Source organism: Apodemus sylvaticus, chromosome 3, assembly GCF_947179515.1.
Source record: "Apodemus sylvaticus chromosome 3, mApoSyl1.1, whole genome shotgun sequence".
In the NCBI taxonomy this organism is placed as follows: domain Eukaryota; kingdom Metazoa; phylum Chordata; class Mammalia; order Rodentia; family Muridae; genus Apodemus; species Apodemus sylvaticus.
In genome coordinates this window covers 15,935,538-16,071,968 of record NC_067474.1, presented here as the reverse complement: position 1 = coordinate 16,071,968, position 136,431 = coordinate 15,935,538, and the positions used below count along the sequence as shown (strand labels likewise).

The 136,431-nt window shown below is 42.1% G+C and overlaps 1 protein-coding gene and 1 pseudogene across 3 annotated transcripts; one reads left to right on the top strand and one right to left on the bottom strand.

Annotated features, from left to right (window-relative positions):
- Window positions 1-15,455: 15,455 nt before the first annotated feature.
- Rgs20 (regulator of G protein signaling 20) lies at window positions 15,456-131,800 on the bottom strand. 3 transcript variants are annotated; one of them, XM_052175999.1, is made up of 8 exons: window positions 131,641-131,800; window positions 120,510-120,522; window positions 106,542-106,554; window positions 97,875-98,189; window positions 29,246-29,394; window positions 23,496-23,579; window positions 19,819-20,053; window positions 15,456-16,158 (listed from the first exon to the last, which is right to left on the bottom strand). In XM_052175999.1, exons 1-8 carry the CDS (start codon window positions 131,798-131,800, stop codon window positions 15,970-15,972), a joined length of 1,158 nt encoding a protein of 385 aa, XP_052031959.1. In that variant the 3' UTR covers window positions 15,456-15,969. The 3 variants fall into 3 exon arrangements, with proteins under 3 accessions (XP_052031959.1, XP_052031958.1, XP_052031960.1); XM_052175998.1 differs by lacking the exons at window positions 106,542-106,554; window positions 120,510-120,522 and having other exon boundaries at window positions 131,633-131,800; XM_052176000.1 differs by lacking the exons at window positions 97,875-98,189; window positions 106,542-106,554; window positions 120,510-120,522; window positions 131,641-131,800 and adding an exon at window positions 96,440-97,430.
- LOC127679713 (60 kDa heat shock protein, mitochondrial-like) lies at window positions 125,142-127,465 on the top strand (annotated as a pseudogene).
- Window positions 131,801-136,431: the final 4,631 nt, after the last annotated feature.

Below are 136,431 nucleotides of genomic sequence, written 5' to 3'. Positions count from 1 at the left end.
TCATCTGTCTTGAAGGCTTGGTCCACAGTTAATGGAACTATTTGGGAAAAATTAAGAGATGTGACCTTTTTGCAGGGTGCTTGCCACTGGAGCTGAGGCTTGAAGTTTCAAAACCCCTGCCATTCCCAGTTGGCTCTCTCTGCATGAAGTTTGTGGATCAAGATGCGAACCCAAAGATACTGCTTGGGGCCATGCATGCTTTCCTGTTGCTGTGGTCCCTGCCATGGTGGTTAAAAACTAGCCGTCTAGAACTATAAACCTCACTTTTAAAAAAATGTTTTATTATAGAAATAGCAGGGCTGGAGAGTTGGCTCAGAGGTTAAGAGCACCGACTGCTCTTCCAAAGGGCCTGAGTTCAAATCCCAGCAACCACATGGTGGCTCACAACCATCCATAACGATATCTGACACCCACTTCTGGAGTGTCTGAAGACAGCTATAGTGTACTTACATATAATAATAAATAAATCTTAAAAAAATGCCAGATCATGAAAAAAAGGGGGGGGGCTGGAAAGATGGCTCAGTGGTTAAGAGCACTAACTGCTCTTCTGAAGGTCCTAAGTTCAAATCCTAGCAACCACATGGTGACTCACAACCATCTGTAATGGGATCTGATGCCCTCTGGGGCATCTGAAGCCAGCTACAGTGTACTTATATATAATTAATACATCTTTAAAAATATAGCAAAGTAAGACATGAAGTAAGTTATGGGTCTAGGAATGTTCTCTAACTTTCAGACAAGGACTTCGAAGCTATGCTTTCTTACTGGTCTGTATGTGAGGGCAGTTCCAATCCTGGGATTGACAAGTATATTCCTTTTTGCATTGGGATACTCTTTTTAACACTTGCCAGTATATAAGTTCATTTGATAAAGTGATCCTCAGTTACTGATTGAGTCAGGGGATGAAGTTTTATTATTGAAAAGAATATATAAACTTATTAATAATCACCAATGTAGGGCTAGAGAGTTGACTCAGCAATTAAGCAGTTAAAGTTAGTTTTGCAGAAAACCTGATTTCAGTTACAAGCACACATGTTAGATGGCTCAGAACTATCTGTAACTCCAGAGGATCCAACATCTTGCTTCTGTGGATAGAGGACTCATGCATCTACGTCTTCACACACAAATACACACACAATAAAATCTTTAAAAAGTTACAGAATCACCTGAGGTGCCTCAATGGCCATAGCCTAATTTAATAATCAATGAAGATCTTAGTAGTCTTGACAAGTATCAACATTTTTGAGTAACCCTTTTTCCGTTTTGATTTTAAATTTGGGCATGAAAAGAACCCTGGACAGTGGGCTGTCTTGTTGATGGGTATTTTGGTGATGTAGTAATAATGAAAGAGGAAAATACAGATAGACTAGCCATTGGTCTTAATGTCATAATTGTAAATTAAAATTTCTCTTTAAGATGCAAGATACTAGGTTTGGTGGGTTTATTATTGTGTATGCCATTTTAATAGGTTTTTAAAAGTTAATCATAATTCAGTTTATAAAATAGTGCATTTTATTAATTGCTTTGGGGACTTCTAGAGGAGTACTGTTTTGTTTCCTGTTGTCTTAGACACATTGGCATACATGAAGTTTTTCTTATGGACACATGGTGCATGAGCAAAGTAGAAATAAGGGGTACAAGCACCTTCTGTTTCATTGCCGGCCTTATTGAATATTTTCAGTTGTGTAGAGGGTCGTGTCTGATGGTGTTCTAGGAAAGAGACAGTCATCTGGGTTCTTAGATAACCGATGTGGGATGTGGCTACAGGAGGGCAGGGAACAGTATTCAAGTGCATTATGGCCTGGGTCTTTGTTTTTGAAGCTGCTGTTGATAGTTTTATCAGAGAGATCCCTTGGATGGGCCTGGCCAATGCTGCCTACAAGGACAAGTGTAATCATCTAAATTCCTTCTCAATTTCCCTATTCCTTTTCATTCTCTTTCACACTGAAAAATCAGTGTCTCAAAGCTGAGTCTGAGGTTTGGGATTCCATCTGTACCTGCTGAAGCTGTACAGATGTTGAAGGCTGACAGACAGGCTGATGAAATGGTGTCCCAGAAGAGTTTGCCTTTGAGGGCTGAAATCCAGGTTGGTAATTCTGAATGCCTCAGCCTGGTAGGATTTTCTTCCTTGAGTATGTCTGATTTGTCATGAACAGGCTTAATGCAGTTTTCCCTCCTATACTGAGCCAGTCATTATCATATGTCTTACTTCCCTTCTGGTGATTGACAGTCTCAGGCAATTGGTGACTTCCTGATCTAGGAGAGCTTACACCCTCCTGACAAACAGCCAGTAGGATTTTAAGCAAATAGTTTGTATGCTTTTTAATTCTACTCAGAATTAAACAGGAGTCCTGTTTCATCCAGGGTTTACAGCAAATAGAATAGTGATGGTTTATATATGCTTGGCCCAGGGAGTGGTACTATTTGGAGGTATGGCCTTGTTGGAGTAATTGTTGGAATAGGTGTGTCCTGTGGAAATGGAGTTTAATTCAATACCCTCTTCCTAGGTGCCTGGAAGCAGCCTTCTAGTCTTCAGATGAAGATGTAGAACTCTCAGCTCCTATACCATACTTTCCTGGGTGCTTCTGTGTTCCTGTCTTGATGAAAATGGACTGAACCTCTGAATCTGTAAGCCAGCCCCAGTTATATGTTGTCCTTACAAGAGTTGCTGTGGTCATAGTGTCTATTCACAGCAATGAAATCCTAAGACAAGAACCCAGGATAAAGGCTTCCATGTAAAATCATAAGCCAAAGTTAAGGACTGAAAGCCACAAGTAAGTTGAGATGAGTCTTTAGTGACACTTCCTTATTTCTCCTCCCTCCCTTATTTGCATTTTTGCAGGTCCATGACTGAAAAATGGACATGGGCTCTTAATGTACATGTACTTCTGCTAAAGGAAAATGTTGAGGGGATAGTAGTAGAGAGATGACAGGAAGTGCTATTTATTGAATACTCAGCCTAGGTCTGAGTATCCTTTTCTCTGGTAACCTGGATAAATAGGAAAGTGAGGAAATGGGGTGGAACTCTGTAGAGTACAGGAAGATACTTCTGAGACCCATTGCCCAATGCTTTCAATTTGGAAAGCAGGGTTTGGGAACAAATAAAGCTCATCCAAGAAATGAGAGGTGTACTCTTGGTTTTTCATAGGATTTCCCCTTATCTTAGAAGAAGGCCATGAACGTTTGAATATGACACTTCAGACTATTTCCCCTGATTTAAAAACAAAACAAAGGCCAGGCAGTGGTGGCGCACACCTTTAATCCCAGCACTTGGGAGGCAGAGGCAGGCAGATTTCTGAGTTTGAGGCCAGCCTGGTCTACAGAGTGAGTTCGTGGACAGCCAGAGCTACACAGAGAAACCCTGTCTCGGAAAAACAAAAACAAAACAAACAAACAAACAAACAAAAAACTGGTAGAGGTCCAGGATAGTGTAGTAGAGTTAACTTCTCCATCACCTGGCTCATATTGAGGCCAGTGCTAATGTCTTATTGTATGGATTCTCAGGACCAAATGCCTCCCATTCTGTTTTTAAAATAGATTTATATTTTTAATTTTATGCATATGAGCATTTAGCCTGCATTGTATGTCTATGCACCATGTGTGTGCCTAATACCCATGAAGGCCTGAAGGCCAGAGAGGACAATGGATCTGATGAAATGAGTAGAGATGGTTGTTAACCTGTATCAATGCTGGAATTGATCCTGAGTCCTCTGCAAGAACAGCCAGTGTTCTTTGTTGCTGAGCCATCTCTCCAGCCCCGTGTTTCCACTTCTGAAGATCCACGACAGCAAGAAGTCTACGTGTTTTTATGACATAAGAAGAGACAAGCGCAGAGGACTTTTAGAATAAGGAGACAACCCTCTCATCCATTTTCAGAGTCCTCAGGTAGAGAGATCTGCAGCATTGAAGCCAAGAGGCTTCCCATCCTTTGTGCGCATTCACATGACCGCAAGATGTACAACACTGGTTTAAACACTCGCCTCTCTGATTATTGTTATTGTCCAGGGTTTGAATTTGAATACTGGGATGCAAGCTCCTGTTACGAGTGTCTCTGGTGTTTATTTTCTCAGTCTGTCTTCTAAGCAGCTCAGAAAAGGGGCACAGGGATGGATTGGATTTGGGATGTAGCCGAGTTCAGAGGTTTTCTGTGTGAGTGGTTCTGCTGTGTTTCAGACTGCCTTCCAGGTTAAAATGGAAATGCGCTGCAGTATTTGGCCCTGTCCCCTGACCTCGTGCTCAAGGGGGTGTGTTAATACCCTAGGGACTAAAGCCTTACCATCAGATATGAGATTACTTACTGTACTCACACATGACTTGGAAATGGGAGACGGAAACAAAGCATACAACACTGAGAATATTGGAACTCAGACAGCTGGGAGCCTGTGAGGGGAAAAAGCGCACCGCCTGCACCTTCAGACTCTCCCTCAGCCACTCAGCCATGCACAGTGCTGGGCACGGCCTCCCTGCCACACAGCCGTACCAGTGCTATACAATCTTGCTATCCTACTGAGTCAGGGACACAGACCTCACTCATTCCATCCAGGATTTGACACTATAGAATAGCCAGAGACACTGATAGAATTGATAGAAACATGAATATCTTCTGCAGGTGAAGTCAGTCTTCAAATAGCATCTGTCTGTCCCCACCCCTACCACCCCCACCAGTCAATCTCTGAGGAAGTTACCTCAGGTAAGAGAAGGCTGTGGGAGTCCCTGCAAGTGTTGGGACCAACAGCAAAGCAATTAGCAAGGAGGCTAGAAAATCTGCTACAGCCTGACTTAAATCAGCCAAGCTGGATCAAATTTCTGAAGTCTGATGCCAGGCAGTTTATTGTAAGCATATTTAAACACAGTGCAATTTGGAAAAATGTTTCCTGGTAAAAATGCAGGATCTGGTGTACAAGGAAGCATAATTACATTAGAAGTCAAAGTACATGTCATTTCTTCTTAAAAGATGGCTTCTAGGGAGAGACTGCTTATATTAGCTCAGGAGCCTCGGAAAGGATCTGGAATGATCTGTCAAATAGATAGCAGAGAGTAGTTCATTTGGGCTGCTAGCTTTTGTTGTGGAAGTTTAGGGAAGGCCCTAGTTATACAGATAATGTAAGGGTCACTTAGACTATTATGTATTTCTAGTCCTGGTTGTGGGAGCTTCATATGGCCTGGCCCTTACTGGCAGATCACCTCTAATTCCCAGCCTTCTGTGGGACCTTAATGGCTCAGGGATACGGAGGAAGGGTCATCAAAGGAAGGGTGGAGACAGCTTCAACCCCCTGAAACCTCAGAGACAGAACAAGGGGAGTTAACTATTTCCTCTCCTCCCAGCTTTCCCACCATTAACCCTAGTAAGAATTTACTACCCTAAGAGTTATCAGATTTCACTCCTTGTTTGACCTTGTAAGGTACCCCCAACTCCCAATCCTCCAGCCTCTGAACATGCAGATGAAGTTTCTTCCAACACCCTTGTTCTGGCCAATTGTACATGACCACACAAATCTTGCCCTAGAGACCCTGGTCATCTCCCCAGCGGCATAAATACCATCCCTCCACCCCCCAATAAACTGAATCATCTTGGTATTCTGTCTAAGCTCCATCCCACATTTACCTGGCAACAGCCAGGTATGCCCCACCCCATAGACCTGGCCCACTATAAAAGTGGCTACTTGCGCCTCCTCTCTCTCATCGCTCTTGCCTCTTGGCACTCTCACCTCTCTGCCCCTCTTGGGCTCTCCTCCCCTCCCCCCTCTCTCCATGTGGTCATGGCCTCCACTTATTCTATTCCCCCCCCCCCCCTGCCTCTCTAACTCCATACCTCTGTCCTGAATAAACTCTGTTCTATACCATGTCTGTGTGTGTGTGGTCCCTCAGCTGGAAGAGGTGCTTGGGCATGGGCCCACCTGGACACCCCCTTCCCCCACACTGCCTTGCCACATTCACTAGACCCCCCTTTCTCTCTTTTTAAGCCCCCTTCAAATCAGTTCTCTGAAGCTGTTTCCTGAGTGTGTGTTCTTTACCTGTGTGCTCCCAGCTGACTGTGATCCTCCTGTATTGCACTCACCTGCTCTGACTAAACTCCTTTCCTGCAGTCTAGCCTGGTGCACAACAGGCCTGGCTATCCCCACCCCACCCCTGGGGAAGGCAGCCTTCCAAGTGAAACAAGGGGTCTTACATCTTTTCTTTTAAAAGATGTTTTTCCCCTCATCCTGAGTTTTTTATCATTCCAGATGAATTTGAGAATTGCTCTTTCTAACTCTGTGAAGAACTGAGTTGGGATTTTGATGGGGATTGCATTGAATCTGTATATTGGTTTTGGCAAGATAGCCATTTTAACCATATTAATCCTGCCAATCCACAAACATGGCAGATTTTTCCATTTTCTGAGGTCTTCTTCCATTTCCTTCTTCAGAGACCTGAAGTTCTTGTCATACAGATCTTTCACTTGTTTGGTTAGAGTCACACCAAGATACTTTATGCTGTTTGTGGCTATTATGAAGGGCATCATTTCCCTAACTTCTTTCTCAGCCTGCTTATCCTTTGAGTATAGGAAGGCAACTGATTTGCTTGAGTTGATTTTATAACCTGCCACTTTGCTGAAGTTGTTTATCAGCTGTAGGAGTTCTCTGGTGGAGGTTTTCAGGTCACTTAAGTATACTATCATATCATCTGCAAATAGTGATAATTTTACTTCTTCCTTTCCAATTGTATCCCTTTGACCTCCTTGTGTTGTCTAATTGCTCTTGCTAGAACTTCAAATACTATATTGAAAAGATAGGGAGAGAGAGGGCAGCCTTGTCTAGTCCCTGATTTTAGTGGGATTGCTTCAAGTTTCTCTCCATTTAGTTTGATGCTGGCTACTGGTTTGCTGTACATTGCTTTAACTATGTTTAGGTATGGGCCTTGAATTCCTGTTCTTTCCAAGACTTTTAGCATGAAAGGATGCTGAATTTTGTCAAATGCTTTTTCAGCATCTAATGAAATGATCATATGGTTTTTTTTTCTTTGATTTTGTTTATGTAGTGGATTGCATTGGTGGATTTCCTTATATTGAATCATCCCTGCATCCCTGGGATGAAGCCTACTTGATCATGGTGGATGATCGTTTTGATGTGTTCTTGGATTCGGTTGGCAAGAATTTTATTGAGTATTTTTGCATCGATATTCATAAGGGAAATTGGCCTTAAGTTCTCTTTGTTGGATCTTTGTGTGGTTTTGGATCAGTGTAATTGTGGCTTCGTAGAACGAGTTGGGTAGTGTTCTTTCTGTTTCTATTTTGTGGAACAGTTTGAAGAGTATTGGTGTTAGGTCTTCTTTGAAGGTCTGATAGAATTCTGCACTGAAGCCATCTGGTCCTGTGTTTTTTTTGGTTGGGAGACTTTCTATGACCCCTTTTATTTCTTTAGGGGTTATGGGACTGTTTAGATGATCTATTTGATCCTGATTTAACTTTGGTATTTGGTATCTGTCTAGGAAATTGTCCATTTCCTCCAGATTCTCCAGTTGTGTTGAGTAAAGCTTTTGTAGTAGGACCAACACTTTTTTTTTTTATTTTCTATATTCTTTGTTTACAATCCAAAAGCTTTCCCAGTTCCCCCCACCCCATATGTCCCATAAGTCCTCTTCTCTCCATCTATTCTCCTATCTTTCCCCCTCCCTTTTCTCTGTCCTGGTACTCCTCTACAATGCTAGATCAAGCCTTTCCAGGATTAGGGCTCTCTTCTTCCTTCTTCATGGGAATCATTTGATATGCTAATTGTATCTTCAGTATTCAGAGCTTCAGGGCTAATTAATATCCACTTATCAATGATTGCATTCCATCTGTATTCTTTTGTGATTGCGTTACCTCACTTAGGATGATATTTTTCCAGTTCCAACCATTTGCCTAGAAAAATCATGAATTCATTGTTTTTCATTGCTGAATAGTACTCCATTGTGTATATATACCACATTTTCTGTATCCATACCTCCATTGAGGGTTATCTGGATTCTTTCCAGCTTCTGGCTATTATAAATAAGGCTGCTATGAACATAATGGAGCATGTGTCCTTATTGCATGCTAGGGAATCCTCTGGGTATATGCCCAGGAGAGGTATAGCAGGGTCCTCTGGAAGTGTCATGTCCAGTTTTCTTAGGAACCGCCAGACTGATTTCCAGAGTAGTTGTACCATCTTAACAATCCCACCAGCAGTGAAGGAGTGTTTCTCTTTCTCCACATCCTTGCCAACACCTGCTGTCTCCTGAGTTTTTAACCTTAGTCATTCTGACTGGTGTGAAGTGAAATCTCAGGGTTGTTTTGATTTGCATTTCCCTAATGACTAACGATGTTGAGCACTTCTTAAGGTGCTTCTCGGCCATCCGAATTTCTTCAGATGAAAATTCTTTGTTTAGATCTGTACCCCATTTTTAATAGGGTTATTTGGTTCCCTGGGGTCTAACTTCTTGAGTTCTTTGTATATATTGGATATTAGCTCTCTATCAGATGTAGGGTTGGTGAAGATGTTTTCCCAATTTGTTGGTTGCCGTTTTGTCCTTTAACAGTGTCCATTGCCTTACAGAAACTTTGTAATTTTATGAGATCCCATTTGTCAATTCTTGATCTTAGAGCATAAGCTATTGGTGTTCTGTTCAGGAACTTTTCCCCTGTGCCCATGTCCTCAAGGGTCTTCCCCAGTTTCTTTTCTATTATTTTCAGTGTGTCAGGTTTTGTGTGAGGTCCTTGATCCACTTGGAGTTGAGCTTAGTACAAGGAGATAAGAATGGATCAATTCGCATACTCCTGCATGCTGACCTCCAGTTGAACCAGCACCATTTGTTGTATGGGCTTTTCTGGTATGTGATCTGTCCCTTGTGTAGCCCTCATGCAGAAGGGTTTCCAGTCTTTCTTTCAACTGACATCTTTCTTACATTTATCTTGGTGCCTCTAGAGGCCCGCTACTGCCATAGGATAGTGCAACATTTGCCCTGTGTCTCTCTTGTTTTACTGAACATTATGTCCTTAGGATTCAGGCACTATCAAAATCAGCAGAATTTCCTTTTCTATGCATGAATACTCCCCTGCCCCTGTGTCTGTCTGTGTGTTATAGACTACATTTTCTTTTTTCACTAGTCCACCATTGAATATTTCACAGCTTAACTCTTGTGATAGTAATGCAGCAATTGGAGGTTTGTATTTTCTTTTCAAGACCCTAATTTTATTTCTTTTGAATAAAAATTGAATAAAAATAAAAATTGAAATAAGATTTCTGAATTCTATAGTAATAATGATTCTATTTTTAATTTTTGAGTAATTTTTGTAATGTTTTCCAAAATTCTCCAGCATTGCACAGATTCCACCATTTCCTCCATTTCTCCCAGAACTTGTTACTTGTTCTTTTGTTTGTATATTGTCAAGAAAAAGTCTGACTTTGTAATTCAGGCTGGCCTTAAGTTTATTATCCTCCTGACTCCGCATCTGAGTGCTTAGATTACAGGTGCCCCTTGGCACTCGACTATTTTTTATTTTTCTGAAGCCTACTCATTGTACCAGATATGAAATACTTATTAACGATGATAAGCTTCTTTTAATTTATACATATTTGGAGAAATGATGATTCAAGTATTTCTTCTTGACCTATTTTAAAGCCTGGCTTTTGTTGAATATGTGTTATGGAGTTATATACAATGTGTATGCATGTACCACACATGGGGTTGTTGTGGGGACTCACTAGAGAAGACTATTTGGACATGGGTTTAAGCCAATAGAGCATTGTTGTTAGCCAGCCACAACTATACAGGGTGTTTGAGATCCCAGTGAAGCACCAAGCCTTTCTCAGGATGAGTTTTTAAGCACAAAAGCACATTCTGGGTTGACATACTTCAGTTACCAAGAACAGTTAGCCAGAAGCACAACTGTAGAGGCCAAAAAACAGATTTAGTACTTTTAGATTGTTTCGCAGAGCTGTGGGCTTTGATGGATTAGGTGTAGGTTTTTTGTTTTTGTTCTCTTGTTTTTGTTTTTGTTTTTTTGTCAGGTGGTACTATCTACATGCTGAGTTTATGTCTCAAATGGCATTTCCATCATGGAATCAGTTTTGCTAAGGTCTGGGCCCTGATACAATGTATGTTATACACACAAACATATACATGTGGGTGCTTGGGTGTGTGTATTCTGAAAGGCAGAGGATGATGCAAGAAGTCTTTCTATCACTTTTCCTCCTATTGCCTGTATCAGGTTCTTCTGAATGGAGACTTGACATTTTGACCTGGCTAGCTGGCTTGCAAGCTCCCAAGATCCATCCCTATGTCCCCCAGTGTCCCTACGTTCTTATGTCCAAGTCCCTGGACTTGCAGGATTGGACTAATGAACCCGGAGTTTTACATTAGTACTGTGGATTAGAACTTAGGTTTTCACACTTGCACAGAAAGTGCTTACCCACTGAGTCACTTTTACATATGTTTAATATATAGATGGGCAGCTGCATGCTGGGAGCCTGCCTGGCCTGAAATGGCTTGAAGTGGGACACAGCATCGAACATGGCTTTAAAGACTGATGCTTCCAGATGTAGTTATAAAGACTGATGGTCTCTGGCCTTCTAGCTTACTAACTATACTGAATGCTTGCTGATAACTTCTAAAAGACTCTAAAAACTTTCTTGCTTATTTTATGGTTTAAAAACACTGACTTCTTTTCTCTTTAAATCTGTACTTTATTAAGCATTGTAATTCTCTTTGCTTTATTTAACTCTTTATACTTAAATAAGCACTAGGGAAACTAAACTCTTTCTTACTGTTCTGTGCTAAGAGCTTACCTTGTAACTCTTTCTTGTACTTTAATAAATTCTAATATCTGGCAATTAGCACATATTGTTTAACAGCAAGGAATTAAGTGAAAGGATTTATTGCTGGTGCTCCTTTCTCTGGTGAATCAGCCAGAAGCCTCTCTGGTTAACTCTTTGTGAACCACAGAAGGAAAGGAAAAGAATTAAGATGACTAATACTGGAAAATATGCACAGACACATAAACATTCAAACATTCATACACCTACATTCTGGTCAGGCCCGACTGTCACAATCAACTCCACAAGTATTCATGCATGCTTACATATGTACACATATACCTACACACAAACATATAGACAAACAGACATATGCATTTGGATGGATAGATTGATGGGTGAATGGGGCAAAGTTCCCCAAGCCAAACCACTCAACCAACAACTTTTATTTGTTTGTTTTTTTGTTTTGTTTTGTTTTGTTTTGTTTTTTGAGACAGGGTTTCTCTGTGTAGCCTTGGCTATCCTGGAACTCACTCTGTAGACCAGGCTGGCCTTGAACTCAGAAATCTGCCTGCCTCTGCCTCTGCCTCTGCCTCTGCCTCTGCCTCTGCCTCTGCCTCTGCCTCTGCCTCTGCCTCTGCCTCTGCCTCTGCCTCAAGTGCCGAGATTAAAGACATGTGCCACCACTCTTCTTGGTTCTCACTGTATTACATCAGTAAGTCCATTGTATCGAGCACATCTGTTACAGACCCAGCTCCCTGCGATGGCTCTTCTTGGTCGTCCACTTGACTGTACATCTGAAATGAACTAAAACTAAAAAGAAATAGAGGTCACACCTTTGAGCAATTTTTATGCAACTTGAGACAGGAAGATCTACTTTGAATCCAGATCTTTGAGGTTGGTAGACACATCTTGAGTCCAAATCTTTAATGCAAATCTAGTCTGGGTCATGCTTTCTGCTGGAAGCCTATATAAAGGACACAGGATGAAGAAAATATTTGCTCTTCATCTTCTTGCTCTTACCTTGCATACAAGTCTATTCTCCTCTGCCCTTAGAACCTACTCCTTCAGGATTCCATCATATACTCAAGCTGAGGCACCCAGGCTCATAGACTAAACAACTACTGGATTCTTGGAAAATCTATTCATAATGTAAGCACCCCTTAGGCATGGGAGTGGCCAGGCCTTTCTACTGTCTATTCTCGCCAAGTAGCAAGGAAAGCTTTCCCTGACATGGACTCCCGGTGTAAACCTTGTGAACCCTCAAGGCAGGGAAGTGGCCAGGCCCCACCTAAGGAACCCCAGCAACCTGGACCTGCCCCCAAGACATCCCTTGAGGGCCCCAAGAGTCCTTTTCTAAAAGCTGTAACTGTCATTTCCAGCCCTGAGGCAGTAGAGTGGCCACCACCTTAAAAGAGAACAAAAGATCCCACAGATCTTTGAAGAGGACACCCTGCCAATCCCTGAGCTCCTGCAATCTCAGGACTTGGAACCCCACCAATCCTCACTTGGAAAGCTCTGGCCCAGAAAGCCTCACCTCCCAGAAATCCTACATAAGTGCTTCCCACACTAAGTTCCCTGCTGTCTTCTCACCCAGAGGCAGCGGCCCGCCTAAGTTTCTCCCTCCCAATAAATCTATTGTGTAAGGTCTGTTGTGTGGTGTGACTTTGTGGTATTTCTTGGCTCCTGATTGCCAGGGTACCTTTCCCTTCAGATCTGCAATACTTAAACTCACCCCTGAGGACTTCCAACTTCCAGATTTCACCAACAGAACACTCTACTGCTCTAATGTACCTCTTCAGTATCCATCGGTTTTCAACTGCTAGGATACCTTTTCATCGGGGTTGTAACATAACCTCAAACTCACAGAGATCTATCTGCTTAACTCCGATTAAAGGTGTGGGCCACCACTGACTGTGTGGCAGCTCTTAACAGTGATAAAGTGAGATGTGCTGGGTCAGAGAAGGAAAGAGAAAAAAGAGACGTGAGTAATGACCAGCCTTGGGAAGAATACACAAGAGGAGAAGATCCAGAGTTAACACCAGCTGAACACTCAGAAGACTGGCTGGGTTATGTGAGGTAGGCTTAGAGGGCGAGGGGGCGTCAAGATTAAGACAGGCTAAGTATCCCTCATTTATGAGATATATCAGATATCCAGACAGAATTTGACTCAAATTCAGGAGGGATTTCAGACAAGATCCTGATTGGTAGATATTCAGTACATTTTAAGTAAATAGGAGGAACATCAGGGAAAAATAAGACAAAACCCAAATTTCAGGGGCCACTACTCTCAATATACAGATGATAGCAGTAATTAGCATGTTCTGAGTATTAACTGTAGACTTCATGGGTATGTTCTAAATCCTCACAGAGTGCTATTATTAACCCTCAGTGCTACCCAAGAGTATTACTTTCTACCCACATCTACTGGCATGCTGTGGAGTTGGGGTAACTCTGGCTGGGGAACCCCTGTGCTTGCCTGTGCTCTACTATTGAAAGAGGATTGGAGAAGAATTCAGTGAGTCCACAGAGCTAGGGGAGACCCATAGAAGAGACGGGAGTAGTGTTTCCAGGAAGAAATCACCCATGGTATGAGGATAAGGTTGGAAATGGTGTGCTTTAGGGCCACAGATGCCCAACTAGAACAGTCAGAGTGCCTTTCTGTGTGGGTATGAATAGGGAGATGGGGTGGAGGCAGCGGGGGCTGCCGTGAAAGCCTAGAGAGAGTGTCAGCTGTGCTATCAGACACAGGCTTGTTCTCCTGGGAGAAATGGAGCAAGCCTCCACAGGTGGAGGGGGTCCCCGCAACAATGATGGTGTGGGGCAGGAGAGTAAGCTTAGAAAAATGAAGGTTGCCTTGTCCCTAGGAAATGCCTCTTTCCCTCTGCTTGAAACATCTGTCCTTTGCTGTATCTGCACGTCCTCTCTTCCCTCTTACACCTATCAAGACAAATCCTTCCAAGCCGTCTTTGAGACTCATCCTCGACTCATCCCTCTGGCCATGCACATGCGGGCTTGTCAGCAGGCTTCATGCTTTACCTCCCCAGGGATACTAAATTGTCTACGTGCTGAAAACCAGTCCCCCACACTAGAATCCATACTGTAATTGTTAGTGCAGAGTTCTTCTGTACAGTTCATCCCAGCTTCAGACTCAAAATCCTGCTCCAGCTTCCTGTATGCCAGAAACACAGGTATGTGCAACCACAGTTAGCTCCAAGCCAGACTCGTGGCCGTGCAGGTCCCTCTACACAATGAATATCCCCATGTGTGCCTTACAGTTACCTTATACTTCACATGTCCTTCGCTGTATCATTTGGAGTCACTCAAATAACCTCTTCACCTGTAGTGACTATTGGCAGGACTTAAATACTCTTTTACATATCTATCTATCTATATTAAGGTTTATTTATTTATTTATTTATTTATTTATTTATTTATTATAAGTACACTGTAGCTGTCTTCAGACGCTCCAGAAGTGGGCGTCAGATCTCAGTACAGATGGCTGTGAGCCATCATGTGGTTGCAAGAATTTGAACTCAGGACCTTCAGAAGAGTAGTCAGTGTTCTGAACCGCTGAGCCATCTCTCCAGCCCCCAGGACATATACAGTTTTGTTCTATAGGGTTAAACTCTGGTGGAACTTTTGCCAAAATCTTTATATAACCTTTAATATTCTTTGAGTTGGGTTTGCTTCATTCTGGGGCTTATAACAATACATTGTAGGCATCATTGGCATGCAACCCATTGGAGAATCGCAGTTATGGCCTCTGTTCAGTGAAAATAATGGTTGAATAAAATGGGACAGAGACATATGCAAGAGACTGGCACCTAAGTACAAGGCTCCTTATTCTCTGAGATGAAGTGAAGGAGGTGAGGAGGGTGCTGGGTTGTGTGTATTCTTGCATCACAGACAGTGGTGAGGGACAAGCTTTGTGAAAGTCAGAGGTGAGGTGGTTTGTTGAGAATGAGGGAAAGGAGTTTTATTTGGGATTGAGCTGAGTGACAAAGCTAATCAGGCTCTTCCAAGACCAGGCAAAGGGGAGGCTTCTGCACAAGGGTGGAGTTGGTGTGTTCTCTGTAGATTACGTGGCTAACCTGCTCCTGATATCTGTCCAGTGTGTTATATTTCCCATTTGTTGTAGACATGGGATTGTTCAGGGTGGCTTAGGTCTATAACTACTTTTACCTATAAACTATAAAGTCATCCTATTTGCTGTGATTAAAATAATATCTTCGTATCTAAAGACAGAACACTCATCTGGAAGGTGAAAATGTATTGCATGCATCCCTACATGGTCCGTGTTCTTCAGTAATTCTAGTTGAAATAATAGAAGATTGCGAGAAAACGTTTGGATTTCATTTTTCAGAGTGAAAATACCCACATTTCTTTCAATAAAAATTAAAATATGTTTATTTGAGGAATTGTGAACATGACAAGCTATGAACTTCAAAGTTCACTCTTCAGCTTGATTCTGATAATACAGTCACCCTTTCACTTAAGTGTTGCTTCCCTTACCAAACGACTGAGAGTGACCCAAGGAAAGCATGGTGTATGCCACCAGACATCACACACACATACACACACACACACATACACACACACACTCAGACGCATACATGCAGAGAGACACAGAGAGAGAGAGAGAGAGAGAGAGAGAGAGAGAGAGAGAGAGAGAGAGAGAGAGAGAGAGAGAGAGAGAACAGAGAGAGAGAAAGAAAGAGAGAGAATTTCCACTTTTATACGGAATAATCACATCTTTGTGAAATAGGACTCTCAGTCCTGGCATGGTGTCAAGTGAAGTGTTCAGACTGAAGGAAGGGTTAGCTGAAAAGCATTTGAATGCTGTTTCTTTGGAGGGTAATAGAGTATTGAGCTCATGCAAAACAAAGTGTTCCCATTTGCTCTTTGCACATCTATGCTGCAGGCAGAACAGAGGCTAATGCATGCCCTGCCCTTGAGAACATGCTAGTTATATGAATGTGAGCACACTATCTTTCTAAGGCAGTCATACCCCCACCCCCTTTTTTCTGAGAAGTATCACTAAAGGTGGCTGTAGTTTCTGTTGTGAATCTATAGCTTTCTGTGGAGAAAGAATCTGTTATTACAACCGTCCAAGAATCACTGTAGCACAAGACATCATATCTCTAAATTCCCTGTGCTAGATGTAGTCCATGAGTTATTTTCTTGTTTTGTTAATAATAAATATATTTGAGACCACCTATGATTCAACTGCTTTCTCAGCTAAGGACTTAAGCAAATCCTTATAGACTGTGGAGTTCATGAAGCGGGGATAGGAGTCTCTGTGCATTAGAGTGTAGATCTGCAGCTGAGCATCATCGAATATGTGCTGGGATGGATCCACCATGTTTCTGTTGATAACCTCTCGTACTCGGGAGTCCAAGCTGACCTGTGGAGAGAAGCAGCAGCAATCATTTCTTGTAAATTCATCGAAACTCCCAGAATCGGTTTATCATTCAAAAGACCCCAAGCAAACAAAGTGCTCTCACAGTCTGAACCCTAAACGTCTGAAGTGCTGAGAGAAACTGACAGGTGAAGGAAAGGGAACTCGGCAGCTTCAGCAGTACCGGTAGCCCTGGAAGGCCTGGGAGCAGATTGTTGGTCCAAGGCTAGAGGACTCAGCAGGTCACACTGAAGGGTCAGCTTATTATTTCTCTCAAGTTGGAAGGAATGCTAGCTCGTTAGGAAACCATGCACTGCTTCACTTGTATAGGTGAGTGTAGGATGGCCGTTGAAGACAGAAGACAGCATGCACAGACGCATCCCTGCTAACGACGGCAAAAACCTGGGCAGGCAGGCTTCTGCCTGATTAGAAACTGGGTGTTGGTTTCTGGTGCCAGTCCAGGTTAACAGGAAGCTGTCTGTAAAGTGAAGTGCTCAAATCATAGGGCCTGAGAGCCAGTGGCATCCAGGTTTCTATTCCCTCTGTCCCTGCTGTACCTATAATAAGTGTGAATTCCTATTAGTGAACTCACATTGGGAAATGAAACAGTGGTTGTTTACAGGCCTGTTGGTTTAAGAATATTTTTATTAGAAATAAACTGCTTTCATATGTAGCAGATGTGTAGCTTGGTCATTACATGTGTAGCAGGTCCCCAACAACTGGAGCTGGAGGTGCCCCCGAATCTGTTGCCAGCCTGTCTGTGTATCCCAGTCCCCGAACTGGGCCAGCCTGTCTCAGAAGAGGATGCAACTAGCCCTGCAGTGACTTGATGTACTGGGGATCTGGGGATGGGGAGGATTAATGTGTGGGGTGATACCCAGAGGGGGTCTCCCCTTCTCAAAGGAGAAGGGGAGCAAGGAATGGGGGAAGGGTCTGTGAGGTGGTACAGGGAGGAGAGGGAATGCAGACAATAGGATGTAAAGTGAATAAATAAATAAATTTAATCCCAGGCAGAGGCAGGCAGATTTCTGAGTTCAATGCCAGCCTAGTCTACAAAGTGAGTTCCAGGACAGCCAGGGCTACACAGAGAAGCCCTGTCTTGAAAAACCAAAATAAATAAATAATTAAACAAATAAGTAAATTTAAAAAGCAAAGAAATAAAGTGCTTGAAAACCAGCAAACTTTGTCAATGGAACCACCCATTCTCCCAAATTAGTGTGTCCTGCGTATCTCCCGTCTTCTTTTTCTTTCTACCTTTTCCCTTCCCCCACTCCCAGTTCCTTTCTATTCCTCTCCCTCTCCTCCTTTCTGGACAGTCTCACTATACAACCTTGAACCCAGTGTCCAGGGTCATATGACAGGCAGGCAGCACTCCTCATCTCCTTCCCCTCTGCTGTGCGCCCTGTGCTGGATCTGTGTCATAGCCTCCCAACTTGGCCTTCTGAGTCCGCCCACCGCCTCTCCCCACACATTCTATGATTTGGCCAAGGGGTTCTTTCTGAAGTGCAAACTCTATCCTGACACTCAACCCTGCCTCGTCCTGGTTTGTTGACGCTCAGGGTGACGTCAAGTGTGCCAGCCCCAAGGTCATGCTTCCCAGCCCATGGTCATCTGATGCCTGGATTTTCCAGCTCTGTTTTACTATTCAGCTCAGAAGGTGTCTGAGTCACTTGGGACTTAAAGGAAAGAGCTAGAGCGTTCTTATTCCCTCTTTCTGGGACAGTCATTTTGTCTGCATTTGATAAAGGCCATGAGAAGATCCTCTCAGTAAGCCAGAGCACTGTCTAGTGTGGAGTCCCGCCATAGAGCCACACTGGTATTTTTTTACTGCAGAAAACTTAAAAAATGTCTGTAGTTCTCATATAGGCACAAGCAGTACCTCATTTGTGTGCCTTTGCCATGAAGAAGGTCTGCTGCTGTTCACCACAGCTCTGACAGTTTCTGGCACCTGCATTGGCTGCTGCCACGTTCACTGCTCACGTACCACAGCCCTCTCACCCTGGTCCCAGCTAGTCCTAGCCCCAGGATGTTTTCATCCCCTTGAGCTTCTGGTAATTTCCTTTCATCATTCTCTGTCCATCTTCAGCCTCCCTTCTTCATGACTTATTCTGTAATCTCTTGCTGAGGATGCTGGGCCGTCACACCAGGGATGCTCTTCCTCCCGGAGGTCTTTCTGCCTCCGTGAGGTCCCTGACTCCAGAAGAGAAGCTCTGCTTTATGAACCACAGTCTTCGCAGAACGCAGAAGACGACAGCGATTGGGAAATTGGTGATACAAGGTGCAGGAATTAAAACTCAAACTAACATTCAGGGCTGCAGATTTGGAGGAACAAATGCTAAGAGGCAGTCACCTGCTTCATCCCACTCCTCTGTCATTTTTGTGATATTAGGAAGACGTCTGAGGGAAAATGTCACAGTTCCAGCACTCTGTCAGCAATGCTATAACTAGAAAGACACCTGGGAAAATAATTTACTCAAGATAACGGGGATGATTTTATTTATACGGCGCTGTCAGACTCAGCATGAGAGCCAGCCCTGGCTTCATCCTTAGAACCACAAAACAAAGGGAACCCAGCGTCAGCATGAGAGTACCTGGACTCCTCTGTGAGAAATTCTACTGAGAATTATGGAAATGTTTTCTATGAAAAAAACTGAAAAAAAAAGCTTCATACTTTTTCAGGGTGTCCTGGATGGGTCTGAATGCTACTGAGTGTGAGACTGTGAACCGTAGCAAAGGCTGGCCGTCCCAGAGACCCTGAAGGGACAGTCGGAGCTCTGCCTGCTCCCGGGCACCGGGCCCCTGGCATTAGCTTCAGCCTTCCATAGATTTGTGGCCATCAGTCATGTAAGGCAACGCCCCAAGCCCCTCCACATGTAGAGGACATGACCTGTGGTCACATAGGCTCAAAGCAGATCTCCATGCAAATGGGGTACTAGAGGCCTGGAGGGCTTAGCCAATGAGCTTTCCTTCCCTGACACTCATCCCTGCAGAAGGTATTTAATCTCAGGCCCGCAAGGAGAAGGGGTGGGGGCTGGGGTATGGTTTTACACATCCACTTTCCACTATGGCAATAAATGATTTGGAGCCACAGACTGTCGCTTTTCATCAGGATGTGCTGTGAGGAGCCATGCGGGAGGCCTTTGCCTACAGAGACACTGCCTAATCTGTAGAATGCTTCTCTGAACTCCTAGCCATGACTGCCACCAAGCCCAAGACTGGCACTGACAAACCAAGGTCCCTGAGGGACCAGCCAGAGCTCCTGCTTCTCCACAGCCCCTGCCCCAGGCTAGATCCAATCCACACCCGGTTCCGGTTCTCAGCTCTTCCTTGACTTCCTGCGGTGTCCAAGAGTCTGAGAACCCCCATCCCCAGCCTCTCAGCAGGCCCGGGACCCCTGAACCAGTTCCAGCTGTCCTGCGCCTTAGACTGTGCTTCTCCACCCCTGGAGTGGTGTCCTGGGGCTTCCCTACGGCCCAACACCTGCCCACGACTCGTGGGGTATGCACAGTCAAACTCCCACATCCAAACTCGCTCGAGTTCTGTGACAGAGTGGACATAGCACCCACCAACCCTATAACTGAGCGGGCAGAGCCCAGGACTATGCAAGCAGCACTTGACCAAGCACAGACACAGGCGGTTTAGCAGTGGCTCTACTGAGACACACACCTCTTTAGGAGAGAGAATAGAAATGTAGTCTTCATATATTATCCTTGCTTTCTCCTCAATCGTGCTTTTATTAGCTTCCTTTTTCAGTTCTTCACAGGCCATCCAGAAAAGCATGTTTTCTTCACTGAATTCTGTTCGAAGAAATTCCCGGAATGCATTTCTTCCAGCCGGAGTGACCATCAGGTTATCAAAAGACTGGGCCCAGGCACAGACTTCTTCCAGAGTGGGCGTGGGGCTGAACAGTTGTCAAACGAAAAGGAAGAAAGGGAAGATGTTACTGGTGGTGAAGCCAGCTTTTGTCACCTAGCTTTCCGTTTCTGACATAAAATACACAAATGTTTGACCCTTTTGGGAAGGGAGAGCATTTCTACTTCCTTAAGCCTTTGTCAAAATACAAGATGGATGCCCGAGAATGGCCTTACTGCTAAAGGCTCTGCTGGTGTTACAGCATGCGGCCCCACACCCAGCACACTGTGACCTTTTGACCAACCTCGTCGCCATACTTGGTTTACATCTGGGCACATCTGACCTTGCTTTTAAATTACAGAAATAAAAAGTCCTGCAACCTGACAAAAACATCTCAAAAGAGTCTCAAATACTCTTGACAGAGCTAAGCCATACTTTACCAGGCCCACCAGAATATGCCATGTCCACTAAATACTCCTCAAGGTTCATGCAACATTTTTGAGAGAGCAAAGAATATGCATGATATAGATCTAAGCCACGAGGGATGGTGGTGAGGTGATCAGCTAGGAATGTGTCCTTGGCTAGAACATCCTTCACGAAGGGCAGCCAACTCATCCCGAGACAAGGGCTGGACTTGACTTTGGGCTCACCATCTTTGATTTTGTTTTAACTGTACCGAGACCAGAAAAAGCCTAAACAATAGTGATCCCTAATATTTTGTCTTTCACAGTTGCATATTTGTATGTTTCCCTGGAGAATATATTCTGTGGCTTTACATTTTTGTTGTTGTTTTGTTGTTGTTGTTGTTGTTTTTATAAAATGGCCAATCCATTGTCTTCTGTGACTTGCTTTTCCATCCTCATTAAGTCTCTGAGATTTACCTGCTCTGTGAAAAGGACTCCAATCTCACTCTCTGCTTTTGTACAGATTTTGGGATCGATGGTAACGGGAGCCTCTTAGATATCATATAGGCGAAGAACAATATACTTCTGAACTGCTTCGTAGAAGTGGTCTATAAAATCTTATGGGTACAATGCTGATTCTGAATACAATGTTAACTGGTTGAATTGTGTCACCTAAAAGCAGTCCAAATGCCAAAGAATATAACCTTATTTAGAGATAGTTCTTTGGCTTAGTAGTTAAGGGCACTGACTTCTCTTCCAGAAGACCTGGGTTTGATTCCCATGATCTACATGGTGGCTTATAACCATCCACAATTCCAACTGAAGAGGATCCAATACCCCCTGTGGCCTGCTGGGGCACCAGGCACAAACAAACATGCAGGCAAAACATCTGTCTGTATATCTAAAAATAAATTATTAAAAAGAAAAAAGAAATGGGTTGATGACACTCTGGATATTGGATTTTTGGTCTTGGAACTATGATGTAAAATTTTTCTGATGTGTTAGGCTACCCATGTTTGGGTAGTTTTTTGTTTTGTTTTTTGTTTGTTTGTTTGCTTGCTTGCTTGTTTTAGTTTTTCGAGACAGGGTTTCTCTGTGTAGCCCTGGCTGTCCTGGAACTCACTCTGTAGACCAGGCTGGCCTCGAACTCAGAAATCCGCCTGCCTCTGCCTCCCAGAGTGCTGGGATTAAAGGTGTGCACCAACCGCCCAGCCCGTTTGGGTAATTTTTAATGACAATTAATTTAGAAAGTTTTTAACTGCTCATCCAGCTCCACCCAACAGTTACCTGGCAACAGCCAGGTATGCCTCTCCCCACAGTTACCTGGCAACAGCCAGGTAGGCCTGGCCTACTACAAAAAGGGCTGCTCAGCCCCTCCTCTCTCTCTAACATCTCTTGCCTCTCTTATTCTCACACTCTCCTACCCTCTTTCTTGTCCCCTCTTGGGCTCTCCTCCCCTCCTCCCTCTCTCCGCATGGTCATGGCCGGCCTCTGCTTCTCTACTCTCTCCCTCTCTCTGCCTTTCTCTGCCTCTGCTACCCTCTTAACTCCCCTCCCCATGCCCTGAATAAACTTTGTTCTATACTATGCCAATGTGTGGGTGTGTGTCTGGTCCCTCAGGGGGAAGGGATGCCTTGGCATGGGCCCACTGAGGCACCCCCTTCCCCCACACCGCCATAGAACATGGTCTCTCCCATCTTTCTTTTTATGATCACAACAGTGTGTACCAAAGAACTGCAACAAATAGAGTCACATGTGGTGAATGCAACTAAGTATGAGTAACTAGTACTTCAGCCTATAACATCAAGTGCATCTAAGTAAGTACTTGGTACCTGAGTAGATTGACAGCATGTACAATCAAGTGTATGAATACCTAGAGAAAAGGCTGTGTTACCTGGGGCTATGACTCCATGGAGAAGCACCTGCCTAGATGGTGAGCATCTGCACCAAAAAGCAGGTATTTTATCATTTTCTGGTTTTTAATTGGATGTGACTTAGAAAAAAGCCAGGCCAAACTACACTGGACACAAGTGCCCTGTTATAAGTGCCTTCTCTTGATTGATGTAGCTACAAAAACTGTTATTAACTCTGCTTTACACACACACACACACACACAAAATGGAGATAGACTATGGCCATTCTTAAGTCAAGGCTAAATGTTGAGATACAGCTTTTTGCACCCAGTCCATGGTACAGAATACAGTGCCCTGGGGTCTGTGAGACTCCTGCTACTTCTGACAAAGTCGTATTGTATGAGAAGAGGGGCAGGGGTATTGCTGTATCTCCCAGATTTTGAAAACCTGGGCAAATACACATAAGGTATTTAAAGTGAAAGGCAATTTACTTAACCTGTATGGGCTGTCATTCTATCTACAAAAATAAACAAGTTAATAATATAAAACTATTTGAACAATGCTATTTGGATATTTGTTAATATGTACAGTTATAAAGGCATAATATTAAGAACAGAAATAAGGGGCTAGAGAGAGAACTCTGAATTTAATAGCACTTGCACACTAGAGATTGATTCCAGGCACCCGTGTGGTGGCTCACAATTTTCTGTAATCCCAGTCCCAGAGGACCCAATACCCAACACCCACTTTTGGTATCCATAGGCACCAGGCATGCACCTAGTGTACATACATAAATATATACATACATACATACATTTATGCATGCAAACAAGACACTCATATACATAACATAAGTATTTAAAAAAGAACAAGATAAGGAATAGATGTAAGAATAGTTAAAGGAAGATAAATCAATAGGAAATTTGATAAGAGAAATATAATAGGGGAAGAAATATAAAAATAAAAGCAACACAAAGCTGGGTTGTCAGGAGGGATCAACTTCTATTTGTGATTCACTTTTGGAACTGAAGAGTGGGTTGACTTTTCTTGCCTGTTATGAAATAAATAAAAAGGAATTCTGCAGGGGAAATCCAAAGTCACACTGAGATCTGATGTTGCTAAACAGTAGTTATAGGAGAATGCCTGTGTTTTGCTGAAACTTATAATGCCGAAAGAAAAGGGAGATGCTCGCATCTCTGTGAGTAATGTGAGCTAATGTAATGCAAGAGCTCACCTTTCTTCACATGCTGGAATATCTGTTCTGAGTTCGTGGGAAGCTCTTTGGGGTCTCTGGTCTTCTTGGTTTCTGACAGTGAGGCTGTAAGAAATAAGACAATTATGTCTAAGATGTTTGAAGGAAACTATTTTCTAAATGAATATTTTAAGGGGCAATTTTAGATACTCAGACCGAATTGCACTTTTCAACAATGTAACCCTGAATGTTATTTTAAACATTAAGCATCCATAAGCGGGTGGGAGACAGGGCTGAGTGGCTAGAACACTTTTTGCAGAGAATCCAGGTTCAAATTCGATGTTCCAGGGGATTGGATACCTTCCTCTGTCCTTGGTGGACACGAGTCACACATGTAGTACAGTAACATATGCAGGCAGAACACACACATAAAAATAAAAATAAATTTTCACTAATAATAAAGAGAGCAAGGGGCTGAAGAGATGGCTCAGCGGTTAAGAGCACTGGCTGCTCTTCCAGAGGTCCTGTCCGTAATGGGATCTGACGCCTTCTTCTGGTGTGTATGAATCATTTGAAATGTAAATAAATTATATCGAATAAAAAAAAAAAAGAAAGAAAACAAGCCAGGGGTGGTAACACACACCTGTAACTGTTCTCAGACACCAGAAGAAGGTATCAGATCTCTTTATGGATGGTTGTGAGCTACCATGTAGATACTGGGATTTGAACCCATAACCTTTGGAAGAACAGTCAATGCTCTTACCCACTGAGCCATCTCTCCAGCCCCAGTGTGCACCTGTAAAACCAGCATTTGGAAGGCAGAGGCAGTGGGGAAGTGGGGGGCTGGTGAGAGGGTAAAAGGTCCCACTGCTGAGATGCCAAAATGCTCTCGACCCATAGCTGTGAGGCAGACGGCTCCTCCCTACTGTCTGAGGAGCTCTCAATCTGTTTTCCCTGGCAGCTGGACCAGTACACACTCCTTGTGAAATGTCTTGGATCCTTTCTCAACAGTTGTTAGCTTGGTGGGTATGAAATGCCGCGCGATTTAGATTTGCATTTTACTACTGACTGATGGTGCTGAGCCTCTTTCCATATTACTAGCTGTCGCACGTTTTCTCTGAAGACTCATGTTCTTCTATTCCTTGACATTTAAATATCAGTTTATCTTTTACTCTCTTGAGATGATGTATGGCTTTATGCATTTTAACGATTTTTTTTTTTATGTACTGGGTGTTTTGCCTATGTCCACGTACCACATGCAAGCGTGCTTGGCGTCTGCAGAGGTGAGATCCCTTGGAAATGGTGCTACAGGTGCTTGTGAGCCGCTTTGTGGACTCTGGGAACTGAGCCCATGTCCTCTGCAAACCAGGGCTCTTAGCTGTGGTAGCTTTATATATTTTATTTTATTTGTTTTGTATATTTTAGATATGAGCTCTAATGAGAGCTATTTTCATGGGTTTTATATTCTTCTTTACTATCATTTAAATAATGGACCTTTGAGACTTTTGAGGTGTTTTTGCAGCATCTAAGCATAAGGAGGATTTTCTCTCTTCCTTTCCAAGTTCTAGGCTCTGTCTTTGTGCTTGCATGTAGCTGATGCCCGTCACAGGAAGGTAAACAGTGGGAGCAGCCTGGCCGTCCTTGGCTTACTCTGGACTTTAGCAGGTACACGTCAGCATTCCAACAGCTTGAAATGTTTGTTTTGCTTTGTTTTGTTTTGTTTTGGTACTGAAGATCAAACCCAGTGCTCCATGCTTTGCCACTGAGCAGCTCTATCAACCTCGAAAAATACATTTTTATCATTTATCATACATTTATACATTTATTGTGATTGAGACCTTTTGTTTTGCTACGGTATTATTCGTGCTTCTGGTCATTTTCCTATGTGTCTTCTTAACCCTTTATTTTATAAAAAGTCTTTCAGCCTGCTTTTAGCAATCAGCTTTTTAAGCTTTTGCTGAGTGGAGCGGGGAGGGAGGGAGAGATCGAGATCTATTTTCCTGAAGAGGCAAAATCATTAAAAATTCAGGAATCCTTTTGACTTATTTCTTTTATGATGTTAAGGCTAAAGCATTTCAATAAATAATGGTTTTTAAAAATGAAACAAAACACCAAAACAAGAACCCTTGAGAGGCGCTGGAGTCGCATCCTGTCTGGGGAAGCATTCATCCGGCCTGACATCCGGTTTCTTTGTAAGCCAAACACGTGCGCGCAGTGCACAGTGGGTCTGGAAAGAGCAAAGAGAAGGGGGACTGTGGCTCGGACACAAGGCTACAAAGAGAACTGGAAGCGATACCGCGAGCCGAATCATGAAAAATTTACTCACACGTTGTTGACATTTCTCCATCTTATTTTGCAGAAACAGAAGTAATTTAAAGGGGACGTGCACTCCAGAGAAAAGGCACGGAGGATGTTCTCGGAGCTCCCTTGGTTAACAGGCTCTGCTGTGGCTGTTACCCCAGAGGAGGTTGAGGGCCACAAGCCAAAGCAGTGCTTGGCATTACCTCAACAATGCAGTGGAAGACGCAGGAAGAAAGGAGGGAGGGGACACACTCCAGCTTACAGAAAGAATTTAAAGTTTACCATTTCTATCAGCATATTCTAATTATGCATGCTGACCTCTACACATGCAGGTAATGCATGCTGCTCATATTCACCCGCTACCCTCCTTTGTCCTCTTCTTGCTCCCACTGACCCCCTCCCTCTTTCCAACCAGTCAGTCCACTCCCACGCCCCCTTCTGCTGCTTCTTGGTGGCCCAGAAAGTTAGAGTTCCTTACATGAACACAGGAGAAGTGCTACTTACAGAAGCAATTCACCAGCAGCTAAAGCATTTATATTTTAGAGACTAAAAATCGGAGTGCTTTCCTTTTTATTAGGGGACTGGAATTCTGAGAAAAATGTCAATGCTTAGAAAAATAGCGCTAGTTCTTTTTCTAGAAAATTCGCTCTGCTACGTATACCAACATAGACATCTCTTAAGAGAATGTAAGGGAAAAAAAGTCGAGGGAAATTATGTTGTTTTCCACTGATTGTGAAAAAAAACACATTATATTTTGGGATAATAATGAATCCATTAATTTTTGGGAAAAATTCTCGTCAACCCATGTAAGCTTTGGTGTGCAGTCCTGCTCTACCTCAGAGAGAACCACACTTAATTCGCTCATCATTCCTGTCCACAGAGAGGCGGCAGTGCACACCAGGCATTTGGATGCTATCTAAGTGTTATTTTACAGCGCCCATTGTTCTGTAATTGCTTCCCCACTGTAGCACATGAAGTGAAGTGACAAAGGCCACCCAGAGGCAGGCGTCCACTGACTTCCTGTTTGTGAACTAGGGAACAACTTTGCCTGTTTCTCTTGGAGACTAACGCCATAGCACATCCTCACAGACACATTCCTTCCGCATGTGCCTCACTGTTTATTAGGTGGTTTTCTAGGCACATATTCAGAAGGGTGCATATTCAATGGACACTCTTTGTTTTTTGTTTTGTTTGTTTCTTTGTTTGTTTTTGAGACAGGGCTTCTCTTTAGTCATGGCTGTTCTGGCACTATGCATGTAGACCAGGCTAGCCTTGAATTCAGAGATCTGCTCCTGCCTCTCTAGATGCTGAGCTGTGTGCCAACATGTTAGGTTTGTGTTTATCTTAATCTTGTTGGCAGAAGCACATATAGATTATCTTTTCTGTGCCATTTCATTGGCTTGTTTTCGTTTGGCGATTATTTTATGTCCTGAAACTCTTCATATGTTGTGGATACAAATTCTTTATTAAGGACATTGTAATTATCTTGTCCAAGGATGTTTTATCTTTTATTATTTTACTGCTTCTCTCTCTCTCTCTCTCTCTCTCTCTCTGTGTGTGTGTGTGTGTGTGTGTGTGTATGAGCATGTATGTGTATATATGTGCAAAATCAAGCAGCATTCTTCAGGAACTACCTACCTTGGTTTTTGCTTTGTATTGTTTTGTTTTTTGACACTCTCATTGGTGGAAGCTTGGCTGGCTGGCTGGCCAGTGAGCCTCAAGATCTGTCTGTCTGCTACAATATCCTCAGATGCTGTGACACAGATCTGGGATCAGAGTCACTATGCCACCAACTTTAGGATTATTTAGGATTCTTCTTCTTCTTCTTCTTCTTCTTCTTCTTCTTCTTCTTCTTCTTCTTCTTCTTCTTCTTCTTCTTCTTCTTCTTCTTCTTCTTCTTCCTCTTCCTCCTCCTCCTCCTCCTCCTCCTTCTCCTCCTCCTCCTCCTTCTTCTCCTCCTCCTCCTTCTCCTTCTTCTCCTCCTCCTCCTTCTCCTCCTCCTCCTTCTCCTCCTCCTTCTCCTTCTTCTCTTCCTCCTCCTTCTCCTCCTCCTTCTCCTCCTCCTTCTCCTCCTCCTTCTCCTCCTTCTTCTCTTCCTCCTTCTCCTTCTCTTCCTCCTCTCCCTTCTCCTCCTCCTTCTCCTCCTTCTCTTCCTCCTCCTCCTCCTTCTCCTCCTCCTCCTCCTCCTCCTCCTTCTCCTCCTTCTCCTTCTCTTCCTTCTCCTCCTTCTCCTTCTCCTTCTCCTCCTCTTTCTCCTCCTCCTCAATCTCCGGCTTCTTTTCTTCTTCTTTGTCATCTTCTTATGCCTTTTTCTTTTAAATCTTTTATCTTTTGTTTTTTAAAATATTTTTCTAAAGCATATTTCAATTTATTTATTTTTATTTTATGTGTATTGGTGTTTTGCCTGCATGTATGGCTGTATGAGGGTGATTTCCTGGCTTCTGCCTGCAACTGGAGTTACAGAGATTTGTGGGCTGCCATGTAGGTGCTGGGAATTGAACCTGCGTCCATTGGAAAAACAGCCATCTCTCTAGCCCCAGGGGATTTTTCATTATAGCTATTGTTTTTATTTTCAAAACCTAATCCTTTTCTATTGTAGAAGCCAGAGTGGCAAGGCCAACACACGAAAACACACAGAATCAACTAAATGTGGAAGGAGAGAATCAACTCCAGAGGTTTTTTCTGACTTCTGCACATGCGTTGTGCCACACAAGCCCACATATACACACCATGTGTGCACAATGCATCTACATAGAACAATGTCATGATAGAAATGTCTAAGTGATGCCAAGTTTGGCTGGCACTAAGCCCAACCTTACATTCAAGCCTCTCCGTCTCTCACATACAACCTTCTGGATTTTTCCTTCCTAAGCAAAGTGAACAATATAGAACAATATATTTTTAAAATTTCTGTTTCTATTTTAAGGACATAGTATGTCATTTATTTTTTATCAAAAAACAAAATTAGCAACATGAAAGCAAAAGCTGATAAAAATCCAGGCTTCAAACCCCTCATTTTAAAGATATATCTTCAATTTCCAAATCCTCCACAAAGCTGTCAGATAAAATGAAGGCTTCTGTAGCCATCCATACAGTGTTTCTACCCAGATGTTAACATATGCTCATAACTGTTTTACACGTCCTCTAGTTGTTAATCTATGCTAGCCCTGTCTGAAGTGTTGATAACTTTCTCAACAATTAGATGTAGCCATTTGCTACATATATATGTATTGATGTATTTCACAGGCACCCGGTAGCTGTTTAAAACATATTTGCAGGCCAAACACGGCACATGCTTGCAATCCTAGTATGTGGGGAATAAAGACAGGGTGGGGGTGTCTGTATCAGGAGTTCAATGTCCTCCACAAAAGTTCTGAGGGCAGCCTAGGCTACAAAGGAGCACAGCCAAACCCCACTTGCATATGTCATAAACAGGCTGAACTCCAAGGCCCCTCCCAATCAGCACCTTAATCAAAAGCTCCCAACTTTACCAAGAACAGCTGCAGCAGCAGCACCAGCAAAAGCAGCAGGCATTGGAGCCCCGGCCACCCGTGCCCTGCTGGCTTGGGACAGAGTCCTGGGTCTCACTTTCCCCGCACATCTGCCGCATCCGCATTTCTGTCTGCTCGGATCCCACAGGCTGCAAAAGAAAGAGAACACAAGACTTTAGTGCTCTTGTGTCTTAAACCCAGGGTTTCATCTGTCCGGCTCACAGAGAAGACACAGCGTGATAACACCTAGACCATTTTTTTGCAAACTGGTGAAATATGCTTTGACTCTGATGATACCTTATCTAGCAGAGCTAAGGGAACAGGGTGTGAAGTTCCAGGAGTAAAACAGAGAACAGACTTGCCCTGAGGACGTTTACTAAGGGAGATGAATGAGTGTAAAGAGGTCACTGCTAAGTTAGGACCACGGAAGCGTTTCCAGCCTTCGGGTGCTCTCTGCACTGAACCACAGCGGCGCAGTTACAAGGGACAGTACAACCGCACTACCCAGGAGTCTGAGCATAGAGATGGATGGATACCGTCTATGCCAAAAAGATCAGCCACACTAACGGGCCCCCCCTCGAGAATTCTCAGAGGAGGTGGTGGAGTGTGGTTCAGGTCAAAGCCAGATCCACACACCCTGTCAGCATCTTCAGCAGGTGTGTGGTGTTTGATAAAGGCCCTACCTTTCCTCATCAGGCTAGCACTAAGAATGCCGCTGACTATGGAGCATTTGCTTAGTATTTCCCTGGGAGCCAGACCTAGAGCCAGCCTGGGGCCTGCCCAGTCCTTGGAGAGACCGGTCCAGGAGCTCAAAGCTATCTAACAGGTCTATGACCTTCAGTCTGGGTTCTGTTGTTGTTGAAGATTAGAAGATCAAGTGACAGGTGAGCATGCAAGCAGCACAAGAGAGGAGAAATGTGCTATACTCAATTTTGCTTTTGATAACTATCGTTCAATTCTTGATGGCACCAATTAAAAGCTAACACACAGACAGACAGACAGACACATACACACATACACACACCTTAAGTAGGACTTTAGAATTAAGTACTAGATTTGTTTATTCCTTTGAGTGTGATATAATCCATGTGCGATTGGATTCATTCATTCATTCATTCATTCATTCATTCATTCATAAATAAGGTCTTGCTATGTTGCTCAGGCTGCCCCTGAACTCCTGAGCTTCTCCCGCTTAAGCCTTATTTATGAAGAATGACATATGGGTTTCTCTTAATAGCTTAGATATAAGCTTTAGGCTAGCAAACGAGAACTAGCCAACAGCTTCCTGACCCTTCATAGTTATAGGACTCAGATGCTGCTCCGTAACGCCTTACTCTGGACTGAGCCAGTCATGGCTCACGGCCTGTGTAGCCTCCCTCGTCAGAAGGCAGAGCTATTTGCTAAATTCTCTATGATGTTCTGTGGACCACTGAGAGATGGCTTCAAGACAGAAAAATTCTCAAATGTCCCCAGGATAAAAACGCCACACACCACGATCTCAATTCTTCTATGGCATTGCAACAGAGACACGGACCAGCAGTGGTTTATTTCACGTCAGGACACTGAGGCATAAGGATAAACCAGCACAATTCCCAAAGACGTTTAGAGCCCAACATCTCCAGATAGCCATGTTCTAAAAGAGTTTGATACAACTTTTGGAGACAACAAGGAAGATACACCTTTCTCTGGGATGCCTGGCAGGTTTTCAGCATAGGCTAAAGCAGTGGAGAACATGGTCAAAATCAATGTTGATATGTTCTTATTTTAAAAATTCTTTCTATATTTAGTTTCCTGTAAATCAAAAAAAAATGTTGGTGGGTGAGACACTCTGACTCTCCAACAGTGTAGACTCTCCACTGTGCCTTGGATGTCTCAGTCAAGGACTCAGTCAGTCGGCTCAATCACCCAGAGACTAATGCCAGCAATTTTGAAGGCATTGCTTGAAGAAACTCCTAGGAAGCAATCACAATTTGTTGTTCCTTCTCCTTACAGGCCAGCCCCAACCAGAACTGTTTCGAACAGTTGGTACTGGACTGTTTGCAACCACATACTCCAACAAATTCTATCCGGAGCTGAATCCATTTTGAGTCAGGTCAGAGGGAAACATGTCGCTGGTGGCCAAGCAAAGGGACAACTGTGACTGGTGCAAAGGGGATAGTGAAAAAAACAGACTTTCACATGCATGAGAGATTAGATGTGACTGGTGCATATTATCTCTTCAGCAGTGATTTAACCCTTCAGTTCAGCTCATCAAGTGATCCGGAGGAAACCCTCCTCTGCTGTTTCTCCTGTGGCAACAAAAAGCCGGTCTCTTCTTGCCTACTTTTGGGAGACTGAGGCTGAGCTGGTAACCTAAGGAAGGCATCAGGGCGGCAGAAGCAGTGGAGCAGTGGTTCATGAGGCAGAGACACAGGAACACCATCCTGACGAGCAGCACATGTGGAGCTCAACCCAGGATGAGCCAGAGAACTGGAGTGCTGACAGAACCGACTGCTTCAGTGTGGAGAGAGCTGCAAAAGCAGCTGCAGACTGAAGAGGAAGCCCAAAGTATGGCAACTATAGCAGTAGCCATAGCAACAGGAGGATGTTAAACATTGTAAAGCAGCAACCAGTATATGAATAAGAAGAATGAAAAGAAGAGGCGGAAGAGGAGAGGAGGAAGAGGGAGAAAAGAATGAGGAAGAAGAAGAGGAAAAGGAGGGAGGGAAAGATGAGAGAACAGAGGAGAGGAGACTGAAGGATAAAAGGCTATAAAGAGCCAGAGAAGAAAACTACAGGCTGTGGCAGTTAGGAAGCTTAAGACGTCTGTCAAGCTTTTGGAACTAAGGGTCCCAGCTCCCCAAGACCGGGGACTGTAAGACGAACAGCTAAGGAATCTTGAGGGGCACATGTGCTATAAAACTGGAGGGTATTGCTTACTGCTGATTCTGCCTGCCTGTTGCACTGACTGCTGTCAGTCAGGCAAGGTGCAAACACCACCTAAGCCTAGTACATGAAGAGCTCCCTTCACTACCCCTGATCTCTAAGCAAAAGGACTCTAGTCAACTGTTTGTTACTCATTTTTAAAAAGCCTTAATTGCTTCCTAGAATGGGGAAGGACTGTTACACATAATGTTCAAGAATGGTGGTTTTTGTTTGACTTTTAAGGCAGAGTCATTTCAGCCAGTGTGAAGACTGAAGTTATTTTCTGGTATAGTGTGGAGGAGATCTTGTTGATTTAGTTCAGAGTAACGGTGGAGAAGATGGAGTAGGTGGTGACACAGGCTTGGTAGACGAAGTTAGATGCAATGAGCACCAACAGCAAGGGAAGAGAATCTTAGGGAAAAATCTTTACGTGGACACCTTTAACAAAGACCAGATTTAGCCGGGCGGTGGTGGCGCATGCCTGTAATCCCAGCACTCTGGGAGGCAGAGGCGGGCAAATTTCTGAGTTTGAGGCAAGCCTGGTCTACAGAGTGAGTTCCGGGACAGCCAAGGCTATACAGAGAAGCCCTGTCTTGAAAAAACCAAATCCAAAAAACCAAAACCAATCAAACAAAAGCAAAGGCCAGATTTTCCAGATTACTGAAGGCTGTGAGGAAGAGGAAGAAGATGAAAAGGCCAGAGCCCAGTAGGTCCCCATAGAAGAAGAGCCACTTGGTACAGGCCAGCTGGCAATTGTGTACCTGCACCCTATATGTGGTGGTTTGAATAAATATTCCCCCTCCATAGACTCATGTGTTTGAATGCTTGGCCCATGGGGAGTGACACTATTAGGAGGTGTAGCCTTGTTGGAGGAAGTATGTCACTGAGGAGGCGGGCTTTCAGGTCTCCTGTGCAAAAGCTATACCCAGTGCAGAATACAGTCTCCTTCTGCTGCCTGTGCATCAAGATGTAGACATCTCAGCTCCACCAGCACCATGTCTGCCTGCAAGCTGCCATGATTCCTGCCACGATGAAAATGGATGAAAACTCTGAAACTGTGAGCCAGCCCCAGTGAAATATTCTTCTTTATAAGAGTTGCCTTGGTTATGGTGTCTCTCCACAGCAATAAAACTCAAATTAAATCATTATCAAAGAGGATCATGGGCAGAAGGCAGGGCTTCTGCCAAGAAGTTGTCAGCACTGAACACCGTCATGGTTCACGATGAGTACAACTCATGATTATAGCAGAGAAAAAGATGCCTGGGAGTTTCCAGGACCTCATGCTTCAGTATCCACAACACAAGATCAACCTAATTTATAAAATACCAATTCACAAAAAACACTTTACTGTATAATCTTAGTTTTTGTTCCACAGCTCTCACACACTTTTATAGACTTACTCTTGAATGATTTCAGACAACATTGGTGTTGCAGTGTTTGTGCTCCACCCATTGCCTCTCTGTGTTTTCTTACTAGTTTTTGGAGTTTAAGGAATTTAATAATACTGAACTAATGACTGTAGAAGTCCTTCAGAAGACTCTTATTTCCCACATGATTACACCATTTGCATCTCTCGATCCTTTCAAAGGTATGAATATCTGTCTCATTTTAATCATTAAGAAATATAGAAAATGGCCACAGGGCTCCATACCCAAATAGCTCTGGAAGAGAGCTAGACTCCCAGGAGTGCAGACAAGCCTATAAGTGCAGGTAAAAACACCACTGCAGCTCAGAGGGACCCTCTTGCAGAACCCTCAGGTCACAGGAATCAAGGAGTGTCCTGGGAAGGAGCCTTCCAGTTTGATCCTGTGCCACAGCACTATATACACAAATACCTCCAGGAGAGAGTTGGTCTCCTGGGAGTGCTGACATACCTTTGAGCACAAATAAGACCACCATTTCTCTTCAAATTGTTGGCCCAAGTGGGACTCTCCCAAAGCCACTCCTCCAAAGTCACAGGAACCAAGGAACTGCTGGGGACAGGATCCTTCTGGTTTTTGTCTGTACCTCAGAGTTGACCCTGTACCACAGCTCTTCATACCTAAATACTTCCCTGACAAAACTGGTTTCCCAGGTCTGCTGACACAGAGGATTACAGGAGGGATCAGCCACAGTCAGAGACAGCAAGACCAGCTAACACCAGAGAAAAACCAGATGGCAAAAGGCAAGGGCAAGAACATAACCAACAGAATCCAAGGCTACTTGGCATCATCATAACCCAGTTCTCCCACCAGAGCAAAGCCCTGGATACTCCAACACACCAGAAAAGCAAGGCTCTGATTTAAAATCACATCTCATTATGATGATAGAGGCTTTAAGAAGGACATAAATAACTCCATTAAAGAAATACAGTAAATCACAGGTAAACAGGTAGAAGCCATTAAAGAGGAAACACAGAAATCCCTTAAATATAGGAAAACGCAAACAAACAAGTGAAGAAACTGAACAAAACCTTCCAGGGTCTAAAATTGGAAGTAGAAACAATAAAGAAATCACAAAAGGAGATGCCTCTGGAGATAGAAAACCTAGGAAAGAAATCAGGAGTCATAGATGCAAGCATCAACAACAGAATACAAGAGATAGAAGAGAGAATCTCAGGTACAGAAGATACCATAGAAAGCATTGACAGAACAAAGAAAATGCGAAATGCAAAAAGCTCCTAACCCAAAACATCAAGGAAATTCACAATGGGAAGACTAAACCCAAGTATAATAGGTGTAGAAGATAGTGAAGATTCCCAACTTAAAGGGCCAGTAAAAATCTTGAACAAAATTACAGAAGAAAACTTCCATAACCTAAAGAAAGAGATGCACATAAACACACAAGAAGCCTACAGAACTCCAAATAGATTGGACCATAAAAGAAATTCCTCCCATCACATAATAATCAAAACACCAAATGTACTAAACAAAGACAAAATATTAAAAGCAGTAAGGGGAAAAGGTCAAGTAACATATAAAGGCAGACCTATCAGAATTACACCAAACTTCTCACCAGAGACTATGAAAGCCAGAAGATTCTGGGTAGATGTCATACATACCCTAAGAGAACACAAATGCCAGTCCAGACTACTATACCCAGCAAAAGTCTCAATTATCATAGATGGAGAAACCAAGATATTACATGACAAAACTAAATTTACATGATATCCTCCCTAAATCCAGCCCTTCAAAGGATAGTAGATGGAAAATGCCAATACAAGGAGAGAAACTACATCCTAGAAAAAGCAAAAAAGTAATCTTCTTTCAACAAACCCAAAAGAAGATAACCACACAAACCTAAAAATAACATCAAAAACAACAGAAAGCAACAAACAGTATTCCTTAATATCTCTTAACACTAATAAACTCAGTTCCCTAGTAAAAAGACATAGAATAACATACTGGGTATGTAAACAGGACCCAGCATTTTGCTGCATACAGGAAATGTACCTCAGTGTCAAAGACAAACACTACCTCAGACTAAAGGGCCGGAAAACAATTTTCCCAGCAAATGGTCCCAAGAAACAAGCTAGAGTAGTCATTCTAATATCTAATGAAATTGACTTTCAACCTATAGTCCTCAAAAAAGATAATGAATGATGCTCATCAAAGGAAAAATCTACCAAGAAGAACTCTCAGTTCTGAACATCTATGTTCCAAATGCAAGGGCACCCACATTTATAAAATAAACTTTACTAAAGCTCAAAGCACACATTGCACCTCACAAAATAATAGTGGGAGACTTCAACGCCACACTCTCAGGAATGGACAGATCATGGAAACACAAACTAAACAGAGACACAGCGAAACTAACAGAACATATGGACCAAATGGATTTAACAGATATCTATAGAACACTTCATTCTAAAACAAAAGAATATACCTTCTTCTCAGCACCTCATGGTACCTTCTCCAAAACTGACCATATAATCAGTCACAAAGCAGACCTTAACAGATTGAAACAATCTCATGCCTATCAGATCACTACAGATTAAGGCTGGTCTTCAATAGCAACAAATATGACAGAAAGCCCACATACATGTGGAAGCTAAACAACGCTCTACTCAATGATAACTTCATCAAGGAAGAAATAAAGATATTAAAGACTTTTTAGAATTTAATGAAAATGAAGGTACAACATACCCAAACGTATGGGAGACAATGAAAGCAGGGCTAAGAGGAAAACTCATAGCTCCAAGTGCCTCCAAAAAGAAACTGGAGAGAGCATATATGCACTAGCAGCTTAACAGCACACCCAAAAGCTCTAGAAAAAAAAAAAAAAAAAAGAAGAAGAAGCAAATACACCCCAAAAGAGTAGAAGGCAGCAAATAATCAAGCTCAGGGCTGAAATCAACCAAGTAGAAAAAAAGAACTATACAAAGAATCAACAAAACCAGGAGCTGGTTCTTTAAGAAAATCAACAAGATAGATAAACTTACCCAGACTAACCAGAGGGCACAGAGACAGTATCCAAATTAACAAAATCACAAATGAAAAGGGAGCTATAACATCAGAAACTGAGGAAATTAAAAGAACATCAGATCCTACTACAAAAGCCTATATTCAACAAAACTGGAAAAATCTGGATGAAATGTACAATTTCCTCTAAACACTAACGTTAAATCAGGATCAGATAAACCATCTAAACAATTCCATAACCCCTAAAAAAATAGAAGCAGTGATCAAAAGTCTCCCAACCAAAAAAATCCCAGGACTAGATGGGTTTAGTGCAGAATTCTGTCAGAAATTCAAGGAAGACCTAATACTAATACTCTTCAAACTATTCCACACAATAGAAACAGAAGGAACACTATCCAATTCATTCTATGAAGCTAGTTATCTTACAAAGACCCAACAAAGAAAGAAAACTTCAGACCAATTTCCTTTAGGAACACTGATGCAAAAATACTCAATAAAATTTTCACAAGCCGAATCCAAGAACACATCAAAATGATCATTCACCACGATCAAGTAGGCTTCATCCCAAGGATGCAGTGATGGTTCAATATACAGAAATCCATCAATGTAATCCACTACATAAACTCAAAGAAAAAACAACATGGCCATTTTCTTATGCTGAAAAAGCATTTGACAAACTTCAACACCACTTAATGTTAAAAGTATTGGAGAGATCAGGAATTCAAGGCCCATACCTAAACATAGTAAAAGCAATATATAGCAAACTAGTAGCCACATCAAACTAAATAGAAAGAAACTTGAAGCAATCCCACTAAAATCAGGGACTAGACAAGGCTGCCCACTTTCTCCCTATCTATTCAATATAGTACTTTAAGTTCTAGCTAGAGCAATTAGTCAACAAAAGGAGGTCAAAGGAATACAAATTGGAAAGGAAGAAGTTAAAATATCACTAATTGCTGATGATTTTGTACTATACTTAAGTGACTCCAAAAACTCCACCAGAGAACTCCTACAGCTGATAAACAACTTCAGCAAAGTGGCCAGATACAAAATTAACTCAAACAAATCAGTAGCCTCCCTATACTGAAAAGATAGCAGCTGAGAAAGAAATTAGGGAAATGAAACCCTTCACAATAGCCACAAACAATTTAAAGTATCTTAGTGTGATTCTAACCAAACAAGTGAAAGATCTGTATGAAAAGAACTTCACATCTCTGAAGAAAAAAAATCGAAGAAGACCTCAGAAGATGGAAAGATTTCCCATGCTTGTGGATTGACAGGATTAATATTGTAAAAATGGCCATCTACAATTGAATGGCCAAAAGCAATCTACAGATTCAATGCAATCCCAGTAAAATTTCCAACTCAATTCTTCATAAAGTTAGAAAAAGCAATTCTCAAATTCATTTGGAATAACAAAAAGCCCAGGATAGCAAAATCTATTTTGAACAATAAAAGAACTTCTGGGAGAATCAGCATTCTGGACCTCAAGCTGTATTACAGAGCAATAGTGATAAAACCTGCATGGTAATGGTACAGTGACAGGCAGGTAGATCAATGGAATAGAACTGAAGACCCGGAAATGAACCCACACACCTATGGTCACTCAATCTTTGACAAAGGAGCTAAAACCATCCAGTGAAAAAAGGTAGCATTTTCAACAAATGGTGCTGGTTCAACTGGAGGTCAGCCTGTAGAAGAATGAAAATTGATCCATTCTTATCTCTCTGTACAAAGCTCAAGTCCACGTGGATTAAGGATCTCTACATAAAACCAGATACACTGAATTTAATAGAAGATGAAGTGGCATAGAATGTTGAACACATGGGCACAGAGGAAAATTTCCTGAACAGAACACCAATGGCTTTAAGATCAAGAATTCACAAATGGGACCTCATAAGACTGCAAAGCTTCTGTAAGGCAAAGGACACTGTCAATAGGACAAAAAGGCAACCAACAGATTGTGAAAAGATCTTTATCAATCCTATATCTGATAGAGGGCTAATATCCAATATATACAAGGAACTCAAAGAGTTAGACTCCAGAGAACCAAATAACCCTATTAAAAAATGTGGTACAGAGCTAAACAAAGAATTCTCAACTGAGGAATACTGGATGGCTGAGAAACACCTAAAGAAATGTTCAACATCCTTAGTTATCAGGGAAATGCAAATCAAAACAATCCTGAGATTCCACCTCACACCAGTCAGAGAGGCTAAGATAAAAAACTCAGGGGACAGCAGATGCTGGAAGGGATGTGGAAAAAGAGGAACACTCCTCCATTGCTGGTGGGATTGCAAGCTGGTAAAACCACTCTGGAAATCAGTTTGGTGGTTTCTCAGAAAATTGGATATAGCATTACCCGAGGACCCAGCTATTCCACTCCTGGGCATATACCCAGATGATGCTCAAACATATAACAAGGACACATGCTCCACTATGTTCATCGCAGCCATATTTATAAAAGTCAGAACTGGAAACAACCCAGATGTCCCTCGAGAGAGGAATGGATATAGAAAATGTGGTACATTTACACATGGAATACTACTCAAGTATTAAAAACAACGACGTTATGAATTTCACAGGGAAATGGATGGAACTTGAGAATGTTACCGAGTGAGGTAACTCAGTCATAAAGGAACAAACACTATATGAATTCACTGATAAGTGGATATCAGCCCAAAAGTTCGAAATACTTAAGATTCTATTCAGAGACCATATGAAGCTTAAGAAAAGGGAAGACCAAAATGTGGATGCTTCAGTGCTTCTTAGAAGTGTGAATGAAATACTCACGTGAGGAAATACGGAGAGAAGGAAAGACCTTCCAGAGACTGCCCCAACTGGGGATCCATCCCATATATTGCCACCAAACCTGTATGATATTATGGATGCTAAGAAAGGCTTGCTGATGGAAGTCTGATATGGCTCTCTCTTGAGAGGTTGTGCCAGAGCCTGACAAATACAGAGGAGGATGCTTGCAGCCAACCATTGGACTGAGCTCGGAGGTCCCCGATGGAGGAGCTGAGGGGGTTTGCATCCCTATCAACAGTGTCAACAGGCCAAACCCCCAGAGCTCCTGGGGACTGAACCACCAAGCAAAGAGTACACATGTAGGGATCCATGGCTTCAGCCACATATGTGGCAGAGGACGGCCTTGTTGGGCATCAGCGGGAGGAGAGGCCCTTGGGCCTGAGGGTATTTGATGCTCCAGTGTAGGGAAATGCAAAGGTGGGAGGTCAGGAGTGGGTGGGTGGGGAATCACCCTCACAGAGGCAGGGGGAGGGGAAAATGGTATAGGGGGTTTCCAAAGGGAAGACATGGAAAGGGAAAAACATTAGAAATGGAAATAAAGAAAATATCAAAAAATGCACTGTATATACATAATACTTTGTAGCTGTAAATAAAAATGAAAATACAATTTTCAGTTGAATGGACAGAACTAGGAAAAAAGTAGTTTAAGAAATTAAATGAAAGTGGGCGGTGGTGGCGCACGCCTGTAATCCCAGCACTTGGGAGGCAGAGGCAGGCGAATTTCTGAGTTTGAGGCCAGCCTGGTCTACAGAGTGAGTTCCAGGACAGCCAGGACTACACAGAGAAACCCTGTCTCGAAAAAACCAAATCCAAAAAAAAAGAAATTAAATTATCAAAATACAAAAAAAAGAAATATAAAAAATACCAGAAAGTAGAAATACTTTTACCTTTGACTTCTTTATAATATACTCATATAAATATAAATATAAACTATATTTTACATATATTTCAGATGACCCTTTTCACATTGTATTGAGGGGTGTCTCTGTATTTTCAATTATTGATTCTATACCAGCAGACAGCTGAGTACTGGCAGAATTTGGTATTATCATTTCTATGGCCCATAGGAAATACAGGTTTTCTATTTTTCAAATATTTGTCCTTCCTTACCCGCCTAAGGACAATCTAGAGATGGATTGGAGGTTGTCCTGCTGCTGATTGGTTATAGTTACCGACATCCATAACTAGAGCGGGAAGTAGAGGGTGGGCATGGAGAGGACGAGACATCACCTGGAGCAGAGAAAGGTGTGCAGCTAGCCACTCGGCAGGCCGTGGGCGAGATAGTGCAGTTAAGTCTACATGGTAGCTGGAGGCTGCCCCAGAAAAAGCTATAAGCTTTAAACTTATTTAGCAGCATCTGTGTCTTACTGATACTGCTGGTGGGTCCGATAAAGTCCCATGAGATGTGTGTGTGTGTGTGTGTGTGTGTATAAAATATATGTACATATACAGATATACACATATATAGCATATTTATGTGTCTATGCCAGCATATACAGCATGTATGTCCGTGCATCACCGGTGTGCCTGGTGCATGAAGAGGCCAGAAAAGGCCCTCCAGGCTTGCTTACCAGACAACCTAATAGACATTTTCTCTACTAATAATCTCTCTTCCTGGATATGTCTAGCTTTACATCAAGTTGACAAAAATAACCAGGATGAAGCAGGGGGAGGGAGGATGGGATAGGGGATTCCTGGAGGGGAAACTGGGAAAGGGGATAACATTTGAAATGTAAATACATAAAATATCCAGTAAAAGAAAAAAAAAACCAGGGTGCTGAGGCTCTCTCTGAGCTTACTGCACTGTATAAAGCAGCAACACGATGCTGCAGATTCTTGCTCTATTTTCTTTTTCTCTCTTTCTTTCTTTCTTCCTTCCTTCCTTCCTTCCTTCCTTCCTTCCTTCCTTCCTTCCTTCCTTCCTTCCTTTCTTTCTTTCTTTCTTTCTTTCTTTCTTTCTTTCTTTCTTTCTTTCTTTCTTTCTTTCTTTCTTTCTTTCTTTCTTTCTTTCTTTCTTTCTTTCTTTCTTTCTTTCTTTCTTTTTGAGACAGGGTTTCTCTGTGTAGCCCTGGCTGTCCTGGAACTCACTTTGTAGACCAGGCTGGCCTTGAACTCAGAAATCCTCCTGCCTCTGCCTCTCAAGTGCTGGGATTAAAGGCGTGCACCACCACTGCCCAGTTTATCTTGCTCTATTTTCAACACTGCCTGGTGATTACACTTACTTGTCCCTCCATAAGGTTAGATTTCTTTTCTTTTCTTTTCTTTTTTTATTTATTATTGTTATTGGCAGTGGCTTTTTGGAGACAGGATCTCTCCGTGTAGCCCTGGCCCTCCAAGAACGCTCTTTGTAGACCAGGATGGCCTCGAACTCATAGAGTTCTGTCTGCCTCTGCCTCTCAAGGGTTGGGATTAAAGTCATGGCTCAAGATTTGCATTCTAACTTTTAAATTCTCTCACTTTTTTCTCAGTGTTTAGTGTCAGTTATGCCTGGAGTTTTTGCTTTATAATCATGACCTACTTAATCTTCCTGTGTTATTAGCACTTCTTGTATAGTTTCCCAGAATTTGTACATACGGTTTGTCAATTGTGACATCTTAAATCATGCAGACCTTCTAAAAAGAAGTGTACATAAATGTATAGATTATTTCTTTGAAAATTGCTAGCAACTTATCAAAAATTCTCAACTAATGATCATGAGTTTGCTCAACTGCTATGTGCTAAAATGTTTGGTGTATTTATATTATGCCAGCGGAGCTGTGGTGAAATATGGGAAGTCAGAAACTAGAAGTGGTGAAAGAAATGAGTATTCGAAGGAAGAGAACTCCAGGACTGGAGAAGTCTTAGGCTTACAGAGTTTACCTGATACTGGCACCGGGAGCTTGGTTTGATGTCTACCTGGGAAAACAACAGCAACAACAAACCTCGAATACTGACAACTGTCTAACACAATTAGACTCTATTAAACTGTATTTACTTATGCTTGCAATTTTCCTTAATAAAGTTTTAAAATTTTGAATTCAATTAAATTTAGGCATATGATTTAAGGAGAAATTTCAAGTATTTTCTTCTTTAGACAGTGAAGCAAATTATACAAATGCATTTCTTCATGTTGAGTCATGAACTTAAACAAGAAAACTCTATTTTAGGACTTATAATAAGTACTATTCTTTTGTTATTTGACTGAAGCTGACTTGGTGACATCAAGAAAGAGCTTTAGAATCTACCCACCTATCTACCCACTTATCTCTACCCACCTATCTACCCACCTATGTACCAACCTATCTCTACCCACCTATATATCTACTTGTCCTTACCCATCTATTTACCTGCCTATCTACCTACCTATTTTTTAATAAGGCAATTATTTATTCTTTGAAGATTTGGTAGAATGGGATTATAAAATTATTGGAATCTATTAGAAGTAGTTTGTTAACTAGGGATTCAATTTCTTCTACTTCTTTAAATATTTTTCTTTGTGTGTTCGTGTGTATGTATGTATGTCTACCATACGTGTGAAAGTGTCAACAGAGGTCAGAAGTTGAAATCAGATCACCTGAGGTCAGAGTTACACACAATTGTGAGCCTCCTGAGGTGTGTAGCTTCCAGGCAGCTATGATGAGGGTCTTAAAGGCCACGCCCACAGTGATACACCTTAGTAAGACATCAAGGGAAACAGGCCCTCTAAATAAACATGAACACATACATGAAGGCACAGAGATGGGGTCAGCATGTATAGGGCCTGCACAGGTCTACACCAGATGGGGTCCTAGAGCTGGGAGAAGTGGACACATGTGCCCCTTCCTAACCCAGAAGCTCTCTCCAATTGATAGCCAATTGTAAATGAAACATTTGCTTTCTCTAAAGGAGTCTCACTGGAAAAAGCTACCACCTTTAAGGGTTGGTCCCAAGCCAACACAAAACCTATGGAATGACAGTTGGATCTGTGTCTCATGTTAGTCAGAGTGGCTTAATCATTTATTTGTTTCCTGCCTTGGTGTCTATGTTATGGCTTACAGTCTCGGGTTTTATGTGCGTCCTAAGTGTGCAAACATGAGTCTCTGCATCTCTAAGCATTTCTTTGTCTTTTTCTTGTTTGGTTGTGTGGTCATAGTTCAGTCTATTTGTTTTTGACTTATCTTAGTATTATTCCTTAGATGCCTGTTTGTTTTCTAACAAGACTAAGAAAAGGTGTGGACCTGGATAGGAAGGAGGTTGAGGAAAACAGAAAGGAATAGGGAGGGGAACTGTAATCAGAAAAAAAAAAAACTGAAAAAGTATCTGTTCTTTTTTTCTCATTTTTGGTTTCACTGTGTAGATAGCCAGGGCTGTCCTAGAACTCACTTTATAGACCAGGATGGCCTCTAACTCAGATCTACCTGTCTCTGCCCCCTGCGTGCTGGGATTAAAGGTGTGTGCCACAACACCCAGATGGGAAGAAAAAAATCTATTTTCAATAAAAGAAAAAAAAAACAAGTAAGTAGTGGATTGTGTTAAGAGTTGTCTTTTTAAGATCATAGATTCTTGCTGGTCTAGGCTGACCTTGAACACAAGACCCTTCTGCCTCTGTTTCCCGAGTCCCCACATTACAGGCATATGGTACTATGCTTAGCTGAGAACTGCATTTGAATGTCAATAATTTTGGTAAGGAATATTTTAAATGAGTTAGTTGTGAATATGAAGTTTAATAGTATGTTTAATATCTTAACACACCTTGTTTTGGGGATTACTGTATGATATTGATTAACTATCATCTTTTAACTTTAAAAAATTACTTATTTATGTATATATATATATGTACATATATATTTATTTAATGTAGGAATGCTTTGTCTGCATGTTTACCTGCATGTCAGAAGAGGCACTGGGAAAACTAAAATCAGGCTTCTGTCTTCAACAGAAGGACTTTGCACCTATTTTCACCCAGAAAGCTGGGATTTGATATAGTTCATAACCTGGAGATCTAGAGCCAGAATTTGCCAAATTCCCAGACTTCTGAGCATTGCTTCTCACATGACCCATGCAGTTTTCAAATGAGTCTATTATTACGGTTGTTTGAAGCTCTTCCTGCCTAGACCTTTATCCTGAACATTGTTTCTCAGTCAATAGAACCCATTCTTGCAGAAGAGCTCAATATACGTTGCAAAAGACATGTATATTGCAAAGGAATTTGCCTTAAGCTGTGTTGTGATAAGTGTCATGAGGAACCTTTTTCCAAAGTTGTACAATGCTGAAATATGTTAACAACTGCTTCTAAGTTGTGCTGAGCCAGGTTTCGTTCTTGCTTCACCTGGACTGTTTCTCTGCCAGTCGTGTGTTTTCAGGGCTCCCCCCCCCACACCCCCACCATAAAACCGACCTGGGGAAACGGAACTCTTCTTATTTCAGATCTCAATTAAGAGATAATCCAAGGCTTAAAGAGTCTGAAAGTTCCAAGGAACCGACATTTACAGGGATCTTTCAAAAGTTTGTCTAACTGCCAGAGCAAATTCTTAATTAAAAACATTATTATTTATCCTGTATGGGTGAGGTACTGTGTGTGTGCGTGCGTGTGTGTGTGCGTGTGTGTGTGTGTGTGTGTGTGTGTGTGTGTGTGTGAATGGTATGCCTGTATATGATTTAGGTGTGTGGGGTATGCGGTGTGGGGATGTGACATGAGTGTGGAGGAGACAAGTGCCTTTAGCTGATGAGCCCTCTCCTCAGCCCACACTCTTAGTCTTGATTGCATTCTTTCATTAATTTAAATTAAAAGTAGTGTCACTAGACACTTCTCACTAGTAGTGAGAAGAATGCTTAGCTATAATTAGCTCGGCAAAGTTATTTTGAACTTTCTGATGGATGACTTTATCTCATTAGCTCTTTTCATGATGATGGCTGTTAGCATTTTGCCTAGGCTCCGCCCCAGTTACCTGGCAACAGCCAGGCATGCCTGACTTACTGTAAAAGGGGATACTCACCCCCTCCTCACTCTCTTGCTCTCTTCTCTTTGTCCCTTCCCCTCTTCCCCCTCTGTCCATTCTCTCCCCATTCCCTTCCCCCTCTCTCCACAGGCTCAGGGCTGCCCTCTACTCTCTCCCTTCACCCCCTCCCTCCCTGACCCCCCCTCCCTCCCTCCTGCTCTTCCCTCCCTCCTGAGGCTGGCACGTCCCTGGAGGGGATGCCTCAGCATGGGCCTGCAAAGGCACCCCCTTCCCCCCTCCACACCATGCCTCTACCAAACGTATCCCTGGCTTCTTTTTTTTATAAAATACAACAATAGCTATTATAGTTTCCAATTTTTGAAAATAGCCACTATTAAATCACACATCGAGAATATAATCAATATAATAAAAATAAAGACTATAGAGGGAAAAATATCTCTTGTATTTTGTTTTTGTTTTTTAAGATAGGGTTTCTCTGTGTAACAGAGCCCTGGCTGTTCTGAATTCACTTTGTATACCAGACTGACCTCAAACTCACAGAGATTCGCCTGCCTCTGCCTTCCAAGTACTGGGAATAACGGTGTGCGCCACTACACCTGGCAAGACACAAGGCCTTGTTTCATGAGGACAATGAATTATAGGTGAGGCCCCAGTGAAGGGAATCAGAGCAACTGAAAGGGCAGAGATTCAAAGACCCTCAGGAACAGGATCCTACTCCAAGATGCGTGCTGTAGTCCCCCAAACTTAGACCAGCCTATAAAGGCATAAGGATAAGTCCCAGGAAAATCCAAACCACAAACCCATTTATAGCACCTCTAAGTTACTTTTGCTTTGCCATACCATGGCTCTGGTTGTCTGTGGCTGCTTGTACAACAGGGTCTCAGCTAAAAATGGGCCAGTGGGAAGTATTTCTCAGAGGATTTGCAAGTACTTCCTCTGTTGCCAGCCAGCATCAGGTTGGTTTGGACTGAGCTCTGACAGCAGGCCCGACAGGCCAAACGGATCTCAGTTTACTCATGCTGAAGTCCTGCACCACCATGCAAAAGCTGGGTTATTCTTGTAACCTTCAGAGGGGTCAGGAGAAAGAGAGATGGTTGCCACGTTTCCAATCAGGTCAGTTCTAGTCCATGAGAAGATCCCTCTGTGTTAGCCTTCATAGGAGAAGGAACTTTGGTAGAACTTTGATTTTGTTTTTGGGCTCTTTTCCTTTGCCCTTTCCTATCTATAAATCCTTTTACTTTGGTTGGTGGGAATGCTAATTCCATTTCACAGAATGAGTCTAGAATCACAGATGTAGATAACTAATGAAGAACTACACATCTTTTTGTAACTTCATGCTTTGACATTTATTTCTTATTATTGTTTTAATTTTACTTTTTACTTTTAATATCTTCTTATTATTATTTGTTATTTTATTATTCTGCCCAGAACCCAATTTCTGATTCATGTTCTTCTGCCACAGGCTTTGCTGTTACTGTGAGTAAATTCTGTTCCTACAGGCTGTATAGATGACTCAGTGCTTAAAAGCACTGGCTGCTCTTCTGGAGGTCCTGAGTTCAATTCCCAGCAACCACATGATGGCTCACAATAATCTATAATGTGATCTGATGCCCTCTTCTGGCATGCAACTGTACATGCAGCTAGAGCCACTTATATACATAAAATAAACAAATAAACCTTACAAAAATCTGTTCCTAGATCTTTCACTCCTGACTCCTGTGTCCTGTTGATTTTATCACTATCCATCTAGAGAACTATTGAGATATACTGTAGTTAGACCTATGTAAGCTTAGAAATTTGAAGTTTTTAAATCCATATTTCAGTTGGGCTGGGGAGTCTAATCAAGCTAAGGTTCCTAGTTTTTACTCTGATCACCTAGTGCATCCACCCAAAAATCTAGACATATGGCTGAGTTTATACACAAGGTAAATGTCTCTCTAAGGCAATGAAACTATTTGTTAGCTGGAATAACAGTGGGTCTCCTTGGCTTTCAGTCCAAGTGAGAGGTATGGATAATGTTGCTCCACAGGGTAATGGGAATTAAAGTGAGTGCAGGCCATTGAGGTCTGGAGGTGGGGGGGAGGGTCACTGCTTTTAAATGCAAATAAGGGGTTGAGAGTCTATTCTGGTTGGGGGAGTGCTTAGTGCTTAATGCTCCAGAAGGCTGAGTTCAATTCAGTTTCTAGTACTCTGTAAAATCTAGGCATGGTGGAACACCTGTAATCCCAGCCTTAAGGAAATGAAGGCAGGAAGATCAGAAGCAAAGGGCAACCCACAGCTACACAGTAGGTTCAGTGCCTGTTTGGATTCCATGAGACCCTACTTCAAACAACAACAACAACAACAACAACAACAACAAGCATCAAGAAAGGGTTAGTCTGGGACAGGAAGGAAGGTTAACAGCACTTATATCACAAAAGATAAAGATGCATGTGTACTGCATACTGTAAGAAGAAATCTGGACAGCCACACTGTAAATAGCTCACTGCTAATGCCCTCTCTGTTCTTAGTTAACCTTTGACCTAGGCTGCATTTGGGGAGGAATGGATGTGAGAAGCCGACAACACAGATACTGTCAGAAGTGAAGGGACAAAGCTTCCCACTGTCACCTTCATCAGCCTGAGAAGTCCCATAGACTTTTATGGACCCCCACTCGGAACCCTGATTCATCGCACTGACATAATGACAGCTTATGAAGCAGAGTTGGAGATTTTATTAAACTATTTAATAAGAGGCTTAAGTGTAAGGGTTAAAAGAAAGAGAGGTTCTCAGAACAGTCAGACACCCAGAGACTATGAGTGTGGCCTTCTCAAAGAATGAGCTGGAGAGGGCTGGAGAGGTGGCTCAGAGGTTAAGAGCACTCTGCTCTTCCAGAGGTCCGGAGTTCAATTCCTAGCAACCACATGGTGGCTCATACCCACTTTTAATGAGGTCTGGTGCCATCTTCTGGCCTGCAGGCAGAATGCTATATACTTAATAAATAAATCTTTAAAAACAGAAATAATAATAAAAAAAGAATAAGCTGTAAAAAGAAATGTTACAGCCCAAACTCTAGTTTAGAAACTTGAACACAGACAACAATTATCTTGATATAAACTTTTAAAGATAATTAAAGGACATTTTTGTCTAACTCCCTGAGTCTAAATTGAGTCTTCGTGAGTATTAAGTATGAACTGTATCCTGAATCACACCTGGATAAGCTAAGAAGGTTGTTTTGCTCAAGGACTCCCTGGGTAGGGCCTGCAACACAAAAGTAGTTCCTCACAGGCCTCCACTGCTATCCAGATGAGCCTGGACAGAGACAGCCTGTCTACACAACAAGCAAAAGTCAAGAGTTAAAGGCGAAACAAGATTAACTTGTCTGCTGCGGATGTCTCTGAGGTATTCAATTCAGCTGCAAATTAACAACTCAAAAAACAGAAAGTCTGGCCTCTGGGATGGGGGAAGGTAGCTATGAGCTATGCATTAGCTCAAATGTAAATTCTTACTACCTGGCCCAACAGCCACTTGTAAGGTTCTTCAGATGTAAATATCCTTAGTCTGAGCCTATTGTTTCAAAATTCAACTGCCTGCTAAAAATGCTTTCCCTACCATATTTAAAACCATATTATAATATATCCTGTTAGAAGATAAATGTAATTACACAAACAATTAGAGTAAAATGTAGCAAAATTTTTTTGCTACAAGATGGATTCTTTCATATCTATATTTTCTTGGTTATACTATGTCCCCACCACTAGGAAAGAGGAGAGTTTTCAGAAATATAGTAAATTGCCAAATGAGATTTTCAGCTTCTAAATATTCAGGGAGTTCTAAATATTCAGGGAGTTCTGCTTTTCCCAGGAGACATTTCTTGCCTCTGTCTGTAAAATATCATTTTATAGGCTTCATTGGGACACCACAGCAAAGAAAGAGGTGTTCTAGTGTGGTGTGAACTTCTTAGGAAGAAAGCAATTTGTCATTAGTGTCAGCCATATATACTGTTTGATGACTCCCATGTTACATCTCAAACAAACAGTTGCTAGGAAGCCCTCGCCTACCACTTCTCATTTAATAAGTGTAGAAGCTCTGTAGATGCCTTAGACAGAATCAAAATCAGGTAAGGTGAAACCAGAGGTCGCTGGGTGTGCAGAAGGGGTTAGTACATGCCCTCTGCCCATACGCGAGCTGCAGGTGAGATTCCTGGAGACCTGAAGCTGTTGGTAACTGGGCCTCTGGAATTCTCAGTTCACAGCTGGCAAGGGCTTTGACTGGATTTCTTGGCCACAAGGCTTTCCTTCTTATGCCCCTAAATTTCTCCCAAATTTCTCTTTCCTTTTTAGCTTTCCTCATTTTCCTCTCTGACATTTTGATCCCTTAAAGGTGTGAAGGCAGAACATCCATCTTCCTAAGGAGACACATCAACTCCCACATGACCAGATATGAGCAGCCACTGAAATAAGTAGCTGTCTTTGCCCAGCTCCTATAAGTGTTCCAGATGCAGGAAGGGGAAAGGCATAATTCTGTTTTTTTCTGAGATGATAATTCTGTTTTCCTAGCTTGCCACCTTTCTGAGTACTTTACAGCTTAACAATTCAATTGCTGTTTCTGCTTACTAGTGTTTGAGGTGACAAACAGCATAAACTGCCATTCTAGCTACAGAATCTTCTCTTGTGTATGGACAAAGCTTATTGGAAACAACAATGGCTGATCTCTACTGTCCTTACATGTGAGATGGTAGGAAGAATGAGCTGAAGTAGCAATTTCTGAGACCAAATCACCCATACCCCAGTAGGGCCTGGGCCAGAATTCTGAATTGTTCTTTGCTACCTTGATGGAAGGCATGTGATATTATAATGTGAAGAGACATACGTGTCCCTTCTTTTGGCTCTCAGAGTATTGAGACAATATAGCCAGTGGAATTAGAATTTCTTGGATACTGGGAGAAGGAAAAGGCTGGGGGCCCTGGTGCCTTGAGGGGAGAAAAGGACACTCCACACAGGGCTGATGATTTGCCAGTCCGCCTTACTGGAGAGTCTGGGCCTAGACAGTGATAATGATAGTGTGCCTTGAGCAGGACTTAGGGGTTGAAGTTAGACAGATCCCTGGTAGGCTGCCAGATGTCTAGAGATGCCACGCCTCGGTAGTAAAGATGGTGAGCGTCCAGAATGGCAAACTTCTGGCTCCTTCCTCACCCTCCTTGCTCAACTTCCTGACCTGAGACAAAAGCCTGGCAGCTTAAAACAAAGGCCTGGCAGGCTTTTTCCTGCTACTAGGGACGGCTTGCTGATGAACTGGCCCTATAAATTCAAGGCCTGATTAGGACCTATTTACCCCCAAATTGAAAACTGACAAACCCTAAATTAGGGGAGGAAGATCCCTCAATGACTCTGAAATCCCCTAGCCCTCAAGGGGAGGCCAGGCTCCAGTCTCCAGGGTCCCACGCTTCTCTCTGTGTGACTTCTCCATGTGTGTGTCCCTTCAGCTTGGGCTTCAGTCAAATGCATTCCCTCTCCTGACTGACTGTCCACTGCTGGTGGCAGGGTCAGTATTCCTTGGGTTTCTGCCTTCTGGATGCAACATTTTTCCTGCCTTTTAATTCTTTGGCTGGCAGCAAATGAGAACTCCATCAAGCCCCCTGTGTGATAACAGTACTGCTTACCTAGGCAGACCTCATGCATGTAATCTTGAACCTAATGTTTGCTTCCCGAAATGGACTTTGGGGGGTTTGCCAGACCTCTCTGTTCCTTTTGCCAATGTAGCCACATCAAATAAATCTTGTTTTAATGGTATTTACTATTACTCTGTCTCTTTAACTGGTCTCTTGGCTTATTAGGGCTGCCAGCACACAGGGTCTGATCCTAACAGCTCCTATAACCTCATTGGGCTCTTGGTAGGATGCTTTCAAGCACAGAGAAAGAAATGTTTCTGTGCTGAAATGAGTGCAGCTACGGCAGATGGAAACCCACTAACAACAAAGAAATGAGGTGAGAAAGAGATAATTCACTGAAATGAACTTGTAACCCCAAAGTGCACAGTGTATGGAAGCTGCCACTCAGAACTGCCTCTACCTACTCCTCTGCTTTTGCCTTTCCTTCTCTGTGCTTTGGAGCTGAGGCTCCTGGAAAGGCCTGAGGTTTGGGTCCTCTTTACGGTGTCCATAGTGAGGTGGAGGGCAGAGGTGGATACTTAGGCACATTTTTGCAACCATAGCATTGAGGCACCAGTCTGTACCCAATTTTCAGGTACCTAGTGGCTGCCATGAACCAAAGCCATGGGAACCCCAAGGCCACAATGATCCACAGCAAAGGACACTTCCCAGGTGGAACACAGGACAAAGATATGACAGGAAAGGACCTTCTTTCAACTTCTGGCTATGGTTTTGACCTGATAACAATCCCCATAACAAAGGAACACCACCAAAGCCCCAAACTCCATCCCCAACTCCTCAGAAATCCAGTGAATATGATATCAACAATACAAATAATTTGCCTTTAAAAAACCCACTGAAAATGAGAATATTATTAGGTCAAGATAAAAAAGAAAATCTGAACCAAATGATGAATTGGATAAGAAAAGAAAAGAAAGAAAAAAAAAGGAAGGTATTTCTTACCGTTTAAGAAGAAAGGATTTGTGCAGACTCTATTACACTTATTTCAGACCAATGAGGAGAAACGGGACCTTTGGGGTTTAACAAGCTACATTGACAACAGTGGTATATTGAGCATGTTCTAGACATTTGGGAGAATAAAAACTCAAGAAGTCTGCTGCGAACATTTTTTTTCCCCATGAATCTTCAAAACCTCATTCTTAGAATAATATATATATATTTCAGAAATGATAAGGATTATATTTATGAATATTTTATAAATAATTAAGAGAATTTCTTTGATATTTGTTTATGGAACCAAATGTAAAATGTCTGAGTTTTTCACCCCATTGAATTGAATAGTTGTTACAAACTGTACAGTGGCCAGGCCCAGTTGTACATGCCTTTAATCCTAGCACTAGGGAGGCAGAGGCAGGAAAAGTTCTGTGAGTTTGAGGCCAGCCTGGTCTCCATAGTTGTAGGGGCAGTTCTGATGCTAAGGTCCTGTTCCCCAGTTGGGTTTTGATTTGTCAGTAAAGAAACTACAGGCCAATTGCTGGGTGGAGGAATAGGCAGGACTTCTGCATCCCAGGAGGCGAGTGCAGAGACACAAGAAGAGGAGAGACAGAGTTCATTCATCAGGCTTAGGAGAGAGAAAAACCAAATAGCCATGTGAGATCTCGGGAGGAGAGGCAGCCTGTGGCTGTTCCTATAGGCGGGAGGTTGGAAGTGTTTAGCAGGGACTAGATAGAAATGAGCAACTAAAGTTTAGGGTAAGTGGAGAGGCGGGGAGAAAAGCATACTGATAAAGGCAGTGTGTGTGTGTGTGTGTGATCCATGGAGTCAAGAGAAGCTGGGTGGAGGCTAGTGGCATGGCCCATTCCTGGAGCTTCGGCAGGGTTGCAAAAGCTACACGCAACACATAGTGAGTTCTAGGCCAGTCATGGCTGTATAGTAAAACCCTGCATCAAAAAACAAAATAAAATAGAAATCAAGCCCCCACCCTCCCCCAAATCCACAAATTATAGAATGTGACTTATTAAAAAGAAGAAAGAGAAAAATAACCCCCCAGTTAGAGGTCAGGAGCAGTGGGCATACCTTTAATCCTAACATGTAAAAGGCAGAGGCAGGAAGGTTCAAAGTCTGAGGCCAATCTGTGCTACACAATGAGAGATGGTCTTAAAATAAAATGTTAAGCGAGACTTAGGTATGCAAACTCTAGTCTCCATGTATTATAAAGGGAATTAGAAAACAGAAATTGACTGGGCAGTGGTGGCGCAGGCCCATAATCCCAGCACTCTGGGAAGCAGAGGCAGGTGGATTTCTGAGTTCGAGGCCAGCCTGGTCTACAGAGTGAGTTCCAGGACAGCCAGGGCTATACAGAGAAACCCTGTCTTGAAAAAACCAAATCCAAAAAACAAAAACAGAAACAAACAAACAAAACCCCCAAAAGAAAACAGAAATTGGAAAAGTAAAGTGAATTTATTTATAATTTGGCCAGAACTATTGGGAGACAAGTTCCTAGATTCTCACTGCTCTTCTTATGTGCTGTTGAAATTCAAAAGAAAAGATACAGCTGTGTTGAATGGCCTCCGCTAAGCTGTTAGGACTGTGTGAACTCTCATGGCACCAGGATTCAGCCTATCCTTCTCCCAGAATTTGATTGCTGAACCATTGCTTTAGTGTACTGATTCCATAGCTTTGCCTCTACCTAACTGAGTGTTAGCGGCCACACTGCCAAACCAAAAAGCCAGGGTGCTCACTCCTCTCCAGCGCGTCTTAATACCGGTGCTTTATCTTTCATCCATTCTTGGTGACTGTGGTGGTTTGAATGTGAAGTGCCCCATAGGCTCACATTTGGTTCCCAGTTTATGGAACTTTGGGGAAAAGATTAGCAGTATGACTGTCCACTGAAGGACATGTAGATGTCTATAGTGGGTGCTGCTGCCTGAATCCATGTTGATGTTTGCAGCCTATGCTGCTGTGGTGGGGGGGGGGGGGGAGGGCGCACACTGATCTAAGTGACCTGTGTTGACACTTGGGGCCATGTCTGGGTCTGTGGTCCTAATGTAACTGGGAGCTATGTTCAATGGTCTGTGCTTTTGCCAGAAACCTAGTGGTGGTCCATGTTCCCACTCACTGTGAACACTAAGGGTGCTACTTTTGCTGTGATATTGATAATTACAGACACATAATTGAGAGGAAGGGACATGGAAGGCTTCTCTGACACTCACGCCTACACACACACACACACACACACACACACACACAGAGAGAGAGAGAAACAACCTAGTTAGGAGGTCACTAAAGAGAACTCTTCTGTTTTTGAATTATTTATCTTATGTATATGAGTACAGTGTACTTGTCTTCAGTCATACCAGAAGAAGGTACCAGATCCCATTACAGATGGTTATGTAATATGGGTTGCTGGGAATTGAACTCAGAACCTCTGGAAGATCAGTTATTGTTCTTAAACACTGGGCCATCTCTCCAGCATCTAAAGAGACCTGTAGTAAATGTAATGGGTCTGCTTAAGCATCGATCTCTACAGTTGATGGTTTCTGGGGGGTGGGGTGCAGGAGGGGAAAGGCTCAGTTCTATTCAGGGGCAGGCCACAGAGAGCTTGACCATGTTCTAGTGAGTACACAGATAATACAAATTGAACTTGTTTTTATTTTTCTTTCTTTTATTATTTTTATTTTTACCTTTTGTGGGAGAGGTTAGGGAGTGGGGAGACAGACATGGAAAGACTGGAAAGGGTTGCAAGATATTTCCTATCCATTCACATTGAGGCAGTGAGAGGCCAGTGATTGGAGGGAGAGAGAGAGAAGGAGAGAGAGGGAGGAGAGAGAGAGAGAGAGAGAGAGACAGAGAGAGACAGAGAGAGAGAGAAGGCTCAGTGGACCACACAAGCTGAGCAGAGGGAGAGACTTGGCTATCCAGATGGCTTCAGACGAATTTCTGGTGTTTTTTCGAGGTCAGAAATATTGGGATAAGACTTTATCATTGTAAATTGGCATTATGTAATTGGCAGTTTTATATACATAAAGATATTTGGTTAACTATTTAAGTTTAAGAGTCATGCTTCACCAGGTATTTGGAACACGGGACTCATTTACAGAGGGAAAGATTGGCTTGGAGGCGACAGTGAGAGCTGGCCTGAGTGAGCCCCTCCAGGACTTGGTGCAGAGGCCGGAAGGCACGGTACTCTTTCTTAATTATTACTACAGGAAAGTAAAGTGACGGAGTGCATGATGCAAAATTCCCAGAGAATCAATACAAGTGTTGTGTTGGGAAAAAAAGGATCTGACCTTGGAGGAGGTGTCATTGGAGGGGGCTTTGGGGTTTCAAAAGGCCACGTCATTCCCAGTTAGCATTCTCTCCCTCCCTCCCTCTCGCATGTGGATCAGATGTAAGGTCTCAGGCAATGCTCCAACACCATGCCTGCCTGTTGTCACGCTCCCTGCCACAATGGTCATGGACTCTAGAAATGGTGAGCCCCCAAACTAAATGTTTCTTTTATAAATTGCCTTGGTAATGGTGTTTTGTCACAGCATTTGGGAAGTAATTAAGATAATGACTGAGGGTTCCCTTCTTGCTCTAGCCCCCACACTTAGGACAGAAGCTTTAGACTGTTAATAAAGATTCTACAGGGGCTGAAGAGATAGATAGGCTAGGAGACATAGGCTAGGAGAAATAGGCTAGGAGCATTTTCTGCTCTTATTAAGGACTCAGGTTTGGTTCGTAGTACTCACGTGGTAGCTCACAACTACATAGATCCTCATGTCAGGGATCTGAGGCCTTCATTTTGACCTTAGTGGGCACTGTACACATGTGGTGCACAGAAACACAAACAGGCAAAACAAACAAATGAACGAACAAACAATCTAAAAAATTCTACAGTGAGAGGAGCTATCTGGGAAGACTAGGCTGTCCATCCATCCTGCAGAGTAGAGAAGCAGCTTCAGGGAAGCTCTCGCTAAGGAGTTCTAGGCATTCAGTATAAAGACTGCAGTTCTGCCTGAGGGAGCGACAACTGTAACAACAGAGTAAAGGCCTAAGGAAACTGAGAAGGTGGCGATTGCAGTGGCAATCAGTTAAGACAGGACTAGCACTCCTTGACAGCAGCAGCAATACACAAAAGGCAGATGGGGCCATGATCAATAGCATTTGCAAGAGTGAAAGACATGGCTGGGCAGAGTGGGAGGGGCATGTGTGCAGGAGTCCCTAGGCCTTAACATGTTATGACTAATGACTTCCCCTAGAACATATGTGAACTGTCTCTGCCCAGGAAGCCCAGTAGAGCCTTGGTGCCTGAGATTTTGGTGAAACACAGGGGACATGGGCATTCTGGCTAACAAAAAACAAAATTCCAGACTCTTAAAGTGAAAGCAGGTGTTCAGCATACAACACATTGTTTGTACAATACCCTAGGGAAGAACTTCCATCACTTAACAGTTGACTACAAACACTGAAAGCCAAGTCCCCAGATGATAGCCAGGAGCCAGTGTTGCAAGCAGAACTGGAAAGATTCTAAAGATAGCAGCCTACAGCTAAACGGGTTAATTAGTTTCAGTACTGGGATGGAAAAGAATATTTGACCGGACATGGTGGCACACACCTTTAGTTCTAGAACTCAGGAGGCAGAGGCAGGTGGATCTCTGTGACTTCAAAGATAGCCTGGTCTACACAGTAAGTTCCAAGACAGCCAGGGCTACATAGGAGGACCCTATCTCAACTAACAAACAAAATAGAAGAAATAATGTCTGTTACATTTCCAATATTCATGAAGACCACTGACACACATATCTAACAGGAACAATCAACTGTACACCTGGGAAGGTCACTAACATCATCTTTGGCAACGTGAAATACAGAACTCAGTGAAACACTGCTCCTTTCTAGGATGGGCAAAATAAAAAAGGATAGCATAATTAGTGTTGATCAGAACATGTTGATGCTAGAATCCTCATTTATTACAGGTGGGGATGTAAAATGGCTTAGCTACTTTAGAAAACAGATGGGCAGGTTCTCAAAGTGTAAAACACAGAGTTTCTAAATAACCCATCCATTCCACTCCTACACAGACCCAAGAGAATTGAAAATAAGTTCACACAGAAACTTGTACACAAAAGCTCACACTGTTCGCAAGAACTTAAACAGAAAATCCCGTATCTAGCAGCTGTTGAGAGGACCAACAAATGCGATGCCTCTACCAGCATTTACAGCAGTGATCTGTAGAGAGCAAGGAAGCAGTGGACACTGCTACCCCAGGGGCTAACCTGAAAATACGGCAGAGTGGTTTGATAAGAATGGCTCCCACAGGCTTACGGCTATGAATGTTTGGTTCGTAGTTGGTAAACTGTTAGGGAAGGCTTAGGAGGTGTGGCCTTCTTGGAGGAGGTGTCACTAGAGGTGGGCTTCGAGGTTTCAAAAAGTCCATGCCAAGCCCAGCCTCTTCCACACCCAAGTCTGCAACTTTTGAATCAGAAGTGATCACTCATCTGTGCCCCCGGTGCCATGCCTGCTGGCCGCCATGCTTCCTGCCATGCTGGTCACAGGCTCTAACCCTCTGAAACTGGAAGCAAGGCCCCAATTAAGTGTTGTTATTGTTGTTTTTTTGGTCATTGTGTCTAGCAATAGAACAGTAACAAAGACATATGATAAATGTCTAAAGGTAGGTCCAAATTTGTTACCTTTCAAAATTGTCTTTACAAGACAGGTTTGTGTTAGGCATATCTACAGGGGCTGAAAATAAATCATCAGTTGCCAGGTGCTGGGGAGAGTGGAATTTGGGAGTGATACTTAATGAGTATATAGAGTTTCTCTTGGGGCCAGTAAAATGTTCTGGAATTTAAAAAAATGACTATTTCATAACTGTATAATAGTACTAAAACCCACACATTGTACCCTTTAAAGTGCTGAAGTTTGGGCCAATAAGATGACTCAGTAGGTAAGGTTGCTTGCTGCAAACCAAGCCTGAAAACCTGCATTTGATCCCTGGGACTCAAGGTTGTAGGGGAGAGCTAATTCTTACAAGTTGTCCTCTGGTACCCCTCTCCCCAACCCCCACATGTGACACATGCATGCATTCACACAATTCAATGGATGCAAATAATTTAAGTCCTGAGTTTTAAAGGAACAACACAATTCATTCTAAGACATAACTAAATCTTGAAAATGTTTCCCTAAATGAAAAGATAAGACCCTAAAAGGCACATATTATATAACACTAATTAAACAAAGTGTCCATAAATAAATCTAGAGAGACCAGGAACAGGTTGGCGGTTGTGTAGGAAGGGCTATTAATGGGTACAAGCTGCCTTTGATAAAAATGTTCTAAACATATATAATCATGATGGCTGCACAAAGTGAACTTCATAGTGTATATTATAGTTTCAATATAAATGTCTCCCACAGGCTCTTGTCTTTGGACACTTGGTTTCCAGCTGGTATGGCTGTTTCGGGAGCTGTGGGGCCTTTTGAACAGTGCCTAGCAGGAAGAGTAGAGCCTTACGGGTGAGGCTTATGATTTATGGCCTGGCCTTGTTCTGACACCTGCTTATTGATTGTGCAAGCTCTTATCACCTTGAAAGTCTCAACCATCATCCCCTCCCCATCCCCCATGAGTTCAATTAAATTAATTCTCCCCTAACTTGCTTCTTATTAGGTATTTGGCCAGAATGAGAAGAAAGTAACACTGTATACACATTTTATCCCAGAGCTGAAAATGTAGTTCAGTTGGTAGCACCTTTGCCTAACATGCACGGCTCATGGATGGATGAGTTTCCCTTGAGATAGTATATGGCAACATGAATATAATCTCTATTCCCTCTTCCGTATAGGGAATAGAGATTATACCTACACTCCTCATACCTATCTGTCTGTGTCTTTAAAACTCTTTTTTCTTACAAGAAGAATAGTTGTTGGATAATTAGGCCCACCTTCACCTAGCACGGCTTCATTTTATTTTATACTTGACCCTATTTCCAAACTGGTGAAATTCAGTTACTCGGGTCAGAACTTCAACATATGGAAGAGTATGTTTCAAGACCCCAGTACTCGTAGTTTTCTTTCTGTCTCTTTGATAAAACCAACTTATTTCATTTTACTGATTAGAGTACATCAGAAGGGAAATCAGTTCAGGAGCATGGTGAGGAACCCAGAAGCAGGAACTGAAGTAGGGAACATGAAGGGACACTGCTTCTTGGCTTGTTCCTTAAATATTGCTCATTTTGATTATATATTTATATATTTTTTAAAGATTTATTTATTTATTTTATGTATATGAGTACACTGTAGCTGTCTTTAGACACACCAGAAGAGGGCATTGGATCCCATTACAGATGGTTGTGAGCCTCTATATGGTTGCTGGGAATTGAACTCAGGACCTCTGGAAGAGAGCAGTCAGTGCTCTTTAACCACTGAGCCGTCTCTCCAGCCCTCATTTTGCTTTTTCTTTTCAGGACCATCTTTCCAGTGTTGGAACTATGTACAGTGGGCTGGATCCTCCCACATCAACCATTAATTAAGAAGATGCCCCAGAGACTGACCTGATAGAGGCCTTTTCTCAATTGGGGTTCCTTGCTCCCAGACGATGCTAGCTTGTGTCAAGCTTCTAAAACCTAACCAGCACATTGATGTGTGTCTAACACATGCCATTAATAATACCAAGAGTATATATACACAATGTTAATTATTATGCATACTCATAATAATGTTTAATTCATTCATTAGACTTAAAAAAGCAATTAGCAATAATAGTGAGATAGAGCAGTTACAATGTACTGTAATGAAAGATTTGTGAATGGGGTTTGATTCTATGGCTGTGCTGCAACAGACAGCTAAATGATAACAGTATAGTGCATGCAGTATGAATGAGGAGATGAAGAGGTGAATCCTGCCTGGGCAGGAGACTTTGCTACACTAATTGGAGTATCTACCAACAATATCTGCAGACAGGTAGTGGAGGAAGCCAAAGAGAAAAGTGTGTTTTAGGCAGCAAAGCTGGAAGGGCAACTTAACCTTTTGACACCAGACAAGAAGCAACAGGATTTGGAATTTGCCTTTCTGTATTTTGGTCTTGCTTTGATCCAGTATTTCCTTACCATGTCCTCATTCTTCTCTTTATGAATGGTAACGTATATTCAGTACCACTGTATGTTGGAAGTATGTGGTTTGCTTTTTGATTTTACAGGGGATTAAGAAATTGACTTGAGTCTCAGAAGAGATCTCAACGTTGAACTTTAAAAGTGTTGTGACTGGCTCAGCAGTGGTGGTGCATGCCTTTAATCCCAGCACTTGGGAGGCAGAGGCAGGTGGATTTCTGAGTTCGAGGCCAGCCTGGTCTACAGAGTGAGCTCCAGGACAGCCAGGACTACACAGAGAAACCATGTCTCGAAAAATAAAATGAAAAACAAACAAACAAAAGTGTTGTGACTGTAAAAGACTAGGGAGACTTTTGAAGCTGCATTTTACACTACAATATAGCCAAGAGTCTATGGGGAGTAGGGAGGGGTGTGTGATAAGTTGAATGAGAATGGCTCCCATAGACTCATATGTTTGAATACTTGGTCCCAAGTTGATGGTGGACATGTTTGGGGAAGGATTATGAGGTATGGCCTTGTTGGAGGTGTGCCATTAGGCTCAGACTTGGAGGTTTCAAAGGGCTCTTGATATTTAAAGTTAGCTCTCTCTTCTTTGTACTCATGAATCAAGATGTGAGCTCTCAGCTATTTCTGTCACCATGTTTGCTCAGCCATCATGGACTCTAACCCTTTGAAATCCTTAAACCAACACTTTCTCTTATAATCTTCTTTGGTCATTGTGTCTCTTTGCAGCAATAGAACAGCAACTATTAACAGAACAGTAATCTAGAGTCCAACTATATCAAAAATTAGTCTCTGAAGGGTCTCCTATCTTTTAAGGCGTTTTCTTACTGAGTTACTGAATGTTATCAGGGATTGCCTCAAAGCTAAGATCAGTGAATCATCCAGTCAATGATCATCACATGGAAACATGGCTGTGCTATGATTATATTTTTGCTATGCTGCAGTATTTTTCTAGGCCTTTTCTGTATTACACACAAAAGAAAAACCTATTTTATTAATATTATATTTGAAGGCCTCAATTTGATGAGTAACCTTCAAGGCTGATTAAAAGAAATAATACTTTATACTGTATGTTTTCATAGATTACAAGAAAGTTTTATGTGTCATTTCACTTTGCCCTTCCTAGGAGGCTTAAGTATGACTGCAGAGGTCTCCCTGTTCATAGGAAGAAACCAAGGATTAAGTAGGCATAACTCACCTCCCTGGTGTGAGACAGCACGCCTTTGTCCCCAAGGGGCCAGTCAAATGTTCCTTTTCATCCAGTTCACTGGCTCATGGTAGATACATTCATTTCCAAACACTCATGTACTAAGAGTTCCATCTATTTAAGATTCTAGTGCTTATCTTTGTAGGCTAGGCAAGACTTTTGTTTCATTGTTTTAAGACAGAGTCTTTCTCTTTTGGTAGGGACAAGGGTTGAAACAGGCTTTTCCTGCCTAGGTGTCCTAGAACTCTTTGTAGACCAGGTTGACCTAAAGTCATGGAGAACTACCTCTTTCTGCCTTTCGAGTGCTGAAACCAAGGGCTATACGCCCTTGGATTTGAGACAGGATTTTGACATGTCACGGAACTTTAGTATTGGTAATGTGTGCCACCATAGAAGAACTCCCTTAGGCCAAGGGAGTTCAAGAGCTTGATGCTAATCACACAACTAGTCAAAAGCCTATGTGAGATGTCTTAGTCAGAGTTTCTATTCCTGCACAAACATCATTACCAAGAAGCAAGTTGGGGAGGAAAGGGTTATTCAGCTTACATTTCCACATTGCTGTTCATCACTAAAGGAAGTCAGGACTGGAACTCAAGCAGGTCAGGAAGCAGGAGATGATGCAGAGGCCATGGAGGGATGTTTCTTACTGACTTGCTCAGCTTGCGTTCTTATAGAACCCAAGACTACCAGCCCAGAGATGGTATCACCCACAAGGGGCCCTCCCCCTTGATCACTAATTGAGAAGGTGCCTTACAGCTGGATCTCATGGAGTCATTTCCTCAACTGAAGCTCCTTTCTCTGTGATAACTACAGCCTGTGTCAAGTAAACATACAAAACCAGCCAGCCGATAAAATTACAGTCCTATAGACTTACTCTCTCTCCACCCTATACACACTCTCTTATATATCACTCCCTTTTTCAATCATCAGTTTCCCATGAAGCTATAAGTTTTTATAAACATCAATATGAACTTCTGTCCTTTCATACTCTAACCAAGTTTTGACATTTGTTTTGTTTCAAATACAGAATCTAGATAAAATTGATAGGTATAATATCTATTCAAAGGAAAAACAATTTAAACTTGAGTTTGGGGCTGGTGAGGTGGCTTAGCTGATTAAGGCAATTGCTGCCAAGCTTGGTGATCTGAATTTAATCCCAGGACCCATGTTGTGGAAGGAGAGAGCTGACTCCTGCAAGTTCTCTTCTGACCTCTCCCACTTATGCATGCACAATAAATAAATACTGTAATAAATTTGGGCTAAAAATGAGCATGAGTTCAAAGAATACTATCCCAAATGCAAAAGGAATTCATTAATGCCCTAGACATCAACTAATGCTTTTCTTTAGCCCCACAAGTAGTAATATTAAGGTTTTAATACGAATCTTTCAAGAGCCATTTCTATACATTTAAAAACATAAATAACCTCAGTTTAAAATAGTTTAGGGCAGTTACTAGAGTATTTGTATATATACTTTTGTTTATACAGGCTCTGCTGCTCTCTGATCTTAAGTGACTTGGGTAGAAGGCAGGCAGCTGCTCCCTTCCTTCTTTACATCCAGTCTTGCTCGTTTAAAGTTAGCCAGTCTTGAAAGGCCATGAGGCTGGCCCTCAGCCAATGGGGAAAGACACAGTCACCACTTGATCAAGAACAAAAACCAAGTACACATCCTGCCCCAGTGGGCTCGATCTTCTGCTTTTGAACGTAGTACATAGTTCTGAGAAGAATTAAAGTTTTAGTTGTGGGGACACTGTAATTCGAGTGGTTGTCTTTTCCCTTTGATCTCAAACTTATTTCTAGCATACATGGTTATATGTTTATGGTGTCTCTGTTCTGGTGGTGGTGGTGAAGAGTAACCCTGATACCTCCAAACACCCTACTACCAAGGGTCACTCCTTGCATGTTTTCTTTTTAAATGACTCAAAAAAGATCTTTAATGGTTTGTATAGCTATTACATTCATTTTAATAGCTGGATAATATTATATAGTTAAGATGTTTTAATATAAATTAGTATACATGTTTAATAGTTCCCAGTGGCCATATGTAATAAAGTGGCAGATTGATTATATTTAAATGCTAAATGTCTAATGCACAATGTTGCTGCTGATCAAGAATGGGCAAACCTAAGCATAAATATTAGTGGTTCTGGAGAGATGGTCTAGTGGTTAAAAACACTGACTACTATTTCAGAGGACCTGGTTAAAGTCATGGCATCCACAGGATGGCCCATAATCACCTACAATTCCAATTCCCATTTGAGAGAGTAGAAATGTGTGCACTAAAGGATTTCTTAAGTATTGGTGATTGAAAAGAAGATACGTGATTAAAGTATAAGATATAAAATCTATACTTTAATAAGTTATGGAATGGGGGGGTTACCATTTAAACCAGAAATCACATTTTACCTATCAGATTTATAAAAAGTAAACAAAGATAAAAATAAAAAAATTAATCACACATTGATAAAAATTAAGATCTGAGGAAAGTGATTCCAACCCCAGTTTCAAGGCTGATCACCTGAAGTGGTCACATCTCTGGAGACCCGCTTCTCTTAGCCACAGAACTTGGGAGAAGTAGGAATTAAGTAAACATGCCTGCGAAACAACTGAGTTATGCTGGTAACATGCTGTGGTACTCAGTAAATGTTTGCCAAGCAGTCGTTCCTATGTGCAGGAATTGCTGAGTCCTGTGGCTTGTGTGAACAGGATGCCCCTTCATGAATTTTCTTGTTCTGCCACCCTTACCTTATTTAAACCTTTTTAGTCTGTTCTGTGGCAAACTGAGGTTAGAAGGTTTAGTCTATATTCTAGAACATTGGAATCATCTGTTCCTTGAAGATATGGTGCAACCCTTGGGTTCCTCTGGATCTGATGCCTTTCTTAGGGTCAGAATTCTAAGATTTAGATGTGAAATGACCTGACGGGCTTATTTGAACATTTAATCCTTAATTGGTATTGCCATTCGGGGAGGTTGTGGAACCTTGGGGCAGTGGTCTATCGAGCAGAAGTGGGTGGCTGGAGGCAGCCTGCGAGGTCATGACCACTTCCGATTCTGCCTGCTTTCTGCGCTTTCTGCTCCCTGCAGATGTGAAGAGCCCCAGACACCCCTTCTGGCCATGAGGGCCAGAGACTTTTTAAACCTGAGCCCAAGTGGACCTTTCTGTCCCTATGTTGTTCTGTTAGCACAAGAATACAATTTCTTGTATTCTGTTGTTGATGCTTGCATCTATGACTCCTGATTTCTTTCCAAGGTTTCTATCTCCAGGGTTGTCTCCCTTTGTGATTTCTTCATTGTTCTACTTCCATTTTTAGATCCTGGATGGTTTTGTTCAGTTCCTTCACTGTTTGTGCTTTCCTGTAATTCTTTAAGGGATTTTTGTGTTTCCTCTTTAAAGGTTTTTACCTGTTGACCCATGTTCTGTGTTTCTTTAAGGGAGTTATTTAAGTCCTTCTTGAAGCCCTCTATCAGCATCATGAGATACAATTTTAAATCTAACTCTTGCTTTTCCAGTATGTTGGGGTATCCGGGACTTGCTGTGGTGGAGAATTGGGTTCTGATGTTGCCAAGTAGCCTTGGTTTCTATTGGTAGGGCTCTTGTGCTTGCCTTTCACCATCTGGTTATCTCTGGTGTTAGTTGATCATGTTGTCTCTGGCTGGAGCTTGTCCCTCCTGTGGGCCTCTAAGCCTGTGTCTGTGCTCCTGGGAGACCAGCTCTCTTCTGCCAGGGTCTGTGCACAGAAGGCTGTAGAACTGCCTGGCTCCCTGGTGTAAATGGCGCCTGGAAGGCTCCTGTCCCAGTTGCTCCACTGATCATATGTCCTGTGCACTCCTAGCTGTTCCTGTCCAGAGAGATATTGGAGAGAAAGTGGAGATCTCACCTCTACGCTCAGAAGTGGAGGCACTTCTGGGAGATCACTCTCTCCTGGCAGGCTGTGCACAAAAGGCTGTGGAGCTGCCTGGCTCCCCACTGCAAATGGCGGCCCTTGTTCTGTTATATATTTACCAATGACAGTGATTATTAAAACGACATCCTTTCAATTTATCTGTACAGTATTTTCATGTGAATAAGAATTTTGAACTTTGATGAAACTCAGTTTCCTGCTGTTGTGTTGGTCTTGGTTTTGTGTGTGTGTGTGTTTGTTTATTGGAGCTGAAGTCGGGATCTTGTGAATGTAGGCACTCTACCACTAAACTATATCTCCCATTCTATAACATTTTAAATATATTTTCTCAGGAAAGTGTCAATTCTACATAAGAGTTCCAAATATACTGCTATAAACCTGCCCACATCATTTGTTTTTGCTTTAAAATATTCCCTTCTCTGGCCATGTGCCACAACTTATCCCTGGGGCTCATGGGCCCTTATTTACTACAGAATTGCCCTAAGTCTTGTGGATCACCCTTACTTTCTGTCAGGTGATTGCAGCTCTGCATCCGTCCCATCACTCCACACTTGCCTGCTTTCTTTGCAGCCACGTCTCAGCTGGCCTGTGGCCATGAAAGCAGAGGCAAGAGGCTCACAAACCCAAGATCCCTCCTTTCAAGGAAGCAAAGCCAAACAACAGTCTTGTTTTCATAGCTGTATTTTCAGTGATTGTTGTTTTCTAACAAGAGCACTTGGCCCTAGCTGCAAACCAACAGGCTCCCCCATCTCACCGGTGGGTAGGTTCTTGAGCCCTGGCAGGAGGTTATCATTTTTCCTCATTTCCTCAGTGCTGCTGGGCTTTGGGTGGGTTCCAATTATCAGTCTTTGTTGCTGTTCCCTATTAGGAACGCAGCTTCATTCCTCCTGAGTCCCACGCTCGTTAATTTTCCTGCTTAGAGAGGCCCTGGGGACTGCGGTACCTCTGTGTGAGAAGCACACAAATATTCCAGGAACATCCCCATCCTGTGGCCTTCAGAGACACCCTCATTTTCTTGTTCTCTGAAGCTACCTTTCTGAGTAATTTAGCACAATATGTTCCAATTTGCTCCTAATTTTACCTCCTGTTGGGTTTTTCTACCTTCTAGGTTTGCCTTGCCCCTAGAAGGCTTTTCCGGTTGTGTTTTGCCCTGGGTGCAGTGTGCTTTCTCACAGAAAACACAATTGCTAGTACATCCTGATGTGAATGAAAGGTAAGAAGGCAGACAAGTGTGGATGGGAGGAGTGGCAGAGAGTTGGGTGTGAGCATCATGTGTGCTCACTTGGACGTGAAGGGAAGGACCCTACAACCTCACCTCTCTCAACTCATGCATCTCATCTGGGTCAGAACTGCAAGGGATCAGAGGAACTGGAGTTAGGAAAGGAAGGAAAAGTCAACTTGCTACGTGACAAGAGACTGAAGTGGGTTGAGGGGAGGAACATCAGAGGATGGCCCTCAGCTTCTAGAGCCCAAGGAAAGGTCCAAAAGCTGTTGGTGTCCAGGTCATTCAATCCACAGGAAGTCTTTTATGGGCTTCTCATTTTCTCTCATTCAAGAATCCACACGATGAGGTTATAAACCCCCTCACCCACAGTAGGGCAGATTGCATGCTCAGCGCTCTCTGGGTTCAGCTGCCTATTCTGAAAATAGCAACAGGTGAAAGCAGCTTCTGTGAATCACATCCTCCCGGCATAATGCTGGATCACCTGATGCTAATTAAGTCACGAACGGGCACTCTGCCAGCCCAAGGATGCCACCTGTTATTAGCTACTGGGAAATAGTCGACCCCAGATCAGCGGCGGTTTCTATTTTGTTTAGAAGGATGCTGAAATGAACTGATTTTTAAGTTTGACTGGATGCTGGTACATTATCCTGCAGTGTAGCCATCACTGTTTAAAAGCCCATTTAGTTCCAGCTCATGAATATTAATGAAAACCTAGATGAAATGGACTTCAGAAGAAGTAGACCACAAAATCTAATAAAAGCTTTGTCTTTTACTTCATATGATCCTGCAAGATGGACAGCCTTTGGTAATGAGTGGTATTAATAGCCCCTCTGTATGCAATAACACTACAATGAATTTTTTAAAGTGCTTGCTGCCCTTGTGGATTTATTGTCTGAACAATTTGGGGTCAATATGAAGCAAAGGTTGGCTCACTGTTATTCAAGTAGAAGCCTGCTGACAGCAAAGTAAGCGAAGACTGCTCTAAGTTCCAGTCACTTCCAGATGGTTGCTTACACGTGTTCCAGCTTCTGAAAAGCCACTTAGGCATGCTACAGTATTGCAGGGCCTTCGGCGGAAATTTTTACAGTTTCTGTTTAGATAGCTATTGCCAAATTTGTAAGTCACTGCAGATCTGAAACCACAGAAGGCTCTAAGACTGTAACAGTTTTTTCTTCTACTCTTACAAAGTCAATATTGTATGAGACATCTCTTATTGTTGTTTGGAGGGAATATCAGAAATAAGAATATTATCTGGAAGAAATTAACAGATTATGCAATTTTATTTTTTTCTTTTTCTCTTGCGTTTTGAGGCAGGCTTTCATAAAGCCTAGCCTTCAACTCCTGGTCTTCCTCGTTTCACCTCTCGTGTTCTTGGTATTCAGGAGTGAGCTATCAACTGGCTACTCATCTTAGCAGCAGCAAGTGACCAAGCAGCTTGTGAACACTGAAGGAAACCTTCCTGGCTTTCTCTATCCCAGGAAATAGCGGGAATTTCTTGTGATGAAACCTTCCTGGCTTCCTCTATTCCAGGAAATAGCGGGAATTTCTTGTGATGAATGCAGATAGGTTGCATCTCCAATGACAAGCTAGCTCAGGGTACTTCTGAAGGCATTTAGCACTTACTAAACTTTTGGTCTGAGGGAGTGTCTCAGGGCTCTTCAGCTGCCTGCTGAAGACTGTGCCAGGCAGGCCTCAATGTTTTGTGCGAGAATGTTTGCTAGCTTTTTAGGTTCCCAGCAAGGAAAGGATTCTCCTTTGAAAACTGTAATCACTGCATATATACATATGCAAATTTAACATATATATTAAAATAGGACAAAATTCTTACAACATGGAAAAATCAATTTGTAAAATCACACAGCATTTCACTGGAAAAAAGATACCCTTTCTTCATGCTTTTTCCTGCCTTGGTAAAGGACATTGTGTTTGTCCAGTAATTCAAGAAAAAAGTTGTCCAGGCAGTGGTGGCACATGCCTTTAATCCCAGCACTCCGGAGGCAGAGGCAGGCAGATTTCTGAGTTCAAGGTCAGCCTGGTCTGCAGAGTGGGTTCCAGATATATATAGCCAGAACATAAAGAGAAACCCTGTCTCAAAAAAACAAAAACAAAAAACAAAAGACAAAACACACAAAAAAGTTGCCAGCCATGGTGGTGAATATGTGTAATTTCTTAGCGGTAGCTGTGGCAGAAGGAGCTTGAGATTAGAATTAGCCTGATTTATATAATGAGACTCTATCTCAAAAAAGGGGAGGAGGGGTGGAGACAGAGACTGAGAAAGACAGAGTGTTAGTTACCTTCAGCGTCTCCACCTCTAACTCAGCAAAACCAAATGAAGTTTCTATAGCCTGGAGGCCTTTTGAATTTATCTTGGCTCAATGCTTTGGGCCTAGATTTTGATGAGAATTTCTCTGCAATTCTGTTTCTGTTCTTCCTTTTAATAATTAAAGAAAGTGTAAAACTGTTGAACTTTGAGAACATTATACTCAGTCTTTCTCTCTCTGAAGCAGCAGAAAAGAGACTTAGTAGAAAAGCTATTGGTTTGGGGGCAAGTGTGTACTGGCTGAGAAGCAGCTTTCACTGTGGGCAGCTAAGAAGGTAAGTGCTAGGGGAAGAACAGTCTCCCCCGCGTTGATTTGCTTAGATTCTGAACAAGCATCCAGTTGGCTGGGTGGTCTAACCTAGACCCAAAGTTGGAAGGGGCTGGCTACATTATGGGTAGTAAGTAGTCATATTTTGTTTCTTGTAGTCTTTTTAGAACTGCCCCCTGGGGAAAGTGACTAGCTGGGGACAGATGTAGTCACAGTAGGATGAGAGCAAACTCTGGGACTAAGTCTCTAGTACTCTAGATTGGTCATTGTTGTATATTTCTCTAAGTATGAGCTTCTCCTGTAATAACTGGTGAAAATCTCAGTCCTTGTACAAAAGGAAAAAAGAGATGTACATGTAAACACTGGGGCAGTGCTGTGTTTTGTGGTAGTAGGTTAGTACTTACATATAGTACTTACGCATAAAATTCTGTGTGAAGTGAGCAGTGTATGCATGCACTGTGTATATTTATATAAGTACGGGCATCCACTCATACATGCATAATGCTGATGCATGTCTGCTTCATAAATCAGTCTATTCGTTCTAATTTAGAGGAAAGAGATTTATCTGTTAAAATGTATCATTTGATAGCCAGAAGAAAACATCAAACTCAGTCTTTAAATTTCAAAGTTAAAGTCTTTTCTCTTTCTTAATCTCCAGAGCAGCAAGTATAGATCAACAGTGTAATGCAATGGTGTGAAGATAGAACCATCAATACACAGAGGACAACACCCACACATACCTATACCCAGCCACACCTGTGCCACAACAGCTCAAACAGTGAGGAAAGCTCCAGTGGCAACAGGGCAGTAGGCATCCAGAGCTCTTGCTTTTCTGGTAGGAATCTATTATGAATTGGTGCAATGGCTTTATCAACACTCGAAGAATATACCAAGGCAGACCATATATATACATCTTATAATGCAGTCATTGCAGTCTTTGGAATAAACTCTCCAGGAAGTTTGCACCAAAACATTCAAAAACCTACAATGTACTCACCAGCAAGAGCCTGACAATTCCAATGGGAGAAGTGTTATGGATGGGCCTGCTGCTGTTCTTGTGAACCAATCTCTTAATGAATAAAGGAGCCAATCACTGGGCACGTAGGCGGGATTTCTGGGTTGGACAGAGGAAGAGAGGAAGCAGGAGAGAGTTCCTTTTGAGGCTGGGAAAGCAGAGGGGTAAGATGTAGCTGCTAGTCCTAGTATCATGGCGGATCCACAAGGACTCACCACCAAAGGAATCAGATTTTAATATGGCTTACAAGATTAGGCTTTAGTTGATGTGCCCAGAGATTGAGTTACTATTGTTTCTCAACTAATTTTGTGTTGCATTTTCCTTCACGTGGCGGATTGTCTGGGTTAAGAGAGAAAGGTACAGCAGCAAAGTGTGAGTTTGCTAGATGTGCACTGCAAAGGCCTTGGAGGAATTGAAGCATGGGGTTGGGTGTGGTAGCAACTCGACAGTCTGAACAAAGCAAGCTGAGTGGAGAGATTGTGGAGTTCAGAGTCAGAATCTCCTGGGAGATTAAAAAAAAAAAGGTCGCCCATTGCCTGCCAGTGCATGGCTGGCAAGGTGGTCAGGGCAGAGGCACATGAGTAGGAATGGGCCAGTTCTCCTTTTTTAACATTTCACTCAACAGAGAAGGTCTGGAGAAGGGCAAAATAAAACTGCAGTACAGACTTACAGAAGACTAGCATTCTGCACCAAGAGCATGAGACCTACAGTGATCTTAATCTCATCAACAATATTGAGTAAAGGGAAATGCACAGGGAGGCTAGGGCATCTGTCAGTCGATGGAGGCAACCATAGTGCCCAGAGTTCATTCCCATGCATCCAGCAACCATAACGGCAGCGAGATGCTGATGACTGTACGTTGTCTGACTCTGTTCCGAGAAAATGTAGAACCTGGCAAACCTCTTTCTGCTGTTCAAAGTCAGAACACTGCTCCTGAGCTCCTATGGCTGAGGTAAACACCATGGCAGTGGCAGCCCAGAGCCGGGAGGATTTATTTTCATTTATGTCTCAATTATAGTCCATCATGAAGGAAAGTCAGGGAGGAAATTCAAGGAAGGGACCCTAAGGCAGGGACTGAAGCTGGAACTATAAAAGAATTCTGGATTCCTCCACATGGCTTGTTCAGCCTGCCTTTAAAAAAAAAATGTGCGTTGGTGTTTTGCTTGCATGTATGTGTGTGTGAGGGTCTCAGGTCCCTTGGAACTGAAGTTGCAGATAGTTGTAAGCTGCCATGCAGGTGCTGGGAATTAAGCCCAAGTTCTCTGAAAGAGTAAGCAGAGCTCGTAAGTGCTGAGCCATCTCTCCAACCAACTCAGCCTGCTTTTCTTTCTTTTTCTTTTTAAATAGAAACAGGGCCGCTAGTCCAGGGGTGACACAACTCACAGAGTCCTAGGCCCTCCAACATCAATCATGTACTATGGATTTGCCTACAGGTAAAAATTATGGAGGCATTTCTTAACCTGTGAAAACTTCTTCCCAAATTACTCTAACCTATGTCAACTTAACATCAAATTAACCATCACACCGATGGTGGAGGATTCTGGGTATTTGATTTGGATGCTTTTGTGCAGATGTTTCAATTTATTGAAAGGTATCAAACGGCATATACACTTCTTTGTCACACGTCATACACATTCTCTTAAAAGCTCAATGTAAATGGGAAGACTAGAGTAAGATGTGCTACCATGGTGGGAGGAGCTTAACAAAGATTAGGTTTGCCAGGTTGCAGTCACCTGTGACGTCCGCAGGACAATAAGTCAGGTGGACAACCTGGCTTGGGAGCAGATCCTGACTCTAGCAGCCGGCCCTCCACCATGTAAACACTCACTTGCCTCCTTCCCCACATTTTAATATCTCTCCAAGATTTTACTCTGCTACAACTTGTTTACTTTATCCCAGCAATGGTTTTGACCCTGGGGTCAAGGGACTAGGAAGCATCATGGAAGAACTATTTCTTTTAAAATGGTAATGGTTGAGACTGTATCTGTTTAAATTAGAAACCCCATGTAGGTCTTTCATGACTCTGGAGTCCAATCTCTTGCCTCCACGTGCGCCTGTACTGGCAATTACATCTAAAAGCAGACATGCACACACACATAGACCACATACCTCTCTGTCTCTGTCTCTGTTGTTCTGTCTGTGTGTGACATACATATACCACACACACACACACAGCTAGCTAGCTTTAGTGTCTCACAGCATCAGCACCTGAGAGTATCCTCTGCTCCTCTCACTCAGGTGAAGAGGAGAGGCCCAACTCAGAAGGAAATGCAGCTCAAGTCCTGAATAGTATATAGTCATTAATATTTAGCAGATACTTAAATTAGTGTGTTTGACAAAAAATATGTAGGTAATTACTTTTGCTGAGCATCACACTGCCATTTTAGCGTTTTCTTTACAGACCTCGGTCTGCAAAGATGAGGAGCCATAAGCTCTTTTCTTGGAGAAGAGCCCTTGATGTGCTTGTCTGCTTAAAGAGCGATGGCGTTTAGCCTTTCCTACATCTACTTGGGTAGAAGTGGATACCCACAATGCATCTGAAGAGAACAGGGAATAAAGCTGAACTAATTACACTTCAGCTTTTATTCAATGAAAAAGACCATGAATACGTGCAATTAATGCTGCATGATTCTTTTCTGTCGTGCGTATTCATCTCCATCTCTGGTTTTGAAGTTTAAGTAAATCTAGAGCTCGTGGGGTATTATGTATTATACATGGTTCATGTAACCCTAAGAATGAAAATCAAAGTTTGATGTGAAATTAAATCCTCCACACATCCCTACTTCGGATAAAGTGTTTGGAGTGAGGGTGAAGGCAATGGAGCTGTTGCCTTCTCCACTACTGAAGTGCTACAAGGTGCACAGCCTTCCAAGACAATGAAGACAGAGAGCTCCCAGGTCTGTAATTGCTATACAAGTTCTTATGTGTACTAGGTACTCAGGGCAAGGGGCCAGACACATCTACAGCTCACAGATATATTTCTCAAGGTGACATACTGTCCTTACCTAGAACATTTTCCAAATAATACATAGAGGTATCATCATCATCATCATCACCACCACCTCCACCCTTTTTCTCACATCCATGCTTGCAAGGAGTTACAACCAGAGGGACAGAGAGCAATGTCTTATGGTAAAACGAAGGGAAGGTGTGGAACCTATCCCGGGGGCCTACTGAGGGTCAGGACTTCCAAGGGCAGCTTGGAAGCTCATTGCCAACATCTTTGCAGCACATCTTGACCGTGCCAGCCCCTCAGTTACTGCTGAGTTGATGCACTGAGAATACGGGAATGAAGCTCTGTATGCTCTCCACGAAGCCACTATGCTCTTCCTGTTGATACAGAGGGAAAGACAAGCACACTTAGTGGGGTGTTTCTGTCAGCGGCTTATCCTAAATTTCCTGGAACCTTTGGCTCTAACATCTAGTTTGCAGGAATTGAGGGACCAGAGAAGGTGAGCACCACAAGGAAGCAGCAAATAGATGGGAAGTGAGAGGTAACTGGGGCAGAGCTGCTAGGCAAAGAAGATGAGGAGATGGAGAAAAAAAAAAACAAGGAATCTGAGAAAGAATGCGGCACGGTCATACATTACACTAAACTAACTGAGAATGTGGCATGGTGACATATTACACAAAACTGGTCATTAATTTTGCTGGATATGACAAAGTTATTGTAGCTCCTATATGGACATTATTATTTAAAATAATATATCATAGACTCAGTTGTTTTTGTAAAACGTTTTATCAAATTAGCTCTTTGACAGTTTTATACATGTGTATACTACCTGCTGATTACTGTGTCCCCCCACTCCTAATCTCCTCCCATCCTAATTACCCCCTTCACTTCCTACATTCATGACTTCATTGAGTGAGAAGACAACTGAAGACAAAGATTGCTTTCTTAAATCCTTCAGTAGCCAGTAGTTCAGCAGGAATGGTTAGATTCCTCTGCTCCATGACTGACTGTTATATACGCCCAATTTTGAGCACGACTGGTGTAGGCAGTCACAGGTGCTTGGAAGTCATGACTACGTATTCTGAGCTATGCCCAGAACACAGCATCTCATAGCCCTTCTTCTTGTCTTCTATCTTTTACATTCTTTCTATCACCGCTTCCACAATGATCCCTAAGACCTAGAGGGAATGATATAAACATCTTATCACTCAACTGTCAGTTACTCTCAGCACTGTGAGCAGTGATATGTTTCTAAATTCATTGCAAGGACAAACTTCTCTGGTGAAGATTGGGAGTCAATTTATGGGCATAAATATATTTAGAAGACAGTCTGGTGCTATGAGAATTTAGATAAACAGCAGTAGTAAGTTTGTTCATGGGGCCTGAGACTGCCCCAACTCCATGTTTTCTTTGTTTCTTCGTTTTTAGGTTTATAGTAGCAGGCATGATTTCCCTCATGGAATGGGTCTCACATCTAACCAGAAAGCAGGTGGTTATTCCAATAACAGTTGTACCACGATTGTACCAGTGAACACATCTTTCTTGCAAGGTTGGTATTATAGTTTATAGGGTGCACAGCTAAATAAGACTAAGATGCTTTTCTTCCCTAACAGCCTGCATGTTTCTTTTAGAGCACCATGAAAGCTAGGCATGAAGAAGCTTCCAGCTCTGGAAAACTGACTTTTCCATCTTGCAACCAATGTGTGTATTGCAGAGGAACAATAGTCTGCATTGGTCTGGGGCCTCTGGGGCCTCCCTTACTGTTAAGTCATAGCAGGTATCACACACATGGCATTTTTATTTAAGAATTTATGGTTTTCAGGAGTAGCACTACCCAGATGCATAGAATAGTTTTCTTTCAGTGCTCTCTTTTAAAGACTTACATTTTTGAATTGGCTTACAAAATTGTTTGTTTGTTTGTTTGAGACAAGGGCTCATGTATCCAGAATGCCCTTGAACTTAATAGGTTCATCATCACTAAGGACAATGACCTGTGACTTCTATTCCTCCTGCCTTCATGTCCAACTCCTGAGTGCAGGATTACAGGTGTATAATACCACGCACAGTTTGTGCAATGCCAGGCATTTGGCCTAGGACTTTATATGCTAGGCAAGCACACTGACAGTGGGGCTACATTCTTAACCAGGTTATTACATTTCTTAACAATTACATTTTACAATGAGTATCTTTAAAGAATAACATTAAGAATAATGTAAGGACAGTTCTGGTCCTACATTCCAGCCCAAAGGAAGGAAATGCATGAACAAGTCTCCCTTGTTTCATCACAGTGCAAGTAGTCTTGCTTGTTCTGCAGGTAGATATCTTTTTGGTTTACTCTGTTGGTGACCTTCTATCTATATTGTAGAAGAAATTCTCCATGGCTCATGGCAGATGGACTGTGAAACTTGTTACATTCCACACAAATCCAGCATAATAAAAATATATACAAAGCTTTGATGTAAGTAACTAGCTTTCTTTATATCTGTTTTACCACAAATTATACTAATCCCTACAGAAAATTCTCTGTGATCACTGTGGAGAGTAGCTTGGCTCCCCTAAGTTAGCATTGCATCCACTGTTAGAATGTTCTACCATTGAACATGATTCTGCTATAGACGGTAAGAAATAGTAAACTACTATTCTATTTAGAGCTTCAAAGTGCTCCTCTGAAAGCTGTTTGGGTTCTTATGTGCCAAACCTCTGTGTATATTATTTCCCTGTGGTTCTTCTTCATTAGTACTTTTGGGACTTGTTAATTGCCATTAAGTTTTCCTGCTAATATAAAAATCTTGACTGTGGAAACCGTGGATTCTCAAAGGAAAGTTTGGGCACCTTTGATTTTATTCCCAGTCCTTAATTAGAATTTTGATTTTTTGTTTGTTTGTTTGTTTTAGTTTTCTCTCTGTTACTAAAATAAAACACTATGGCCAAAAGAAACTTTGGAAAAGAAAGTCTTTATCTGGCTTACAAATGCAGAGATCACAGACCATCACTGAGGGATTTAGGAGGACTTCAAGCAGGAACATGAGGCAGCAATCACGGTGTAGGCCTGCCTGGCGACTCCCTCCCTGGCTTGCTCCTAGGCTCACGCTCGGCTCATTTTCTTATCAATCCAGGACCATCTGCCTAGGGATGGTGCACCGCACAGCAGGCTGGACATCGTGCATCAATTCATAATCTAGACAATTCCTCACAGACATGTCTACAAGTCAATCTTATCTAGGCAATCCCTTAATCAAGGTTGTCCTCTTACATGACTCAAGACTGTGTCAAGTAGACAATGTCTTTTAAAAAGCTTATCATTTATTTTTTTATCATGTGCATGTGTAGTAGCCTGTTTATCTGTCTGGGCATCTTGTGCATGCAGTGCTTGTAGAGGTCAGAAGACATTGGCTCCTTCTGGAACTGGAGTGACAGGGAGTTGTGACTTGCCCAAAGTGTGTGATGGGAGCTGAGCTGAGCTCCTCCACTGGAAAAGCAAGTGCTCAGTCACCAAGCCACCTCTCAAGCCTCTAGTCTGTATTTCTGGAAAAAAAATTCCTTTGAGACAAATTTTGTCTCTAATTCACAGAGAACTGTCTGTCTCTGCCTCTTGAGGGCAGAGAGTAAAGGCATGTGTCACCATGCTTGGCTTGGGAAAATAATAACAACCACTTGTTTGAAAGTATGCTATCTCTGTAAAAAAAGAATACGATTTGAACTACACATTCGCTATTCAGGAGCCTTGTAACATTCTGTGCCTTTATGTGTGTAATAGATCAGGGTTAGCTAAATTTTTGCTGTGAGGGATAGGAGAGTACTGAATCTTTGAGGAATGTGTTCAAAAACATACAGCTGCCTACTTGATGCCAAAACTGGAGCTTTAATGAGGATCTCTGACATTAGGATCTAAAAAAGACTCCTGAATCATTTTCTGCTTCCTTTCTGTCATCTTCATGGATAGACACACAGTGACAGTCTGCCCACATCCAAGGAGCTGCAATGATTCTCTCTTTTGTGTCTCATCCATTGGACAGCCCACTAGACGGTCTGCAGATTGTATCTATTCTATCTCATCCTTAGCTTAGGTGGGTCCTGTCTCTTGCCTACACTATTATAATGAAAACTTAGTACACTCACTTGCTTCTGTTCACAGATTTCGATTTCCAGCTACTGTGGCAAAGTTAAGTAATCACATTTTAAAGCTACTAGGCTTAGACTATTTTCTCCAAGAATCAAGTGTTTATAGTTTAGTCCCAGCATAGAGCATTGTGAGGTAACTTCTTCTTTAAGAAATGGGACACTGAAAGAAAAAAATGAAGAAAATATCAGAAGATGGAAAAATCTCCCATGGATGGATTTGTAGGATTAACATAGCAAAAATGGCCATCAGTAGAATTTGTAGAATTTGTAGAATACAAATTAAACAGGCAGGGATACAAAATTAAACCCCCAAATTCCAACAGAATTCTTCACAGATCTTGAAAAGGCAATTTTCATTTAGCTTCATATGGAAACATGCAAAATCCAGGATAGATAAAACAATCTTGAATAATTAAAGAACTGATGGAGGTATCACAGTCCCTGATTTAAAGTTGTTCTACCGAGATATATAATAAAAACAGCATGGTGTTGTGTCAAAAGAGACACATTGATCAATAGAGTCAAATTGAAGCTCCAGAAATAAATCCACATACTTATGAACACCTGTTTGTTGTTGTTTTTAAGTAAAGAAGCCAGAAATACACACTGGAAAAAGAAAACATCTTTAATAAATGGGGCTGATCAAACTGGATGGGTGCATGCAGAAGAATGCAAATCTATTCACGCTTATCATCCTTGAACAAAATTCAACTCCAAATGGATCAAAGACTTCAACATAAAACCAGATACACAAAATCTGGTAGAAGAGAAAGTGGGAAATATCTTTGAATTCATTGGCACAAGAAAAGACTTTCTGAATATAACATCTTATTACATATACTGATTAATAACTAATAATTAATAATTGATAAATGTGCCTGAGAAGCTTCTGCATGGCCAAGGACACCACCATTTGAACAAAGTGTAGGCTACATCACGGAGCAAGGTTTTACCAACTACACATCTGATAGAGAGCTAATCTCCAAAATATATGAAGAACTCAAAAAACTAGATATTAGGGAAACAAATAACCCAATTTAAAAAGTGGGGTACAGCTGAGCATGGTGGTGCATGCCTTTAATCCCTGCATTACAGAGGCAGAGACAAGTGGATTTCTGTGAGTTCAAGATCATCCTGGACTACAAATCAGTTTCTAGGACAGCCAGGGCGGTTACATAGAGAAACCCTGTCTTAAAAAACTTGGGTGGGATACAAATCCAAACAGAATTCTCAAAAGAGGAAATTTATATGGCTGAGAAACATTTAAAGAAATGTTCAGCAACCTTAGTCAACAGGCAAAGGCAAATCAAAACTACTTTGAAATTACGTTGTATATTAATCAGAATCGCCAAGATCAATAAAGCAAATGGCAGCTCACGCTGGTGAGGATGTGGACTGAGGGGACCTCTCCCCCACTGCTGGTGGGAATGTGGATTGTGGGGACCTCTCCTCCATTGCTGGTGGGAATGCAAACTTGTGCAACCACTATGGAAATCAGTGTGTTGGTTCCTCAGGAAGTTGGGAATAGATCTACCTCAAGATGCAGCTCTACCTTCTTGGGCATATACTCAAAGGACTCCACATTCTACTACAGAGAAACTTGTCCAACCATGTTCATTGCTGCTCTATTTATAACATCCAGAAATTGTAAAAACCAAAAACCCTAGATGTCCTCAACAGATGAACAGATTATGGACCATTTACACAATGGAGTATTGCTTAGTTTTTTTTAAAAAAATAAAATAAAATCATGAAATTTACAGGTAATGAGATAGACCTAGAAAAAAATCATCCTCTGTTAGATAACCCAGACCTAGAAAGATATGCTTTTAGAAACTGTATGCATTTGCTTATATGTAGATACTACTCACTAAACAACTGATCACCAAGCTATAATCCATAAACTCACAAAGGCCTATGAAAAACAGATAGGTCTCCCTAGGGAAGACAAATACAACATATAGTTCTGGAGGTGTTATATGGAGGGTTTGTATATGCTCCGCCCAGGGAGTGGCACTATTAGAAGGTGTGGCCCTGTTGGAGTAGGTGTGGTCTTGTTGGAGTAGGTATGTTACTGTGGGTGTGGGTTTTAAGACCCTCATCCTAGCTCTCTGGAAGTCATATTCTGCTTGCAGTATTCAAGACACTCAACTCCGCCTGCACCATGCCTGCCTAGACACTATCATGCTCCCACCTTGATGATATGGGACTGATTCTCTGAACCTGTAAGCTAGCCCCAACTAAATGTTTTTTAATAAGAATTGCCTCAGTCATGGTGTCTGTTCACAGCAGTAAAACCCTAACTAAGACAGATAGGGAGTAGCTGGGTTGGGAGGATAAGTTGGGATGGGGAGGGAAGAGGGAAATGAGGTTGGGAATACAGAGAGAGACAGGTAAAATTAATGGCCATTTGAAAGGTAGTATGGAAGCCTCATAGAATATATGCATATATGAAGGAGAACTAAATGAAATCACCAAATAATGGGGGCACAGAACCCCAACTGGATATCTATCACCAAATGAAGCTTCCAGTTTAGGGAATGGGTTATATTTAATTAAATTGTTGATCAAAGGGGTCCCAAGGAACCCCTAAACAACTAGACTGTTGTCAAGACTATAGGTTGCTCCTCAGAAATTGGTGGGCAAGGCTCCATTGTTGAAGATGGCACATGTCCAACTCATTGAACACGGTGAAGAAGTTGAGCTGGTGGCCATATGCAGCCTTCACACCTGCGTGCCAGCTTTTTTGGCACAGGGATGTACACTGTAGACTACCGAAGGAGAAGCACACATGTCCAGCTACAAAACTTTTGATTTATAATGGCCTCCTGCCTGCAAGATTTGCTAGTGCAGCAGTGATACAAAGCTAGTGAGAGTAACGTGATGCTCAGGCATCACAAGCATGGCTCCGACAGCCTTCCTCCTCTTTCATTCCCTCAGCCTTGCTAAAACTGTTAGAGTACATTCCTAAAGCTAGCTCCAAATGTCTGTTCCCTTATTTGACCACTTCCTCCTCCTAAGTTTGACTATCAATGTCCAACAATCAAAGCTTCCCCTTAGGTCACCTAATTATCATGCCCAATTAAAATTAAACATCTCATTCTAGCACAAGGTTTCCCCTTCTTCACCTATGAACTGCCATTTTCCTATGCACCATGTCTGCCTCCTCTCCATACAGAGGCTGTCCTTTGTCCCCCCCAGGACAAATCCTCCTCATCCCTCTCCCTTGTTCTCTTTCTTTTCTCCTAATTCTCTATATCTTATTTTTGTCTCTTATTCCTTATCCTCTATCTCTCTCTGGCAAATACATCTCCTTTGTGCTGAGAACTTGGTCTTGGAGGTCCTGAACTAATAGTTTTATTTCTAGTAACTAACCAATATCTCTTCTGACTTACAGTTTACTCCATGAGATGAAATCCATTCCTGACACTATTTGCATGACCATGAATGTGAGACTAGATAGTCCAGGCATCTAATAGAAAAGCAAATCCTACTGTTCTATTAAAGATTGTAGCAATGAAATGTTTCTAATGACATTCTTCTATATCACAGATAGAACCTTGATCAGACATCATCAGAGAAGCTTCCTCTTGTAGAAGATGAGAGATCCCAGCCAGACAATACACAGAGAGTAAAAGGCCATAGAAAACTCAGCCCTAAATGGATGGAGCTAGAGAACATCATACTAAGTGAGGTAACCCAGACTCAAAAGGTGAATCATGGTATGCACTCACTAATAAGTGGTTATTAACCTAGAAAACTGGAATACCCAAAACATAATCCACACATCAAATGAGATACAAGAAGAAAGCAGGAGTGGTCCCTGGTTCTGGAAAGACTCAGTGAAACAGTATTTGGCAAAACCAGAACGGGGAACTGGGAAGGGGTGGGAGGGGGGACAGGGGAAGAGAAGGGGGCTTACGGGACTTTCGGGGAGGGGGGGGGCTAGAAAAGGGGAAATCATTTGAAATGTAAATAAATTATATCGAATAAAAAAAAAAGAATAAAAAAAAAAAAAAAAAAAAAAAAAAAAAAAAAAAAGAAAACTCAGCCCTAAAAGGGGTATCTCCATCAAATCCCTCCCCTCACGCCTCCAGGCAGAAGGGAAAGTGAATAGAACGATAGAGCCTTCAAGGATGGGGGCACCATTGAAACAAAACTCTCTAAATCAACAGGATTGATGCACCTGTAAGCTCACAGGGCTGGAGGCAGCAAGCCAGCATGGGTCTTTGTGTATATAACACGGCTTCCAGTTTTTGTTGAATATGCAATTGACTGAGTTTCTTTGTCTTTATCTGCTTCTTGTGCCTTTTCTTGGACTCTTTTTCTTATGTTTGTTTTGTCCTATTCCAACTTGTTAGTTTTTGTCTTATGTTATTTTACTTTGCTTGATTATTATCTCCTAGAAGCTTGTTTTCTAATATGAGACAGAAAGGAGATGAGTCAGATGGGAGTGGAGGTGGGGAGGGACTGGGAGGAATAGGTGGAAAACTGGAATCAGAAACACACACACACACACACACACACACACACACACAAAACAAAAACAAATGTATGCGATGCAAAAAGCGATCCCTGGATCAACTAGGCAAGTGTCCTTGAGAAAAATTATGAGACTCCAGTGTTTTCTCTGCTTCCTGTTTCATTTTGTCACAGCTTGGTTTCTGTTGCTGTGATAAAACTCTGACAAAAACCAATTTCATACAATTCCCAGGTCACAATCCAGCACTAATGGAAATCAGGACAGGACCTTGAGACAGGAAGTGAGGCAGAGACCATGGAAAAACACTCTTTACTGGCTCGCTCTCTGTTGGTTGCTCGGTTGGCTTTCTTCTACAGCCTGAATCACCCATCCAGGCAGAGATGCCATCACCCACAATGAGCTGGGTCTTCCTTCCCTCATGCATCACAAATTAAGAAATGTCCCCAGAGATGCCCCACAGGCCAATCTAAAGGCACTAATTACTCAGTTGAAAATCCTTCTTCCAAGGGAACTATAGTTTCTGTCAAGATGACAAAAACTAACCAGTACATAGGATGAAGTTCTTCCACACATGTGTGTCCATTATGACATGATGCATCCAGGAAGGCCTCCCCAGACCTCAACCAATGTCAGTCAGGACCGTGCTCTTGAGCCTCCAGAAAACTATGAGCTAAATTAACCGTTTTCTTCATAGTTATGCTGCCTCACATATTTTGTAGCAAAGCATGAGCTAATGAAAGAGTAATAGCCTACAAAGTGTATTAAAAATTTAGGACCTTCAGTGGCAATCCATGATTTAGAATAAATCTACATTTCTTACCAAAGTCTCCTTTTTTCCACTAGCAATTTCCAATGAGTGCACCACCATCCACATACACACACTTCCTTGACTACAAGAACAAGTGTATTTATTACACTGTGCTGGTTAGAGTTTGTCACTTTAACACAATTACAGTTATTTGGGAAGAGTTGGCAAGACACATCCATCAGGTTGACCTGTAGGCAAGTCTTTTGGGCAACCTTTCTTTCTTTTGTGAGACAGGGTCTCTCTAGCTCTCCTGGAACTCACTATGTGTACCAGTCTAGCCTCAAACTCACAGACCTGCCTTTGCTTCCCAAGTGCTAAGATTAAATGTGTACGTCACCTCACTTAGCAAAGAAATCTGTAACTGGTTATGATGAGTTAGTTGTAAACTCCAGTACTCTAGGACTGACTGTATTTTCATGATTAATGATTGATCTTTGAGTGCCTAGAGTCTGTAGGGAGTGCCATCTCTGGGCATTTGGGCCTGAGTTGTACAAGAAAGGAAGCTAAGCAAGCCTCTGTGTTCCTCTGTGGCTGCTGCTTCAGTTCCTGCCTCTAGGTTCCTGCCTTGGCTTCCCTTAATGAACTGTGACCTGGGATATGTTTGACAAATAAACCCTTTACTCTCCAAATCGTTTTTTGGTCAGTGTTTTCTCACAGCAAAGGGAATTCTAAGACACACACCTTACTCACTTACGTCTTATTTTTGAGTTAATCTCATGGAGATTTCAAGATTACCCCCTACCTCTTCTTATTTATTTATTTATTTATTTATTTATTTATTTATTTATTTTTTAAATCAGTGGAGAAACTCAGACTCACAGAATTCCACAAGGTCCCTGATGTCTGTAAGTCAACCAGTGAGAAGGCCTGAATCCAGGGATTATAGCTTCAAGTTTGGAAGTTCATCACTACTTTACAGAGCTATGTTGGTCATACCACAGGTATACACTGGTCACAGTTAGACAGATTTGGGTTAATTTTTAATGGCTCTCAGTGAGTACTCACAGAGTCTTTTCCTCAGCAGATGTGCAGTTGCTTAGAACTGGAGAATGGAAGCCCCCCAGTGTATTACCTTATCCCCAACAGCCTTATTGTTGCAAAGGCATTCTCTGTGGGCTCAGCTGATGGAATGTTCTGGTTTGATTTGCCAAGGGAGGACCTGAAATAGTCTTTGTTCCCTGACACTTTCATTTTCTATACATCGTACCAAAATGTGCACCAAGTTTTAGTGCCCTACACCCCTAGGTATGAAGTGTTAAACAGGTAGAATAACATCTTAAATAAGCTGAATAGAAATGGGAAATGGAAAATACTTCAAAGAGTTGAAATATTTACTGGTTAGTCATTTTGGACCCCCTTGTTTTAAGAGGACTGTAACAACTTAAAAGTTTGTGTGCTTGTCTGTTTCCTGTGTGTATGAGAGAGAGAGAGAGAGAGAGATAGAGAGAGAGAGAGAGACAGAGAGACAGAGACAGAGACAGAGACAGACAGAGAGAGGAACAAGACACTTATAAGATGTGAGATTCAGGAAGAAAATCTTGTTATGACTTTTTTGTTGTTGTAGTGAACTACTTGAGAAGCAGCTGAAAGAGAACGGTCTATTCTGCTGTCTTTGTGGACACTGACGCTGAGTGCATGAAGACAAGGAGCATCTCGGTGGCTGAAGTATGTGGCACTCACATCATGGCAGACAGTAAGCCAACTGAGACTGAGAGGACCTGCTGGAAGGTACCTCCCTCCCCCTCCCCCACCCCTGCCCGAGACTCATCCCCAGGGGCCTAATTCCTGTAGGTAAGTCCCACTTAACATTTCAAACATCTCCAAAAATAGAACCAGCCTCCAGCTGGGCCCCAAGAGTTGAACACAAGAGCTGTAACCAAAGGATAAGTAAAAAGACTCATGGCCAGTTTCAATAAGAAGAGAAATAAAGCTTTAATCTAAATGTAACCTCCGTTCCTTTTGTGGTGGTGTGGTTCTAGGAGAGAAGACTAAACACTGCCTTGTGTGATTAGGTGATTAGCATCAGAGTAAAAAAAAAAGAGTAGATTTCTGTTTCAAAGACAGAGAAGAGGTTTGCAAGTAAGCGGGATCGTCCCACAGCTGAAGCAAGTGGGGTTTTAAAAGGAGAAAGACAGGCCTACCCATATATATTTCAAAGAACCTATGTTGCTTCCCCAACCTCAGTGCACTTGGGAGGCACCCTCGGCTACAACATTAGCTGACCTGGGACACTGGAGAATTGGAGGGTAGGATAACCTGCCTAGCCCACACACTGAGAAACGGAGCCTGGTCAGCAATGGCCTCGTGTGAAAGCAATGCCGTAGACAGTGGACCCTGTTCAGTACAGGCTCAACACCAGAAAGAAAAAACATTGGAAAGAGTCCATGGTTCATTGCCCCCTCCTACCCTAAGCCAGTCAGCCTCCCGTTCCCCAGGACCTAAGAAGATGTTGCAACACTTCATTCTTTCTTTTTTCAACCACGTGCTCATGCTTGTTTATTGCTACACTGTCAGTTTTTTTACTTCATCATATTTTTTTAAAAAATATTTTATTACCTCTTCTCCTTCAGACATTTATTTAAATGTTCTCATTTTTTATTATTGGACAATATTTTCTCTTTCTGCTTTAGTTCCCCCTCCCTTTCTTTCAAATAGATTTTTAAAGATTTATTTGATTTTATGTGTGGTGCTTTGAATGAGAACAGCTCCTCCCACAGGCTCATATATTTGTATGGTCAATCCCCAGTTGATGAACTCTTTGGAAGGATTGGGAGGTGTGACCTTGTTGGAGGAGGTGTGTCCTTGTTGGAGGAGGTGTGTCCTTGTTGGAGGAGGTGTGTCCTTGTTGGAGGAGGTGTGTCCTTGTTGGAGGAGGCTTTGAGTTTTCAAAAGCCTATGTCCTGGCTAGTCTCTGTTGCTCTTCCCGCTGTCTGTGGGTCAGGATGTAAAGCTCCTAGCTATTTCTTCAATACTATGCCTACCTGAATTCCTCCATGCTTCCCAACACGATGATACGGACTAAACCTCTGAAACTGTAAGCAAGCCTCAATGAAAGGTTTTCTTTTCTGAAAGCTGTGTTGGTGATGGCATCTCTTCACAGCAATAGGACAGTCACCAAGACAATGAGTGTTTTGCTCTGTATGTGCATTACATATGTGCCCCATGCCCAGGAAGGTAAGAAAAGAGCATTTGATTCCGCAGAACTGGAGCTGTAGATGGTTGCAGCTCACCATGGGAGCCCATCCCAGGTTCTTTACAAGACCAACAAATACTGTCACTTGCATGCATGAAAATGTCACAAGGAAACACTTTCTTGGTATAGTAACCAAAAATTCATTTAAAATATAATATTTTGATTCCTGGGAGCAGATTTCATATAAATTAGACAAATATATTCTCTAAACCAGTGTTTACAGTTTTCGAGCTTTCATAAATTTAAAAACAGATACTAGAAAATTAAAAAAAGCCTTTTACTTAACTTATAAAATGTCTTTACTCAACAAATTCAAACTGATTTTTTCATTTCTTTTGATTTTATACAATTTTATTCTTTTCACACTTCCTTACTTTATATTCCAAATTTATTTGTAGAGTTGAGATATGATGTCATGGTGTTTACTTTTTTCCCCTGTTCTTTTTTAAAAAATGTCATTTTCCTAAAAGAACAGTATAGCTTTAAAATTTATTCAATGGACCAAAAGTGCACTATTTGCAAAGCTTTACTCTAGTGAAAATCTGATAAATTCCAGATTGATGTGTAATAGGATCCTGTGATAGTTCACAAATGCTTGGCCCAGGGAGTCGCACAATGAGGAGATGTAGCCTTGTTGGAATAGGTGTGTCACTGTGGATATGGGCTTAAGACCCTCATCCTAGCAGTCTTCCACTAGCAGTCTTCAGAAGAAGATGTAGAATACTCAGCTCCCCCTGAACCATGCCTTCCTGGACACGGCCATGCTTCCTGTCTTGATGATAATGGACTGAATCTCTGAACTTGTAAGCTAGCCCCAGTTGAATGTTGTCCTTATAAGAGTTGGCTCGATCATGGTGTCTCTTCACAACAGTAAACCCCGAACTAAGACAGAACTGTTGATATCTGACAATGGTTGTATGGAGTTCCAACCTCCTTGAATGTGCCAGAGAATGTGCCAGTGCTCAGGCTGCAGAAACAAAGAAGGCGATGTGTCCAGGCCTTGGGGACACATAGAAGAAGCAACTATCATTGCTCCACCTGGGGAAGTTCTACCTGCTGTCTGCCTCCAGGATTCCTGTTTCCACCTCAGAGTCAAAGCAGAATCTAGATCCACCTCCCCACCAGCACACACACACACACACACACATACACACACACACACACACACACACACACACACACACACACACATTACCACAGTATGTTTAAAAAAGAAGTGTATGATAAAGTCAAAATAAAAACTTGGTTTCAGGAAATTGAATGTACAAATTAATTGTATTTAAATCATTAGTAGAGATAATGTTTAAATAACTCAGAGTGCCCACAGATGCTTCTTTGTAAATGACAAAGAAATTTCATTCATAAAAAATACAATTAGTATTTTCTTCATGTTTCTTAATTCTTTTTGCTTATAATCAGCACACTGGTTATAACTTGAAGCAGTAGTGACAAGTAGGCTTTGCTGATGTTATGTCACAGTCTTCCTGAGATTGAAACCTTCCAGGCTAAGAAGAAGAGCCTTAACCAGAATGGCAAACAACTCAAAAGAGCTTTAGGAAGTTCCTGAAACTGACCAGATTCTCTAGGCCCTGCCTTGCCAGATTTAGCAATAAAAGCTGCAAAGAAGCTTCGTAGACAATCCAAGCTACAAAGAAGACTCTGAGACTAGAGCAGCTGTCTGAAAGAAGTAAAAACCAGACAAGCCGCCTAAAACAGGCTCAGGCCAGCAGAGACCCCTGGAAACAACACCCCTCTGTTGTGATTGTCCTGGTGCGCTTTGTATTTTGATGCTAGTTCTGCTTCCTCAAGAGGGGCTGCCCTCATAAGGAGTGGATCACGTCATGTAATTAGGTGATTCCATGTGAACCTTCTCCTGATTTTAACTGGTCAATAAAGACACCAGAAGCTAATCGCTGAGTGAAGGATAAGGTGGGATTTTTGGGTCCCAGGAAGAAGAGAAGGAGAGAGGGAGAGGGATTGGGACCAGGCTGTGGAGCAGATAGGAAGAAGCAGACATGCCACTCTTAGGGACTGATAGTTTGTAGCTAGAAAACTAATGAGTCTTTAATTGCATTCTTGAACCATGATCTGAATACTTACTGTGGTAAACTGTTAGGAGTATTATATGTGTTCAGACTCAGAGTTTTGCGAGGAAATAAGTAAAAACAAATTAGAAACTCAGTTTTCTTTCATCCAGTGATCATATTTTTAATCACAGAGCTGTAATCTGAAGCCCAAGAGCTGCCAAGACTATATTTCCCTAATATTTTAAAATTACAGACATATTGCATCTTATACATAGTTAGAAATATTACAAATATGTAGTATACATTTTCTGAGTTCCACAGAAAACAAGTGATATAATAGGAAGATTAAAATGTATTGTGACCCCCAAGACAGAAGAAAAATTTAACAGAAGAGCATCAGGAGGTCAGAGATGATCACTGTTCTTACACAACAACCTGAAAAAACAAATAAACAGCTAATATTCCATTTCTGAGGAAGTTGAGAGTTCTACAGAATCAAAGATGATTAAACAAAGTAAAATTGCTGAGATTGCTGGTTCACTAGAGGAGAGCAGTAGGCCTTCTGCCCTGAGGCCTTTCTCGCCTCTGAGCCTGGAAGCCACATCTGGGAGATTAGGGGAGTGTTGATCTGGAAATTCTAGAGTGAGACCAAGTTTCTTAAAAGGCTCTGTATTCAAACACAGCCCAAGAGAAAACTCAAGGGACAGGAAGGCACAGACATTAGCCATGGTTTGTTAAAACTGAAAGCAGATTCAGGCCACAAAAAACTTTTAGGCCTGGAATCATCAGCCCATTATTCCTATAATAGATATACCACTGGTGAAAATTTCTAGGGACAAAAGAACATAACTGGTAAATTTAAAAAACAGTACATATAGATGCATAGTCCTAATATTAAATTTAGTTGACAAGAATTAAATGGACAAGGCTGATGAAAAGATTAATTCCACCAAGGAATTTTTGTTTGCATAAAAGTATCAAGTAGATACTATATATATTTCGAGACAGGGTTTCTCTGTGTAGCCCTGGCTGTCCTGGAACTCACTCTGTAGACCAGGCTGGCCTGGAACTCAGAAATCTGCCTGCCTCTGCCTCCCAAGTGCTGGGACTAAAGGCGTGCGCCACCACTGCCCAGCTGATACACTATGTTTAATAGAAAAAAAATGAATCCTAAAATTAATAAGTTGCTATTTGGTTTTGCAGAATATTAAGAATAAAGGAAGGTAGGCCCAGAAAATCAAATCACAGTTAAATAGACAATCGAATTGAAGCAAGCTTGCACACGTGCACACGGGACCAAAAAACACAGGACCAAGAAAGCAAGAGACATGATGGTAGGGGAGGAAAACATCTTAAATATATAGTATAGTTTGGATTACAGAAACAGAAGAGAGAAGAAAAAGTAGTACAAATGGAAAATTTGAAAAGATATTGGAGAAAACAAAACAAAGCAAAACCCACGAGTGCAAAAACTTCCAAGGCTGGTGAGAGACATTGGTCCACAGATACAAGGAGTACAGTGAATCCAAAACAGAGGTACAAAGATATGTGTGGTCATATCACTGTGGCAAGCCAAAAGCAAAGAGGAAAATGTCAACGATTTATTATTTGTTTATTTTCATGTAGTTCATGCTAGCATTGAACATGGTGTGTAGTTGAGGGGGCCATGAATTTCCAAGCATCCTGCATCCACCTCTCAATTGCTGGGATAACATGCACTTGCTATTATCTGGCTTATGTGGTGCTGGGACCAAATCCAGGGTTTCCTACAGGCTTGGACTAGGACCCTACCAACTGAGCTACTGTGGTGCTTTGAATAAGAATGTCTTTCAGAGGTTTGGGAATTAGAACACTTGGTTTCTAGTTGATGGAGCTGTTTGGAGAAGTTTTGGGGAAGGGGGTGTGCAGCCTTGCTGGAGAAAGTATGCCACTGAGGACAGCATCAAGAGTTTGGTTTTGTGCTTGCATTTGAAGAGGCAGCTATCAACTTTTTGCTCCGCCCACCATGACTGCTGCTGGCTGTCATGCCTCCCTACCATGATGCATTCTTGTATCCCTGGAGCCATAAGTCAACATAAACTTCTTTTTGTTGCTTTTGGTCGCGGTATTTATCACAGCAACAGGAAAGCAACTACTACACGAGGAGGTATCAGAGAATGGGCTGTTGCTGTGAAGATTGTGGCCCATGCTGCTTTAGGAAGAATATGAAGACTTTGGAACGTTGGACTGGAGAAGCAGACACATCCACACAAACATAGACATACATGGTTTGAAAGACACCTCGTATTAGGAATACACCAAGAACTCCTAGAAATTAATAACAACAATAACAACAGATGGTACAAAAAAGTGAGCAAGACTTCAAGGAACAATTTTAATGTACATTACCAAGATGGACCAAAAATATGAAAAGATGGTCACCATTAGCAAGCAGGGGAAGATGAGTGAAAGCTACAATGAGCTTGCACGGTGCAGCCTTCTGACATGACCATCGTGTTGGCAAGCAGCACCAAGTACAATGAGGCTGTCAAACATGACATACGTTGCTAGTAGGGATGCAAATTGATTTGGAGTTTAGGACAGTTTGACAGTATCTACTAAGCAAAACACCTTGGACCTATCTTCTAGCAATGTCACCCCTGCTCGCCAGCCAACAGAGATGCATCTGCCAACAGACATGGGCTAGAATGTCCACATCATAGAACCACCGTCCATATCCTTCAGTAGCAAAATGGACTAATACATGTGATATCTTTATAGAAAGGAGCACTGCTCAGCACTGAAAAATAACTGATGGTATACATTGCGTGAAGTGGTATCTTTGCATATTCAACTGTTAATTCTGTATCCTCAAAGAGCTAAATGTTGGCAGGATATGGCGCTATTTCCATGGTGCACCACAGGATTCATATTTTGTAATTATTTGTTCCTTCATCACCTGCCTAAGGAAATTAGAATTGTATCTAATTGGCTTTAATAAAGATCTAATGACCAATAGCTGGGCAGGGCAGGAAGCAGAAAGTGGATCTTCTAGACAGAGTGGGTGACTTTGGGAGAATAATTGAGAGGTAGGAGATTTGCCAGTGGACTCAGAGGTATACAGATGGACCAGAGCAGAACAGAGAGGAGCAGAGAGTAAACTTGGCCACACAGCAGAACATAGGCTAGGATTAGTCAGGATAGAGTAGTCAGAAGACTATTAAAAAGACTTTGTGTCATTATTTATATAGCTGCAAGTCCATAAAAGTCTCACTATAAATAACAGTCCAGATAATGAATGAATCTCAGAAACAGAACATAGAGTTAGGAGGCTTACGCAGAGATTATAAACATTTCATAATTGATTATTTTGAATTTTTACATGAAATTCAGAATTCAGGACAATTGACATAAGAGGCTATAGAAGTGATTAACTGTAGAAATGCAGACTTAGAGAAAGCAAGATGGCATCCTAAAGGGTGGGGGACTGAGAAATATTCTCTCCTATAATCTTGAGCAGAGGTGATTTGTTGCCCATCCCCGGTGAAATCTGTCAATGCCTAGAGACATTTTTGATTGCCATGTCTAGGGAGGTCTTTACAGACATCCAGGGGGAGAGCTTGGGAATGATGTTACATATTTCACTGAAAAGTTTTACACAGAGAGTAGCTATTTGGCCAAATGCAGGGAGTCCTAAGGTTAGGAGCCCTGACCTAAGTGGCGATTAGAAGATGGCATGTCCATGGTTCAGTTGAGAGCCGCTTTCTTCATAAAAAGAGTAACTCATACAGCTCGTATATCTAAATTTCTCTTGTAAGCACTAGAAAATAGATGAAATAGTGTTTTAGGCCTGCAATCTCAATACTCAGGACACCAAGCCTAGAGGATCGCAAACTTTAGATTCTATTTTTTTAAAAAAAAAAACCCAAAATAGTATGAATAAAGAAAATATACATGTTTATTCATATTATTTTCTGTGTTGGGAATCAGATCCGGGGCTTTGGACTTGCTGGGTGAACGTCCCTTACATGTACTTTTAAACAATAATCTCATCTTGTTTCCTTTAACACTAATTATCAACCAAACTTTTATTGAAATTAAGAAATCTTCCAGTTTATTAAATCTCACAGTCACCCCGACCAGCTTCCAGTCATTTATTTACAGGGTCAGAACGGAGCAATGATTATTTCTATTGTCTTTGAGTCTGGCCATGCAGCCCTAAAGGAGTTAGATATGTTTCATGTTTGAGGCTGGGATGTAGTTCAGTGATGATCACAGATGGATATCTGGGGCCTTATGTGTTCATCCCAAGCATGAAAGTGCATGTAGATTCACCCCCCCCACACACACCACTCAGCTCATCCACCCAATACCCCCACCCCCACCTCAGGGCCTGCCAGGTGCTATCCTTGCTGTAGCAGTACAGGATCTATGATCTAACTGAGCTGTTCACTCTGGAGCATAATGAAAAGACAAGCCGAATCCCAGGCCTGGCTTCCTCACTGTTAGACAGAGAAGCACAGGACACCACCAGCTCCCCATCAGGTCAAATGGCTGTATAATTTTACAACAGATGCCTTGGTCTTAAATACATATAGTAACATGGATTTGAATGGATTTTTTTTTACAATTTAGAGTTGAATTTATAACTACAAATCAGGATGGTTATCTGGCTTTTGTAAATTGGGAGATAACGCAGGTGAAATAGTACCTGCTGGGACAATGTAGCACCTTACTCATGTTCACAAATGATCCCCAGTACAAATAGAATCAAACCAGCAGACTAGAAACTGCTAGAATAGAGAGGCACTCTATTTCACAAATTCCTAATAATGGAGTATCACCTTGAACATTCCATCTGGAGGGCCATCAGAGTTGATTATGAACTGCCTCTGCTAGCTCGCTCCATTGTACTAGGACTCCTGCAGCTATGTCTAAACCCTCAAACTCTCAGCTCAAGGTAACATTCAGGGAACATCTCAGACACTGCTGGTAGTCAGTGACTCACACACTCATTGTACTGAATGCTAAACTGTGACTCACAGTGAATCTATTAGCTGTTGAATGACACTGTGCTTATGTGAATAGAAGCTCACATTGTGAGTCACTTGGTGGTGCCCTAAAAACCATCCTTCAGATTTCTACTTGGACAGCGATTCACATGATAATTGCGCTGTGACGTGACTTGACTGACACATGTCATTTCAAAATTCCTGTCTGTGGAACTGGCTTGGGATTAGTCTAAAAGGTCACTCCCTGCTAAATGCCCAGTATTTCTAAGAACAAATAGGCCCCGTGAGATGCAAAATCAAGGGTAACATATCCATTCAGCTTACATACAAGACAGAACCATGGTTTCCTTCACCAAGGATGCAGCACAATTCCTAGAAATACTTTCCCCAGAAAACTCCCTGCTCCTTAAAATAGCTCTGGAAGGTAAGACACAACCCTGCCCTATAGTTGCTCAGCTGTTCCTGTGAGGGCTGTTCCTTTAAGCTGTCTTCCACACCTTCCTCATAGACAGTGAGTATGGTTCCAAGAAAGATAGACTTGAATATTCAAGTAGGATACACAGTAAGATTTTAAGAACCGGAACGCAACATCCCTAGCTAAGTTCCTTTATTCAAATAGGCAAGGTTTTCTTCTTTAACTTGCCAGTCCATAAAACTTGAAAGAATAAAAATGTCCTGTGTGATTTTCAAAAGCTTTCCTAAAAGGCTTTCTCATGGGAATGACCTTCAGGCAAGCAAGAAAGAGATTTTTAAAATGCAAGAGAAGCTTGAAAATGATTTCTAATATAAAACTTTTCAAAGGTATTAATAGTATATGCACCTGAATGCACCCCCCTCATGGGACCTTAATTCTGAAGCTAGTGTGGTCTCTGCTTGTCCTAAGACCTTTGTGGTCATGTCTTTATAATACCAAGTACCATGGCAACAAAACCTCGTCTTTCTCAGTGTTGAAGCTAACACATACTGGATAGTTCATCCTTCTATGTGCATCTTAGCCTTGGTTGTGAAAGGGATCACAGGCCCTCAGTGTAGTTTGTCAGAGCTATGATGAAAGAGAATTCTAATCTTCCTTCCGTCCCTCAGTAGCTGAGATCCTAAACTCTCTGAATGTTTCCTCATTTGTAAAATGAAGAAGGTTGACTAAGTAATTAGGTTTTCACAATCTTATATTTTATATGATAAATAGCTTTTGGGGGTGAATTGTTTAGTATTCTTCAAAATGTTACCCTGTCTTTCCATATAGTAAGTCTCCAGACTCTCTTAAATGAAAGATCAAGTACCTCATTTCAGTATTTATATTGGCTATTTTATAAATACCACGATTTAATGTGTAATTCTTTAAATGTGTATTTGTTTAATAAAGGGAACTCTTTTCCTGATTGTTTGAGACAAGGTCTCATGTAGCCTCGGCTGGCTCTGAATTTGCTATGTAAGGGAGAATGGCCTGAGCTTCCGAGCCTCTTGTGTGCTGGGATTACCTTCATGGACACCACAGGAGCTTACACAGTGCAGGGGCTGGAACCCAGGGCTGGAACCTGCAGCTTTGTGCATTTAGACAAGTGCTCTATCAACTGAGATATATGTCCAGCCCCATAAACCCAGCTCCTTAAAACATTTATTTATTACTGCTGGGGGATTGTTTCTGGTTGGCTGGTTTTGTGTGTGGTGTATTGGAGGCGATGCTGAAGATGTGATTCATGTGGAGGACAGAGGACAGGACTGCGCAGTCAGTCAGTTCTCTCCTTCCACATTTATGGGTCCTTTGGGTACCTGTATTTAAATTCAGGTCCTCAGGCTTGCATACTAAGCGCTTTACCTGTTCTAACATCTCACCAAACCCAACTCTTTTTAAAGAGAAAACTTCCCTTCAAATTATGTTAGATGCTTCTATGCAAATGTTTCTTAATTATCCACAATGAAAGGGTCCAAGGATAGAGAAATAAACTGTATTTAAATTTAGGAATTGAGAGAAAACATTTACTGCTTCATGATTTTGTCAACGAAACCCTTTTTAGTGTGTAAACATACTGTTTATTGCATACGAAAATAGGCGTCATGCTCCCAATCTTTATATTTATTTATTTATTTATTTATTTATTTATTTATTTTGAGAAAGAATGACAATATGTAGCTCACTTGACCTCAAGTTGTATGTTTTTCTTCCCTAGGCTTGGGAGAGCTGGGGCTAGTGATGCATGCATACTTATATGTTCACGTCTTTAGATTTTGAACTCCACTAGGCCAATGTTGCATCGATATAATAACAGTAAGAACAGTTTTTTAAAAGATTTCTAAAAATTTTTATATCTATGCATGAGTGCCTGCACGCATGTGGGTCCATCACAAGCCAAGTGCCTGCTGAGGCGAGAAAAGCATACTGCATCCGCTAGAACTAAGGCTACAGGTTGTTGAGAGTATATTCTTTATACCCATGAGCAGTCTGTCTCTCCAGCACTAAGGCACTTAGGAAGCCCAGGAATTGTGCTGTATTAACCTGCAGTGGCGACTGGGCGCCAAGGCCATCCAGCAAGCTATCTGGCTGTGAAGTTTTGGAAAGCCACAAGAGGGTGGCCTGGAACACTGTCTCAGAAAAGGAAGAGGGATTTCCTTTCCAGCACACTCTATCAGAACAGAAACCTTCCTGCACCACCACTTGCTTCGCGCTGTGGCGCTGTTCTCCACCTGGGGGCGCAGAGGCAGCAGTTGCTACTGCCAGGAACCTCCTCGAGGGCCTTAGCCCCGCCCCAAACATGCTTTCACCCCACGTCTACCAGCGGCTGTGTGTGTGTGTGTGTGTGTGTGTGTGTGGCTAGCTAGCTCTCCTTGTCCAGGTTTTGCTTGCTGCTTACCGCATCCAGGAAGATCCTGACCCATCCCAGCCCCAGAGAGCCCACCTCTCCCAGCGCCCCACCTCCAGACCCGCGCGGAGAGGGTAGGTCGCAGCGCCCGCATACCCCTTCCCAACGCCCACCTTCGGTCGCCCACTACCTATATGTGGAAATTCTGCAGCGCACTGAAACATCTCCCCAAACACCCACTCCACCCCCGCGCGCTGCCTCTTCAGCGGCCTCTCCCTTACCCACTTCCCTGAAACAGTAGGTGGGGATAGGCACAAGCATCCAGATCTCCGAAAGAGCCCACCCTTGTCCCAGGGAGCTGTCTTCCTTAAGGCCCCTTGCCAGCCCAATTTCCCCAAGTCTGAGGTCACCAGCATACAAAGACCCGACTCTCCATCGCTCACCTCTGCGCAGCCTCTCTGCTTCCTACCCAAACCTTCAGTCGCTGCAGCCTGGGCACCTCCGCAGGTTCCAACCTCCCAGAGCCCCTCCGAGTGTGGGAAATCTAGCTCCGGGGCCCGGTAAGGACAGTCCCCATCGTCTGCCCCTTAAGTGACTGTTCTGTCTACTCAGTTGTCCCGTGCTGCCGCCCTCTGCGCTCGGGGTGCGGTCTGAGCGCCCACTTCTAGCTCAGCTCCGCCAGGCGGCCTGTGATGCGCTTCTCTGAAAGGGAGGCAGTGGTTCCGGGAGTGCCACCTCCTCAACCTGCGCTCAAACTGCCCGCCTCGAGTCCTCAGACCAGGGCGCATCCTTCCCCCAACTCAGAGAGAGCTGGGGCTCTTCCACTCGCTTGGGCTTTCCCAGATGCTTGGCATGGCTAATGTGCACATTAGACCTTAATGGCATTTTTTTCGTGCCTCACTGAGTCTCAAGACTTGGGACCACCTGCTGGGTGGGTCTGATATTAACTGATCACGATGATTCGGAGCCCTCCTTCAGCCAATGATATGCTCCGAACCCACAACCCACTCGCCACAACTGACTAACCCAGGGGGCGATGACCAGCCCAGGGATAGCACCACCGGGCAAGGAAGGACTGGCGCCCCAGGTCCCTCGAGCTCCTTCTACAGCCGGGTCCAGGGCTTCAGGGGAGAGTCAGACAGGAAGAAGAGGAGGACGTCTGTACTTACCTGGCCAGGGTCTTCTGGGCTAGCCGAAGGGGAAGCTCTGGCCCTCGGGCCTCCGTTGGCGGTGCGCATGCGTCCAGAGTGTGCCTTAGTTTTCTTACACTAGTAAGAGTGGTTCCTACTCCGCCCGCGCTGGCTCTCTGCCTCCCGCCCTTTCCTGCGTTTCTGGGTCTAAGCTCCGGAGCTCTCTCTCTTCCTCCTCCTTTCTCTTCTCTGACTCCTCTCCGCCCCCGCGCTCGCTTTCCTAGGGCAGGGCAATCCCCCGGCTCGCCTCCTTCTGGCGGCGGCGTGCAGCGCTGGGAGGCTGGGGGGTACTCCCTAGTCCCAATGCGGGCGAGCGGAGCCCAGATCTTGGCTTCTCTCTTCTAAACGTATCGAAATAGTGGGTGCGGCGGGAGCGAGCTTTAGGGGTTCCTGCAAGACCCTTTCTCTTAGCCCCTGGCCTTAGCTTGCGGGGGCGTCGGAGGCGGGGGTGTCCATAGTGCGTGAATGGGTGCTGGGACCTTGTGAATGGTGAGATGCTGGGGTTGGGGTGGGTGGGTGAGAGGGATAAGGGGGAAGTCGCGAGAGGAGCTGGTGCTTTCTCTGGCCCTGGGTCGCGCCTGTGAACTGCCTGCCCCTGCAGGGCAATCCCCACTGTCCCCTTTGACCCTAGCGCCACTGATCTCGGTCCCCAACTCTCTCCCTACAGCCTCTCTAGAGATCTGTTCTCCTACTCTAAGCAGTGGTCCTGCTCCGTCCCGCCAGCCAGAGTCGGTTGGCCCCACCTGGCGACTGGGATGGCAGGACGGAGTGTAGGAAAATCTAAGCCTGGACTCGCAGTCCCTCGGCAGTCTCCCTTTCTCTCGCGACTCTGGCGGTGGGAAGCGAAGCCCGCGCGGCTGCAGAACCCGGCGCCTAGCTCTGAGGACTCCCAGCGCCCGGGCCACCGAGGCCAGCAGAGTAACCCTTGGAGTGGGCCTCCGGGGCAGTGCGCCTGAGCTCAGAGGGCTAAACTCAAGCAGCCAAGTGACCCGACACAAAAATAACATCACGTCATTTCCTCCCTCTTCCTGGGAGAGGGCAGAGGAGTGGGGGCGCGAACACGGCGACTGCGAGCGGTGACAAAGCACGGGGCTGCTTGGGGAGGCTCGAGGGGGAGCTGCAACTACGGTTAGAAAAGATCCTCGGGGGTGTCGGTCCGAGGGCTTCCTCTTGCTTCCTAGGATGGTAGAAACAGAACACATCGCTTGGGAGAGAGTAGCTTCTAGGGCCTCCGCGGAGTTGGGAGTGTCCGGGAGCTGCAGGTGCCCTTTCCTCCAGTGTGCCCAGCGCTGTGCCAACCTTTCAGTATCCGCGCCAGCCTGGGGTGGGCTGGGTCAGTCAGGATTAAAGCGAGTGGGAAAGGCTGGGGTCTCCGGAAGCCGAGGGTGGGTTTGGTGGAGTACCCAGTACTCACGGACTCCGGTGAACTCTTCGCAGTACAGGCGTCCCCTTCTCTGGGCTCCGGGTTCGGACTTGCCAGCTTCAGACGACGACCCCTCGGAGGCCGCCCTGGCAGTGCCATTGAGGCCACAAGCAGGAACAGGAGGCGGCGGGGTACTGGAGAGAGCCAGGCGGTGGGCTTGGAGCTTGGCTGAGGCGGAAAGTCCCAGCGTCGCAGGCAAGCCACAGGACAGGGCCGCTGCAGAAGACACGAGAACAGTCTGGTGGGGCTGGAGAGCAGGCCAGAAAGGTGGAGAAATAGAGTTGGTGCGGTGGGCAAGTCTGGGAGCTGTGCAGGGCGGGAGGCGGGAAGGGTGTGTAGAAAGGAGAAAAACAAAACCAGCACATCATTACGATCTTGTCCAGTCACATATTTGCGACCCTGCAGAAGCATTTTGAGAAATTACTTTGGGGATACACGAGAAGGTCGGTGGAAGCAAAAAGAAAAAGCACTAACTTAGTTTCTTCCCTATTTAAACTACTTTGCCCAACGCTGAACCAGTAGCTATGGCCAATATTCAGTTTCCAGCTACTCCAAAGGAATGCAAAATTTGTGTCCATTTCCCAGCCTAGCTCATCAGAACCTGCACATTTACACCCCCATATAACCTGTGTGCACATTGAATGTGGTGGGCGCCATCGTCAATTCGTTGTTGCAATTTTTCCTCTTCTCATCTCTCGTCAGAATCCTCCTCACCTTGTCCTCCAATAGACCACTATTCCTAATAGACTTAGTTACGAGGTCCCACTAGGGTAGCTGTTAAGTGAGACTTGGGTAGTTCTCAGGCTGCGGGAAGAATACCAGACCCACCTTTCGCTGGGAGGCGGAGGAAGTGGCTGCTTCACCTTAGCAGGGGGCGCGGGGGGGGAGGGGAAAAGGGGGGAGACAGTGTTCCTTTGGTTTTGTGAGCATGCTTACCTCAGGTTTCTTTTCTGAACTCCATGTGCACATTTTCAGAGTTCTTATGCTTCCTGAAACATATTCCTAGATTCCTAGGAGACTTACGCATGAAAGGATCAAAGTAAACATGCTTTTTTTTTTCTTGGAAAGTTAAAAAGATAACATTCTTGGGCATGTTGAGTGTAGTAGTCAGGAGCACAGGGTCCTAGAAACAGCCTTCCCACTGACAACCCCCAACCGGAGAGGATGAAACTTTAATTCTCCAGTTTATATCTACTTTTGTTAAAATGAAAGATGGAAGTCAGTCTTTAAAAAGAGTCTTTGGCTGGGAGTAATGGCACATGCCTTTAATTCCAGCGCTTGGGCAGGCAGAGCTCTGTGAGTTCAAGGCCATCCTGCTTTACATAGGAAGGTCCAGGACACCCAGGACTATGTAGAAAGTACAGGTAGACCTTGTTTACGCACGCACACGCGAACACACACACACACACACACACACACACACACACTTCTTGCCTCAGTGAGAGAATTAAGATGCAAGGCAAGGCTGGGAAGGTGGCCCATTCTATAGAGTGCTCCCCCAGCATCCGGAAGCCCCAGGTTCAGCACAGCAATACTGACAGGAAGCTCACACTGAAGCGGTGGTGCCCATATAACAGGAATCAGTGCAGGACTGGGTGACCTTTGACTTCATGAATTTGAGGTCAGCATACGCTGCATAGGAATCTAAGAACATGTCTCAAATAAGAAGAGGAGGAGATGGAGGAGGTGGTGGTGGTGGAAGGGGAGGAGGAGGAAGAGGAGGAGGAGGAGGAGGAGGAAGAAGTAGCGTTACCAAAAGAAATTTCTCAAAACCTTTTTTATTGTTTTTAAAGTTTGCTTATTGTTTGTTTTGTTGCTGCTGCTGTTGAGACAATGCCTTGCTGGGTAGCTCGGCTTAGTCTGAAGATTTCTAGTCTCCGGCTTCAGCTTACTGCTTACAGGTTTGTTCCCCTGCGCCTTAGTGCTGTTTGAAGGCCAAGGCTTCCATCTTTAAGCCTGTCTTAGCTCCTTGGGCACTTACATTTACTGTAGTTACAAACCGGAACCGAACTCTGCCAATACAAACACCTCCCTCAAACAAAACACAAAAACATTTCAATCTGTCTGTGAATAAAAGAGTAGTGCTTGCCAAGAAAAATGAAGGAGGAGGCGGGAAGCAACGAATAAAAGTGACAGTGTGTCGGGGCTCCGCTGGGGAGAGCGCCAGGGAGAGCTGGGCTCAGGTCCCAAAGGGGCGCGGCGCGGGCACTCTCCAGGGTCCTGACGGCGGGAGCGGCCGCGGGCGCTCCTGGGCCTGGCTGGGTTCCCGGACTTGGTAGTCACTCGGCCTGCCTGTTTTCTTTCGGCAGTGGAAACCTTGTGGGAAGGGATTGTCTCGGAGTGGAGGTGGGGGCAGGGAAACCTAGCAACCCATTCTCATTCATGAGGCCTTTTCTGGGAAGCAGCCGAGCTCTGGCTGAATTTTGTCACTGTCGTTTGTATGCGCGGGAGAGAGTTGATCTGGGCTTTCCTTCAATACCGTTTCTTGGGGAATAGGGTCATTTAGAAGTTTTGTTCTCCGGGTTCACAGGCCCTCGCCCCTGCCTTTGCCAAGGCTCAGTTAGCTTAGCAGGTGGAGCTGTGAGCGCTGGGGGTTTCTGGAGACGTGCCAACAACTCACTTGTGGAGGGCAAAGGAACCATTTGGAAAACTCACACTGGCCACCTCACCCAGAGTCCGGGGGTCGCCTAGCCCTGGGAAGGGTAGCGGTTGCCCTCCAGCTGTGTGTGTGTGTGTGTGTGTGTGTGTGTGTGTGTGTGTGTGTGTGTTGGGGGAGGAGTGTTCAACGCATGCCAACACACTTGGCTGTACTGAGGAGCCGGACCTGGGCGGATCTTATGGGTTTAGCTATCCGGACCACGGGCCTGGGCCACACCTGCTCCTGGCTTTTGAGCCCCAGGTGCAGAGTAGCCACATGGGCGGCGGCAGTCCTAGAACCCGCTGCCAGCCTGTGCAGGACGCCAGCAACTGAGTGAAGCTACGAAATGAAAGCAGGACTGGCTCCTTTCCAGCGACCTACACCCGGACTGTGCCCAGCCTCAGCCACTGCTGCTCGCCCACACACAGGGAAGTTAGAATGCAGTGAAAACGCTGACGGGCATCCTGCACACTTCAGAGACTCAAGCAAGAGTTTGGACCGCATCCAAGAAGCCTGAAGAAGCTTAGGGCGTTTTGTAGATCCCCGCCTTTGGTATCATCAGCTTCTGTTGTGTGAAAACCCGACCTTCCCCTTTCCATCCCCATTCCCAGACAGTCTTCCCAGCCTCCCTTAAGCCCCTTCTTTGGGTATGCTTCATTAGGCATTTTGCTCCGGTCCTCTGCCTCAACACAGAGACTCTTTTGAGGGAGCTGTGAAGTGTTCAGGAAGAATTTTTTAAAAGTCCTAACAGATCCCAGAAAACAAAGTTTATACTCGTTTGCTCATGCGGAGACACGCACCATTTAGGTTCCCTAGACAATTCTGGTCCTAGCCCGGGAAGCCCTGGGGGGGGGGGACCCCAGGTGTAAGTCTGGTGGATGTGGGACGGTAATGATCTATACATCCCAATAGCAAGGACAGAGAAAGCCAGGGAATATTGATGCAGCCACAAAATTAGATTTAATAAAAGTTATCTCAGAAAAGACACTCAGCTGTCTGGTCCCAGCCCCAACTCTGCATTCTGCAGTGCAGACAGAGGCCCTGTCTTTCCCACTCTGTCTGCCCTTAGAGACAAATACTGTCAGCCTGAGGTGTTGGTAACATTAGTCACAAAGTGAACTCATCCTGTAATCCCTACTCCTGAAAGTCTTTAGGGATCAAATGACTTAAATCAGCACTAAGCTGATTGAATATCGGCCCCTCTAATTAACCATATTTGTCTGTTGAAGACAATCAATATGACATTCTGCACAGCAAAAAAGACACACTCAAATCAATGTAAATACAGCCAAGCGCCTCCCAGGCAAACTGAGATTCGTCATTTGCATTTAAACAGGAGCACTTCACAGAGGAGATGCCCATGGTGAATTAAACCACCCCCTTCCCAAAACAGGCTAAGCACTTGTGGAGAGAGAGCTAAGACAGATTAGTTTTGATTTTATGAACTGATCTGTTTTCTCCAAAACCTTATGTTTTTAAAATACTATTTTGTTGTGGCTTGGCCATATTGCATTGTTAAATGTTCTGCTATTGAAAGCATCAACATCATTCTTTTTCTAGGACCCAAGGATCCAGTAAACAGCAATTGAGAAGTAGAAAGGCAGTTGTTTTTTTGGTTTTGTTTTTGTTTTTTTGCCTGCAGTGATATCAATTGGGCAGATGGGGAGGTGATAACTGAAGTAGAACATGGCTAATAGAGCCACAGAGTATTATTAATTCAAGTACCACCCAACTATTAATAACATGCTTCTGTTTGCATTTACTAAAGGCATTTCGTTCTGGAAGCACAATGATTTAAAGCAATATTTTTACAGCTCATAATTATTTCTGACTAATTATTTAATGACTTTTAACGTGTGCTGAGAAGTTATGGAGACAGTGTACAATGGAAGTAATGCTGCCGAGGAAGGAGGGGCCAAAGATTGAGTAGTGTAGGGCAGAAGATAGGTAGTTAAGAGCTACTTAAGTTGGGACAAAACAACACTCTAGGCTCCTCCTTCCTTGTTCTGTCAGGATCCATCTGTACCATGAATTTTCAGCTAAAAGGCTCAGGAGTGAAAGTGGGCCTTGGTTTGAGTATTTGTCATATCTGCTATGATTTGAAGGTGTCCTGTGGTAGGACCTTTAGAGAGGGATTTGATCATTTGCACCAGGGAGCCAGGCAGCTCCACAGCCTTCTGTGCTCAGCCCCGCCACCAGGAGAGCTCAGGAGTGATCTCCCAGCAGTGCTTTCACTTCTGAGCACAGAGGTGAGATCTCCACCTTCTCTCTGGAGGGCACCAGCTAGGAGCACACAGGGCCTAAGATCAGTGGAGGGAAGGAGGGAAGTCTTCCCTTCTGTCCACTATTTGCACCAGGGAGCCAGGCAGTTCCACAGCTTTCTGTGCACAGACCCTGACAGAAGAGAGCTGGTCTTCCAGGAGTACAGACACATGGGCCCACAGGAGGGAAAAGCTTCAGCCAGAGACAGCAAGACCAACTAGCACCAGAGATCACAACAGAGTAAGACGCAAGATCCAAAAGTAAACTCTTGATCCTAAACGTTGTCTCCTTTGTAATCTTTATCAGATTAGTAAATGTCAACCTGGTTATTAGTTTCTGAAGCAGAGTTGAAGTTTTTTTAAAGAAGCATTTTTTAACAGACTTAAAGCAGTTGTCACTAGAATGAGAAGCACTTTACCTAGGAATGAATAAGGAAGGCCCCAGAGCTTTGCTGCGGGTTTCTCAAGGAAGAGTCTCCACAACTTGATTATTTTGTTCAACTTTTCAGTTTCTCCCTCTACATCCTAGATGCTGGAAACTGAGCACAAGGCATGTTCGTGCTACACAAGTTCCCTACCACTGAGCTGTCCTGCCCTGTCCCCTGGTTGTTGCTTTTTTAAACTCACTGTCTAATAATTCCTTGTATTTACAGATCACCAGCTGTATTAAGAGCTGACTTGACCCTTTCAAGTTAATATCTTGAAACTTGAACTGAGTACCTCGGGGTATGACCTTGTTTGGAAGCAGAGTTGCTGCAAATGTTATTAGTCAAGGTGAGGTCATGGCAGAGAAAGATGGCCTTTCTGCTGAGTGGTCTCTTTATGGAAGAATGTGAACCTACCTTTTCACATGGGAAGAATGTTGTCCAGGCATGAAGACAGAGATCAGGATGTTGTGTCTATAGCCTAAGCGATGCCAGAAATTTTTAGCAAAACACTAGAGCTCAGGAGGAGAGGCTTAGGACAGGTTCCCTCAATAGGAATTTGGCCTCCAGATTGCAACACAGAAACCCTGACTGAGTTTGTAGCCTGCTTGTCCTGTCCTGCAGATTTCAGAATTAAGACTGCAGAGTCAGTTCTTAAATTTTGCAAGCTGTTGTCTTGTTTCCCAGACTTTAGATTTGTCAGTGTTCTCAACTTTCTGGAGTTAAAATAGAAATTTTCAGCACACACACACATATACACTCACATATAGTTACATGTAAATGTTTAAGTACTTCTAAAAGAAGTTAGTAAGAACCTTGTCTTATGTTTATTGCTTTCTTGATAGTTCTGAAAACAGTGATTGACCCTTGAAAAAGGGACCAATAAATAGTTAGTGGTCAAATTAGCTACAAGTAAATACAAATTATTCAATCAGAGAGGGCACAAGATTGTTGCATATGGCACCATATAGATGAATCTTGAACATTTTATGCTAAGTGAGAGAAACCAGACACAGGAAGACAAATATTGCAAGAATCCATGTGTATGAGGTACCAAGAACAGACAAATTGAGAGAAAATGTCTGTTTGGAAAGAACTAAGATCTAGAAGTAGATAGTGGTAATGTGTGCAAGACATGATAAATGAACCTTACGCCACTGAATCACACAGTTAAATGGCTAACACTGTGAATTTTGTGTTGATTCTATTTCATTGGAATGAACAGAATTACCTCTAAACCATAAGGAGATAAAGCTCCATGGCAGAGAACTTGCTAGGGCATCCAGAGCCTCAAGCATTTCCTAGACTTGAAAATACAAAGAAGCAAGGGAACAAGCACACTCTTGCAGGTATCAGCTTCTGGTCCACTGAGGACAAAGGGAGGGCACAGAAAGATGGCGGCTCCTTCTTTCACTGAGTCCCTTGGATTCTCTCATTTTTGTGAGTGCTGTCACCATTCAAAGTGTTTGGACGATACACAGTGCTTAGCATAAGTTCTCTTCTAGTATTTACTGAAAGGTAAATTATAGTGCAAAGAAATAGGAACACAGCTGAGACAGAAGCAGGGACTGGGTAAGAAGGGTAGAAGGATGCCTCCTGCTACTACATTTTACTATATTCTTCTTGAAAATGTCAAGATGTGATGGTTTGAGTAAGAGTGGCCCCCATAGTTTAAACATTTGAATGCTTAGGGACTGGCACTGTTTGAGAGGATTAGGAGGTGTGACCTTGTGGGAGGAAATGTGTCACTGGGGGTGAGATTCAAGGTTTCAAAAGCCAAGTGCTCTCTTCCTCCCTCCCCCTCCCTCCCCCCCTCTCTCCTCCTCCTTCACTCTCTCCCTCCCCTGCCCCCTCCCTTCACCCTTCTCTTTCTCTCCTGTCTGTGGATCCAAATGTAGAACCCTCATGTCCTTTTCCAGCACCATATCTGCCTGTGTACCACCATGCTTCCCACCATGCTGATAATGAACCCAACTGCTGAACTGTAAACAAGCCCCAATTAAATACTTTTCTTTATAAGAGTTGCCATTGTCAGAGTGTCTCTTCACAGTAATAGAACACTGACTAAGACAGAAATTGGTACCAGGGAGTGGAATATTGCTGTGACAGGCCTGACCATACTGTATGTTGACAGGATGTGAACTTTAGGACTCTGGATTAGGCAAGCAGTTGCGTGAGTTAAGAAGGGCTTAATGAACCATACTAGTAAGAACATGGAACACAGCGGTGTGGAAAGCAATGTAAATTATGACAGCTTGGTCCAAGAGGTTTTAGAGGAGAATATTTGTCAGTGGCCTAGAGACTGTTTATTTGATATTTTGGTGAAGAATGTGGCTGCTTTCTGCCTTGGTTCAAGAATTCTATCTGAGGCTAAATTGAAGAGTTTTGGATCAATGGCACTGGTGGAAGAGATTTCCAGACTGCCTAGTATCGACTCTGTCATATGGTTATTAGTAATCACTCTTACACAGATCTATGATGAAAAGGAGTAGTCTGAGCAACAAAAAATACAAAATGTAGAGATTGAAGATAAAGGGAGCACAAGGAAGTATAATGGAGTGAAGTCCAGAGTTCAAGGAGATAAAAAACTTAAAGAAGGGCCTGGAGCTAAATGGAATATAGGGACTCAGAGCAAGAGCCCATCCAGCTAAGTTTCCAAATAAGGAAAAGGGATTAAAGAAAAGCTGAAGCAGTTGAGGAAACCACTGGAAACAGAGCTGATACAGATATAATTGAATGAGGGGCTGGGTTACAGTTCCAGCAAGCAGCAGACCTTGGCAGCTTTGGCCCTGTAGTTTGGCTCAGAGTCAAGGATACAAGGAAGGTATTGTGGAAGGTGTTCCTTCATGGCTAAAGAAAGCTAATGAACTCATTCATTCATTTGTCAGGGGTGTCCCTGCATGGAGGCCCAGAGAGGCCATTGTATAAAATTGTAAAAGTGACGACCCCAAGATATTGAAAATAAATACTAGAGTCATGTAATATATGTCAAGGAAAGTTTCTAACAGGATGTGGAACAGCCCAAGAGAGAGCAGTCTACAAAGCTCAAAGGAGTTGGAGATCTAATGAGCGCTATGACATCTGATGAGGAAATCGATAACTTGGCATCGGCACAGCTGGTTTTTCGATTTTGCTTTGTTCCAGGATTTCCTCACCTCTACTTTCGAACAGTAATGCATGTTACAATTATGTGCCATTGCATGTTGTAAGTATGTGACCTGCTTTTTAATTTTTATTTTATAGGGGCTTTTAGTTAAGAGATTGCCGTGAGTCTCAGAAAAGAATTTGAATTTGGCACTTTTAAACAGTGTTGAGATTTATAGAGTATGGGGACATTTGAAGGTGGACTGAGTTCATTTTGCATTATGATGTGGCTACCAAGCTATGGGGGCCAGAAAGTGGAATGTATTGGCTTAGATAAAAAATGACCCCCACGGGTTCATATATTTGAATTGTTAGTGAATGGCACTATTTGGAAGGATTAGGAGCTATGGCCCTGTTTCAGGAAGTGTGTCACTGGGGATGGACTTTGAGATTTCAAAAGGTCAAGCTAGGCCCAGTGGCTCTCTGATGTAGGACTCTTAGCTCCTTCTCAAGCACCGTGACTACCTGTGTGCCACCGTGCTTCCCACCATGCTGATCATGAACTAAACCTTTGAACGGTAAGAAAGCCCTAACTAAATGTTTTCTTTATAAGAGTTGCAATGGTCATGGTGTCTCTTCACAGCACCAGAACACTGACTAAAACACCAAGTCTCCATAAGTAGTCTAGGCTAGCCTCACATCCTGAAGCCTCAGTCTTCCAAAAGCTAGTATTATAAAGATATACCACTATAGCCTACTTAGTCATTGTTTCAACACTATTTATGGCTTCTATTTTCCCCCCAAAGGCTTGGAATTTGAAATAAGAAAGGAGGTGAGCATATTTCATGGTGGTATGCTCAATTAGAGGGTAGGAAGAGTGTTTATAGAACAAACCAGGTAAATGGATCACTTATAAAGATTTTAGATTTATTTAAAATGCAGTAAGTCACTAAAAAGCTGAGAAGAGGGCTGGAGAGATGGCTCAGTGATTAAGAGCACTGAATGTTCTTCTGAAGGTCCTGAGTTCAAATCCCAGCAACCACATGGTGGCTCACAACCACCTGTAATAAGATCTGATGCCCTTGTCTGGGATGTCTAAAGACAGCTACAGTGTACTTACATATAATAAATAAATAAATCTTTAAAAAAGCTGAGAAGAAGCAAATGACCTGATCTGACTGATATTTTGTGTACTGAACTGTGGGGTGGGGCAAGGGAGGCAAAAGTGTTTAGAGAAAAAGGAGGCTTAACAGAAAGAGGCGAGGCAGGCAGGCAGGCGAGGGTAGCAAAAATGTAAAAAGGTAAGTTTGCTGCAACTTTTCAAGGTGGACTTAGTAGAACTTTGGGTGAATCAGACGAGCAGGCTGGTCAATGGGAGCAAAGTTGATTTCTAGAGTTTCTGCCCTCTTTTGAACAGTCGGGTGGTTTGCCGAAATGAAGAAATTGAGAAAGACAGGTTTTAGCGATGCCTATGAGTCACTCAAAAGGAAATGTCAAGAAGTTTGCCCCAAGAGAGATTTGAGCTCAGAGTAGAACTCTGGGAGGAAGGAGGTAGAAATGTGTCATCAGCACAGAAGAGTACTGAAGCCAGTCCTCCAGAGAGTGCAGACGGGAAAGTGAAGCACACTGCGTCGGCCTACAGAGCCTGAAGGGTGTCCAACATCAGCCTACAGAGCCTGAAGGGTGTCCAACATCAGCCTACAGAGCCTGAAGGGTGTTCAACATCAGCCTACAGAGCCTGAAGGGTGTTCAACATCAGCCTACAGAGCCTGAAGGGTGTGTCCAGCTACAAAGGAGCCACTGATGCTCCTAATCAGGGAGGCGATATGATCCTGACTGTATTTTAGAAGGATCTCTTTTCTCGCCTGGTGTTACCTAGAGACAGACATGCTTGGGGAAAAAAGGCACCAGGTAGGAGGCTGTTGCAGCAATTTTTTGAGGTGTTCATGGCCTGATCCAAAGTGTTAAATGGGCTGGAAATAAGTGGGGAGGTACTGAGAGTGCTTTACCCAGGGACATAGATGAATGTTTGAGTCTTTCCACAATGTTAGAACTTATTGAATAACAATAAACTCACAAGGTGCAGTAACTGTAATGGGAGCAATTTGCCAGACCGTCCCCGCTTAGTAACCTGGACAAGGTCAATGCAGGTTCTTTTAATTAAAAGGTTCTTTTAATCCAATCTCAACGTCTCCCTCCCTCCCTGTCTCCCTCCTGCCCCTCCCTCATCTCTCTCCCTTGCCCACTGCAGCCTGAGGCAAACAGATCTTGGTATATTGGGCCATCTCTTTTATCACATTCAGGTATCTGGTCTCATGGTTCATTTTGCATTCTTCTACATGTAATTATCCGATTTGAACAGCACCGTTTGTTAAAAATGCTGTCTTTGTTGTGGCTTCTTTGGCAAAAATCAAGTGATCATTGGTGTGTGGAATTATGTCTGGGTTTTTAATTCAAGTCCATTAATCAATATGTCTGTTTTACTGGCTGTACCATACTGTTTTTATTACTATGGCTCTGTAATAGAAGCTGAAATCTAGGGTGAGGATATGTTCGGCAATTCTTTTATTATTCAGGATTGCTTTAGCTATCCTGGGTGGTTTTGTGTTTTCACGTGAAGTTGAAGATTTTTATTTTTAGTTTACGTGAAGAACTGTGTTGAGATTGAATCTGTAGATTGCCTTTGATAGGATGGCCTTTTTCACTGTATTAATTGTACCAATCTACAATCTTCTATTTTTTTCAACACCCTAAAGTTTTTAGTTATACAAGTCTTTCAATTGATTAGTCAGAGTTTCCCCGAGGCTTTGTTTGTGCATTTCTTTTGTTTTGTCTTATTTTGTTCTGTTTTGAGACTACTGTGAAAGGTATTCTTTGCTTTCTTTCTTTCTCAGTATGCTTGTCCTTTGTGTAAAAATGCTACTGATTTTTGCATGTTAATTTTATGTCCTGCCACTTTGCTAAAAGTGCTTACATGTTTCCTGGCATAGTTTTTAATCTTTTTATGAATAAAATCATATCTGCAAATAAATATACTTAAACTTCTTCTTTACCTATTTGTATCCCCTTGATCTAGGTCAGTTATCTTATTACTTTAGCTATGACTGCAATTACTGTATTATATAGTATAGAGAGAGTAGACATCTTTGTCTTGTTCTTGATTTTAATGTAAATGCTTTGAGTTCCTTTGAGTTCTATTTAGGCTAATGTTAGCTATAGGATTGCTGTAAATTGCCTTTATTGTGTTGAGGTATGTCCTTTGAATTCTATTCTCTACATGACTTTTATCATGAAGTGATATTAAGCTTTGTCAAAAACCTTTTATACACCTAATGTAAAGATCATGTGGCTTTATCTTCTATTTTGTTTTTGTGGTGATTTAAGTTTATTAATTTACTTATGCAGAACTATCCCTACATTCCTGGCATGAACCCTGCATGATTATGGGATTATGGTGGACAATCACTTTGAAGTGTTCTTGGATTTGGTTTGCAAACATTTTATTGTGAATGTTTGCATCTATGTTCATAAAGAATATTCTTTTTTGTTGTTGTTGGATGTTTCTATAGTTTTGGAATCAGGGTAATAGTGACTTTCTGAAAAGAATTAGGAAACATTTCATCACCTTTTCCTCTGTGAAATAATTTGAAGAGTACTGGTTTAGTTCCTTTTTGAAGATATTGTAGAATTCTGTCCTGAATTCACCTGACCCTGAGATTTTTATGGCTGGGAAAATTTAAATTACTGGTTCTATTTGACTAGAGGTTATGTCTCTGTTTAAAGTGTTTATTTCCTCATGACTTAGCATATATATATATATAAAGAAATTAACACATTTCTTTTATGTTTTCCTATTTTATGGAATACAGATTTTTGTAGTATGTCCTTATGAGTCTCTGAATTAATTTAGCTTCTGTTGTAGTCTCTCTCTTCATGTATGTATTTTGTCTCTTCTCTGTGTATATTTTTTAGTTAATTTGTCTATTGGTTTGTCAGTCTTGTTTATTTTGTCAAAGAACCAACTCTTCATTTCATTGATTTATTGATTTCTGTTGTTGTTTTTGTTTGCCCTGAATTTGACTATTTCTTTCTTTCTACTCTTTTGAGAATTATTTGTTATTGTTTTTTTATGTGTTTTTATTTGTTTCTTATGTGTTGTTCTAATATGAGATCTCTCCAGGTTTTTTTCTTTCTTTTTCATGTTATCACTCGGTACAAAATGAGCTCGCCTCATAGAAATACCTTCATTGTGACCCATTTGTGTTGTGTTTTAACTTTCATTCAGTTTTAAATGGCTTTTAATCACCTTCTTAATTTCTATTTTGACCCAATTTTTATTCAGTAGTAAGTTGTTCAGTTTCTATAAGTTTGTATACTTTGTGTTCTTTTCTCTGTTCATATGTAGCCTTAATCCATGGTGATCAGAAATGATGAATCGGGGGGAGTTATTTCAATTTTCTAGTATCTTTTGAGACTTTACTTTGCGTCTTAAGATATATCTAATTTTGGAAAAAGTTTCATGGATTGATGATAAGAAAGCATATTTTGTTTAGTGTTTGGATGGAATGTTCTGTTAGCTCCAGTTGGTTTATGATGTTATTTATCTCCAGCTTTATCTGTTTAGTTTTTGTCTGGATGACCTGTCAGTTGGTGAGAGTGGGTTATTGAAGTCACTTGCTATCCCTGTATAAGGATCAATATGTGATTTTTGCTGTACTAGTGTTTCTTTTGTGCACTTGGGCATCTTTTGTTTGGCACATAAATGTTAGGAATTTTAATATCTCTTTGGTAGATTTTTCCTTCAGGGGTTATATACTGCCCTTCTCTATCCATTCTATTTAGCTTTGGTTAGAAGTCTATTTTGTCAGATAGTCAAATGAATACACCTGCTTGCTTTTTGAGTCTATTTCCTTTCATCCTTTTATACTAAGGTAATATCTGCCCTTGATGGTGATGTGTGTTTCTCAGATGAAGCAGCAGTATGGATCTACTTTCTAATCTATTCGGTTAGTCTACATCTATTGGGCAAATGAGAATATTAATATTGAGAATTATTATTATTATTATTATGTTGTTGTTGTTGTTGTTGTTGTTGTTTGAGACAAGGTTTCTTTGTGTAGCCCTGGATGTCCTGGAACTCACTCTGTAGACCAGGCTGGCCTCAAACTCAGAAATCTGCCTATCTCTGCTTCCCAAATGCTGGGACTAAAGGTGTGCACCACCACTGCCTGGCAATATTGAGAATTATTAAAGAGCAAAGTTTATTGTTTTTTTCTATTTTGCTGTTGTCCCGTGGAGTCCCTTCTCTTTTAAACTTGCTATTATGAAATTCCTGTGTCCTCTTTGATGTACTTAATCAACTTCACACTAGTTTTCTGTCTACAATGACTCACAGGCTCCTGTCCAGCTATTCCAGCAATGTCTGGCTATAAATGGAAAGGATCCAGGAGTTTTTCGTCTGTGAGGCTGGATGTCTCTGATGGGCTTCAGTGTATGCTAGAATCCTGAAGAAGTAGGCTCTAATGCCAGTGAAAAAATGGACTTGTTATCAAGGTGAGAGCAAGCAGAAAAAGAGCAAAAGCTTCCTTCTTCTGTGTCCTTATGTAGGCTTTCAGCAGAAGATATGGACCAGATCAGAGGTGAGTTTTCCAGGCTCAAATGATCTGGATACAAGGTGTGTCATCCTACCTCAAAGATCTGGATTAGAACTAGATCTTCCTACTTCAAATTAAGCAAAAATCTCTTACAGTTGTACCTTTCATTTTTGGATTCTTTTCCAGATATAGTCAAGTTGGCAACCAAGAATAGCTATCACATGCCTTCTGTAGAGCTGGATTGGAAAACAGGAATTGCTTAACTTTATTTTTGTTGTGGAATTTTGTTTTCTCATTTGTGCTGGATAGTTTTTCTGAGTATCATAGTTTGGGCTGGCTTCTGTGGTCTCTTAATGCTTGCAGAACATCTATCTAGGCTCTTCTGGCTTTCAGACTCTCCATTGAGATATCGGATGATATTCTAATTGTTATGTAACTTATTGGTTATATGAAACTTAGCTTTTTTCTCTTCCAACTTTTAATATCCTTCATTTTGTACATTTTGATTATTATGTATCATGTGTTTTGATTAATATGTATCATGAAGAATTTCTTTCTGGTGCTATTTATTTGGTATCCTATATGCTTCTTGTACCTTTGTAGACAAATCTCAATAGATTAGGAAACATTTTTTCTATGATTTTGTTAAAAATATTTTTGTGACTCTTCTTTGCCTGCTTGCCTCGTGGGACTAAGCAATTGCTAGATCTGTGGACTTCCATCCACAACTGCTGCTGACCATTGTTGGGGAGTTGGACTACAGTCTTGGAGCAGCTGGGATGGAAGTCTTCCCACTGCCATTTGCACCAGGGAGCCAGGAAACTCCATAGCCTTCTGTGCACAGCCCACTAAGAGAGATCTCCTAGCACTGCATTCACTTCTGAGCTCAGAGGAGTAAGGACACAGGCTTACAGGCCCATAGAAAGAACAAACTTGAGCCAGAGACAACAATACCAACTAGCACCAGAGATAACCAGACGGCAAAAGGCAAGCACAAGAACCCTACCAACAGAAACCAAGGCCACATGGCAACATCAGAACCCAGTTCTCCCACCACAGCAAGTCCCGGATACCCCAATACACTGGAAAAGCAAGAGTTGGATTTAAAATCGTATCTCATGATGCTGATAGAGGGCTTCAAGAAAGACTTAAATAACTCCCTTAAAGAAATACAGGAGAACACCGGTCAACAGGTAAAAGCCCTTAAAGAGGAAACACAAAAATCCCTTAAAGAAATACAGGAAAACACAAACAATTATGTGAAGGAACGGAACAAAACTATCCAGGATCTAAAAGTGGACGTAGAAACAATAAAAAAATCACAAAGTGAGACATCTTGGGAGATAGAAAACCTTGGAAAGAATCAGGAGTCATAGATGCAATCATCAACAACAGAATACAAGAGATAGAACCTCAAATGCTCAAGATACCATAGAAAACATTGACTCAAAAGTCAAAGAAAATGCAAAATGCATAAAGCTGGTAACCCAAAACATCCAGGAACTCCAGGACACAATAAGAAGACCAAACCTAAGGATTATAGGTATATATAGAGAGAAGATTTCCAACTTAAAGGGCCAGTAAATATCTTCAAAAAATTATAGAAGAAAACTTCCCTAACCTAGAGAAAGAGATGCCCATGAACATACAAGAAGCCTTCAGAACTCCAAACAGACTGGACCAGAGCAGAAACTCCTCCCAGCACACAATAATCAACACCAAATTCACTAAACAAAGAAAGAATATTAAAAGCAGCAAGGGAAAAAGGGCAAGTAACTTATAAAGGCAGACCTGTTAGAATTACACCAGACTTCTCACCAGAAAATATGAATGCTAGAAGATCCTGGGCAGACCTCATACAGATCCTAAGAGAACACAAATACCAGCCCAGGCTACTATACCCAGCAAAACTCTCGATCATCATAGATGGAGAAACCAAGATATTCCATGATAAAACCACATCTATACAATATCTGTCCACAAATCCAGCCTTACAAAGGATAATAGATGGAAAATGCCAACACAAGGAGGGAAATAACACCCTAGAAAAAGCAAGAAAGTAATCTTCTACCAACAAACCCAAAGGAAGATACCCACACAAACATAAAAATAATACTAAAAATAACAGGAAGCAACAATCACTATTCCTTAATATCTCTTAACAATGGACTCAATTCCCCAATAAAAAGACATAGACTAACAGAAATATTTCTCATGTAAATCTTCAATTTTATCAGAAAATGTTTGTAATTCCCCTCTCAATTAATTTAGTAATTTTTTGATATCTACCATTTTATCTGCATTATTTTCCATGATAATCTTCAATTTTAATATGTCTTTCTATATATTTCCTCTATTTTATCAGAAATGTTTTCATTGTAAATCTTTGATTTTATCACAAATGGTTCTAATTCCACCTTAAATTAATTTAGAAAGAGTTTTTATATCTACCATTTTATATGTAAAATTTTCCATGAATGTCAATTTTAACGTGTTTGTCTATATATTTCTTGAATTTTGCCAGAAATATTTTCCATGTAAATCTTCAATTTTATCTGAAAATGTTTATAATTCCACCTTCAATCAGCTTAGAATTATCTTTATGCCTGTCATGTTATCTGTATAATTTCCATGATAATCTTTAATTTTAACATGTTTTTCTATATATTTCTTCAATTTTATCAGAAATATTTTCCATGTAAATCTTTAAATTTATCAGAAAATGTTTATAATTCCACTTTCAATCAACTTAGGAATACTTTTACGCCTACCATTATTACATGTATATAAAAGTTTCCATGATAATCTTCAATTCTAACATGTTTACAGTTTTAAAGCCTTGCTTTAGAGAAGTAGAACAGATTTCCCAGAGCCAACCTGTCTCCTCAGACATGTGCTTCAGAACACCTCTGCTGGCCTCTTAATGAAACCACTGCAGCCTCCCTTCTTGTTCCTGGTTCTGACCTAACAGCGTTACTGTCTAGCCTCACCCTTCCCATTCCGCCCCCCCCCCACCAACTCATTTTTCTTTCTAGGACAAAGTTACACAAGTTCATATGACACCTGAGAGCTGTGTTGACTTGGAGATGAATCCATTTTCCTTTCACTGTTCCTGTGAATACAAAGCTCCAGTAATACTTGTTCAGTTTATACATTTTCATGTGTTCTCAACCCTGAGAAATGATCATCTGGGCTCTCTCCTGGACCTTTCTCAGTCTGCCCCTCCTTGTTCTCTGGGCTAGCTCTTATTTGTTCTTCAAGGCCCAGTTTAGGTTATTTCCTTCTTCCTCACCTGGTTAGCTGTCTGCTGGACTTTCTCTTATCACAGCATTTACCGCTGTGTGTTTGATCTTAGTAAACTGTGACAGTGCCAGGATTTTGCCTTATTAAGCCTCTTGTCTTAAAAACTTAAATGGTAGCAGCACAAACTAAGTATGTATTGAATGTTCGTTAACTGTTTGAATTTAGAAGTGATATGATATGGAATTGATAATTTTTGGTCAGAATAATGAGCAGATAAGGTTCCATTATGCTAAAAAATGTTTGACACGTCTATGTGTTTGTGTTAATGCACTGAGTACCCTCCACAGTTACTTCTCTATGTTATTTTTGAGACAGAATCTCTCACTGAATCTGGAATTCACCAGTTGGCTAGATTGACCAGTGAATCCTAGGGATCCTCCTGTCTCCACTTCCTCAATGCTATGATTGCAGCAATGGTCCAAGAGGGCCTATTTTGTCATTTCTTTGCCCGGGAGTTGGGATGAAAACTCAGGTCCTCATGTTTGTATAGCAAGTACTTCATTAATTGAGACATTGTACTCTGTGAGCTCTCTATGTGAATAATCACACACACACACACACACACACACACACACACACGAACGAGAGAGAGAGAAAGAGAGAGAGAGAGAGAGAGAGAGAGAGAGAGAGAGAGAGAGAGAGAGAGAGAGAGAGAGAATGGCAAGGGAAAGGTCAAAAGTGAAGAGTTTCTTATTTACTGTCCTCTGCCTCAGTATCAAGAGTACTTGGATTATAGGCGTGCCCCATCATGCCTGTAATTTTTTAAAAGCATTGTATTTCATCTTTTTTTCAGTTGCAGCATATTAGAGATTTGGATGGATAGCACAGTCGTGGTTACTGTCAGTTGCATGAGCAAGCCTCGTGAGTCAAAGGTTTATCATGATGGGTATTCATAAAAGTCCTCATGCCAAGGGGGAACTTCTCTGTGTCCCCATGGTTTCAGGCCAGATCTCCCCACTTAGTTCTGTGGATCAAGAAAATCAACAAACAAGACGGCAAGGACAAGGGAGGACATTGTCTGCAAAGTGGGCAATTTGCAGCAGGGCTCAGAAAGGTTGTCTGGGCTTTGTAGCTTTTCCAGTAGTTTCTAATGAAGCAGGCTTTGTGAAGCCTTACTTGGCCAAGCAGAGGCTCACTATTCTCTGGTTTTCTTCCTCTTCTGGCCTGGCTGCTAGAAAAAAAAGTAAGCAGTCCTTGATTTCTTTGAGTTGGATGTGACTGAATTAGACTGCTTTGCTTAGCATTTTGAAAGGATTGTTTTTCTTGGTGAAGTTGGAGACTACACTGTTTTGAAATGACACATCTTGAGAACTACTCAGGATTTATAACTTACATCAATTTCTGCTAGGGCTGAGTATCTAAAAGATGATTTTTTTTTTAACAATTTTAATTTAAAGAAGTCAAGAAACAAAATTGTTGATAAAGCAATGAAACTTTTTTTATCTACTAGTATATTTGTCAATATATATTGATTGGGTTTCCTCTGTGTGTCTACTAAACATGAGAGCCACTTGTCGATGGTGATGGCAATGTCTGTAGCTTCTGGATAGAAACTGCCTACCAACCACATACATCGGCTTCCAGGAGTTCCGGAGAATTCATGGGGACCTGGACATGTAGACGCAGGTTCCTTATAAACATCAAAATTTCCCATTTGAAGAGTCTCCATCTTCACGTTTACTATGCTGTTTTCCCTCCAATGCTAGAGCTTTAATCCAGGGCCGTGGGCATGCTAGGCAAACATTATGCAACCGAGTCACTCCCAAGCTCCAACATTTTGATATACTTACCTTATTTGATTCTTTTTCAAAACAACATATTAAAATTTACATTCTGATTGCCTTAATTTTATAGATGATAAAACCAAGAGTCAGGGAATTGAACCCAACCTAGACCTGAATAAAATATACAGTCTTTGCACTTTCAAAAACACTATTCTCCATGTAAGTCTTACTGCAGTGCTGCAGTTTGTATCAAGAGGATGCTTATTAGACAAATTTTTAGGTGTTTAATAAAATGGTATTTGTTCTCAAGTAGTCAAACTTTAGTGAGTGACTATGGAATTTGGGGTTTTACCAGCTGGGAATCACGCTGTACCTGGACTTCCACTAGGTGCTGTGATTTGCTATTTCCCCCTTAACTTTAGAAAAGGGCTGAAGGTCCTGGCTCCTGGAAGCCATTATTGCACTGGTGTGATGCTCAGAGCTGAATGCCACAACTGAGCTTGGATCTTGATTCAGGGAGAACGAATTTGAAATGTAGAGCGGTCTCTGCCCTATGCCCAATTTCCTAACACCCTAAAGCAACCACTTTGTAATTTCTCTTATGATTTCATATATGCAACAGCTCATTTCTGAACGCAGCGCCTTAGACCACTCGACCATCCTGACAGCCAACAGCTCATTTCTGACGGACGAGCCAGGCGAGGGTTGTGACTTGGCTTTTGGTGGAGACTGCTTGGAAAATGAGGACCTTACAAAGTGGAGAGGGGCCACAGGGTCACCAAACTTTCTCTTTTGAGAGAGAAAGTGACAGACATTATCAATAATGTGTGAAGACTATGAAGTTGTACAAAAATAGTTAAGTAAAATATGACCAGTGAAATAAGACATTGCTTGAGTGAAATGATCATGCATTGGATACCAACGTCATGCTTTTTCTGAAAGGTGCAGCTGAGATTTAAATGGAGTCAGGGTCTGAAGACGGGCTGAAAACAGCTCTGAGTTGTTCCGCATGTATCTATGTACTCGTGTGTTTATGTACCCTGCTGAATCTACCTGCCATAAGAGAGCAAAAAAGGATACACAAAAACCCATAACCCACCGATGTCCTGAAAGGTAAGGAATGCATGGTCTATGACTCTAGACCTTAGTTGGGAGAGGACCGATCCACACATTTTTTACCAAATGCAGGGAAGAAAAGGAAGACGTGGATTTTTCTTTTAGTTATGACTATGAAGTTTATGAACGATAGAATCAAAATGAAGATGCCAACTATCCAAGCAAGGACTTAATATGATATGAGAAGGACAATTGTAAAACTCTCAAAATGTGTAGAATGGGAAGGAATCGTTGAACTGGGACTAGGAACTCCTTCCCTCTGGGCCAGCTCTTCTCTCCTGGGAATCTGAGCTGAGAACATGGAGATAAAGAAGTTGCTTTTGGGGGTATCTTTTTTGTTTGTTTGTTTGGGTATCTTTTGAGCACTATCCACATTCTCAAGAATTCGGGACTGGAGACATCAGCCTTTTGTGGCCTTGTTCATCATTTTTATCTCTAGTCATATGAATTTTCTTATTCTGTAGTCCTCACTGGTCTAAAACTTGTTATATAGACCAGGGTGGCCATGAAAGCCCAGAGATCCACTTGCTTCTGCCTCCCAGATGACAGGATTGAAGGTGTGCCCCACCTTGCCATGCCATTCATATGCATTTTCAACAGTTAACTAAAAATGCCCATATTATACATGTATGATTTTAGTTTGTAGTTTTATTTTGAATAAACATCCTTAGATAGATCTGTCACTTGAAAATGAATCCTGAAAATTTTTATTGTTGCAAATTCAAAAATCATATAAGGAAATATATTTTTATGGAAAAACATGGTTTGCTACATAAGCAATGCCAAATTAAACCAATGGTGTTGCCTATGATTTGGGCTCCGTTATATATATAATTTGACAACATATTTGCTTTACCCTAAAAATTGTTCTCCTAGTCATTTTAATAAAGCTGCTATACAAATGATCCCCCAGCTAGAATATGGCATATAGCTGGCATCTCAGCACTTGGGAAACTGAGGGAAGAAGATCAGGAGTTCAAGGTTATTTTTAATGACATGGAGAATTTGAGGCCAGCCTGGGCTACTCCCCGGAAATAAACTTTTGTATGGAAAATTTTAAAATAAACTCCTGAGTGACTTAAGTTTGATTTGAATTGTGTTTATTCACAGAATGCAAGAAAGTGGTTTCTCTGTAGCCCATATCAAATGTACTCTTTATGTTCCCAGTAAAATGTATCTAAATCACATGGTACAGTTTTCCAATTTATCTATACCACATGGTGCAGTATCCCAAGGGTTTTATAATGATTTTATTGTAAAATTGAATCTAAAGGCTTCTAGACAAGCACTCTACCACTGAATTATATTTCCAGGCCTCTTTCTTTGGGTTCATAGTTCTCCAGTGCTGTCTGGTACAGTGGGGAAGGCATGATGAAGTCTCCCCTGGCAGGGGCAGCCAGGACATGAGGCCGCTTGATTTTATATCTGAGTCAGTCAGGATGCAGTAAAAAGAGAGTGCTGGACTCATCTCCCTCTTCCTCTCCCTTTCCGCTTCCTTCTTTCTTTCTTTCTTTCTTTCTTTCTTTCTTTCTTTCTTTCTTTCTTTCTTTCTTTCTTTCTTTCTTTCTTTCTTTCTTTCTTTCTTCTTCCTTTTTTCTTTTTCTTTCGTGTGTGTGTGTGTGTGTGTGTGTATGTCTGTGTGTCTGTGTTTGTGTCTGAGAATGTGTGCTTGGCAGCTTAGCCCACAGAACATTATCATACACAACCAGTTAATCTTTTCTGGAACCCTCTCCAGACAAACGCGAAGATGTGTCTCTTTGGTGTTTCTAAGTCTAGTCAAACTGATAGTGGAGATTAACCGCCACAGTGACCCAATTAGAATTTCAAATGGGAATTTCAGATATTCTGATTGTGGTTTCTTTGGAGGGTGTGGTGCATGCTCATGTGTATTTTATTGGCAGCTTGGGCTTCTCTGGATTCCCAGCCCCTTCTGCAATTAGATTGGCTATGGGCCTAGTTCTGACCATAGAGTACATATTAGTGAAAGCCAGGAGATTATTCACTGCCATCTGATATCTTAGGTCTTGTTTGTCATCGTAGCACAATTCAGCCGCCCAGGCTGTCTGTGTTGGGCTCCACCCTGACTACATTTCATTTCCTGACCCACTCAGGTATAAAAGCAGCTACCACAGAGTACTATAGGCTAGATAATTTAAAAATAAAGGGCATTTATTTGGCTCAAGATGTCAGAGGCTAGCAAGTTCCAGGACAAGGCCCTGGCACCTGCTGTGCTGTCTTATATGCTGTGAGAGGTAGAGACAGGAGAGCACACTGACAGGCAAGGGCGGAGGGGAGCCAAAGGCACTATTGTGACAGACCTCTGTTGTGACAATTAACTTACTCCTGTCACAGGACACTACTTTGTGATGGCTACATCCTTATGACCAACCATTTCCTGGTAAGGTCTGTCCTAACAGTGTCACCCCATGGATCAACGCGTAGTGCGAAGAACACACCCAAACTATAGCAGCTACCCAATACAAAGATTTAACATCTGGCTGCCTGTCAGTAAAGGTGAAATCTCTTTGTGATTCTTGACAAAACTACTTACTAAATGTTAGGGGACATTGTGCAGGTTTTTATTTCTCTTTAAATTGATCATAATTTCATTTATTACTGTAAGGGCATTGACTGGTAGTATATTATTAGATACCTCATCAATTTAAAGAATTGTCTAGATAGCTGTGGGGATATAGCAAGAGATATAACAAGAATTTTATTTTATGACAAACTGAACTGACTTTATTTTTTCATGACTTTATCTTTTAATTTGTTTCATCTTTAGAACTCTGTTTTCTATTTTTATTTTAAGTTGAAATATAGAATTTTGTGTGATTATGAGGTGATGCGGTATTTAACATATAAACACATGTTAAATAAATAAATCACCAAGCTTATTACCGTGCTTCATCTTACCTACTTATAGTTTTTGGGGGGTAGAGAATCTTTAAAACTTTTTAATATCTTTGAAACAAACAATTTACTATTATTAACAAAACAAGCCTCATTTCCCTTGTCTGACTGAAGCACAGTGCCTTTGGGCCAACACTTTTTCCCTTCCCTAGATTTATTTGTTCTTCATGGTTTGTCTTGGGTTTTGAGCTAGAAGCTGAATAACTGAAGGACATTTTTTTCTCAAGCTTTTGTTTTTGCTTCCCATGTGGGGAAAACCAGGTAAATACGATTACTGTCTGTTCAAAGCCCTGGGTCTGGGGCCTGTTGAACACATCCACGATCACCTCTGTCTCAACTGGAAAGACCTTATGGTAAGTCATGGACTACCCAAACCTATGCAGGCTACATATGCCAGACAGAATCTGACAAAACTCAAAATGGGTCCTTTCTACCTGGGTTCAAGAACGTCGGAAGAGTTAGGTTAATTGCTATGAAGTTCTTTTCAGAAGACTTTTTGAAAGAAAAGACAGAACTTTGTGCTTAGTTAACTCACCCTTTCTCAAGGCAAAGAAGAATGTAGTATTAATTCGTTAAGAACATGTTGACTGCCGGGTGGTGGTGGTGCACGCATTTAATTCTAGCACTTGGGAGGCAGAGGCAGGCAGATTTCTTAGTTCAAGGCCAGCCTGGTCTACAGAGTGAGGTCCAGGACAGCCAGGGCTACACAGAGAAACTTTGTCTCAAAAACCCCAAACCAACCAACCAACCAACTAAACAAATGAACATGTTAACCACTGGTGAGTTTCTGGATGCCACAAGGGTAATTGCTTTCTTGCTGAGGTATTTTTCCTGTATTCTTTCTTCAATATTTTACTTACACAAAGTACTCTGGTTTTAATAGTTGCCCTTAGAGTCCTTTAAATTTATTTTTGTCCACTCACTCAAAATAAGTGTTTTATTAGTCAGCTGTTCAAATAATCACACATTGCTGACAGACAGACCACAGTTCTGGAAAGGCGTTGGCATTTGAGTGCATTGAAAAATTGTGGTAAAGAAACAGCTCTCCTGTCTCATCCATGGCATTTATTACTGGGAAAGAATGCAATCACAACAGACATCTATATTCAGATACTGAAGTCTCACTAGAGTGGCTGCAATGATGTCTCTCTCATGTCTCCTACCTTGGAAGACTCCTGACCCAGGATATATCTGCCCCCCACCCCATTTATACACTTTGAATGTCATGAAAGGAAGACAAAATACTAATGAAAAAAATGTGATGGTAAGAATATGAGGAAGTATGTCTATACACTGGAGGAGTATTCATGTTGTAGTAAGTCAGTACTCCGGATGTAGATGTGTAGTTTGGACTTTATGGAGGCCCTCCAGCGACAGGAGCAGGGCTGTCCCCGAATCTGTTGCCTGCCTGCCTATGGATCCCATTCTCCTAACTGGGTCTCCTTTGTCTGGGCTCAGGGGAAGAGGATTTTCTTAGTCCTGCAGTGACTTGTTGTATGGTGTGTGTGTGTGTGTGTGTGTGTTGTGATGGGGATAGAGGAGGGGGTCAGTGTGGGGGCTGATGCCTAGAGGGGGATCTCCCTTCTCAAAGGAGAAGGGGAGGGAAGGATGGGGTGTGTGGCTTCATGAGGGGGGAATGGGAGGAAGGGGCCTGATATTGGTATGTAAAACGAATGAATGAATAGATAAATAAATTTAATAATAATGAAAAAACACGGAAAATAGAACGCTGTGTTTAAAAATTTAAGACCACACTTTATTTTTCTTCTTTTGAGACAGGGTTTTGAATTGTTAAGTAATGTTAATCCTCTCAGGTAAGAATAAGAGTCAAATCTGAAGCAAGTTTTAATTAGATACTGGCAGCATGGTAAACTCTGGCTGGGTTTAATCCTGGGTTCCCCGGAACGTGGCCACAGGATGCATTTTGCAGAAGCTTAAGAAGGAAACCCCATAAGGTCATCATTTTCCATCAGGTCCAATCAGGGGCAAGCATGTGATCAAGCACTTCCTGTACCGCTGGGTTAGAAAAACTTGTACAGGTGAATGAAAACATGGCTTATTATATCCCATAAAACAATAGCCTCCAGCATCTCAGGAAGTATGTGCCCAATGGCATTTGGGCAAGTTAGAGATATTTTTGCTTCATGGATCTCTTAGGCACAGTAATTAAAACTTGAAACAGAACCTTGACTCTCACAGTAGCTAAGGCTGGTTTTGAACCCCTGCCTCCAGCTCCACTAAGTGCTGGCTTCATAGTTGTTTTTCATTTTTCTCCAAGGCTCTAGAATCTTGGCAGTTGGTCAGGCATAGTACCCCACACTTTTGATTATAGTACTTAGGAGGCAGAAATAGGCAGATTTTTAATGAGTTCAAGGCTACTCTGGGCTGCACAGTAAGACTTTCTTCAAAAAGAAGAGGAGGAGAAGGAGAAGGAAGAGGAGGAAAAAAGAAAAGAAAAAAGCAAAGCAAAGCAATGAGAAAAGGACCCTGGGAATTCTGAAGGAAGCCTCTTTAATATTCTGGAAGAAGGGCCTATGGGTTGTCTCAGTGTCTAAGACCACTGGCTGCTCTTTCAGAGGTCTCTAATTCAATTCCCAGTAACCACATACTGGCTCATAACCATCCATAAGAGGATCTGACGCCCTCTTCTGGCCTGCAGATGTATATGCAGCAGAGCACTCACACACTAAATAAATAAAAAAAAAAAAAATAGAGAGATTCAGAAGACAACCTGTTCAGCTGTCTGAAAGTCCTGAAGTAATCCGGAGGGGTGAGTCCAGATCTCATGAGCTGTCACTTATGCTGGAGTGGACTTTTGCTGCTTCTGCTTCTGCTGCTGCTGTGTTTGAGTGATTTCTGCTTCTGTAAGTAACCCTTCATCAACAATTCTGTAAGTAGCCCAATAAACTCACTGGCCCATCAGACTGGACTTTAGTGATATCATGACTTTGATATCACTTTCTTATCTGTAATGAATAGATATTGCATTTCTCCAGAAATAGTGTCACATAACAGATGTATAGTTTTTTCCTTTTATGTGTGTTGAATATATTTGTGCTGTGTATGTATATATGTGATGAATGCCCATGAATGAGTGGGTACCTTTGCTGTGGAGACCAGAGGAGTATACTACTCTCTATTTCATTCCATTGAGACAGGTTTGTCGCAGAACAGGAAGCTCATCTGTTTCAGCTGGGCTGTCTGGCCAGTGAGTTCCTGGAATCTGCCTATCTCTGCCATCTAGTGATGATGTCACAGGCACATGGATCCGTGTTCCACTTTTATGTATATGCTAGGGATTCAAACACAAGGCTTCATGCTTTCACATCAAGGACTTTTACCCACTGACCCATCTTCCCAGCCACAGTCTATTTTCTCAATTGCTTTTGGCAACTACCAGTTTAGCACAGAGATCGTCAGAAAATCCAGGTTCATGTCACACTCACCTGATTTCCAACATCCCATATGCAGCCCGCAGTATTTCCAAACTTGTTTTTTACGTCTAAACCTGGTCTGACGGCTTCCATCTCCTGACTTAATGAAGCTGGGCAGGAATCCAAATGAAAGGAACAACCAGAAGTGCCATGATAATAAATGTGGGCCATTAGCATGTCAGCGACATCAATCTAACCTGCCTGTGCCGTGCTTTAACGTTTATTCTGCAATCAGTGTGAATTCACAGGAAATTGCTAAAAGGAAAATAGAGCACTGTGGACATTGAGTTTAGCCCTATGAAGATGGCATAACTGCAGCTCAGTATCAAAACCAGGAGAGCATCATTGGCACAATTCATAGGGGTCATTCAGATTTCCCATGTACTGCATGCACTGTATGTGAATGTATGCATGTAGCTATGTGAGGTTTTATCACATGCCTAGATTTGTGGGCCAGCCACTACAATCAAGATGTGCCACCTCAAGGGTCCTGCTAAGCCAGTCACCTCTTTCTTGCTATACCCACCAATTTCCCTTCATTTCTAATGTTGGACAAAAACTAATCTATTCTCTATCTCTATGATTTTATTTCATATATGCTCTATATATTACACATGGTATGTATGTGGCATCATCCAGTATGATCTCTGGGGACTAGTTTCTTGTCACATCAACACTTGCTCTCTGCCATCGCTCACCACAGGCAGCCTCACGTCCTCACTCCCACACGGCTGCAGAAATGCTTCCACTACCAACCATCCTTTGACCCCGTGTCCTGGGACTGGCTCCTCGTCTCACACAGCCTTATGCCAAAGACATAAAATTTGGTGCAGATGCCTGAGCCTTAATTCTTCAGAGAGTAGACCTTTCAGCCAATGTTGTGGCTGTCACTGAAAGGAAAGAGTAGTGATTAATGAACAGAGGTGGAGAATGTGCCACAGTAACAGAAGATGGGGTCACTGTTTCAAGTTAATCAACTTAAAGAATAAATATACAAATTTAGAAGCTAAGCTTCTTCAAGATGTTGCAAATAACACAAATGAAGAGGCTGGGGATGGCACCACCATTGCTACTGTTCTGTCCTGGTTTATTGCCAAGGAGGGTTTTGAGAAGATCAGCAAAGGTTTTAATCCAGTGGAAATCTGGTGAGATGTGATATTGGCTCTTGATGCTGAAATTGTCAAACTTAAAATAAAGATTCTCAACCTGTGACAGTTCTTGAAGAAATCATTCAGGTTGCTATGATTTCAGCAAATGGAGACAAAGACGTTGGAAACATTTGTGATGCGATGAAAATGGTTGGAAGAATGAGCATCATCACAGTGAAGGATGGAAAAACTCTGAATGATGAATTAGAAATGATTGAAGGAATGATATTTGATAGAGAGCATATTTCCTGATATTTCATTAATACATGAGAAGGTCAAAATGTGAATTCCAAGATGCCTATGTTCTGTTCAAATAAAAGAAAGTTTCTAGTGTCCAGTCCATTGCACTTGCTTTTTAAATTCCAAGTGCTCTCCAGAAGGCCAGATGCTTTATGTACAATGGATTTAAATAAGCTAATAGTTGGTCCTCAGGTTGTAGCAGACAAAAGTCCAGTGTTTTGGAGCAATAGGAAGAACCAGACTAAAGACATGGCTGTTGCTACTGGTGGTGCTGTAATTAAGGAAGAGGAGTGGAATCTAAACCTAAAAAGATGTTCAAGGTCATGACTTAGGAGAAGTTGTCTCCAAAGATGAAGTCATGCTTTTGAAAGCAAAGGTGACAAACTTGAATTGAAAACAGTATTCAAGAAATCACCAGTTATACATCACAACTAGTGAGTATGAAAAGAAAAGGCTGTACGAGTGACTGACTGAAGCTTCAGATGGAGCAGCTGTGCTGAAGGTTGGAGGGTCAAGTGATGTTGAAGAGAATGAGAAGAAAGACAGTTACGGATGCTCTCAATGCTACAAGAGCAGCTGTTGAGGAAGACACTGTTATAGTGTGTGTGTGTGTGTGTGTGTGTGTGTGTAGGCGTGCACATGTGCACGTGTGCTTCAGTGCATTCCAGCCTTGAATTCATCAAAGTCAGAAATTAAAGATTGAAAAATAGGTATAGAAATTATTCAAAGAGCACTCAAAACCAAAATTCCTCCAATGACTATTGCTAAGAATGCAGCTGTTGAGAAAATTCTGCAAAGTTCTGTGGAAGTTGGTTATGATGCTGTCCTTGGAGATTTTGTGAACATGGTGGAAAGAGAAACCATTGATCCAACAAAGGCAAAAGCTGCTTTAGTGGATGGTGCTGGGGTGGCCTTCTTGTTAAAGACAGCAGAAATTGCAGTGCCACAAATTCCTATAGCAGAGAAGGGTATAATAGGTGGAAGGCAGGAGAGGTGGCACATTCTAGCTCCTAGAATAATGCTTTGCCCTTCTCAGTGAACTGTGAGGGGCAGCTCAAGGCAGGTTCCTCATTGATGACTTCAGAGAAGTCACCTGAGGAAAATGACTGAAGAGGAAGCTGGCAGGCTCACCACTATAACCTCAGTTACCTGTTTCTATTGGCAATATATGGTGGTTTTTTTTGATGTTGTGTCTATTTCTACAGATAATTTATTTGTAGTTTTAAATAAAGACATTTGTACATTTCTAATAATGGGTGCGCAGGCCTTACACCAGTGTCCTGCTTTTAGTTTGTCACTAAGACATCACTACTATTCTGTGTCACCAGATGAGAAGTTCAAAAGCTACCTTTCTGTGAAGAGAATCATTGCATACTAAGAAGAGAACTTTCCGACCATGCAGCAATCTTTGTGTAATAAACCTTTGCTGAAAGGTTTTAAAATAAAAGTTGCTTCCTTCTGGCTGCTTCCAATATTCTAAGATGTGATGTCCTGATGTACCACGGTCTGTTCCTGCATTAATTTAAAAGGATTTTTGGAATATTACATATAAAGCTGCTGTAGAATTGTACAAAATATGTATGAATTGGTTTTCTATCCCTCTGGAATAGATGCCCAATAGTGAAAGTGCAGGAAGAGGCATGCTCATCTTTGTAGATTAACTGTAATTTTTTATGTTCTCACAGCAATGTGCGAAACATGATTCTCTGCATTGTTGGCAGCATTAGGTAGTGTCATGTTTTAGCTATTCTAGCTATTAATATTTTTGTTGAGATTATAATTTAATTACAATGGTTCTCAATCCCCTTTCCTCTCTCCAAACCTCGTACCTCTCCCTGATCTTCAAATCTGTGGCCTCCTTTTTCATTAATTGTTTTGGCATGTATCTATATTTGTATATTGTCTTAGTTGCTTTTCTATTGCTGTGAAGAGACATCATAACTAAGGCATCTTTTATAAGAAAGCATTCAGTTGGAGGCTTGCTTACAAGGTTAGTCCACAATCATTACAGTGGGAAGCAGACCAGCATTGTGCTAGAGCAGTAGCTGAGAGCTTTAGATTCTGATCCACAGGCAGAGAGATGCTAAGGTTGGTGTTGGCCTTTGAAACTTCAAAGAACACCATGAGTGACAACACTGTATTCAATACGGCCACACCACCTAATCCTCCACAAATGTTGGAACCAAGCAGTCAACCATATGAGCCTATGTAGGACATTCAGTTCAAAGGACCACATCTATACACATATGTTCCTAAATATAACTCCTTGAGTCGGTATGCTGTTACATGTATTTATGTTTTTAGGCCTGACCATTTGGCAAAGGACAACGACTTGGCGTGCTCTTCCCTGAGGAGGACTACCTCTCTCACCCCAGCTTTCATCGTTTACTTATAGTTCTTTACATAGGGTTGGGGCCACATGGGCTTTTCTCTGCCCAGTCTGGCCTGTTCGTTGGTATCCTTGTTCCGCTCACAGTTGGACAATTATGTTGGCGAGACTTTAGGGAGGAAGCTGTTAATATTACTAACAAATTTGATCTTACAGCAATCTGTTAGTAATATTCGATCCTCTGGCTCTTAAAATCTGTCTACTTTCTCTTCCAAAATGTTCTGTGAGTGTGCAAACATAAAAGTTCATAGATTGTTGATAAGGATTCTTTGTTTGGGTTCATAGCTTGCCAGGGCGGTCTGGTACAGTAGGGGAAGGCATGACAAAGTCTCCCCTGGCAGGGGCAGGCTGCTTGATTTTATATCTGAGTGGGTCAGGATGCAGAAAAAAAGAGTGTGCTGGCACTCAGCTGGCTTTTTCTTTTCCTTCCTTCCCTCCTTCCATTCATTTCTTCCTTCCTTCCTTCCTTCCTTCCTTCCTTCCTTCCTTCCTTCCTTCCTTCAAGCTTTTGCAGTCATTTTACTCTGATTGATGGCTTGAAATAAAATGGTCCCTATAGGTCCATAGGAAGTGGCACTATTAGGCCTTGTTGGAGTGGGTGTGAGCTTGTTGTAGTGGGTGTGACCTTGTTGGAGTGGGTGTGCCCTTGTTGGAGAAAGTGAGTCACTCTGGGGGTGGGCTTTAAGGTCTCATAGGCTCAAGTTATTCCCAATATGTCTCACCATCTGCTGTCTGCAGATCAAGATGTAGAGCTCTTTGCTCCTTCTCTAGAACCATGTCTACATGCATGCCATCATGCATCTTTCCACGATGACAACGGACTAAACCTTTGAGACCATTATTAAATGTTTTCCTTTATAAGAGTTGTGGTCATGGTGTCTTTTCATAGCAATAAAACCCTAACTAAGACAGATGATAGCCTATCCTTCATTGTTTTACCTTCCTGCTGATTTGAAAGAAGGTAATCATATATGTGTTCTATATTAGTCTTGAGCAATGCTAATAATATGACAGTGGTTTTGTCTTTGCAATATAATGTAAATCAACAGGAAACACATAGACTGTTTTTCTCTACTTCTTTTTTGTTTTTTAACACCTAGTCCAAGGTTTTGTAGATAACAGTGTATTGATTTGTGGAATCCAAATAATTGAGTGTTACCAAACTTTTGCTAGGTAGAGACATGTATCATTTGTTTACTAAAATGGAATATGAAAAGTTTTCTTTAAAGAAAAATGGGGCTAAAGGAACAGTAGCATCTGAACTGGACCACTGCCTGCTATTCTCAGTGGCTGCTATACAGGCTGGACTCTGCATATTTGGGGTAACAAGTCAAGGTCAAGATAGCAGATTGGACTACCTAGAACTAACAGAATGACATGGTTCCAGAATGCTGTCTGAAGGTATCCTGGTTATTCTTAAGCTCCTAGACATTCTATTTGCTTGTGACACAATCTAACATTTTAATGGAATACACACACATATAAAGTATATATCTGTATTATATAGTAAGGTAAAGTTGTACACATATCCAACTGCATACACAGTTGGCTTTCTTTTTCTAAGGGTTTCATATCCTCCAGATCTGCATACTTGGATTTAAACAAGCATACACTGAGAAATATATACATATGTTTTCTATAAATAATATATATTAAATCACATCTATACTAAACATGTACAATTTTTCTTGTTATTTCTAAATAATTTAGAGTAATAACTATTTGAACAATATTTTTATTTTAATTATAAATTGTATTGATTTAATATAATTATTTTATAAATATATTAAATTATTTTACATAAATAGTCTATATATGATTTTAAATGTACAGAAGGATGTGCATATATTGTACTAATACTACTTCATTTATATAATGAACTTTGAGCACCTGATGGTTTTCATATCAAGTGAGTCCTATAACTAATCTCCCCGAATACACATGGAAACACACATACACACACACACACACTTTTGTCGTCTATTTTTTAAGAATATTGTCCAATTTTTAGCTTGTGGAAATCTTTTTTGAATATTATTTACTTTTAGATACTTGCTAATCACTATCTCCTAGTTGCTGGGTTATTAAATAGAGGAAAAAGAAGGCACAAAACTGGAGCTGAGTGTCGCTCTGGTAGGAGTTAAGGGAAGAGTTGATAATTAATATATTAAAAATAAATAAAGGACTCTTAACCATGAAATCTTTCATTTCAGTTTCAGTTTCGTGACTTGGTGCTTAGCTGGTTGTGTTGTACATGGTTTAACTATAGTACTCATGAGACCAAGGCAGGAGGATTCTGTGTTTGAGGCCAGTTGTAGCTATGTAGTGAAACTCTGAGAACCGCAAGAGTGAGCAGCTATCAGACAAAACCCTGCACTCAGTTGAGGACAGTGACTGGAGTGGCAGAAACTCATGATCTGCTCACATACGTCAGAAAATTAAAATTATTTCTACAGAAAAAAAGACTCACAATAACGGTATTTTCATTTTCTTTTAACCCTTCTTCTGCTTGTGCCAATTAGATGAAGTAACATCAAAGGACAGGACTGGAGAAGTAAATTCAAAGTCTACCATATAAAGATCATTATCAGGAGGTAAGCCACGACCGAGGAACAACTGCAGTCTCCAATGCTAACTAACTTACTTGGACAGGTTTTCTGTGGTCTGGTTTTGCATCATTTATTTATGAGTTCTGCCAATTATTTCTTTAACACGGACACAAGTCCATTCCTCTCCACACCAGTAACCTTTTAAGAGATACTTCTATTAATAGTTAAGAGGATTTGCCAGCTTCCTTTGTACATTCTGAAAAGAAACATACAACACAGAGTAGTAGAATAGTCACTCTGGAAAGCAGAATTGACTAATTGTAGAAACTCACACTTGGGAAACTCACTTCAGGAAGCTATATATTTAAAGACGGCACCTCTTAGGTCTTTAATATTCATGCTCCTATAGCAGTTTATGATTATTCTGTAGGAATACTTTTAGAAACAAGTCTATTTCTTTCACAATTATTTAGCATAAAATATTTATATCAGAGAAAAACATTCAGGAATTAATAGCAATAGCTTAAGAACTAACTGTGCATGTTTTCTGTTTTTTTTTTTTTTTTAAAGTATACCCTAAAAACAAACATCCAAAGCTATGGGAATGTAGCTCAGTGATTGAGTATCCTGAAGCCAAGGCTCCAGTCTCAAGCACAAAAGCATATCAAACAACAACAACAACAACAAACCCACAAACAAAACCAAAACACAAGCAAAAAAAAAAAAAAAAAAAAGCAATGAGGAAACAGAGCTGTTTAGGATGGAGAAAACTGGACACCAGAGAGTTTTCAAATTTTTAGGTTTTTTGTAAATTATTCCAAAAATATGATAAATCATCAATACCATGATAAAACTGGCTACTGGCTTTATATTTTTCACGGATTAACCCTTACCCTGCCAAAGACAGTGGGTATTGTGAAGATCATCTTACCTTGACACCACTCACAGCCTTAGAGTCCTCTTTATTTTCTGTGTCTTGGTGAATACTGGGATTATAATCTTTCTCTGATCTGAATAGGGGCAGCAGTTGTGCCCATGCAGCATGCCTGGGAAGATGCCCCTCCAGGTACCCTTGGTTTTCTTGGGAAAGGCTGGGCATGTTTTCCTAATAAATGCCCCACAGGAATCTTGTCATCTGGTTTTACCAACACCTGTGAATCCTCTCTGTCCTTTGGCTGGTTAATGCTAGCCCATGTCTGAGTCTGCTGGGGACCTTCTTGCAAAATTACTCAAAGCAAAGCCAAAGGCTGATCTCTTGTGTGGATCAGTAGGGGCTTATCCACCCATCTTAGCTGTCTGTTCCAGATAGAGCTGCTCACTGAGTGTGCATGCCAAGACTGCCCTCTGTAGGTGAGTAAAGAAAGTTTATAAGCCACTAGGCTGTAGCACTGCCTGTCTCAGGTTAGAACAAGCTGCAAGAATGATGAATGAATGTGTTGTGAAAGCCATATGAGGGGACCTTTGAGGCAGCTCCCCATCTGTTTGTGGTACCCTTCTGATTTTGCCTCATGCCTTTGTGCTTTTATGAAAACTTTATGAACTGTTTGGAGACTGTGTCCACAGGGAGGGAGGCACTAAAGATTTAGACTAGGAAGCAACCAGGCCTGAGTTGCTGACTGTGGATATTCCTGGAGAACAGCAGGCAATGAACTGACTCTATTCTGCCTGTGTCCAAAGAACTCTGCCGAATAGTAGTCCTGAAGCTGAACAATAATTAGTCTTTGACTCCTGGCCATGCTATAGTATCAGCCCCATGTAGGATGAATCTTCCCATTTCAATTAACCCAGTTTAGAATGTGTCTCTCAGACATGCCAAGAGGTTCATCTATGTGATTCTAAATCCTGTCAGACTGAGAATGTCACCATCGTACAGCTGTTCTTGTACTTTTCTTGTCTGCAACTCTAGGCCACTCAGTCCTTTCCTCACAGAACTGCATGCTCTTCATGTCCTGCTCTTCTGGTTTTTGGCTGTGGTAGACTTAAAGACATGCAGTGAACAGCAACCCAGATTTTGCTCAAACGACAATATTATATATACATGCTTTTATGTGATAGTCATATAACAGGCAAGGCTTGAATTCAAACTGAGTTATGAAAGAAACTTCATGTGGGTGGCACAGAGGAACATTTAGAAATATAAGAACATCTCTTCCAATCTCAGCCTATTTTATAGTCAACCCACAGGCCATAACTGCTAAGTTATTAATGGAAGTTGTGGGAAGAAAGGATTTCCATATTTGGTTTTTCAGGTGTTTGCTTCAAGACTCCATCTTCTCCTCAGATAGTTCTGGCATCTCATGATGGAAGAGGCCCTTTTGATGTGCAGTGTTCCCCTCTGGACCCTGGATTAGCACAGATCACACACAAACACCAATTTCCAAGCACAAAAACAAATGCAAAGAGATCCTTTATTAAGCAAGGAAAAGAGTGGCTGAATCGGAACCACACAGAAACAGCAGCAAATAACCGCTGCTGCAGGTTTTGATTTTAAGAGGGAAAAGGGGAGGTCTGGGTTAGAATGAGCTAGGACTTGCTGTGAGTTCTGATAGGTTAGTCAAAATAGTGAATTCTGATTCCTGGCGCTTGATGTTTTGTTAGTTGGGCCTTGGTGGTCAGTTTTCGGAGTGAGTCACTGGTTGAATAAGGGAACGGACACTGTAGGCTAGCTTTAGGAATGTGATCTAATGGTTGGCTAAGTGGGAGAAAGGTAAAGGGCAAAACCTGTCATTGCTGTGTTTGCCATGCTCAGGCCTGTGTTTGCCGTGATCTGGCCTGCTGAAGAGAGCTCTTTAATGATTTTTATTAGGATGCACACATTTTGCCATCTGCTTCTATTCTTTGTTGTAAAAGCACTCACTAGGACTCTTAACAGTTGAAACCAGAGTATTAAAATCTCAGTAGACAAGATCAGTTCTCTCCTTGAACATGGGGTGCTGATGATCCTAGAAGATGCAAGATGTGGATCAAGGAAGGACTACAGGGAATTGTTTTGAAAACAAAGATCCTGAATATATTTAGGTGAAAATCTAATTTGTCAGTTGTCTCTTGAACTAGAAATAAATCTGGGAACTTCCTTCCTTCCTTCTTCCTTCCTTCCTTTCTTCCTTCCTTCCTTCCTTCCTTCCTTCCTTCCTTCCTTCCTTCCTTTCTTTCTTTCTTTCTTGGACAGGGTCCCAATCCCAAGGTGGCCTTGAATTTACTAGTAAACAAGGCTAACTTTAGACTCTGGCTCTTCCTGTTTTTGGAGTACTGAAATTATAGGTACAGCCCTTATTTTCTTGACTTGTTAAAATTAACTGTTTTTATTTATTTATTTTTGAAGTTCATTATTAGTATCCAATCACTTTCTGCCTTTCCTATAATTTTAAAAAAATTCCACTTAGATTTGTTTTCCCAAGAATACTAAGGTTTCCTCTTCTGGCCAAGACAGAATGGCAGTGGCCCAATTCTCTTTCCCCATTTTCTTCATTTTAGAAGCAAGCAAAAAGCTTGATGATACCTATAAAAACAAAAAACGGTACCCAGATATTGATTATCGGCACCGAAGAGCAGTGATTCCTAAGTGACAGAAGACAAATATGCTAAGGCCCATTTGTATCCTGCCTTCATGCAGGGAGAAAGATGTAGGCTTGGATCCAGGGAAGGGATTTAGAGTGGAAAGTGAAGAGGTGAGTGGGGATTCTTGTTGATGCCTGGGCATCAGGTGCTCAGAAGGTTGAGTGCTGGAAAGGAAGAGCTACCCAGAGTGGAAACCCCGAGACCTTCCTAGGTTCCAGTTCATCGATATCAGTGTTCTGGTGTGAAGAGATGAGCTGAAATCAGGGATGGAACCACCCAGAAACAGAGGAGTCATCTTTAGAACTCAAAAAAGGCTGGGTTTGGCTCATAGCAGTTCTCAGAGGCCTTATACTCCATAACTCACTGGGCATTCAAAACCCAGAAGAGTTTTGCTTCATTATTGAAGAAATTAAACATAGAGTACATACTGCCCTGGGCTTTCCTAACAAAGCTTATGTAAGACACAAAAGATTATAGTCATGGTAATGGAAGTATGTCCTGGAATAAAACTCGGTATTATTTAGAGAGGTAACAATCCTAACATCCATTGAGAAATAACAATCCTAATATCCATATTCCCCAGATATGTCTATGAAGTTCCAGACATGCCATGAAGCAGGACTATATTTAATCCATAGACAGCAGTGAGCCATTCAGTTGAAACATCAAATTATGAAAAGACACATTATTCTAAAACTAATCAAACTGGTGACAAAGACAAATCTTAGAAGCACTCAGAAAAAATAAGAAAACTAGTAAGAAATGAGCTCGTGAGGGAGTCGACAGGACCTGTGCCGGCGGGAAGACAGTAGGGAACTTAAACAGCAACAACACAACTTAAAGAAAAGTGGTCAGCAAGAACTTGTTTCCCCTGAAAATGATATTAAAAGATGGAGACAAATACAGAAGTCTTCAGACATTTAAAGGTTGCAAAAATTAAGCAGCACTGGATCTTAACTACGAGAACTGCTATGTGAAGTCTTTTAATGTAAAAGGAAAATCAAACTCCCAGATCTGGAGGTATACAAAAAAAGAGTACTCAAAATGGTTAACTGTTGAGGCTGGATACAAAGATACTAAATTTATTTCATTCTCCTTATAGGTTGTTTGTTTCAAGGAAAAGTCCTAATAGTTGGGAACTGGGGATAGCTCAGATGGAAGACGCATGCCCACTATGTGTGAAGCACAGGGTTCAGCTCTTAGTAGACATTTTTAGGGACAATTCCTGAAATAACAAAACAAAAGAAAAAGAAAAACTCAGCAATCAATGAAGGAAAAAGATTTATTTGATATAGAAAGAAAAAGTCAATGAAACCTCTAGTCAGTAGCCAGGTCCTGGGTTTGGTCCTTAGCTTTGGAGAGACAGATAGAAAAGGAGAGACAGACAGACACATGTGTGCATGTGCTATGAAATGCTACTTTCTGCACAGGACATGGCTGTTGGATTCATGAAATCATAGCAGCTTTGCTTATCTGCATAAGACCTGTGTGAACTGAGACCTTTCAACATTCCTGCACGGTTGGGGATGAACACTTGAGCCTACCCACTACCACGCCCTCTGCTAGCTGAGAAGCTGTGGGCAGCTAATGACTGCTGGGGAAGCAGAGTAATTTTTTTCCAGAGGTATAGCCACTGGTAAGTTGCCTACAATCCACAGACAACACCTCCCCGCCCCCACATGTACATGCAAGCAACACTAATTGAACTCAGCGGGTTCTGTGGCCAGTGAGCTCATGGTTCTTAGAGAAGAGTCAACTTCTGTTGTTTTCCTAAACCAGTATAATTCTTAACTGTGTTGTAAACACTTATCCTTATAGCCACAGATAAGCATAGTTCTTCAGCCTCATCAAAGCAAGTTCTTTTTGCAACATATGGAGATTCTTACAGAAAGCCACGGTGCGTCCAAGTGGAGAGAACAGTTGGCTTGGGCAGCCTGCCTCCAGCTGATACAAAGCAAAAACAAACAAAACAAAACAACAAAACAAAACAAAAAGCCCTCAGGGAACATCTCAGCAGAAAGATCTTAAGGGTCAGAGGACCAGAAAGTTTGCTGCAAGATTGTGACTTTTAGATATGACATGAACTTTCAGCAATATGGCTGCTTAAACAAGAGCTGAGTAATGATAGCATGCCAATGTGAAGAGACATAACAATTCAATATTGCAGAGAGG

Bases quoted from the DNA above. Each gene is read 5' to 3' on its own strand.
- Rgs20 (XM_052175999.1), bottom strand. From the start codon at position 131,800: ATGCCCAGCCTTTCCCAAGAAAACCAAGGGTACCTGGAGGGGCATCTT. The intron at 29,395-97,874 runs GTGAGTACTGGG...TTTCTTTTGCAG, and splicing joins CGAAGAGTTCACCGGAGTCC to CCTGTGGGATCCGAGCAGAC. The intron at 23,580-29,245 runs GTAAAGTTGGGA...TATTTCTTACAG, and splicing joins TGCTGCTGCAGCTGTTCTTG to CCTCACTGTCAGAAACCAAG.